Source organism: Falco cherrug, chromosome 13 (genome assembly GCF_023634085.1).
Source record: "Falco cherrug isolate bFalChe1 chromosome 13, bFalChe1.pri, whole genome shotgun sequence".
Lineage (NCBI taxonomy): Eukaryota > Metazoa > Chordata > Aves > Falconiformes > Falconidae > Falco > Falco cherrug.
In genome coordinates, this window is record NC_073709.1 from 14,667,321 (window position 1) to 14,811,499 (window position 144,179).

At 47.3% G+C, this 144,179-nt stretch overlaps 1 long non-coding RNA gene across 3 annotated transcripts; it reads right to left on the reverse strand.

Annotated features, from left to right (window-relative positions):
* Positions 1–38,286: 38,286 nt before the first annotated feature.
* LOC114015811 (uncharacterized) lies at positions 38,287–96,302 on the reverse strand. 3 transcript variants are annotated; one of them, XR_003559945.2, is made up of 4 exons: positions 96,248–96,302; positions 52,287–52,618; positions 47,464–47,618; positions 38,287–41,291 (listed from the first exon to the last, which is right to left on the reverse strand). It is a non-coding gene; the product is annotated as an uncharacterized LOC114015811 (long non-coding RNA). The 3 variants fall into 3 exon arrangements; XR_003559946.2 differs by lacking the exon at positions 52,287–52,618 and having other exon boundaries at positions 96,248–96,297; XR_003559943.2 differs by lacking the exon at positions 52,287–52,618 and having other exon boundaries at positions 96,189–96,291.
* Positions 96,303–144,179: the final 47,877 nt, after the last annotated feature.

Genomic DNA, 144,179 nt, shown 5'->3' on the forward strand with positions numbered 1-144,179 from the left:
CATGCTTTATTATGTTTTCTAAAGGGAATAAGCCATTGTTTCTGGTACTTCAGAGTCATACTGTCTGATGAGCACTTTGTTCAGTATATACCATTATTCTTGCAGGTGAACATCTCTCCTGATGCTTTCTGCATTTCATTCACCTTTTAGTCTTGCCTCCTTACTGTAGAACACCTCTGCCATATAACAAGTCCATAGGCAACAGACTTCAGCTTTTTGTTCTGTCGAAGGCTGCACGATGGTCAAAGTCATGATACTGTAAATTGTTTTAAACCACATGCTTTTTGCAACAAGTCTGTACAGATTTTGCAAAAAGTGGGGCGTCAAAGATGTCCCTGCCATCCAGGCTACAGCATACAGTGTGGTGCCACAGTAAACTCCATGGCGGTGTGGGAGAGGAATGGGTATCAGCAGGGACCTGAATCAGCAGGTTCTGCTGTTCCCCATTTAGCTCTGCTTGCAGCCCTGTAAGAGATACTAGGGGCTGTCTTTTCTCAGCCACAAAGAGCTGACAGACCTTTGGGAGAAGCTTCTGAGAGTAGCTCTGGCCTCTGACAGATTTTCCCTAAAGGAAATATAAATATCTTAGATTGTCAGAGCAGGTGAGCAAGGCTCTGCCCAAGCTTTACTGCACCAATTGAAGCTCTTCTGAGGTGCCTCGATATCTTGGGTGTGAAAAGCAAGGGCTATGCACACGGTGTGTCTCTGAGGAATGCATGTCTTGGGAGGAGACAGAGACCAGCAAGAATCTTGGCTCCACCACTCCCCTTCCCTGCGGAGCTGCTGGAGACACGTGCCAGCCAGACCTGGTGGTTGCTGGCCATCGGGTGCCCCTTTCCTGGGAAAGTGGTGCTTCCAGACCCTGGGTATAGTCTGTGGGAAGGTGTCAGTTCTCACAGTGTTTCCACGGAAGGTGAAAGTCTTTCCACCTTATTGAAACATTTGTTTCAACTTTTAAAAACAAAGTATCAAAGTCTTAAAGTTTTGTTTATGAAATTGGCGTGCCATAGCAGTATGAGGGGTCTGGCATAATAGTCTGTTTTGACTCTAAAGCATGCTATAACATTAATGTTTTGTTTTGACAAGATTGTGTTTCTGTTTCCTTTGATGAAGTCAAAACAAAAACGTCAGCAGGAGTTTTCCAAAGCACAATCTCAAAATTACATTTTCTCATTCAGGTGTGGGTTTTGAATGGGCACCATAACCTTGTTTTGTGCTCAGATCGTAGTGGGAATGTTGTATGTGGGTAGCACCTTGGAGTAACAGTTCAGTCCCTGGTTTGCTGAGGACTCTACTTGTCTCTATTAGCTTTAGCAAAGATATTTTTGCAAAAGTATAGTCTTGGCCTGTGGGTTCAGTGTCATACTTTGAACTATGCCACCTTCTGCTGTTGTAGCTCCCAGTCACTCATCCCTCCTGTTTAGCCAACAGGAAGCCACTCCAGAAACAGGCTGAGAAAGAAAAGCTCCTGAAAAAAACAAACAAAAAAAAAGGGGTTGTGACCTGCTAGATCAGAAAGCCTCCAAAATATGGAATAAAACTGTCCTAGAACAGCAGCGTCTTCTTAAGAGGCCAGTTGTGCAGACATGCTCTGTGTGACCAGTCCATCCCTTATTCATGTAGCACCCAGAATTCACAATCTCTTAATCCTATTCCTAACGCTTGCTGCTCACACACAATATTAGCAAGTGTCTCTGCCTGCTTTCCCCTCCCCATCTTTGTCTAGTTGAATTGAGGTGTCTTCAAGATGGAGATTTTATTACTTCGTGTACAAAGCACCTGGAGCATTGTGGGGGTCTTGATCTCTGCTTTTGCTGACTGGTAATGTATCTTTTCTATTGTGCAATTTTCTGCTCTGAATATTGGCTTTCATGGTAATATATTTATTTCCCTTGTTTATTCCATGTCTTCCCCCGCCCCCCCCCCAAAAAAAAAAAAAAAGTTTCCCTTTGTTTACTTGGCTGTGCTCTGATGCAAAGGTATTTATCTAAGTGGGGTCTGCTCTATTTGTACCAGCACAGGTGGCATGTAAGATGCAAACATCAGATGTCTCTTTACACATCCCCAGGTTTCCTGAATGATTGATTAATAGCTTTCTCCCTTATCAGTTTTTCTTTCTCATAACTGGGGGTCAGCTTGCATGGGCTAACACCTTCAGGGAGGCCCTATTTCCTATATACATCAGCTTTACTGACTTCTTATTATCTCAGCCCTATCTGAACCTTTGTTCAATTCAAGAGGTAATTAAACTCAAAGCCAAAGCAAATGTCAGGGTGATAATGAGACAGATAAGATTAAAAAAAACTTTTTTTTTTTTTAAAGACCTGAGACATACCTGAAGTGCTTGTTGGCCCACAGCCAGTGGAGTTTCTTTTCTACCTGGATATAGTCAGAAAAGTGACCGTGTAAAAAATGGCACTACCCCCTTCCAGGTGTGTGTTGCTGAGAACAGCACCTACCTGGCAAAGCACTCGAGCATATAAGTATTCGCCCTGAAATTGTTTGTTCATGTGCTTAAATTTTAAGCACGTGCTTAAGTGTTTTGTTCAACCAGGGCCTCAATCCAATGCAGCTCGAGTGGGTGTAATTCGGCGGCTGCAATTCCATTCATTTCAGTAATGCCAGTGGGAGCCCTGGCCTGGAGTGACGCCGGGCTGTAACTGCTGCCTTCTCTGCTGTTCCTGCCCAAAGCCCAAGGTGAGTGCCGGCGCTTTGCTCTGCTGCCCAGTTTGCAGGAGAGCAGAAATTGTGCAGTAGCTCCTGCAGGCTGCAGAATGCCATGCATCGCCTGCTAGCCTTCCCCTTTCTCTGGGTCCTTTTGGGCTCAAAGGATGGGCATGTCCTCTGCTGATCCCTGCTCTGGGCTGAATTTTTCTCAGCAAGAGCCACCAGTGCACAGGAACCTGCTGAGGTCTGGGGGCAGTTGTGCAGGGGATGTCGTGGGCTCCCCCTGCATCACAGGCTGTCCACACTCCCTTTTGACTTTCTGCATTGAATGAGTTTATAATCTGAAGCAGACCTGTGGGTAATTATCAGAGCTTGGGGTGGAGAAGCCACTAATCAAAAAGAGCTGCAGTTTTCCTAGGGAGCTTCAAAGCTCTCCGCAAGCAGGAGAGCCTGTGAAGGATACACATGTTGCTGGCTAGGCAGCCCCTGATGGTTAAAGTTTTACTTAAGCCCATGTGTTTTTCCACTGGGTATTTTTATCCTCTGAAGTCTACTGTACTTGGCTACATACAGCAAACACATCCCTGTTGTTCTCTCACACGTGTTTACTTTGCAGCCAGGGGAGCACAGCTCACCATGCTCGCTGTTGCTTGCTGGCTGAGTAAGCAAAAACGAAGCACCAGAGCATCTCAGGAGCCCCAGTGCCTCCTGTCTCTCCATGCTGGCCCATCACCCCTTATGGCCTCCCTGCCTTTGAACCGTGCTCACTGCCTCCCTTCCCGGGCATGGGACAGATGCACCTGAGATCCATGGTCTCCTCAGCATCCCTTTTGCAGTCTGGCTCCCATCCTGCTCTGCTGCCTCACCAGCAGCATTTAGGTCTTCTCTCCTGCTCCCAAACCTGCCAATAAAAAGCAGTTGTTCTGTTAAGCCTCTCATGGCGTGAGTGAGAAGCTGATTTATTATCTCATATCTGAGCACTGAGGAACAGAGAAAAATCTCTGTGCTGAAGTGATGCAAAGAGCCCATGATGAAGTCAGGACCTGAAGACAGGTGTCCTCTGCATCGGTCCAGGACCTGCACATGGCCTTTCAGCAGCTTTTCCACCTTCAGCGTCTTGAGGTGGGTGCTAGCCACCAACAGAGTGATTCCACAAGGATCTGTGACTTGGAGGAAGACTTGAAGTAATAACACCAAAGTCAAGTAATTATGTAAGCAGCAGAGTCTGTTGGTCTTTCTCCAAGGGCTCTGTCCATTGTGGTTTCTTTGATATTTACCAATATGCCAAGCTCCTCTCAGAAGCTTTACTCTGAGAAAAATGAGCAATTTTATTCCCTCTCCCTTAACTAGATGCCAGTTTTTACAAAGCAGGTAGAAATTCAAGATCTCTTGATGTTCCTGTTCCTTTGCTGATGGGTTCAGAAGCCGGGAGGGTAGTAGGGTTGCTGGGCACCATAGTTGCATGAATCCTGTTCCATCAGAACGCCAAGCTAAAAATTATTTTCATGAAGTTCTGAAAATAAGCAAACTAATAGCAAGTAAGAGAAGGAACTGGTTGGGAGAAGTCAAGCTCAGCATAAAGTGCTGCTGTTACAGCCACACTTCACCCTGTGAGCAGGCCTTGTGTTTTGGGTGAAGCTTTAGTCTGCGTAAAAAACTTGCTGTCTCCTCCCCAACACTGTGGGGAGGTTTTGACTGGAAACTGGTACATTACAGCTGCAGATGCTTCTCTGATCCTGTAAGATGAATTATAATATTTTTTTTAATACTCTGAAAATAATACTTTGTGCCTTCATCCATCCATTATTTATTGACTGACTCACTTTGGAAAACAGATAAAAGAGAAGAGTTTAATATTAATACATGAGGAAAGATCAATGTAACTTTGAATACACATTGCAAATACATATTTGATTGTATTAGATTGTACATACTAAGTTGAATACATAAATGTTATATAAAGCACCTATTAGAAAGGGCACAGATCCCAGACTAAAGTCTTTTGAAACTGTTATCACGTATTTATTACTCATAAGGATAAGCTCTTTTTTAAAAATGGTTTTAGAAAAGAACTGTGGTCAAGTAGAAAAGAATCACTCCTTCAAATAAACAACAAGGCCACACATTTAGCAGATGTGGTTCTCATCATGTCTGGGACAATACTAGAAAAGGAAAACAAAACTTGCCCTGAACCTTGCTGCCTGAAACTTTCTCCTTGCACGTGGGATCAAAGGCAAGCAGGCTTCACCCACAGAGGTGGGAAAGCCCTTGAAGTTCCTGCTGCCTGTCTTTGGATGGGTTGACCAAGGGACTGGCTCTCACAGGTGTGCGGATAGGCAGCATGTCCTACCTGAAGGAAGCCTCACTTGCAGAGAAGAAGGTAAGGGGTCTTTTCCCATGCCCCATGTCTTGATCCCACCCAAAGCAGATCCTGGAACTCCTGAGGTCAGGGCACAAACCACAGCCTCCCTGGGGCAGTGACTCACAGTGAGACATTACATGCTGAGAGGCCAAGCCAGCAAATGCCACCCTGGGAAAGGCACACAGAGGCATGGTGGGCGGCAGACAGCAAGCAGGCCACCTCCAGCCGGAGGCACGAGTGGGGGAGCGGGATGGCTGTGGTGCTGCGAACACCCCAAGGACATTTAGATGGTGCCAAGGGCAAAGCTGCCCACACACTGCCGTAACCAGGGGCTCTGCAGAGATGGGTAAAACATCTCACTAGGGCCAGGACTTGCTCTTCATCAAATGCCAAAGTCCAGGCAGGAAAATGTGATTATTCTTCTATGAACATGTTTCATGGCTACTGCCGCAGCTGGGGAGGTTCCTGAGCAGTGCGTGTATCACTGCAAAGCTCTCCTCCTTCTGGCTGCAGGTTTTATCCTGCTTCCATCCTCTGTGCAATGGGTTGAAAACAATAAACAAGACTGAAGTCATCTCTGTTCCATGCGCCCCCTTGCTCCCAGACCCTGGCCGGCGTGGTGCTGGGAAGTTGCCCCCCGGGATGGCTGGACCGAGGTCATTCTTGGCGTCAGGGAGCTATGCACCAGGTCTCTCTGGCCCCAGTAAGGGAAAGCCCCAAGGGAGGCTGTGGAAACGGGAGCTGAAGGCTGTGGAGAAGAACTGAGTAACATGGAGGCCAAAAAGTAAAACTTACTTTAGCTCCTCCTCCCTTTTGCTATTTTTCTCAGTCATGAAAACTCAGCAGGGGATGTTTAAAATGCCAGTCATGTAATTACTCGTTCAGTGTGCAATGCCTGACATAAGATTTCAGCAGCGTAATGGGATCCAGCTCATACTGTTGCAGCGTGTATACACAGCTCAGGGGAAGGGGAATTGCACTTCTGCTCACAAAAGATCCCATCAGGGCACTCGGATCGAGAGGAGCTGGCAGGGTCCCACAAACATGGGTGACTCTTCCACTGCAGTCCTTGCACAGCGGCCACAAAAATATAAGAAATATTTACTTGCTGAGGAATCAGGAACTGAAGGGAGAGGCAACCAGCTGCTTACACCTGGTATTGCGAAATTGGAGGTAGCGGACTGCTGCTGCTCATGGCCACATACACAGCCTTGTCAGCATAGGACCACTCAGTTTTAGGTGAGGTTGAGGTGCTGAGGACCAGGCTGTGAAAGGCACCCTTGCCTTTTCCTGGGAGTATAGAAATTTGTGTGTATGTATAGAGGAGCTTAGCTGCGAGCACCCGGAGAACTGGTCATGCAGCTGCTGATACATGCAGGCAAAAATGAAGATGTAAATTTCTGCAGTGAAAATGGTAGGATCAACATGTAGCTGAAAAACTGAGAACAGGCAGCGTGCCCATGACATCCATGGCTTGGAAGTTTTAAGCAGAATGAGACGCTGCATGGAATCTGCCATTCACCTGATGTGCTGCCAAAAGTGGTATTAAAAAATAGCATAGGCTCGAACATGCTGTGGGGCTTGGGATCAGATTTTCTAGGTTCTCGTGGAAAATCAAACCAGCATTAGTTTGATTTTCCAGCCCATCTAGGGTTTGGTTAAGGAAGCATTTTCCATGGCTGTGTTCTCTGGCCAGGAGCAGAACAACAGATGTGCAAAGCTGCAGAGTGGCTTCCAAGGTATCCCCCGAACACAGCATCCTGCTGTCAGCCCTTAGCAGAGACATTGCTTCATTTCCCTCCCGTCCCTGGACTCTGGAAGGAGTCTCATTTCCCTTCAGACCTCTTTCTAGGACTGCAGAAAAGAGCTTGAGTAAAGAAGTAGGCAGTGCATAACCCCCTGCATTTCATTGTCTGTTGGTACATCAGGCCAAATCTCAGCTGTTCAGAAATAAAAGGCAGTCCCTTAGGGTGGAAAGGGCAGGGTGGGGGGAGGAGTGTAGAGAAGGGGCTGATCTAGGGGAACGTAAGATGTTTTTAAGCCCTTCTTTCCTCCTTTTGCTTGGATGCCCTTATTTTTCTTATAAAGGAGCACATCTCTTGCCCAGTTTCAAGTGCTCCAAAGTCTGGCCCCTCATCTCCATGCTGCTCTCACTTTACAAGGGGACACTTTGCAGTTTCAGTTTCACTTTACTTCTCTTTGAGTGAGTTGTCCCCTTTCACCTAGATCTTTTATTTGTGATCACTCTGTCAGAGAGATAGAAAATAGAAAACTGTTTCAATAACTGCAGAGCAGAGAACTTTCCTTCCTGAGAGCTCTGAGCCTGGAAACCTGGGGGAGGCTGCACTGACACAAGTCACTTCTCCAGGGCCGAGCTCTGGAGTCAGCTGCTGCTGCTTATGGCTTTGGGTAGAGGAAACACCACCTCACCCTGCTGCTCCCACAGCTCAACATCCTTGCAACTGGTTTATCATTTTTTTAACAGCAGTAAAAGCTATTATCTCAGGCTGCATTGGTAGTATTGTTTCATTTCTGCATGCAGTGTCTCAGCAGAGACATCAGGCTTGGCCCTGGGAGGAAATGAGGAACAGAAGTCTCTCCCTCTCTGTGGCGGCAAGAAAGAGCTCAGAGAAGATGTGGAAGAGCCCATGGCAGCACACTGGTGATCTCCCGCATGCTGGGGTGTCGTACGCATGAACTGGGAAACCCCAGGATTAGAGATTGTTTTTAGGATTAGATTGTTTTTCAATCTCTTCTAACCTGGAGTGTGAGGGGACACTGGAGACCTGAAAATATTTCCTTCATTTAAAGTCATACCAGGACCTGCTGTAGTGGCTTCATACACTGTCCACGTGCTAGTCCCTGTTGCTAGACAGGTCAGTTTCCGATAAGGGAAACAAATCTTGCTCTTAAACCCTTGGGGGTGAACTGGGCTTCCAGACTCTTCCTGGAGCATGGACTCGGACCTGCTGTTAATACAGCCACAGAAGCCACCTCAGCCAGTGCCAGAGGATGTTGCTTCTGGCTGAAGCCTACAAGGGTGTTGCTAAAGCTAGTGTTATCCTGCCAGGTTTTTGCTTTTGTTTGTTATTTTCTCCAATAACAATAAACTTTTGAGGAAAGGTTTCTTTCTTTTCCACTCCTTGGGAGTTTGGTAACTAGTCACAATGCCAAGTCAGCAACCATATTTACACAACATACCCAGAACCACTGAGAGGCTAAACGCATTCAAAGATAGGACTAGGGAGATTTACTTCTGGTCATTCCTAGAATCCTCTCTGCAGGAGAGATTGGAGTGAACCCTCCTAGCCAGACCTAAGGTTCTGCCAGCTCATCATCCCAATAGAGACCAGTACAGATGTTTTACAGGAAGGAATTATTTTCTTCAGCAAACCCATTAAGAAGACTTTAGCTTGAGCTCTGAAGTTTTTATATCCTTTCTGTGCCTCTTAGATGCCTATGTTCTTTGCCTAACAGATATAGTGGTGAATCCTGCGGAGAAGTAAACAGAAGAGATAAAGACTCTGAAGCCCAGAGGCTTGTTTGTCTGGTGTCTGTTTAAATGCCATACAACAAAGCTTTATTAGCACAAAGCAGCAAGGTCTGCATGTGGCCAGAAGTCTCTCCTGCCTGTTGTTTCTGCATAGCCCATGTACTCACTCCTTATCCCTGGTTTATACAGCTGGTCTGAGGACCACCCCAGGTAACAAAGAAAACATCAACTCTTGAAAGATCTGCTGGGAGTAGGAAGATGTCATATTATTTACCCGGTTGGATTTATGCATGTGTGTGTGTGTGTTTAACAAGGAGCCCAGTGCCTGCTGGACTCCTGAGGCTGGAATTTATACAGGCCAGCATTTGGCTGCTGCAGTTTATCTTGAATGCAAGAATAATAAACTCAGCTGACAGAATGATGTATGCAAAGCATCTTCTCCTCCCACGGCGTGTGGTAGAGGTGTCTGGTTTGCAGGGAGTCCTATTATTAAGTGATTAGCCTTGCAACATTATCAATATCAGATTGCTTAAGGGCTTTGTGGGATCAGCGATACAGTAGGACTTGGTGTCCATCCATCACGGCGACAGTCAGATCAGATATGGACAGTGGTGTGAGAGCATTACCTGTGTAGGTGAAATAGATGTGTGTGTTTGTCACAGGAAGGGTGTCAGAGATATTCGCAAAAGAAAAAAAAGCTTCACCTTTGATATCGTTAGTTCCATTATGAGATAACTTCTGCTGCAATGTTTTAATGGCCCTCTTTATCTTGTCCTTGCTTGTCCTGTTACTGGCTCCCATTCAGCAAGAACAAAACCAAAAACATCTCAAACACCACTGAATATGGTGTTTTCTTGACTTTTCAGGCAAGGCTGATTTATTCATCTCTAATTAAGTTTCAGCATCCAGGCAACTTCAATCTCCTCTTTGTGCTTCTGCCAGTTCTGATGGTAACTGGGACCTTAGGAAGCCTGGGTCTTTGGGGTTTTTTTCATCACCTAAAAGGACACTGAAAAGACCATAAAAAAAGCCAACAGTTTGCTGTACTGGGTATGTTTCACCCTGAATAATCATTAAGACCCACATCTTCAAAGGCAGATCAAGTACTTCAGAGGATCTGAGTGTGACTATTTAAACTGCATCCTGTTGACATCATAAATAGTGCTTACCCATTTTATAACACAGAAAGTTCTTCACAGCCACACCTCACTGTACATGTTTCCTCTTGTCAATACTTTTTATATTACCCTAGCTGTGACACCAAAATCCCCTAGGTAAGGGCCTGCTATTGCAGTTCATTATATAAATTTACAGTGCTATATACATGAGCGATTACAGTGGATTGTATATCTGTAGGAATTATTCCTCTCTAAAGCGCAACTGTTCCTCTGACACAGGATGTATCTCAGAAGAGGAAACATTAGGCCAAGTACAATCAGTCCAGGCTGACGCTTGTAAGAAAACTGGGTCTAATCCATCATGTCCACATGGAGTGGGCTGGAGTCTAGTTTCTAAAGCCTTTCTAATTTCCTTACCTCCCAGTAAGTCTTTGCTGTCCTGTGGGACTGATGAAGATTCGATCATATGTTCCTGGGAGGTAAAGCTTTTAATCCTGTGATTTGGATGTGTAAGCAGACACTTCCCTGATCCCACCCATCTCAAAAGCAAAGAGAGAAATAGTCGCAAAGATTCCAGCCTCCTCCTGACTGAAATATTTATGTGCTCTCTGCCTGTGCAGCCATGCTTTGCAGGAAAGCTGAAGGCCAAAGTGTCGCTAAGCATTGTTTTGGAGCCCGGAGCAGCGTTTCAGATGTTTGCAGAAATTCATAAAGCAGTTGCAGAGGGAGGCAGATAGAGCGAGCACGGTGAAAACCACAATCTTACCAAGAGCGCTCTGGTAAAGTCTTGAAAACCTGAACACTGACCTCCACTTCACGAGGGCAGTTTCTCCCAAACAGTGATGCTGGCTTTCTTCTTACTGGCATGAGAGACCCCTCTAAGTGGGCACACTGGCTTGCTCCTTTCCCTGGATCCGTTGCTGCCCCTCTAAAGTCAGGACACTTCTTTGGCTTATCCAGGACTTCATTGTCCATAGATACTATTTGGGTAGGGAAGCTGCTGCAGCTACAAGAAGACACTGCTATCTAACACAGACTATTGCATTGCTTGGCAAACTGAAGGCCAGTTCAGGTAGCTGAAATCCCTTGATTTCTGCATTGCTTCCCATTTCTCAAACATGTGGGAGCTCCTACAGCATCGGCTTCCTCTACTTCAGAGGACATATTTTTGAGAAAACAGGACCTGGTCGACCAAGGTCAGTGAAAAGTCATCCATTGGTTCTAATAGGCTCTGAAGTGGGTCCTGAAGGGGTATCATACAACTTAGTGATATTACACAGATCCTTCATTTGCATTTTGTCTTGTTCTCTGTTTCCTGTTATCTGTTTTCCCTCTTGACTGTGGAGACAGATTTATCCTAGCAATTTACAGAATATCCTCTGCTTCTCTTTTGTGAAGTCACTTGTATTATTTCTGCACCCCCTGACTTCCTTTGCACAAGAACCACCTTTGCTTTTCCTTCACCAAGTTTCCCCCTAAGCCACCCAAGTTTCAAACCATCATTTTGAAACAATCAGCTCCATAAGCAAGTCACGGTGTTGTTTTTTCCATGATAAACTCCAAAAGCAGAAGTTGGTTGGCAGGGCAAGATCAGCACCACTTCCCAGTTAGTCTGGGGTTTGTGCCATCATGTATCATATTTGACTGGTCCTGAGTGTGGCATCACACCCCCCACACCGCACACCCCGGAAAGCTGGAGAATGGAGCTGAAGTCCCGGCAGCAAAGTTTTATCTGAGCTTTCAAATCTTCGTTTGCACCATGGGCAGCTTGGAGCAGATTGGATCCTAATGGACTGTTAGGCCAATTTGGGCTTGCTAACTGCTTTTGTAAGGATAAGAAAAGAGCTAGCGCTTCTGTGGAAGAGCCAAAACGGATATCGCTGTCACTCAAATTTCCCTCCTTTCATTTACTTTATCATCCCGGCCCCACAAGGCCACGCTGGCAGCAAAAGTGCAAGCATGCCGCTCTGCTGACCTTGATGGAGATACGCTAGCAGGCACCGAGCAGGGGTGGGGGGCTCTGCTTTCCATAGGGCACGTCCCACACGGCGGCCAGGGATTTGTCCTGGTGTTGCTGGCTTCATTCAGTGAAGAGGAGACAGTCCACAGAGTCAGAGGGAGATTTTGGAAAGCTGCAAGATCTCCCTGTGGAGGGCACATGGCAATGCCCCACGAGCAGGTGGTACCACAGGCAGCATGTCCGCAGCATGGTCTGCACCACGCCTGGTCTCTGCGGGCAGCAGAAATGAAGCTTTGCTCCTTATGCCTATATGAAATAATCTATGTGAATGGAGCAAAAAGAGGGTGCTGGGACATAAATGCAGACATTTTGCTCTATAACTATGGGATTATGACCACCAAGTGAAAATTTCGCTGTAGGATTAGTCAGCTGAAGGGACCTCATGCTGTTAGGAGCCCACATCCCACAGCACACGGTCACCCAAGGGAGCAGGCAGTGGCTGCAGCCAAAATATGAAGGAAAGTGTAGTGTGTGTGGAGGAGAAAGAAAGGATGAGAAACCTATAGGAGGAGATCTGTGAAGTGGGGTCGATAGCTATATGGGTCTAGGTGGAGTAGCAGCAGGGAGAAGGAGGAGAAAGGGAGTACAGCAGTATGTCCTGAAAAATGCCCCTCTTTGCTGCTGGTCTATTCTGTTTTCACTTTCTAGCATTGCAGTCAGGGAGTGTGATTTTCCTTTGCAAAGGGCCATGATGTGCCTGGTGATGAGGCAGTGATTTTGCACTCTTATAATTTTTCTCCCCTTTTCTCACCATGACTTTTTCAACGTCTTGATCACCACATTGTAGGCAGGGTAAGTGGGACCATGCACACCCAGAAACTTAATGCCTTCTGACAGCAGGCTGTCCTCTGCTCAGACAGATGGGACAGGTGGGTGCAGAATAGTGTTCACAGTTCCAGGTCCCAACCTGGCCAGCCATAATGTGTGTGACTGAGCAGGAGCACAGGACTAGCATCCTCATTTGCCAGCATTACCCATTCCAATTGTTTTGTAGAAAAAAAAAATCCCATAGCTTCCTGTTTCTCCTACCCTAAAGGTTTGATCTTGCACATTTGGAAATACTTTCCCCTCTTGGAGCTTATTTAGCATGCCAGACTGCTCCTGCAAGTGCCGACACAGTGTGGGGAAAAACAGGTAAGCACAAAGGAATGGAAAGTTGTTGTCTCCTCTCCTGGATTGTAATTCTTCCTTGGCCTAGACATCCTTGGTAGCATCAAGGTTTTGGAGATCTCCTCTGGAAACCCAGTAGAAGAGATGCAGAATTCCTTTATCCAGACTGATCTACATCCAAATAACTTACTGCGTATTAAAAACATCTTGGAAAATGCTATTCTGAGCTCTCTTCATGCATTCAATAGCTCCAGAATATATTTGTAGTGTTCTGGGGTCATGGAAACAACATTTTTTCCTTAAGCTTTTGGGTGTGCTGGATAGTATGGGTCTATGCTGTGCAGGCAGCAAGCACAGATGTTGCTAGATATGCCACTGATCTCCATGGTGTGCCAGTAACCACCAGCTGCACAGTCAGGGAGGTGGAGAACCAGTGGCTGATGGACTCCAATCATTTCTGCTAGTCTGCTCTTGTCTTACAGGTGTCTAGCAGAAACTCAGGGCAGAATCCATCCCTTGGTGCCCATCTTGTTCCTCCAAAGAAACCTTTCTTAAACAGATGGTTCCCATCTCCTTCATTAGAGAGCCACTCAAAGAATTGCACTTCCCCTGCTGGAAGAGTAACTTGTACCCCTACTGCTCTTGCCATTTTTCAGATAGGGGATTGTCTGTGGGCTGCCTAGTTCTGAATATCCCAAATTGCATGTTGGATTCTGTTCTGTTCTCGTCTTGCCATCTCTACTTTCTTCACAATAATGATTTACTACAACACACATTCCTAGTGATGGAGCAAAGGATGGTGCCCAGGGCTTCCTTCCCTCCAGGCCCTCCTGCTACCAGGCAGACTAGCCTTAGGCCTGGCAGCTAGGCTGCCCTCCAGGTACTGGGATACATGGGGTTGACCCTTCCTGTGGTAGGTCCTTCTGTCTGAAACCAGGCACACAGGGCAGTGCCACTTCTGCACCTTGCCACCTCTTGCTCTGGGTGAATCTGTGCCTGGATGCTCCTCAGAGACCTTTTGCAGACGGTCACTTTCCCACTGCCTGTGCAAACACCAGAAGTCCCTCTCTCCTCAAAGAGGGGAAAAAGAGTCAGCTGAAGATCCAAAGGAGAAGCTACACGTCTAATCCCAACTGCTCTCCCTACTCTCTGCATCTTTTCTGCGTGGCTCTATGCTCTGGCTGAGCATCAGAGGTTTCCTGTCCATGCAGGGTGGCTGGGGTGAGATCACTGCCCACTTCTCTTCCTTAGCCAGGGGTGGCCTTTTGCTTCTAGCTGCTTGCAGTACTGGAGCTTGTAGGACACCTCCAGCACATTTTCTTCTTGCAAGCCTGCAGCTCCCTTGCTTGGAGGCAAGCAAGAGAAATCACACATTCATAGTGTGAATGTTTGAAAAATGTTTATAGAAAAGGGAGGGAAAAGCAAGTCAGTATTAATAAATTACAGAAAGATAGAACATCTGTACTAAATTATTTCAAACTCAAGTGAGAGTGGAAAGATAAATAAATAAAGGGGAAATCATGTTAAGGAAGAAGATGAGTAACAGAAAAATTCTCCTTCAAAGAGCCACCAGTTAGCCTTTTTGCACAGCAGTATATACAAAAAAACCTAATGGAGACACAACAGGGGTCAGAAAGCTTGGTGCATCTTTCTGACAGCTGTCTGCTCTATTTATTCTGCTCCCTTCTGACTCTACATTATCTTATGGCCTGGCTAGTGCCGTACAAAGAGAATGTCCCTGAAATTTTGGGTTGCCTTGCCCATCAAGGTGGCCAAGGGACAGACTAGCTGAAGGCAGAGGTCCTGTCCAGGCAAGGATGATGAAGTAGGTATCCACACACAGCAGGAGATTAGGAATGGCCTTGGAGAAACCATGTGGCAGGCAGGACATTTGAGTGGCTAAAGAGCTCAGCAGCTCCTGTTCTGTGAAAAAATGCAATTTTTTTTTTCTAATGTTCTTCTGTTGCCATGCCTGCTCCCAGCTGGATGAGATGGAGCACCCAGGTGGGAGCAGATGTCTTTCAAGGATCCTTCCCAGGCATGTGACTCTGATGTCTTATATATTCCCTTTATTTAGCAATGTGCCTGCACAAGAAGTTCAAGCTGACATAGGTACAAATGGGATAGGGGTTCAGAACATGATAGAGTGTTTCTCTCTGTCCTAAAGCAAGATCAGCTGTACATTCCTGACAAAGGTATCTGTTTATTGGTCCAAAAAACCTTCTGAGATGGCTATTCCCTATCTTCTTCAAGAAACCTATTAATATACTTGTTGCTGGAAAACTTTTTTGAATACCTAAATTGCTTTTCTTGTAGCAATGGAAAACCACAGATTTGCTATGTCTGTACGACTAAAACATTAGATCCTCTTTTACTCTGCAACAGCCATCTACGTGTTGAAAGTGTGTTACCATTTCTCCTTCAGTCTTCTCCTTTAAACAATCCTGATTCTTTTAATCTTTTTTCATAGGCTGCATTTTCTACATTTCTGGCAGTGCCTGCTCTTTATTTTGTTGAAGTGTGTGCCTTAAGCTTCAGGAATAATATTTCAGTGAAGGCCTTCCCGCTATGAAGTGGAGTGTAGTATCACTTTTCATGGTGTGCAGGCTTGAATTCCTGTTTGTACACTGCCATGTGATAATTTGCCTTTTCCACACCACTCTGCTGTTTCAGGTTCAGCTAACCCACAAATTCTTTTCCCAGAGACACCTTTCTAACATCTTTCTGCATTTTTAGCATCATAAAATTTACTACGTGTGTGATCTCCAGAGTCTACCTGAACTTAATCCCTTGATTTTGCTCCATCATCCCATCCACTTTTTTCAGATTATTGCTTCAACTTGTTAAGATCATTCTGGAACCAGATGTTTTGCTGAGGTGCATGGTAACAACAGTTTTTGCTCTGTGCGTAAAGTCTTTTTTTCCTAAAAACTCCCAAGGCTGTTCTTTCCCCACCCCTAGCATTTAAATCTTACCCTTTTTCATTGGTATTAACTGTGCTAATTGTAGCCTCACATTTGACCCTTTTAGATGGGGGAAAAAAAAAAAAGACATCAAACACTTTGATCTGCTCTTTGTAATCTCCCTTTGTCTGCTGTCTTCAGAGTTGTGAGCTAACTCCATATTGCTTTTAGTGAATGATTGAATTCTGTTACCTTTGGTGTCTCTTGCTAATTTAATTTTCATTTTCCTGACCTTGTTTTACATGGCTATCTTCATACTCATGCTTAGACATCTGATTTTGTTTCTGCTTGTTGTAATTCCTTTTTCTCTTTGAGGTCAGTGAAGAGAAGTCAGTGTTTTCCATTTCTGGTCTTTCTTCTGCATCTGCGTTTCTGCCTTTAGTACTGTTTCTTCAGGGAACCAGTAACTCTTGGTAACTCCTCTTTTTCTTGGTTTTTTCCCACAAGGTATTTTGTGTCAGTTTCCCGGCCTTATTGAACTCCCCCTCTCTGAAACCCATTGGGTTGGTTTTCCTTCTCTTCTGACTTGCATCTCCAAGAACCATGAAATCTACCTTTCCATAGCAAATCCCATCCACGCTGCCTCCCACCTTCCCTTTCTTACTCTGCACCTGCCTTGTGCTGAGACTCAGACCTAGAGGACCTTTTCCTTTACTTCCTTTCTTGGTCTCCTATATCCAAACAGAAGTTGTGATAAGCCTACACAATAAAGGTGCTAGAGAGTCTGTATGCTACTGGATTCTTTTTTTTCAACAAAAGTCTCTAAATGTAGCTAAAAACTTCCACTTCCCACAAGACCTGTTCTTCAGATGTCTCTGTTAGTTACTCCCAAAGACCCTCACACATCTTACCTTTATGGATGGATGGTCTTTAATAGACTCCAATAAACTCTGACAATGGAATCCTCGTTCCACCTTTGCAGACTTTCAGCAAGGCTAACTCCATCTAGCTTCTGGATTCAGAAAGAGCTTATACATATAAGGCTTATAAAGTGACACCCCTTTTCTCTCTCTGCTGTCCATTCTTCTTGAACAAGCAGCATCCCTTTTGGTTAGCATTCCAGTCACACGAGTAGTTCAGCCATGTCTCCATTATTTCAGTGAAGCTGTAATCTTGATCCTATAGTGTAACTCCCAGAGAATGTTTATTAAACGTTAATTTCACCATGCTTCTTTCATGGCTGTGCTAACATGTAGGACTGACGCATTGTCCTCTTGTTTCTTTTGTGCTGTTGTAACAAACAGCATTATCCTTTTAGTTTTAAAGTTTTCTTCTAGTTTGCTATGGCGTATGTGTGAGCACATACTGACCATGCAGTTTTTACTCCCTGCACATTGTCCTTATCCTGAAACATCATCTCATAGGTAAGAATTATTTTTTTTTTGTGAGGTTCAAACTTTTTTTTTTTTTTTTTTGTGGGTACTGGTGCAGAAGACACCACTTTGAAGTCTTTCCACCCATCATTTGCTCACAGGAATCAGTAGTGACTCTCTAAACTGAAAGCAGTTGCCTTAAAAATAGATTTTTCTCAGCTCAAGAATGGAGTTGAGGACATAAATACACCACTATGAGTAAGTGAAGACAATGGAGGAGAAGTGCTTATCTTACTAAGCAGAATTTAATCTATTTCCTTCAAACTAGGAAGACATACAGCTCTTTCAAGTCCTTAAGCTGGAAGGGGATGTAGCATGCCATGCCAGCAGGAATGCTCACTTCATCTACATGCAAGAGTTTTTCCTAACCTTGGTGACCACACAGCCCAGACCCAAAGTTCTCAGCAATAACACAAACGGAGGGAATTGTCAGTCATGGAAATGCTTCAACACATTCTGCGTTGCCCAGAAATGTAAAACACCATCTGGAATTAGTGTTGAATATTTTTGCTAATGACCTCATGATAGAATATTGAGAATGTTTATTAAATTTACAGATGACACCAGGCAGGGATTACTTGTGAGTCTGATAGAGGACAGGATTAGAATTCAAAATTATCTTGCCAAACTGGATGAACGCTCTGAAAAAGAAATAGAGTACAATTCAGTGGGGACACACACACACACAATGCACACATTTAGGCAGGAATAACCACCAGCATAAGCCCATAATGAGGAAAGAAAGCTTGCAGAAAAAGACAGTGAAAAACTCTGGTGGATCACAGAAGGAATTGTCAACTGTGTCATTCTTCTGTGAAAATGTTAACTATTATCCTGGGATACATGAGTGGGAATAAATCTTGGATGATACCTTCTACTCAACACTGGGAGGTCCTCAGGGGGAATACATGATTCATGTTTGGGCACTGCACTTCTGAAAAGATATGGGGTGTTTGGAGGAAGGCAGGACAGAACAACATAATAGTGCAGAGGACTGGAAAAATGGGAATTGCAAAAGTTCACATGGAGGCTGTTTAACAGTGGAAGAGGCATGAAATGAAGTTCAGGGAAATAAAGCTTCCCACAGAGAAGAAGGAAATGACCTGTTCTCCCAGCCTGAGAGCTAAAAGACACAAATGCATCAGGAAACATGCAGATCAGGCATTACTAGCAAAACTTTCCTGATGGTCAGAAGAGTGACACACTGGAAAGAGCTTTCTGAGAAAGAGGTCTTCACCCTGGAAAGCCTTTAGACATGCACCTTTGTTTAAGGTGAATTGCAGGTACAGACAGCTTTGGGCAGCCCCTCCAAAAGGTCTGGCTAGCTGAATGTGAAATTCTGGCCTATGAACCACAGAGGTTAAGCCCCTATGTAAAACAAAGAAGCTTAAGGGAGTTATCCACTTGCATCCTGTCTTGAATCTAAGCAACCTTTGGGCATGCCCCTTCTTCAACAATCCTCGACATTGTTCCTACATGCTCAAAATGGGTATTCCCACTGCACTAGGAGCCTGTTCTCTGCCATCTGGGGATGTTTGACAATGTCTTGCTTGACAGCTCCTGAATGCTTGAGGTGTGCCTGGGTGGGAGATACCCCCTGGACTGCAGTTGACAAGGGCAGACCACAGCTTTCCTCTCTCTCCTTGAAATGCTGGTGTGAGCAGGGAGCAGGACAAGTGTGAGACACAGGGCAGCATCTCAGCACCTGCTTCCACCCATGCATACAGATACAGGCCCCTCATTTCACCCTCCTGACGCCTTCCTGTCTCCAGATGGATGGAACAAGCAGGGAGTCAGCACAGGATGTAGAGAAGCTTGTCCCCTGGTGCTAAGGGACCATCTTTTCCTGTGCCTCACCCAGCATGGAAGGCAATGAGGATCAGTAACGCTACCCTACCAGCCAGGCACACCACAGAAAAGGTCATGGTCTTCTGTGTTCTTGGGAGTCAAGGGAGCAAGCAGTAGCCTGATCACTTCTAATTGGATAAGACCTGGATTTACACCAGCCGTTAGAGCACTGGTGATGCAGAGATGGTGCCTCCCAAAGGGAGTTTAAATTTGCCTTTCTTCCATTTATTAGAAGTTATCACCTTTGCATTGGTTATGTTTGGCTTTCAATGATGTTCCAAGTAAGTAATTTTAAACTCCTGTGATTCACATGATCCCTGACTAATGGTGCCCACAATGGAAAATTCTAGGGGTTTCGTGATTAAAACCATATTTAGTGTTAGTAGTATCCATATATAGTAGGGACTGACAGGAATAAAGCAAGGAAAAGCAATACACTGGTAAAGATAGGAAATGAAGCCTCCAGAGTGAGACTTTTTCATATGACATTTAAAGGACATGCTAGAAATATTTTGGTGGGGAATCAAATACCAGTCTTCTCCACATTTAGGTTTGATGTTTGATCTTTCTTCTTGGTCAGGTTCTAGAGAGAAAAACCACACACACACTCCCAAAACATTTTCTGTTCACCTCCTGGTTTTGTACTTGGGGCTCCTCCGCCCCCTCCAGCGCCAGCCCCTCCCAGGTTCCACATCACCACGGGGTTATTAATCGGTTGTGATATCCACATGACCTCCAGTTTCAGCCCTCTTTGGTCCCTCTACTCCACTAGCTGAACTATTTCTAATTGGCTAATCAGCTTATCCGGTTTGGCCCTTGATACAAACCAGGTCTAGACATGATCTATTCCTGGGAGGCCCCTGGGTTCAAGGGGCCAATCTCACACCCTGTCCATCACTATTGTCAGCATGGTACCCTATCTCAAAGACATGCCAATGAACATTAGTGAGAGATTAAAATGACAGCCTTGGTTTTCTTACATGCCTTTTAATCATCGTAACATGCAGCCTAATGTTTCACTCTGTCTTCCTTTCCCTGCAAGAGCATGTTCTCAAGGAAAAAACCAGGAGGGATGAGAGCAGGTCAAAGACCACAGCAGGGTGAAAGCGGTGGAAAGGAATTAAAATGGAGGGTGGGGGAGGAGGAGGAGGCAAGAGACAAAACCCAAGTCAGAATCTGGCAGCCAGACGCAGAGCGACAAGGCTAGAATTTCAATTCCTTCATGTGGCTCCCACGGGCTGCCATAGGTACCGCTCACCGCTACACCAGCGTGCCACCAACACGTGCCAATGCCGCTGCCTACAGCGGGCTGCCCAGCATCCACAGCCACACACCGTGCTTTTCACAAATACCGCACATCTCAGCTTGCCTTGGGAAGAGCCTGGAGGCTTGGCTACTCTGAAAACCAAGCTGTCTCTCTTGAAGTGCCTGCATATGGATTTAGTAGCTGACTCTTAGACCTTTGGGTTTCTGAAAAAGTCTTAACCTGGTCACTTAGCTGTGACTTCATGCAATTATTGGCCATTTAGGCAAATGACAATCAGAGGGCTCCATGCAATAAGATCATGTCTGAATTCCTTCTTGGTCTCTCCGGCAGTGAATAGTTGGTGGCTCTTCATAAACAAAGCCCCATTCTCTGCAAAGATGTCTCAGTGTAAAAGGCAGATGCTCCTGTATGAATATCTGCTGCACAGGCAGGCATAAAGAAGGTCTCCCCATGCCCCAGTTGGGGAGCTGTGCGGCTGTGTTAACAGCATGCACAACCAAAGTTAATGACCTCACTTGTCCAAGACTTCCTTGTGCTTGGCCAGCTCTGAATGCAGACAGAGCAAGTTCACACCTGCCTGCAAAATGCCATATGGACATAATCTGTAGCAAACTTGTTCAGATGGTTCATTTCTAAGGGGCATTCAAACTTTTCCTAGATGTATGTGTATTTTTTCCTCTCACAGTCATGCTTTTACTGAAAATTTTAGCTAATGTCATATCAACTCCTTAGCTTTTCAACTCCTTGGTCCAAAACTATTTGGCTGGTGGGATGTGTGAATTCCTTTAGCCAACCAGTGGAGCATGTAATTGGCTCTACATGCACGAATGAATTACGCATATGTTTTGCTATGTGGCTTCAGCTGGTAACTAAAGATGAGAAGTTTCTAGCTAGAAAAGGAAACCAGTGAGAAAGTTAGGAAAGGCTGTAAAGCGGGCAGTGCACAGGATGTCTCTGGTTTTCCTTGCTCCTTTTCTGCTACATACCTGATTCTGCTTGCATCCTTATTTTTGTCCTGTGCTTTCTATGGGATACACATTCCTCAGCAGATGCTGGGAGCATCCTGCAGGACTGTTTGCAGTGCCTCACACTCTGCTTTTACACAGCGTCAGGTTTGGGTGACAATTCCTGATCTGGTGAGGATTGTTTGTCCAGTTGCAGAGGTTAGCATGAGCCCTGCTCACTCATGCCACCCTGCCTCAGCAGGAGATGGAAGCAGAGCCTTGCAATCACACCAGGCCAGTTTATGGCGTTAGGAGGTATACAGCTCTGTGAGTGTGCTGTTGAGGCCATTACAATACACAGCCAAATGTGTTTGCTTGAACCACTTCACAGTTCAACCGCATCATGTACTTGCAGACAGAGTTTACTGCGAAGGCAGCTGGCTTAATGAACAGTTGTACCGCTTTGGTCCTTTTTGTCATCTGTTTAGCATTTCTTTAAGGATGCAAGCCTTAAAGCAGGTCAGAGTTGAGGAGAGTTTTATATTTGGCAGTCTTTTCTCAGTCTTCCTAAAAGTGCAGAAATCAGCTCATGTTGAGTTGGCCTTCTCTGAACAAGGGGAATGTAACCCTGCTGGTAGTGCCATAATATTATTTATATAGCAAGTTAAAGTACAGAGTTCAGAACTTTTTTTTTTTTTGTTTTTACGTTTCTGGGTGGAAAAAAATGATTAGATTGTTTTGCATAAGCAGAATTTACCCTGTCCATTTCAATACTCGATTTTTGTAATGCACCCTGGCATGTCAGAGCTATTATTTCTTAATATAAATAATAACCTAGTACACAGACTCTCCCTCTGTTGAAATCCATCCTGCTCTTTAAAACAACACCATGCCCAGATGGAGTAGGATGGATAGAAAGTAATATCTTCAAAGAGAGGATCTTTTAGCAGACTATCAGATCTCACCCAGTTTCATGGTGAAAGTAAACCAGAAGTGGAGTGAATGCAAATGCTGTTGTCTTTTGCCAGCGGTTTGTACCAAACTGCTGCATCCAAGACCCAAACCAATGCTACCTGAAAGCAGAAGTCTTTGTGCCACCTCTCCGGTTGTTAGGCATCCAAACGAAAGCTATCCAGCCAGGCAGCATGGTCATCATCATCTCTCCCTCTGATATTGCAGACAAGGCCACACATTTTGCAGTCAGGGAAAGGCTGAACAGCAAGCATTTCAGCCTCTTACAGATGTGGTTAAATTATCTTAATGTATTTAAACAAAGTGCAATGTCAAAGTAGCATAAATACCATATTTCAGCAAAATGGCTGCTTCTCCAGTGTTCTGCTTGCTGATGCCAAATGAAATAATTCTCACTGTTTATTCACAAAATTCTGTCTTGCCCACTGAATTTTCATATCGCTGGGCTGGGCCAAATAATCAGTTTCCTTTTAAAATAGAAAAACCATTAGTGCATTCCAATAGGCTTTTCATGTTACACTAGAAATCCTTGGCAGTGCAATGTGATTAGCCTATTTTGTGTTTAATTATTGCTGATTGGAGCCTACCTGTGGGGAAACTCTGAAAGGAAAACAAACAGCCAGCCGTGCACACCAAGACATTTACAAAGCAGCTAAAGGAGGAAGCCTGGAAGGTATGGTAGCCATTTGGTTATATTAGTGCCATTTCTAGCTGTTTTAAACAAGATATCCTTTGTGTTAAGAAACACACCGGCACCACTTCAGAGATTAGTGGGCAGTTTCTTGTCAGTACTTGTGGACAATTCAATTGTCCGTTAGGGTGACATAAGACTAAAAGAGATATTTAGGGTTTTTTAATATCACCTTTAATTGAATGGTAATCTCTCCTCCTTAAAGTAACCTAGGTTTCTTGGGAAACTTAAAAGCTTCCTCGAATGTCAGGACATGGAGCAAAGAAATGACAGAGGCCCCCAAAAGTATAAATCTTCCTCCACTAGTCAAGTCTCTTCTGTAAATGAGTTAACTTTAAAAAAATCATATTACTAAGTATTTTATCAAAACAAACATTTAATCAAAGTGAAAGGAAGAGATACTAGTCCCCTTCTGGAATGGAATGGAGACTGCCAAGATGTGTTTTAATTTCTTAAGAAAACAAACTATGTCAAACACTGGGTTTTAAGCAAGCAGATGCTCATTTATCATTCGTTTTGTCTGTGCATGCACTTGGGATCCTGCCGAACACAAGTTTTGTGAAATGGAAATGACCATATGGCCAATACCTGAAAAATTAATTCAACATGCCCCACCTCCCGTGTGCATTTTCTTTTAATGGTGCTTTTCTCCTTCCTTTTTTTTTACAGCATTGGCCAGCTGAAACAGAACAACTGCCTTTGTGGGAGTCCGGTCCATAGCAGAGGCAATCCATGACCACTGGTGTATGCTACCAGCAGAGTGGGGATACATTGCAAAGGCTGTGCTTTCACAGCCCAACTTCTTTTAGAGGTTATCTCACCAAAAAAAGCTTCGCTACTGTTTTAACATTGGTCTTACTGTAGATTTCCGATTGGGCCTGTAGACCCTGCGAGAGGGCCCACAAGAAGTGGCCTGCAACCACCCCAGAGCCATGCAGGAGTGCTCTGGGCTGAGACCTGGGTGTGCAGCATGCCAGAGATGTCCAGGGGTGGCAGTGGTTCACCCACTGGTCCCCGAACACCTTGGGGTGGGAGGCTGGGAGGGTCTTGAAGAGCCACCAGCAGGATTAGGTTCAGCTGTGCTGACCAGTGAAAGAGTCTCTGCCCTGTAAATCTGCTGCCTAGGGAAGAGCGTGCTGGATTTGCTTTGGTAAATCTGCACATTTTCTATCTCAAGTGAAAATGAAAGGGTTGTGTCTCGTACCCCTTTCTCTGCTCAGTATTGCTTCCATTGAGCATGGACAATTGATCACCAGGTGTTGTGGGTACTCCTCATACATCACAAAACAGGTAAAGCTTGATGAATAAGGAAAATGCGAGCAAGCAAAATCGAGTAGCTTTATGAGCCCACATTCTCCTAATCTGCAGGTATGATTGCCACAGTTTCTGGAGACTTGCATAGTAAAGGCCGCTTCAATTTCAGGCTGGTTGGCTGAAAGCAAAATTAGTGCAAGTGCAATTATGACTTGGGTCCTGATGCAGAAAAAATACACATCCAGTTGAACCTACCAATAGCCACACAGTCACTGGAGACTGTAGCTTTCGCCTTCTTCATGAAGACCCAAGTTGCCATCGAGAACCTGAAACATCGCTCAGTAGCATCATTTATAGGTACCCACCTTGTCTTAGCCAGGACTGCTCTGCTTTATAGGGGTGTTTTCCAGGTCAGCAGAGTGTAAGCTTGTCCATCCCTGACCTGCCTCCCCTGCTGCATTGTTCCTCTGCCTCCTCTCTGCTAGTGGTCACAACTCACCAGAAAAGAGCTACTCTAAAGCTCTACAGGCAAGAAGTGATGCTGGCAGGCATTAGGGCTGAACATCATCAGTATGGTGCACTCTATACCACCACAGTGACTGGCACTTTTGACACCTCTTAAAGCCATACTTGAAACCATAGCATCCCAGAATGAACCTTTGCTGACCTGTGCTGATGCAGGCACGTTAAGTCTGCATACACAGCTAGCATTTTTGATGCTCTGTATTATTAGATGCCACAACAGTAGTTAACTATAAATACCATGCACCCTGCATGTGACACAGCTGCTCACCTGGGCTTGAGCTCTGGGTTAAAAGCAGCAGGGATGACTGCAAGGAGAAAAGAACAGTGGCTGTGTTTCAGCTCTCCCCTTGCCTGCTTCCAGAGGAGGTGAGCTTCAGTTTCTGCACATCCAAGCGTCTGAAGCAATACCTGCTGTCTGGAATGTTACCAGTCTACCAGGGTAGTAACCAGACACTTGTCTTCTAAACAACATTGAAAACCCCCACTATGGCTGCCCATGAGGAAGTTGGTCATAAAACTAAGGAATAGAGGAATAGACTCTTTCAGTTGAAAGGAACCTACAACGATCATCTAGTCCAACTGCCTGACCAATTCAGGACTGACCTAGTTAAAGCATGTTATTAATGGCATTTTCCAAATGCTTCTTAAATGATATTGACCACCCCTCTAGGAAGCCTGTTCCAGTGTTTGACCACACTTTCAATAAAGAAATGCTTCCTAATGTCCAGTCTAAGCCTCCTTTGACATAACTTTGAACCATTCCCACACGTCCTATCACTGAATACCAGGAAGAAGAGGTCTGCATCTCCCTCTCCACTTCCCCTGTCAGGAAGCTATAGAGAGCAACAAGGTCACCCCCCAGCCTCTTTTTCTGCAAACTAGACCAGTCCTCACAGGACGTGCCTTCCAGCCCTTTCACCAGCTTTGTTGCCCTCCTCTGGATGTATTCAAGGACCTTCGCATCCTTCTGAAATCATCATGTCCAGAACTGCACACAGTATTCCAAGTGGGGCTGCACCAAAGCTGAATACAGTGGGATAACCACCCCTTTTGACCAGCTGGTGATGCTGTTTGATGCACCTCAGGATGCAGTTTGCCCTCTTGGCTGCCAGGGCACCCTGCTGACTCTGCTGACTGAGCCTGCTGTCGAGCAGATCCATTCTGCAGGGCTGCTCACCAACCACTCCTCTCCCAGTCTATGCTTGTGCCTGGCATTACTCCATCCTAGGGGCAGAATCCATCATTTTGACCTATTAAATTTCACCCTATTAATCATAGTCCAATGCTCCAATCTATTTAGATGCCTCTGCAAGCCCTCTTGTCCCTCAAGACAATCCCCACTTTGATATAATCAGCAAATTTGCTGATGGTGTGTATTGGTCCTAATAGTGTCCTCTGCAAATAAAGGCATACTTAGTCTCATTATGTTACTCTTTTTTTTTTTCTTTTTTCCTGTTTTTTTTTTTTTTTTAGGTGTGAGTTTTACATTTGATCAACCATCGTAACTTTAGAAAGCAATTAATTTAGGTGTGGCCACATGTCACTTCTCAACAAATGCCTTTTGAACTGCTACCTTCTTTAAGGAAATTGGTCTTGTGCTGTGAATTATCTGCAAATCACATTCGTATATCCAATTTTTTTCTTTCTGGTGATACCATCTTAATATCAGCTCACTGATAGGGATGGGAAGTACAGCTTACCAACAGAAACTGTTTGGTGCCAATTGCTAGGAAACCTTTCCTAATACCTTCAGCTCAGTCTTGCCTTGCTTTCTGTGTTAGTTGGTTGTGTAACTGTCTACCCCACTCCTTAGAAAGGACTGGATTTTTCAGACCTGGGAAACAGGGGCTGGAGATGTCAAAACTGACAACCAAACCTCACCAACACTCATAGGAGGAAATCTAGATATACCCAAGGAAGAGCTCATTCACAGAAAAGCCAAGATGGATTTGTGAAGAAATATTTCAATAACATTAGCAAACATTGCTTGTTTCAAAAGTCAGTAGCAACTGCCTGGATAGATGGTAAATATTTATTTTAAATAAAAATTTATATTATAAATATTTCTATTAGTAAATAACTGCTCTCAGGCTCTATGTGGAAAAAAAATGGGGGCACCAAGCTTTGCACTATGATGCCACTGGTACAGGGAGGCTGTAAAGGTCAGAAGTGTCGCTTTGCCAGTGGACCAGCACACCTGTTCTGGGAACTTCAGTGTCCTTGTGCAGGACAGAACGTTCCTCAGGCGCAGTCAAGCACTTGACATCTGATGATCTCAAAGCACTTTGCAAAAGCAAGTGAGTTAATCTTTCACATCGCCTCAATATGGGGCTGGTCCATAGAGAAGTGCCCTGTTCAACAAAGCCATGAGCCAGCGACTGAGCTGAGAATAGGATCCAGGTTTTCTACTGGCTTCCTATCATCTTTTGTACGTGCCAGACCATACACTCTGCCGCAGCATCGTACCATTTCTCTCCAAAGGAAGAGGTGACTCCTATCTGCACTACTTTACATAAGCAAGTTACCAGACTTCGCTGCTGACGGGACATCTGTAGGATCATGTTACCTGCAGCCTCACGATCACACCCCAGCTCCAATCCTCTGATTGCCTGTATTGCTCGTAGCCTGGCTCACACCTAGGCTGAGACCATTGCAGGTCAGGGACATACAGGCACAAGAACACTACTGGCCAGGACTTGGATCCTGCCCCCATGGGCAACATGGGCCCTAGCAGGCTGAGCCATGCCAATGCATGAGTGCTCCAGCCCAGCAGTGTCACTGTAGCGCAGCAGTAAACCATAGGCTGAGATTCAACATGAGGATTCAGAGAAGGCCCAGGAGTGGAACCTGGCTCACCCGTTAATGTGTGCAGTTTGGCCATCTTCTGCTGTCATGCCTGGGAGTATTTCCTCAGGAAATTTTATTTTTCCTTATCTCATGATTTGGTGTTTGTTTGTTTAAGGTTCCTGAAACACAGTCCAAGCAGGTTGAACCTTGTGACTTGTGGCTGACTGAATACTGCTTTGCAAATAAATGTGCCATGACCACAAACCGAAAACAGTGGGCTTCAGTCCCAAGGAGATGTCCTTTTGCTCTCCCTGCAAGCCTAGTGGCTTGCCCAGTGGAGACCATGTCTGCACACATCCAAAGTCCTCTTCTGGAGAGACAAGCTGTCCTTGGATCTGACACCACAGCTGCCTGCTGGCCGCCAGCCTTTCACAGCTGCAACGTCATTGCCATGACACGAACGGTCCCCTGCCCTGCGGCTCAGCGAAAAGGAAAACATGAACTACAGGGAAGGATTTACTACTCTGTTTCAGTTGTCCTTTCTGGCAGCTGGTGGCATTCCCACCATGTCCCCTTGAAAGTCCTGATTGTTCTGGTCAGGCTCCCTTTGCGTTGATAATTCCATACACCAGCAGCACCTGTTATCCCGGTCTGCTTCTGCAGCGCTGGCTGCCTCGGGCTTGTACAGCGGGCACCTCCTGCCCCTGCCTGCCGTTGTGCCCCGCAGGGAGGGCACGTCGGATGTCTCAGCCGGTCGAGGAGCACATTCAGCATACCAGCTCGTGCTCTGTTCCCTGCACTGTTCCTGTGGCTGCATTTCAACTGCTTGATCAGAGGGCTGGAGCACCTCTCCTGTGAAGACAGGCTGAGAGAGGTGGGGTTGTTCAGCCTGGAGATGAGAAGGCTCTGAGGAGACCTTACTGCATCCTTCCAGTGCCTAAAGGGGGCTTATAAGAAATATGAGGACGGGCTTTTTAGCAGGGCCTGTAGTGACAGCACAAGGGATAATGGTTTTAAAGTAGAAGACATAGATTTAGATATTAGGGAGAATTTCTCTACGGTGAGGGTGGTGAGGCACTGGCACAGGTTGCCCAGAGAAGCTGTGGATGCCCCATCCCTGGCAGCGTTCAAGGCCAGGCTGGATGGGGCTTGCAGCAGCCTGGTCTAGTGGAAGCTGTCCCTGTCCATGGCAGGGGGAGTGGAACTGGATATCTTTAAGGTGCCTTCTAACCCAAACCAGTCTGTGATACCATGAACTCCGGGTACAGCCCATGACGTTTGCAATGCGTGGAGTCTCACTCTGCTGAAGGAGTGTCTCTTGTGATAAGCCAGGCAGATTAAGACAGCTGGCCACAGAGACCAGGACTGGTCTCCTTCAGAGACCTTCCCTTTGACACCTTCTGTGCAGCACTGCTCTTGTGCTGACCTCTGCCACCAGTGCCCCTGCACAGGAGGTCCACAGACCTTCCCGGCTGCATCGGCGTGATGTGAAGTCTCCCTCGGTGTTGCCATCACTGCTGCAGCCCAAGCCTCTCACTTCCTGGAGACAGGAAAGCGAGAGCGTAAGACAGGAAGATCAGGAGCCAGCAGTTTTAAACTGTCCCCTCCCTTGAATCTACCCAGCACTTTAGAGGAAATTTCTGTCTCAGGGTCTGTACTTATCTCATCTTCCCCTCCTAAATAACTCAGCAACAATTCCCAGCCTCTCAACAAGCGACAGAGGTGAGTGCAGATGTGTTTGCGCCTCCCAGGGTGCATGACCTGTCGATGCTGTGCTCGGGACCCTGTGTGCACCCTCCTGACTTGTGCTTCTCTTGGAGCAGCAGTGATGGTGAGGGACTGAGCTTGAGCTGATTGCTTCAGAGGTGTGTTTTACCCCCTGAGGATGTTAACACCCTGACAAATCAACAGTAGTAAAGATGCTCCATGCGCACTTCGGCTTCACAAGACTGTGGTCATGTTGCTGTTCTTGGAACAGATGATGAGACCCATTCTATATTTATTTATTTATTTATTTATTTTCAATAAACCATGACAGTGCATATATGTTCAATATAAGTGAATTATTATTATTCCTTTCCTAACACCTCATTCAGCCTATTTTTCAGAAGCCCTTTGGTATTTGTAAAGTTGGCTTCTCAGCCCCATTTGTCTGGTGCATGTTCTCTGTAGTGGGGGAATGCAAATCATCAGCACCAGAGAGGCCATAAACAAAATGCTTCAGGCAGCCCAGAAGTCCTTTGCTCTAACATCCACCCTGACAGCAAGTGTCATAGTCCTGTGAAAGGGTTATGCAGGGTTACCTTGCTGCAAGCTGATTCATTTTCTCACCTGGAGGCAAATATCTGGAGGATTTGTAGTTTCTGGCCTGAAAGGGAACTTGATGGTGTCTTGCGTCATGCAGTTTGATGGTTTGGAAAGTTTGTCTTTGTACAGACTACAGACCCTGATTAATGTGATGTTGTTGCTATGGTCATTGCCCTATCATGCGATGTTTTCTGTTTCTGCCTTTGCTGACAAGGCCCTTAGCACCAGTCTAAGGGCAACAAGTAATAACAGAGACGAACAGAGTCATAATGACCGTCCTCTGAGCAAACAATTGATATGCTAATGACGTCGGTGGGAACGCAGCTCATATCTACAAAGAGAGGGACTGGAGAATGGAAATAGGACAGGGCAAAGAACAGAGGGGATTAAAAAATCGATTTGAAGAAGACTCTTGTGGGATTTTGCCAAGGACCTAGAATAAGCTTTGTGGGGGAAAGGGAAGAATCCAGTGTGATTTTTGTACTGGGAGAAAGCCTGGTTTATCAGCTAAGCTAGCCGAGGAACTGACCCAAGCTCTATATTACCCCAGAATAGAGAGGACACTCAAGGAGAGGAATCTATGCAGAGCTCTTTTATTCGTATTTTATCTCCTGTGCACTGCTGGTACTGAGTAAAGAGATAAGTTGCTCCTGAATCCCATCTCAACCCCAAGGCACGTTACCTTTTCAAACTACCCACCACATGCTCTGAAGGCTTACAGAGGAGCACCAGATCTCCCAGGTACCTGTGGTCCTGAGGAGTGAGGTGCTTTGAAAGTAGTGGCTAGAACACAAAGCAGTTGTGTTTGAGACTCCACCTCTACACAGAACAGCAACCCAGAGCCAGTGTCCTACACATGTTTAGAGACAGATCATGGAGGAAAGGGAGCTGTGGTCTACCAATGTAGATAACGCAATGGGTTGGGGCCCTGGGGGAAGTTGTGTGAATGCCCAAAGAGGAGATCTGCTCTAGCCAAGTCACGGGCAGTAGCATTTCACACAATCATTCTTTTTTTATTTGTCCCCACAAATAATCTGTGACTGAACCAGCCATATTTTTTAGAAACAAAAATCTCCACTTCAAGCAAAGACTTAAAATAACAGAAAATGTGGAAGTCTCATGAGAATCTACTCCAGTGCTGACACCTTCACTATTAAAGGCTTATTTCTGCTCTTAATTTTTTGCACTTAAACTTCCACATTTCAGGGTAAAGAAGCTCTCTTTCTAGATACTCGCTTGTGCAGACACTTTTTAACTCTAATCAAGTTGTCTCTTAGCTGTCTCTTTGATCAGCTAAATAGATAGAGTTCCTTAAATCTCTCTCTGCAGGGTGCAATTTTCTCACCAAGAACCATTTTCATGCCATCTAGGATCTCAGCTGAACAAAGCTGAGGGAAGAACTTAGGCCAGACTGTGTTCTGAGAAAAGACTTAGGAGATGGATTTTGTTATCTGATTACATTTGGTGTTAATAAAAACTTGATTATACAACGATAAATTCTGCAGTCTTTATTGTTTTGCAATGACAAAAACTTGAGTCATCCATTGCACTTCTCTGTGAATTTCTTCCCTTTGAAATGATTATAACAAGCATGATTATATTACATCAATATAAATCTAACACCAATGTCCTGTCTTGGTTACAATATACTGATGCTTTATTCACAACATCATGAGTTTCTTTTTAGGCATTTTCAAAAGTATAAATCTCCCTTTCAGAGTTCTCAGTAGCAAAATTAGCATTTGCTTTTTGTCCCTGTGCTCACAATTTTTTCATGGTTGTCAGTCCAAGTATTTGGCCTTCAGAGCTTTCTGATGGGAAGCATAAATCAGGTATATAAAATCCAGTATATAAAAATGCAGATTCACTTATGTGCAAGAATTTTTTTCCTTTTTGCAGGTGTAGAAGGGGAACTGATTCTCTGTTTAAAAGTGTTGTCACTGCTCTTTCACTTCAGAAAACTTTGCAGCTTTACGTTACTACAGTGAGAAAATTGTTATTGGTCAGCTAAAGGCCAGTATATCATAACATGTTACTGTGTCTCCCATAGAAGAAATCATGATCTCATGTTGGAAAAGTTCTCTGGGGTATATTATTACTGGGACATGTCCTCTAAGAACAAGGGCAGAATCTCGTAATGGATATGGTGCCAGCACAATAGCACATGAGCTTACTCTGCTATCCCACATGCCTCTGCACCACTTCTCCTCCCACAGAAAGGTCAATGACAGAGAGGCGAGAGGATTTATGTACCCATCACCCTACCAAGAAACACTTTTAGCTAGGTTGGGCCTGAGCTGTAAACAGCCCCACTTATTTCAGCTAACCATTATCAAGGTCATAAAATGTCTCAAGACTTACGCAAACTTCATGCCAACTTGGCTGCAGCCCAGGTGCATCTGCTGTGAGAGCCTCCTGAGAACACTTGGGGAGCTGCGGGGGAACATGACGGCAAGCAGCATGCTGAGCTGAAGCCTGGAAGGGGTTTCTTTGGGAGGTTTTGTGTCCGGTTTCAGCAGTCCAGCTTTCTGTGGGATGAAAGCATGGCAAAAAGAAAGCACTGCGAGGAAGGTCTTACGGCCTCTTGAGTCCCTCTGTGCCTGTGAGTGGCATCTCCACGTCAATGGCTAGGGCATTCTGGTGTTTGGGATCACCTGAAAGTGCAGGTGTGTTGCTTTGGAAAACAGCAGAGGCTGTGGCGTTGTGCCAGTGGTCAGGATGGGGGAGTTTTGCAGTGCCACTGGTTTCCACATTCCCAACCAAGGTTTACCCAGTAATCCTCAAAAAATGGTTTATTGTGCAGGCTTTCTTTTGAGGGCAGTGGTCTTTCGTGCTTAGGAAGGTAACAGCTTGCTCCTTTCCCTTCACAAAGGCACAGACTGCAACGTTTAACAAGTAGTGGGGCTCGGCACTGCTTCCTTCCACCTTGCAGCACAGGGTGGGTGTGGGGGGAGGCTCAGCGGTGCAGCCTTGTGGGGACAAGGCAGGGATGGGCACAGGGTGGGCAGCCCCACTGCGAGGCACAGAGGCGATGCCAGCTGGGATGGAGCCGGAGGGGTGAGGAATGTTGGAGCCAGCAGTTCCAGGGTGCCTCTGCACAACCCCGGGGATGTCAGCTCTGACCAGGGTGCGCTGCAGCACGGGGGGACATGGGAAGCTCTCCCGGGGCCACAAAAGGGTTGTGCTCCAGCAACAGAAAAGCAATCAGGTTGCAGCAGCCTGGTGCTGTTGGTGACATGAAGAGATGCTTCCAGTTCCAGGGGACACCTTCTCGAAAGAGATTTTGTATGCTAATCCATCCTGCCCCCATCAACCAGGCCTGTGGCTGCTGAGCTGCCAAGTCCCCAGCAGCAGTAACCTCTGGTGCACTGACAAGAGGGAATAAAAGCCACCTTCCCCAGCCCCCCCTGGCTCTGGTGGGCTCTCCCCAGAGCCCCCTGCAGCCAGCCCCACAGCAAAAGCTGCTCCCCTCTCCGGGAGGGTGGTGCAGTCACTTGGTGAGGATGGTGGCCAGGTCCAGGCTCATTTGGAGCCCGGGCCACAGGTGGGTCACCCCAGCCTTTGGTGAGAAGGGACAGGGTTCCCTAGCCCATCACAGTGACTCTGGCAGCATGCTGTGCTGGCCAGCCTGTGAAGCGAAACTGGGCACACTGGTGACGGACAAGGCTCTTCTCCAAGGGATTACCGCTGCCTGAAATACAGGCGGCTCTCTGCTCCAAAGCTCAGTGAGCAGAAGAGGGTCTGTTCTCCCCCATGGTGATCTCTGAAGTCACCTTCACACTGCCTGTGACCCCTGGGGCTGGCACAAATATATTGCACTGGTTAAAGCAAACTCACGGTTTGCTCAGCAATGCCACAAAAGCCTCCTCTGCAAGCTGGGAAGAGCTGGAGTCTCTTCTCCAGTCTGGTCATGGACGTTTGTCCAACCTCTCTGCAAAGGGGATTATAAGAGCAGTAATACACAGGTCTTCTGTTGATAATCCTGCCCCATGGGGAATTTACCAGTAACCAAAGACTCAGGCGTATGAGCTCTGAAAGACAGACAAGTCAGGCCCCTGCTGCTTTGATTGGTTTTGCTGTCATATCTTAAGAGATAACTCCTTTAAATTACATGGCACCAACCAAGCAGTGTCCCGCCAAATAAAAAATAAATGTTGCAGCAAAATGTTCTTTGTCTAACTCTGCTAACAGGTTTGTCTCTCCCTAAGACAGCTGTTTTAAGAAAATGAATTTGGTTTTGCAGACAAATCATGTCTGTTCAGTAAATCTGTACCCTAATCAGGTGAGGTAAATGCCCAGAGACTAGTTATGGGGGCCGTATAAATACCTCCATAGATAGAGGCATCAGGAGATAAAATGCAAAGATATTTATTATTTTATGAGGCTCATTCCTTTCTCTAGGATCTAAGGAGACATGCTTCATTGAATGTCAGTAAAGTGCCTTTGATGTAGTGAAAAATCTACTAGTTTTGATAGGTTTGATCTTTCCCAAAATAACTCTATATTGAAGCATTGTCTGCGGTGCTGGTGACATTTAATGACATATTACCGAGTCTCAAGTGGCCATACATGGCTGTGAAACAGCGAGGGCTCTGTGTGGCTTACAGAGTCCCGTAACACTGGAGCTCTCCAGAAGTATTAAGTGTTCAGCACAAAGTCAAGGCACTGCGTAAATTCTACGCGTGTTTCATACCCAAGTGCTTTCTGCCATTTAGCTTTTTGGTGATCAAAGGATACTATTGCAGGTACCGGGCATATTTTCTGAACCACCTCTGCATATTTCAGAAGGTGTGCAGAACTCAGCATTTAAGCCCTCTGGGCTGCTGGGGCAGACAATGCTAACACACGGAGCAGGTGAGAACTGCCTTTGCCAGGGCTGGCCGTGGGAGCAGGCAGCCACCCAAGGTTTCACCGCCTCGGTGATGTCCTCAGAGCTGTAGGTGAGGGGGTAGCCCCGCTGCTTATTTTAGGCGGCACATAGACAGTTGCTTTCAGAGAAAGGCAGATTAGCTGCTGATCAGCAATCTGTCCTGCTTGTGCAGCAGTTTATGAATGGGAGGACAAAAGGACCATGCTGAAAGCACCCGTGAAGGGACATAGCTGGCAGGGGAGCTGGCTGGGGGGGTCTGCAATTCAGATAGGCAGAAATTGTCTCTCCAACAGACCTTTCTGCAAGAAGTGAGAAGGAGGTGACAAAACATCCAAAACCCTCAACAGTGCTTTCTGGTGAAAACATGCAGAGAAAGTTTGTTTCTTCTTAGACTTTTAATCGACCTTTATGAAAAGGTCTCAGAGGGAATAATATAAATTTTTAGTGTAGGAATGTTATAGTCCAATTATAATGTCTTGCTCTGGACCCTTTTGCCATGTCAGGGTCATTAGCTAACATTTAGTACTAGCCATTTCCCTAGGAATAGCAATGGTTAGTTTTCTGAAGTTCTTGCCTTTTGGTGGAGGGCATGTCAGAAGGCCAGCAACGACGGATGAGACATGGAGTGGTGGTGGTTTATTTCAGTCCTGCTCTTCACCCTCCCACCTATTCTTGGGTTAAAGAAAATGCTGATTATGTTTTTTTGGTTGTGTTTGTTTCAGTTGCCTATCGCTGTTAATGACTGCAAAGCCCCACCCTGTCTATTAACGGGTCAGTGCCCAAACCATGCCCACTGTTAGAGCTGCATAGTTTAAACAGGTGCTCTTTCTAACACACGAGAAATACGAGCCGACTTTTTAAAGCCAAGCTGTCCCGCTCACAGCTTAGGAGCGGGTCTCGCTTTTGCGAGCTCTCTCAATGGCTGTGAATTTAAGTTATGCAAATCCTGAACAACTACTGTTTGGGAGGTGGTCCCTGGCTGACTCTGAAACAGCTGCTTCTGATGAAAGGTCCAGTAAATTCTCAGCTGATAAAGCTACCTGAATTTAAAGCAGCTAGCAGGCAGAGAAATGGCTATCTGCCATTGCACAGTGCAATATGTGAATGGATTTTTTTTTTCATTTCAACCCTTCACCCTAAGGCTGTATTTATAGGAGGAGAAGGGATGTCACACTCAGGTACACTGCCCAGTGTGGTATTGTGGTATTGTGGCAATAGCCTTCTGGTATTGTGGCAGGTGAGCGGCCATCCCGCATGCACTCCTACTGAAGGTTGGGGGTGAAATATGTTTAGAAAGCTCCAGCAATATGATGAGCAGTTGATCTTCACATCTGCTCGCTACCAAGGGAAGGAGGGAGGTGCAGCACTCAATGGACTGGAGGAGCACTCAGGAGATGAGCCTTCCTTGGAGGGAGCCTGCTGGCCTTGCTTGGAAACAGCCCCGGTCCCTGGCTCCCAGGGATACTGCTTAGACCAATGGGAACAGTCCTGAGGAGATGACTCTGGGAGCTAAGGGCACAGAGCATGGGAATGAGACATGTGTCATCAGGTGGCACACACCTCATCCCTGGCCAGAGCAAAAATCCATCACTGCTCTCCGAGATAAAATGCATTTGCACTTGCTCTTTTTACTCGCATTGGTAGAGGAGAGGCCACAGGCAGTGGTTGCAAAACATCACCCTGAGAACCTCCCTGTGGTGGTACTGTTACTTAGAATCTGCCAAGGTGATGGGTGGAGGGACCGTGTGCCCTGGCATGCCCAGAAGCCCTTTAGATTTCTTATGCTTTCCTGACAAAGCACTACAAGACTCCCCCAAAGAAGGAAGACAAGCACTTTGCCCCTCCACAGCTGCCCCCAAATCAAGGCAGAAAGCTGTCTGCCCCAGCACCTGGGCAGCTCATCCAGAGGGATCAGGCATTTTGTGGGAGGCTAGGTGCTGACCCACGCAGATCCAAACTGAGTTACGGGGTGCTCTTCAGCTCAGGATAGCACAAGGTCCCCCCAGGATGGGGAGGAACAGAGGGCTGTGCTCTTTTGCAGCATCTTTTCTCCTTCACAGCCTGCAGACACCAGGATATAGGGCTGTAGGCAAGGCAAGGTAAGGAGAGGCTGGAGAAGAGAGCAGGGGACCGACCAGTGTACATGGGACACTGCTCCCCTGTGCTCCCAGGCACGCCTGCTGAAAACCGGCATGACGAAACCAGTCCTGCTGAGGAGCAAAATGGCATTGGGTACACAGATGTGCACAGCGCTGTGCAACGTGGCCAGTGACTCCAACACAGCCGGTTTCTACGCAGGTTTATGCCAGCTGGCAGAGCTGGCCTGGCTACGCCAGTGCAGGCAACTCAGGCAAGAGGTCTCAGGCGGGTGGGAGTTAAAGCAGGAGGTCTGTAGCCCAGCTGGCAGAGCCTTTTACCAATATTTGCCAGCTCACATCTGCCTGCAGGGCAGATGGGCAGGGAAACCAGGGTGACTTCTGAGCAGAAGGTGGGCAGCAGCATGACAGTGTCACACAGCAGCGGTCATGCAAGGTCTGTGCTTGGGATTAATGAGGGAGTGGGGCTTTTTCCAGAATTCATATTCAGCGTGCTGAGCTTAATCCACTGTTTTGCTCCGTTCTGTCTCAAGCACCACATCCCACCAGATGTGATGACTTTTCAAAGCCTTTTTCGGGGTGAGTTCTTTTTTTGTTTTGTGGGGGTTTTTTTCCAAAATACTGCTGAGGCAATGTAACACAGCCCAGCCTGCGTACGTGCTGCCCCATTCTGGAAAATGGAAAACAAAAGCTAAAAGAAGGTGGTTAACCTTTTCTAACTGTCGCAGCACAGGACTAGTTGCCAGGAGGAACTTGAGTGCTAATCCTACTTTACTCACCATGTGACCTTTGGGTAAGTTACCTAATTAACTTATCCTTCAGTCAGCGGAGCCTGTAAAGAGCAGGTGTTTCAGTGAAACTCAGGATTCCTGAGCCAACATGTGGCCTTAGGAAATAACCAAAGAATAAAACCTTCTGCACTTTTTTAAAGGTGGTGTTAATACAGAGAATTAAAACATTCTGCAGAAAGTTTAAACTGTCCCTCTAATTTTTTGGTGGGGCACATGATTGAGCCCAGGCGATTTAGTTGTAGAGATCATTCTGGATGGCATTTGTTATTTGTGGAGCAGTGATACAGTGTGATCTGGTCAAATTGTAACTGAATCCATTCTGTTCTGCTGGAATTAATTTCCTTCTGCTGGACATGTGTGGATCCTGATTTTCCCTGGCCACCTTGTGCTGTTTCTGCCAGCCGCACCCTCCAAATCCCACCATGGCTGCCCTCTGGAAGGAGGTGGGCTTGCCCCTCTGTGTCCTTATGTCTGAAAGGAGTTTTCAGGCTGAATTAAAAACACTTGGTGCAAAGACGTATAGTTACACCCTGAAGCTTTTTCCCGTTCAGTTTCTCCTCCTTCCTGCATATGACTTTTTTATTGACTCACTTTAGCCATAGTCTAATCTCTTTTCTTCCTGAAATTATGCAGTATTAGGTACATAAACACTTCTTGGTTTTGCTGGAGTTTTCTGGTTGATGTGAAATTAGAAGATAGGAACCCATCCCCAGAGATCATCCTCTCTCTGGTGAAAGATCTTTCACCCTACATTGGAAAAGCACTTTACAGAACTATTCACTCCCTCTTTAGTATTTCATGTCAGAGAAAATGCCATTGTATCTCTGCTGTGGATTACAAACACATCATTTATTATTATCTGGCACTCAGGAGGCAAGCCTGCCTCCTGGGGTTGGTACCGCTTGTTTTCGTGGTTTGATCTCTCTCTCATTTAAAGAGGGAGGTTTTCAGGGAGAAGCTTTTGCAAAGCAGTCTTGCTACAATGGTCCAGTACAGTGTGTATTTAAATCTTCCCTTTTTATAATATGCTGTGGACTGGGCAGCTGAAATGCAGCCTTGGTTTGGATGAATGCATTCTGCAACCAGATTTCCAGAATCAGGTTTTGATCCCTTCTTATTCAAAAATGCCCATAACCATGAATGGTCTAATTGAAACCGGAGGCGCTTGCTGCAGACTAAGGAACAATTCAATGGGATTAAGGCAATGCCGAATCTGGGCTGTTGTGATTAAATTTTGCAAATATTAACTGAAAAATCTTGGCGCAGATCCTAACCAATATATATTTGAGCAGTTCCCCAGAAGAGAGTGAGCTGAGCCTTGCCTGAGGTGTAGCAGTGTGGCTGTTTTAACACGTCCTTCCATTGTCTTCACTTGACGGAAGCTAACGATTTTGGCTTATGAAGGGCAAGCTCTTGAGGGATGTTAAGGTTAGAGTTTGGAAAGAGCAATTTCCAAGGAAAAAAGTTTGCAACAGGACAATGAAACCAGACAGAAACCCTGCTGCCTTGAAAAATTGCTCTAGGAGTTAGAACCTTTCCCACAAACCCAGCGAGCTCCTTGGGGCACATCTGCACCATGCGATGAAGCACATTGCAAAGATCCCAGTGCTGGCCAGAGAGCTAGTGGGAGGACCAGGAGCAGAAGAGCTGTGTCATTGTGGTCCAGTGACCAAGCCTGTCTTCCCCGCTCAGAGGGCAATATGCCATGATCTCAAAAGGGAGCTCAGCTCCCTTCAGGCATTGTACTGTGCTGAATGTACAGACTAGTCTGGGGTTTGCTATGGGCTTATTGCAAATGCAGTATAGACGTACTAGCATATTCCCTCTCCCAAAGAATAAGCCTTGAGATGTAAAAGGGAAGAAGTTCCTTTTTTGAGACAACAGGAAAATGCCACTTGTCCCTGAATACCTTGCTAGCAGGGAGTTCACTATACCAGTCCTAGTGGTGTTTATTGGTGGTTTTTGTTGGGTTGGGTTTTTTTTTTTTGGCTACAGCTGCCTATTACATTCCAGGATGAATCTGAGGTGCTGTTATTCATCTATAAAACTGCTGCTTCTCCAGGATATTGCCAGCCTAACCCAGGGCCAAATTTTACAGAGGTGCCACAGCTAGAGTGACTGGGTCATTCGTGCTGAGGATCTCCCAACTGTGAAACTACTCCCCTCTGTCCTTTGGCTTGGAGTAGCCTGTTGAATCAATCTGCACCCACTTGTGAGCATCAGGCTTCAAGAAGGACGTTGACCAACTGGAGAGAGTCCAGCAGGCAGGAATAAGAGTGATCAGAGGGCTAGAAAACATGAGCTATGAGGAAAGAGTGAAAGAGTTGGGTTTGTTTAGAGTAGGGAACTGAAGATGGGTACATGTGATAATACCCTTCAAGTATGTGAAAGACTACTGCAAGAAGGAAGGATAAGCTGTTCTTCATGTCTGCTGGGGACAGGAAAGGAACTAACGGGCTTAAAGTGCAATAAAGGGAATTCAGGTGAGATATTAAGAGGCATTCTCCAGTTGTGGACTTGTGCACCATTGGGATGGTTTGCTGTGTGAAAGTGCCGTTGTGGGAAGGCTTTAGCAGCAGCTAAGTAGCTTTAGCAGCAGACAACTGTCTCAAATCCAGCGTCTTCAGCACAGCTGATCATATCTGGAGGCTGGTGGAAGGGCAAGATGACCTTTAACAGTTTCTTCTAGCTCCATTTTCTACGATGTCTGTTATCGACGCAGAAAATCACAAAGCTGATTGTTAATTCTCTAGTGGGTGTTTTGTGACCAGGCCACTATCTGGTTTGAAAGACTGTTGTCTGATGGGAGAAGGGATTTAGAGAAGATGTCCATCCTGAAATTGTCCAGAAGAAAATCCCAAAGACACCACAGGGACTCCCCTTTAAAGGAATTACAGATGCAAACCAGCAAGTGTGAAGGGCAGGTCTCTCAGCTGATGTAAAGAATAGGGCTCCCTGCTGGACCAGTTGCCCTCGGCAGCATCCTGAACCACCATTCCAGTGGTGGCCAGTATGGTGGCTGTCGCACTGAGGTGCAACTGAGGTCCTTAATGTCCCAGAAGACAGAATCAGACACCTGAGTGCTTATGAGCAGCCAGAAGCAGCTTAAGAGTTTCTTTATGTAACTCAATAAAAGGGATAGAAACAAAAGCAAAACCTGATGCACACAACAATCCCTTCTTCTCCGGTTTCACAGGGAAGCAAGTTACAACACTGTCAAGTCAAAGATTAAATAAAAAGAAAAAGCCAAGGGCACGCTGCCATGCATATATTAGACCTGTGTAAAACAGTGGTGTGCACGCCCTCGCAGATATAAACACTGTGAGGTGAGCAGGGGTTTAAGACCTGACAAAGAAGCTACCTTTTCAGCAGGTTCATTGGGCCTGTGTTTTTAGCCCTCCCTTTTCTGTTATCCTGTTCATTTTTAATGAGGTAGCATTATGCAACCAGCGTTAGCCCGGAGAAGTGCCCCGCTGTGGGTCAGCGGGGAGGAGGGGGCGGCTGGATGGCAGCAGTGGCCTGGGGCTCCCCGGGCTGTGGCCGCCCCTGCTGCTGTTCCCCAGGGAGGTCGGAGCTCGGCTTTGCTGGAGCAAGCTGGGGATGGATGGAAATCCCCCGTGCAGCTAAGCCAGCGCAAGCACCACAGGCTGGTTTAGAATTAAAAGGCCTTTCTGACATCCCCACAGAGAGCAGCTCTGCCCTGTTTGCGAGTTCAGCTCCTTTCTGTTGCTCTTCTGCATCCTTTTGTCCTCATTTGTGACTCTTCTGTAATGTAGCTTTGGGATGTGTGCACCAGCCAAGGGGCAGTGAGCTCCTTTGACCTTCCACTTCATCTGCAACAGACAGGAATAATGATAAATGCTGATGAGGTGCAAGATTTGACAGTCATCTGGGAGTGCAGAGGCATGCAATTTCTAATTTCACCAAAATCTAGAAATGGGTGGTTATTTTTGTTATTCATCTGTGAAATATTGAAGGTCAACAATACATTTGAATTTCTGTAGCTTTCAAAAGTGCTTGTTTTCCCATAAATTTGATAATTGCACGGATTTTTAAATCCATATTTTTCCTCTTGAAAAAATAAGAATGTGAAATTCTTAGTTTCAAATTAAACATTGTCGTTCAAGAACAATTTTATTTTTATTACTGTTTGAAAAACTCATAATGTGGCTGTGGTGATCAAGGGAAATGGCAATTAAAAAATCTAGAATAAATGCCAGACATGAAGGCTATGGGAAAAAAAGGAAAATACTTTCAAAAATACTTCCGGAGGAACAGCTATGCCCTTAATTATTTGGCAAATGTTAGCCAGCTTAATAAAATGATGCACATTCTTGGTTCTGTCATTTCACCTAAAGGTAACTTTCCTCCAAGAAGAAATTTTCCATTGCAGAGGGAGGGATTTGGGGGCTATATACCAGGCCTCTTGAAAATTAAGAAATCTAACGTGTCGTTTTCAAATGGTGGACATCAATCCTTGTGTGCTTCCCTGTGCACATCTGCAAACATACGGGTCTGCTCCCAAGATGGCAATTCCTGGGGAATTTTTTCTCCCTTCACCCCTCTCCTCAGGTACCTCAAGAGCTTTCCATGCTCGGAGGACCTGCAGTTGGTGCTCTCAGTCAGCAGCCCGACACTCAGGATATGCATGCGGTTTCTGGACATGCACTGAGGGAGGAGAAAGCTTTCCTGCTGGTGAGTCTCATGCTGGCACCAGGTCAGGGCTGGGACAACAACGCCATCAGATGCTTTAGGCGTATTTGGTGAGACAGAGAGGTGCGTAGCCTGGGCAGCGGGATTGCAACCTTCATGTGTTGTCCAATTAAAAAAGTCAAATAATTTTGCTGATCACATTCAGTGTTTAGTTTTGCGATTGTGTTTCTGGGGGATCTTTGAGGTGGTGCCAAAGCATTCAGTGATTTTATTATTAGTGGCTATTCCTCCCAGCAAGACACAGACACCTAACTTCTCTGTGATCTCTCACAAATGCAGTTGATGCGACTACAGGTCATGTTGTGTGTGCCCACCTTGTTTCTAGGAGCATGGATCAGCTGGATCCCAGATGGCTGGGAACCGTGCATGCAGCGTTCGGTACAGCTGGTGCACATGGGGCTCAGGCACTGCATAAGCACCTGGTTGCTCTTCCCACCACTGCCTGGGGCAAAGGTTACTGAGCCCAGCTTCACCCTCTGCTCTGTGCATGCAGGATGTATTCATGCTTTAAAATGCCGCTGAATGAAAGGTGTTTTATGAATATAGGGTATTAAACCTTTGTACAGCACTGTGGCTCGTATGTTTACTTTGGATCCTGAACACCCAGCCCCAGTTACTGGAGCAAATAATCTTTCAGTGCCTGTTGCCGCATGCACTGCAAACTGCTGCTACCCACACAGCTGCCTCATGAATCCGGCTCAGGGTTTCAGCCTCATCACACCGCTTCAGGTGCCAGTTGGAGGGACCTTTTCTTCTCTTATACAACTGCGTTTGGGTAAGGTTCTTTGTCTGGAGAAAATCCAGCAGGGGAATCCCAAGCCTGATCTTTCCCCGACTGCCATTCCTGCCAGCTGCGCACAGACTTCGCTGAGGCAAAACATCTTTTAAGGTTGTTGATTAATTCTGCCCAAATGAAAGTAGCTAAATCTGCAAACCTTGGCGCGAAGCACTGTTAACCCAGGACAGTGACAGGGGAGTGTAGCACTTAATGCAGTACAGAGCAAGCTGTGGGGCTGGTACAAGGGTGAAGCATTCCGGCTGTTCTCATACCCGCTGAGACCAGTCAAACTGGAATACCCCAGTACAGAGCCCTGGCCTTTAGGTAAATGACAGGGCTGCAGTCCTCCAGGAGACCAAGTTGTCATGTGCCTCTGGCAGAGGTCAAGAGAAAGTGAGGCCAGCCCAGGCAGTAATATCAAAGGCACCCAAAATGGAAGGAAACATGATTAAATTGATTAAATGAGTCACGCCTACATGATCCTGTGCTGCAGAGGTAGGCAGAAAAGCCCACCCCTACCACTCTGAGCTGCAGATAGCAGCATCTGGTAAAAGGCTTCTTATAGATACCAAGATGCTGGTAGCTATGCTGTTTCCTGGAGAAAGGGTGGCATTTTTGCTTCACTAAGCGTGACAAAGCAAGAACGGTCAGTATTTGGCCTGTGCCCAAGTGTCAGGGTGTCTTAGAACTGCGATGTGCATGATGACTGCATTTTCATGAAACTCCTGAAATGGAGGAAGAACGAGTAAACCAGCAGGAAAACAGCAGACACAGGCTGAATTTGTGCGTATTTCCACAGGCAAGACTTACATCACTAAAGTAGCTGCAGCTTTTAGAGCAGCCACAGAAGGACGGGATAACTGCACTTCTGAAAAAGATAAACAGCCTTAAAGTGGGTTTGACAGTGCTGCTGGAGGGCCTGTGGACCTGCTTATGAGGCTGCAAGAGCTTGATGTGCCCTGATGTCCTCACACTATTCAGGTGGAAGTGGAGGCTGACCACAGCTAAAGACAAGTGTTTCAAGGGCCACCAGACTAGACTCAGTGGCCTCACAAACAGGACACCAACTGCTACAGTTTGGGCTCTGGTTTTTGGCCTGCGTGTGTGACATGGGACAAGTCTTATTGCTCTCATGTGCCCTCTTCCTCATTTAGCCTTTCCTTCCTTGCTCATGCTCGCTGTAACTCTTCAGGCCAGGCACAGGCCATTACGAAGTGTTTGTACAAGGGTCCGTGTGCCCTTTGATGCCTCCAAGTATGCAGTTACCAGTTTAGCTTGCAATTATTTTTAAATCCTTGTAATAACACACAGAGCTGTTTCTTTCCACTCTCTCTTATTAACCAGTAAAAGTACTGAAAGTATTTCTGTTCTCCTCTGAAGATGACTGGGCAACCATTTCCAGCACAGTCACCTTTTCAGCTGCCAGAGGGACAGGGACATCTCCCCAAGGCTGATCCAGGGATTTCATCTCCCTAAAACTGTGGGCATGAACATGAAGGCTGTGTTCACCACCAGCTCTTGTGTCACTTTCCTAAATGTGACATAATCAGGAAAGGCTACCTTCTGGGGAGCAAGACCGATTTAAGGCAGGAGACCACTAGCTCAGCTAACACACCATTTACTAGTATTTGCCAGCTTACATCTGCCTACAAGGCTGGTGGGCAAGGGAAGCCAGGCTGGTGTCTCAAATGGCTTCCCTCAGGCCATGCCTTTGCTTCAGCCAGAAAGGAGACTGCCGCCCCAAAGATCCAACTCCTCCTGGCTAGCTAGCACATGCATGTGCCGTGAGCCAAACAAGCCTGGGTGAAGTCCCCAAGTAAAATAGGCAGCCCAGGACATCTATGGGGACTCCAACCGGCTAGATGACAGCTATCTCAGGTATGTCTAACCATGCTGCTCTTGCATTTCCCGGCTGCAGCCTGCATAGCTGGAGAGCTAATGCAGACGGAGAATCCGGCTCCCTCGCTCCCAAGTGTCCAAGGAATGACCCAGCCATCTGCAGGAATCATTACCGTCCTCCGCAAGAGGGGACAAGGTCAAACCAATTGAATGTTGTCTAAAGAGGATCTTGGGGAGGGAATGTTTTCATTACAACAGTTCATCTTTCTTTTCACAGTTCATCAGAAGCAGGCCTTCTGCATACACACGCAAGACAAATAGGGCTGAGGGGTGATGACGGATACTGTAGGCCCGCGGTGATTGGGATGACCCTCCACTCACACAGCTGATCAAAGGCAAGTAAAACAATCAGCCAGCCATCAGCAACAATGTAATATTAAACTCCCCAAACACCTCATTTAATTGAGTCTTTATGATCAAAATCTCCATACCAGATCTTTTAAGTTATACACTCTTAGACCTTGCTCTAAGATAGCAGGAAAGGACTTCCGGAGGGAAAATGGCTGTAAAAAATTATTAATAAAATAATGCCTCTTCCCTCTACCCCCCAAATCAATTGCTCTCTGTAAGGATACGCTTCTGTCTGATTTGCCCAGGCAGAGCTCAGAAAGCCAGGTGCCTCATGCGCAGCACTTGTCCCTGCCTAGTCTGCTGCAGACAGAAATCAGGGAACAGCAAAGCTGGCGTTTATGATGCCATCTTTATGTTGGGGAGACCCCTATGATGTCTCAGAACCCACCTCTGGGAACCTGCTGCTGGCCGTGCAATCTGAGCCAAAGCTCACTGAAGAAATGTTAGGCCCATGCAGGTGCAGTGCCAGTGCAGGAGGGGAGGAGAGATGGAGGGGACCAGGCATCCACCAGGAACACATCGATGTGGAGGGTGCCTGCACGGTTCAGCTAGGCCCTCAGAGAGTAAGGATTTCTGAGCCAGACTCCAGTCAAGAACGAGATGGGATGTGAAATGCAGATGTCCTGGAGGTGGAGCTGGAATTCACTCTATAGTCAAGGACATCTGACCTGTTGGAGCAGGTCCAGAGGAGGGCCATGAAAATGATCAAAGGGCTGGAACACCTCCCTTATGAAGGCAGGCTGAAAGAGTTGGGGTTGTTCAGCCTGGAGAAGAGAGGGGAGACCTTGTCATGGCCTTTCAGTACTTAAAGGAAGGTTGTAAGAAACATGGAGAAAGACAATTTACCAGGACCTGCAGTGACAGGACAAAGGGTAACAGTTTTAAACTGAAAGAAGGTGGATATAGATTGGATAAAAAGAAGCTCTTGAGGGTGAAATTAAAGGTCTCTTCCAACCCAAACCATTCTATGATTCTTTGATGTTCAGAAAATTTCTCCACCCCCTTAAATACCCATCTTTGTATGAGATGCTTCTTCTGGAAGCTTCTCTTTCCATTGATTAGAGGGATCTGAGAAACTGGCATAAACTAGCTGGATAAATGAGCAGAGATGAGACCCATCCTTTAGTGTTGTAGTAATTATTGTAAAGACATCAGACACCATAATGATGACAAATTGATAGACTTCTAATTCCTAGATGAAAACAACATTTTTGTTTTTCCTCTGCTTTCATCATTGGCTTAAGGCAATCTTAATTCTGTGCTAGATCTGAAAGGGGTGACTCAGCCCTACATCATGTGTTCCCACCCATCACCCGTGCACCTTGGTGATCATGCATTTGAGCAGCCAGACAGATCAGGGAATTCAGACAGATGAGGGAAATCTTCCCTTTTTTCCCATTTTGTGCTGGGTGAAGCATTTAGCTGGATCAGCCTGATGTGCTCAGTTTCCCGGATGCATGAACCCTATCTCTGGCACAAGGGAAGGGATGGGAACTTATGGACAGGGGCAAAACCGCTACACATTTTGGCAAAAGCTGGATGTAGATTGGCTCAGGGTGGTCATGAAACCACAACTAACTCACATGTGATCTGGTAACCCGGTGGTGAGAGATTCTCCATCTCATTACTGGTTTCCTGAGTCATGTGAGCAATGGTAATTGCCCTGCTATTCTTTTCCACTTCATTATAGAATCATCATTTAGGTTTGAAAAGAGTTTTAAGGTCATCAAGTCCAACTGTTGACCTAGCACTGCCAAGTCCACCACAATATAAACCAATACATTAACTGCAAAAGGTATTTAAGAAAAAAAAATCTGCAAATTAAGATCACATAAAATGAAACTGCTATGCAACACTAACAGTTTAGAGATAACATATCTTATGAAAGTTTAGCACTTAATTATGGAAAATAAAATAAGAAGCATGAAAATTATAACTGAACAATAGTCCCTTTAATACATTCACAGAAGAGAGTACTAAGAAATCTTTATCAATCCAGGGAAATGATATATGGGTCAACGTTTAAAAAAAAACCAACCAACCACAAGCAAACAGAAACAACAGGAAGCCCAAATCTTATTTTAAACATGACAGTTAAGCAGAGTTAAGCTTGCCATGCGTGAGTTCATCAAGCACCTGAAATTAAACCTGTCAAGGTGCTGCATGGCATTAAGCAGCCAACTTCAACACTTGTAGTAGCACAGTCACATTTGCCAGTGCAAAGAAGGGAAGAAGGCTGAAGGGGAAGGAGTGAGGATCTTTACCTTGGAAGTTTTGAGACAAAGGAGAACCAGAATTCCTGGAGCAGACTGCAGCTCGTGTAAAGACCTTTTGGACAGGCTAAGGATGTAAGCCTGTCCCTTCTGGTTGTATACCTTAGCAAATGGGATTGCATCCAGAATTGAAGAGGTTGCTCGCCCTGGAAACAGAATATTTTACTGTCTGAAAACAGTATGTGAATATTTACCCAAATGTCATGCCCTAAATTCTGGCGCCCTTAGAGGATCCAGATACATTTTCCAAGTGTCAGAACTAAAGAAAAATAGAGAGGGGAAGGGAAGGGAAGGGAAGGGAAGGGAAGGGAAGGGAAGGGAAGGGAAGGGAAGGGAAGGGAAGGGAAGGGAAGGGAAGGGAAGGGAAGGGAAGGGAAGGGAAGGGAAGGGAAGGGAAGGGAAGGGAAGGGAAGGGAAGGGAAGGGAAGGGAAGGGAAGGGGTAGCAATTCAGGAGGACCCCCAAAGAGAAACCCAAAAACCTGTAGTTATGTTTTAATGTGTTAAAATATGTTAGTTAGTTAAATTTTCCAGGGCTGAGTTCCAAATCCCTCGCAGGTTTAGTAAAAGTAACAGTAGTCTAAAGCCTGGATCACCAAAAAGAGCCCCACCTTTATCTACTCTACACCTCTATCCACTTTCATAAACCACCCAATGTCTCAGTTGCTTTGACAGGTTTATACAGTCAGGTCACTCCTAAAACTAGTTTATTTAGACACCGTGCAGCACTATTTTTGTATTTTCCAGCTTCCCTGAATTGCTAAGTTAAGCACAGATCTGCTGCCTTGGGCAGTACACGCGCTAGGCATAGACCTTTACTAGCAGATGAGCTGTACCTGGGGGTTTTTTAACGTGCATGTTACTATAGCAGCCAAGTCATGCACAGCCACCAAAGGCAGAATTGTTTATAGCCAGAATAGGACTCACCAATGAGACACTGCAAAGCTTGAGGTTGCAATTACATATGATGATCCATGAACTAAACTCCTGGTGGTATGAATGGAAGAGCTTTCTTTCATGAGCATTTGGTGAGGATCTGTTGCCATGTAGTTGAGGCTGGATTTGGTGACTACCCTGGCTGTGTTCCCTGCCTTTACACTGAGCAACCAGTGTCGGCCCAGAGCAAAGCAACATTGGGAGGAGGAGCTGAAGTCTAAAAGAAAAGAGCCCTCTAAAGCTTATCATTAGGGCTTCCTCAGGGATTTGGGTTTCAAGCAGACTGTCTGAGGGTTGGGTAAGTAAGACTAAAGAAACCCTGGACTGTGCATGCAAAAACAACACAATGGAAGCTTAAAGGCAGACAGCATGATGGAGGGGACAAATCATCCTCCACCAGCTTCTGGAGTAGTACAGTCTTTCCTGTGAATAGCCCATTGCTGAGGAAATGAGCTGTCCTAGAGGATTCGGTAACAGTGAACTGGGGTCTCCCCCTTGCCAAGTAGCCACAGACATAAGGGGTAGCCAAGACAGCATTTCTGGCTCAGTGGCTAGAACGTGGCGGGTGGTGGGGAGTCATCGCCTGAGGTATAAGCTCTGCTCCAGGGAGGAGTTCATTATTTTTGCAAATTTGAGCCACATCAGCAGGAGTCCTAGACAGCCACTCACCTCCGGGGTGAGTACGTGAGGGTGTGAGGCCAGATCTGGGAGGTGGCTAAGATGTTGGCTTAAGACAGCACTCACTCATCACTGTGCTGTACTTTCAGTTGACGTAAAGCTTTCTGATGACTACATTATATGTTATATATATATTATACATGCATTATATATATATTTATAACTGTTTTAACAACAAAACAAAGAAGCCAAAGTAGACACTTGTTTATAAGGAAACAAAAACGTTTGGAGATTATTTTTTTCTTTCATTTGGCTTCTGAACCACTAACTTCTGCAGTATTAAAGGCAGTGAACTAAGTCTGCTGTGGTAGTAAGTCATCCCCCTCTCTCTTCCAGTTGCATGGGTTCAGGAAAGGCAGCAAAGACTCTGACCTCGTAGTTCTGCGGAAACCAAAGCTGATGCTCTCCAGAATGACTACTGAACACATTGCCTCAGACTTGGCTTGGTTTTATCAGAGATGTTTGGGCTGTCTCCTACTTCCTGAAAAATCCCACTCAGAGAAGCTAGGTACCCGCAAGCCACATTTTGGCACAAAAAGAATGAATGATGAGTCATGGTTCTGGTAAAGGGAAAGATGTCTCCTCTCCATGGACAGGGATAAACGGGGATACTAGCAGCAAGGCGTGTGTCCAGCTACCTGCCTTCTCCTGATTGCTAAGGTACAGTCTGCAATAGGATCATGCATAGGCTCAGCTCTCTGAGCAGCTTGTGCCAGTGCTCCATCACCCTCAAGGTAAAGAAGTTCTTCCTCATATTCAGAAGGAACTTCTGTCTCAGTTTGTGCCCATTGCCCCTTGTCCTGCCACTGGGCACTACTAGAGAGTACTGAAAAGGAGTTCATACACTTTCCTCCACAGCATCAGGCACCACCCATGTCCCTTCCCTCCACTCCTTCCTCCTGGCCTCTTGACCTCTTGCACTGTCTTTCAGGATTTTTGCTTGCTGCCAGTTTTCACCCTGCCAGGAGAGGCAGGCTGTTCACCCTGTTGCATGCCCTTTCCCAACCGGCAGCTGGTTCCAGCTCTCTTCTTTCCATACCGGTTGTTGTCAGTCATCCCTTGCTATCACTTGCAGTGAAACTTTCTGGCTCTCTTGACTTGGTGTTGCTGTTCCTTTCTCCCCACCCTTAGCCATCCCCACCTTCCTTGCTGCCTTTTCCTTCTCTCTTTCTCCCTCTCCCCGAGCGTAGGGTGTAGAGGCCTGGCCAGGGTAATTGCAGGTGCCAGGTGGCTTCTAGCCCTGGTGAGCCTGCAGACTTGGGGCTGGAGCTGCTTGAGCTGAGCCCATGCACACCTGCAGAGGCACCTCCACCTGGCAGCACTCGCTGCCTGTGGGAAGGAGGGGGAGGTCTCCCTACCCACCTCGGGGTCCTCTTCCTGCACCCCAAGGGAGACGAGCATGACACTGAGTGTCTCCCCAGCCCCCTGGTCCAACAACAAGACCTCACAGGGCCCTTCTGCCTGCCTGCAGTGCCATGCTGAGGTTTGGTCTACAGCACTGATATCGGTTCCCTCATTACTACTTGCTGAAGTTGGGTTGGGAAAGTTGTCCCTATTTACCTCAAAACACTGAGTTACAGAGATATGAAGATTTTTGCATGCCAGTCTCTACTTTTTCATTGGTGCATGATAAGATGAACAGGGAAAATATTCCTTATTACCTCCTTCAGATCAAACATAAAAGCCCCCCCTTTGCCTACAGGATGCTGGATAAAGATGAGAGCTACTGCCTAGTGTGCTGGCCAAAATGGTCTCATTTTTTACACATTCTCCCCAAACTGCTGCCTTTTATTTATGTTTGGGTTTTAATTTGCCTGGGGCTGAGACCATCCATCAATTCTGTTTATATGGCACCAAGCACAAGGATCTTACTGAGTTAGTAAGGTCCTTAGGAACTGCCCAGGTACCATTGATGCTGACTTCACTGGCTGGTTTTATCAGAGTATATCAGTAAGCCAGGGCTGGAAGAGGAGGGACAGAACAGCCCATCACCCAGTCCTCCAAGCTGGGCCATTTTTCCTGTCCCTTCTCCCTGCTGCTATGGAAGGCATAATGTTATCTGCTGCAAGATGAAGGAAGTTTACACAGCCTAATTCTGCTGGTGCATATGCTGTGCAGGACTGAGAGTAGACGCCCTCTCAGGACTTGCTGTTCCCATTTCAGAGTAGGAGACACAATATCAAATACTAAGCAAAGAAAATAGACTCAGCCAGCGCATCTCAATGCAGACAACAGAATTCAAGCCACAGAGCTTGGTGCCTCCCACTAGGTATCTCCTAACCTGCTCTCATCTTGTCCTCTTTCATTTTTCTTTCTCTTTAATCTTTCTCTTATCATAGGCAGGAAAATATACCAAAGCAGAAGATGGACTCCTTCCAACTCTTGTCCCTGTCTGCTTTCATTCTGTGTTTTTTTCCTCCTCTCTCCCATTGAGATCATTTACCCATAGCCAAAACATGCAGTAGGTCCACATGGAAGCCCATTACAGATCGTGGCTCACCATGCACATTGTGATAGTCCTGGAAGAGTGTGGTGACATACACCGAGAGGTGAAGAGTTTATAATGGCCTGATCCAAAGCCCTGTAAGGTAAATGGCATCCTTTCCATTGGCTTCAAGGGGCTTCAGATCATGCTGTAAATAGTCCAGCAAGATACTGTACATGGATATGACAACTATTTATAGAACTTATGATAGATAAGATGCGTACTCACCATCTAAATCTAGCCACTGTGTCATCTGGGGAGAGACAGGACTGATGCTTAGTGGAATGAGATATATCAGTGACGATGAGGGACCATTGACTGACATGTCACCTGCTTCCCCAAAGCAGAAGCACCTGAGATCCTTCCCCATCTACTGCAAGTGCCCTTTGTAACTTGATAGCTTTGTTCTAAAGGAAAGTTGTCAAATATAGCAAAGTGATAACCTCATATTTATTATGTTCTTCTGCAGCAAACATCCCTAGAGCCTCTCATGGTGACCCCAGCCCTCTCAGAGGCCTGTAGTCTTGTATCTTCCTTTGACAGGATCTCTCTAACTGTGGCAAATGACCCCACAATCATTGAAAACCCATGCTTGGTTGTGTCAGTGCAAGTTAGTGTGGATGACCTTGGTAGCCAGGATTACGTGTGTCATACAGGTATGATTGCTATCATCAGTACCCAAGGTTACCAGATCTGACAACAGCAGAGTAGAGTTACCTGCATGTCACAGCCTATTCATATTCATATTCACATCTGTGAGTGCGCTCCTCACTGGCATTCATAAACATGTTTCTCCCTCTGAGCGGAACACAGTGTGCAGATGCTATCATGCAAATGAATTTTTTCAGACAAAGATGTTCTAACTTTTGATGTTGGAGGAGGGTGGTGTTTCATGTTATAGAGGGATTGCCAGGAGTGATCTGGTGCTTTAGAAATCTTCACATCAAAGTGCAGGTGGGAGCAGGTTGTCCATACTGTTGTCATTATGGTGGTTAATTGTTATGGTGGTGCCTCATGATAAATCAAGAATAGCCCCATTGTCTTCAGCACTGTATAAACACAGAGAGAGAGACTCAAAAAGTTTACAGTTCAAACCAAAAAAAAAAAAAAAAAAAAGGCCTTGGATTGGTTGAAATGCTAGAGGTTTTAGCACAAAAACCTTGGAAGTGATACAGATAGCACTTGTGAATGGGTGGAGAGACCTACAGTAAAATCGTCAATGGATCACAAATCTACAGTCCTGTTTATTGTGAGGGTGAAGACTACAGGGGAAGGAAAGGGGAGTGAAAGAGAGGAGGTGGCCTATTTGACTGTGAATAGTTGGTGATGGTTTTACTCTCTCAAAAATTACACTGGTAGACATTCACTTTGGTTACGATCAGCACAGATTTTAAAGTCTATTTCCACATGCAAAATCTAGAGCCTTACTTAGTAAAATGCCAAGCAGTAAGAAGAGAGGTTAATCTAGCTTGTCTGAGACTTAGCATTGATCCCAAGATGCAGGAATGACATGGACGTTATACTAGGATTTGAGGAAAGGCACATGCAATTCCTCAGCCCCTGGCACAGAACAAGCAACAACTGTGGGGTGTAGAGGAGCTCTCCTTTCTTTGAAATCCCAGCTGGAATTTACAAGACTCAGCCAGTGCTTAAATGGATCTTCCATCCTATCCATCTGCCCGGCAGGCAGGCGGTGCTGACTGTTGTTGCTCAGGTCCTGGGTAGCAAGTCCCAGGTATCAATACCCAGAGGTCCATGTCAGTGTCAGTCCTCTTGACTGATGACTGCATCTTATCTCATTTCTTATTTCTAATAAGAAATTAAAACATCTTAATTTCAGGGATCTGCTCGTATCCGTTAGTATTCATGAAAATACTGGAGGGCATACTTATTGCTAATCTTCAGTAAGACTCCTATGCAAGTGCTCTGCTAAACAGAAATTTCTGGTCCCTGGACAATACAGAGAGCCATGGTGGGGACCATAGAAAAAGAGGGTGTACAGACATCAGCTATCCCTCACTGATGGTAGCACTGGCCTACATGCATTTGGGGTTCTTCCATCCTGAAGAATGCAGTCACTCCTGTCTGCATATGAACTGTCATGGACTGATAGGGTAGACATGTTTGTTCGTCATACCCTTGAGCTTTTGAGGCTTTCTAGTCATTCTGTGCTTCTATTTTTCTGTTGACTTAGTTATATAAACTTCCTCTATATAGAAGAGTAAGTATGTCTTTTGTGCTGTAGCCCTGAGATCCTCTGCAAGGCATTCTGCACTGACTGCAAATGATCTCAGACACCATGACCCTGTAGCGACCACCCAACTGCAGTTGTCTGAAGAGGTCTCAGGCCTTGAGAACAGCCACATGAATTGCAACCTCAACTGGTCATTGTTTCTGAAAGTTTAGACTGGCAAAGTTTATACCGAAACTTTTACTTAAAACTTTTTTAGGGTTTTTTGGGGGGACCCTGAAGAAAAGCTACTTTGATTGCAAAGCAAATTTTTCTGGGGTTGCATTGCAATTTTCAGTGCCTAGCTCCTAAAAAAATGTAATTGCATTTGGCTTTCAACAACTGGAAACCAAAAAAATATTTTTGTTTGACATAATACTCCGAAGTCTGACATGGATTTCTTCTGGAAATGTTAGGTCTGCCCACAAAAATGTGCCAGTTTTGGTGTCTTCTGTTGTTATTTAATTAGAATTCTGGACTAACTTTGCTCACTTGTTTTTTTATGATCCTTCCTCTGGCTGATTTTTTTTTTCTGCAGTTAAAATGCACACATCCAGTAAAGTTCCAAACTCTTCTGCAGTGACTGACCATGTAGCAGAAGCAAATGTGCTCCTCTCCACGTATGGGACATGGGATCCCTTCTCCTCCTGTCACCTGTGCAGAAGCAGTTGCTGTGCCTCTCATTTCTTCCAGTTATTCATGGTTTCAAAAGCTTCTGTAATGAATGCTCATGTTCCACGTGCCTCTACAAGGGTGAGTGTTTTCTTGATGGGTTTCCATGTGTCTTTTTTGCTGTGAGACCAACAGCATTAATCTATTTGAGTAGCTTGTTACAAAAATATCATAAGCCACTAGTGCATCTGGTTTAGATATTGACTTAACACCAAGCTGGAAAATGACAGCATATGATTTGTACCTCCCAGACACGTAATATTGGTGACAGGTATTTGTATTTGGTTACACTCTTTTTATTGATTAATTTTCTGTTGGTCAATTAGAAATTGTCCAGTAACCTAAGCATGTTTGAAATGCTAAGCCAGCGTGGGATTTCCATCAGTGTCATTCCCTAGGAGGTTGTAAGAATTCAGGTTACCGTGTCCTGAGGTCGGAGCACTTTCAAAACCAAGCAAAACCAAGCCAGTTCAATTCTGAACTTCTGGAGTTGTTTCCCAGCCTGTGTCTCACACCTTCCTTGATTGTAGATAAATTCTTCTGTCTTATCTGCTTTCTAGAAACTTTCCCCGACATGAAAAGCCATGGAGTGTTAGTGAACACTGATTTATGGTGCATTAGCACATGCAGCATGTGTTTCTCTAACTCTGGAGAAAGTTTGGCTCTGCAGAGCTTGGAAAAGGTCTTTAAAAGCCCAAGGCAGAGTGTTGTACATATCAGCATGTGCTCTCTGTGGGTGAAATTCAGCTCTCTGTAGTGAGATACTGCAATGCTGAGGTAGTTGTTAAATTCTGTTCAAACGCCAACATGTGTTTCATCCTTTAGCCCTTATTGATATATTAGAGAGCAGATCTGAAGTCATGTACCTTGGCATTGGTTTGGTATTGGGACTAAATCAACATCAGCTTTGATTGCTCCATATCACTCTGTATATTACCCTGCTCTGAATGCTATGCCAGGGGATTAATCACCGACAACAAAGAATTAACTACATGTCAAACTTATAAAAGGAGGAGTTTTAAGAATCCATCTCTTTATCCACCTTTGTGAAAACAAAGCAATGGCAGACATACAAATAATCAGAACACCCAAGGGGGGAGGAGAGGTGGAGAACAAGCTTCCAGTGAGACAACACGCCAAAAAGGTTACCTTAAAAGCTTCTTGATGATGGAGCTGACTGTGTTTACGAAGGATGTGACAGGACGCGCTCGCATGTAATAGCAGGGGATTGGAACTGTCAGCCAGGGACAGCCCTTACGGCCGTTTTCCTATCACGAGCTGACTGAGGCATTGCAATTAAACTCAGCACAACAGCTGTAAATAGGGTGAGCTGTAAAAATACAGTCAGGTGCAACTCTATCAATGAAACAATAACAGCAGCCAGCGTAGTGTGAAGAAAGCAGGGAGCAGAATAGACAATTGCTGCACAATAAGAGAAAGGAAGCCAGCAGGCCAGTTTCTGGACACAGAACAGTATCTTGTGATGTATTGTGTTGGGAAATCAATCGTTCCATGAAGATTAATTCTTGTCAAAGAAAAAGAAAAAGATCATTTTGAGTTCAAATGTCTGTTGTCTCAGCTAGGTTTGCAGTGCCTTTCCAAGAGCTGAAATGATCGCAGCTGAAAGGGCTGCGTACAAGATCAAATAAAAGATAAAAAGACAGATTTGTCTCCAGTGAAAGGTCAGTGAAATTTGTCACACAATTAAAACTACTTTATTTCTTTAGAAATCCATTGAAACCAGCCTCTCTAATTCTGTGTTATTTCCAGCCTGCTCACCATTTCCTCTCCTCTTTATACTACTAGAATGACTCTTCTGCCTTCCAGACTGATCTTCGCTGAAGTTTATATTCATCTAATTAAATACTGCATCATGCAGCTTTAGCACTAAAAAAAAATCAGCCCATCTGCTTTTTTCCCTCTCAATGAGAAGTGTCCTCAGGGAAGATCACACGTCTATGTCGTGACGGGTGGGGGTAGGCAGTAAATCCCATCCATGATGAAAGTCATGTTCTGTATTTTCTCTTTTTAGTCTTAATAATAGCTGTACACACATTTCCCTTTTGTTACGCTTCCATCTTGAGAACTCTCCAGACCTTAGAAACACCAGGGTCAGGACTGAAGCTGTTCTGGAGTTTGACTGATGGCAAATTTATGAGGATGGAACTTGCTACCTGACTGGTGACTAGCTCGTCACTGCCACTGAGGACATGATGTGTTGCCTTTTCCTTTGGTCCTTTTCCACCATTTGCCTTTCCCTCTTGCAGCCTCAATGCAAATGAAGCCAATAGAGGGGCTGGACTCTGGCTGCCTCCCGGTTTGTGAGCCTCATCTGCTGCTGTGTCAATGACACCCGATGCTGGAAGCTGTGGCTGCTGTCTTCTACTAGCACCTTGACTCTGCACCATGGGTGTCGAAGCACAGGCTTTGCCTGGAATAGCTCAGCAGAATGTGGAGTGGCATGAAATGGGCTCCTGAGGCCCCCACCGCTGGCAGACCTGGTCCATCAGTCAGCAGGAAGAGCTGAGGGCAGGATGGGCACAGGTAGGCGGAGAGCTCCAGCTCGAGCCAGGCTGGAGGAAAGCCTGCTCACCTCCCCAGTGGTGGCAGGGGTAACAGGGAGCAGAGTTCACAAATGTCCCTTTAAATAGTCAGTTGAGTACCTACCTGATTCTGCAGAACCACCTCCAGTGTGGCTGGTCCATGACAGACCACAAGCATCTAATACTTCTTGAGACCTTCTATGGCAACAGAAAGAGCAGAGTTGTTTTCTGCTTCCTGGTGAAATAACGCAGAGTTTGGGTGATGCAGATACAATACCCCTCATGTGCATAGAAGCATGAGGGAGAGGGGGGCTAGACGAGCTACCAAGAGACCTGGTGAGTGAGAATGAAATGCCAGGTAAGGGGGACAAACCCAGAGCAGAGAACCAGATCTGAGGACAGAGTGCTACCTTCCACTTAATGAGGGGTATCTCTGATTTTTATGATCAACACTCACCGATTAAGCAGAGGAATTCACCTGCCAAGGGGTTCAGAGAACAATGTCTCCTCCTCAAGAACCTACAATGAAAGGAAGGTCTTGCATGTAGAGATGACCTGTCCATCAGGCTGACTAGATTTCTGACTGGACCAGAGAGAAGGTGCTTTTTGTTCTCTCTGATTTGTCCTCTGCTAACATCTGCTTCAGGTTCTTGTTAAAACAAGACCAGCCTCTTGAAGTGCAGCACACGCTTTGTCCTGTTTAGTTTTGCAATGTTTTGTTTGGCTGTTAGCAACTTGTTCAGCAGAAGAAACAATACTTCCTTAGTCCATGCTCTAAGAAATCCTCTCCTGTAACAGCAAGGAGCTAACAAAGCCCACCCCACCCACCAGACACCAATAGGAAGAAAATAGCCAAACACACAACCCTTCTGACAAAATGTTATGAGAAGTCCACTTGAGAGGAGCTGTGTAGGAGGTTCCTGGGATCAGTTTATTGAAGAATAAGGGGCAGAAAATGTCTGCTGCATTAGGGAAAAGTAATTGTCCATGTGGTCCAATACCAAAGCTAATGATAGTGGATGCTTGAAGGGAAGGTGCAAACCCCGTCCTAATTCACCTAAATACTACAGCAGTAGGGATAACTTACTCTGCCCCTTTCGTGGCTGATTAGCTTGTGCCCTGAAGCTGGGCATTGATAGTGCTTGTGATTCCATCCTGGCTAGCCTGGGCTTTGAAGCCATGTGTATTGCTAGTGTTATGTATTGTAACTGCAGATGTTGTTATTCATGCTTTATTAAGACATGCTCCATTCCCTGAGTTACAGCATGGGTAAATTTAATCCCATGTCTATCACAGTTCAGTCTAAACTGTTTGCCTCGATAACATTCTGCAACATAGAGCCCTCTATCTTCTACATTGCCAGAAAAAGTATTTCCTTTTATCCTTATTCAGGTCTATTTTCTTATAATAAAGAGAGTCTCTTGGTTGTTTTATTGGAAAGGCAAGTAGCAGTGCCGGCTGGAGTCAGCTGCGTTACTGTGTGCTCCTGCTTGCTCTCCTCATGTTCTCATATGGGTTTAATTGCCCTGACAATATTTTCTCCTTATATCAAAGTTCTTCCTTCACAGCTCCTGCATTTTTGCAGCTCTCTGGATAGGCATATTGTATTGCCACATCCCAGTTCTCTTAGGAGCAAGGTGATCTGCTGTCCAGACACATCCAAGCCTTTCATATGGGAGGTCTGAGAGCCCTGCACTGACTTAGCTGTTGCCTTGTATCCCATCATGAACTACCTGTTTGTCTTTCCACCACCTGCTGCAGCTGGTTATGACTTCGCCTCTTTGAGGACAGAGCCCATCCTTTACTAAGCGTATGTCCCACACTCAGCCCTGTGGAGCAGCACATCATGGATCCTGCAGCACAGGCTGAGTGGGTTTCCTCACCCATATAACACAGGCAAAGACAGCTCTATAATAGGCAGCACATCCTCTTCACATAAGAAAAACCACTAGCAAATACAATAGAATGAGGGAGAAGCTTGCTGAATGAAGTTGCATTTTATTTAATATCAATGATGCTGGCACCAATGCGAACAACATTTTCTTCATTAAGTTCTAAGCACTTCCAATTGTGTCTCACTCTATTTTCCTGGTCAGTTTTTTATAACCAACAATTACCCTCTTTCAAAAAGGAGATTGAAATGATTCCTTCCCAGATATATGGAACTAATTCTGCAAGTGTGTGCTCATGAATAGACCTGAACAATTATTATTTTTCCAGAGAATAATACATTCTCTGGAAATGTGGTTTTAGTTGTCCTGAAACTATTCACACATTATTAGTACTGTATTTCCTGAATGACGCTAGCTGGGGAGGGAAAAAAAATAATGGCAATTAGCTTCACAAATCTGCAAGAGGAGGTAGCGCTTCTCAAATTGTACCGCTATGTCTAGTCTGAAGAGTGTAGGATACCCAGGTCAAACTCCCGGCCAGCAAGGGAAGATGCAGCCCTGCCTTTTGGCTGCCTGGAGCATGGCTGTGGGCAGCAGGACACAGAGGACATCCCCCACCTGCCCCGGGGTGTGAGAGTGGCTCTCAGTCTCCCCTCTCCTGTCGGGTTCTTCTGACACAAAGCTCATAATCCTTCCCAAGAGGAAGGGGACCTGTGCATCCCATCTCCTAGGACAGTACTGTAATTTGACAGGAGGGAGAAGGGTGTCTTCTGGCCCAATCAGTATTTAAACAATAATATCTTCTAGCAGGAAAGGCAGAGCGGTGGAGAGCAGCCTGGCCCAGAACCCCTTAGAGACTGGGACTCCTGGGTGAGTGGGTGTCAGAGACCCATGCTCAGGGCAGCTGCTTGACTCCAGGCAGGGACTTCAGCCTAATCCAGCCTTGTACCAGGCTCCAGGGCCTTTGGAGATGGGTATCTCTTATTGCCCTCTCTATAACAGATAAAGGACTGTGATGGCAGCAACTGCTCCTTCCTTATGCAGTTGCATAACCCACCCCCTCTTTGCCTTTGTTCACATGTGTCCATAGCTAAGCATTTCATTTTGGATCACATGGAACATTTTGTGTCAATTGAAAACAATAAGACTGATCCCCTTCCTCCGCCTGTGAGTTAAACCCCCAAAAATCTACATTTGTTTTTCTCTGAATCTAAATGATTTTCCAGTGAGGCTGCCAAGTTAAAAATCATTTCTTCATGCAGCTCCAGAGATGAAACAAATGCATCCTCTCCCATATCTACCTGATTCCCAATAAGAAACAGGGCAAGAGGCCCCCAAAACAGCACAGCTCAGCTTAGCAGGAAAAGCTGTTGCCTATGTCTGCACAGTAGGCATGAAGCAGAATTTCAGGTATGTTGGAGCAGACAATGTGTGGCCTTTTGGAGCAGGACTTTGTTGCAGAATCCAAGGGGCCTGACTGATTTCATAGTCACTACAGCTGGGAAGATGGAGATGATGTGGGACTAGATTGAGAAATGAGGATTTACAGGAAAGGCAGCACCTCTTTCCTCTTGCTGTGCTGAACTGCAGTAGGAGATCCCAACGCCATCCCCACTTTCTCCTTCCACCACAGTGACATAAGATCCCTAAAGAGCCACTTCTGAGTGCAGTTCATTAAGTTTACTCCCCAGTTCTTTTGATCAGGCATATAAGGGATGCTGCCCTCCTCTGTGAAGCTGCTGGACTATGCCGTCCTGAGGTTTTTATTATACCTTTTGGTTAGCAGATGCAATCTTTGCAATCAGAAGCCATTTTTACTTTTTAGAGCAGGGCCGCACTTTGCAGATGAGGACGACTGTGAAAGCAATGCATTACACCGGCTGAAGGGATAAATAATGCTCTAAACCAGAGGGCAGTTACAATTACCTTCACTGTTCTAATCAACGCCCCCGATGTGGGATACCAAAACAGAGCAAACTGAGCACAGAATTCAGCGTGTCCCTGAACTCAAGGCTGCATGACAGGGGCAGCATAGAAATGTCTCGATTATTTTTCATGAGCTGGCAAATCTCAGACCCACCCTCAGAGGAAGACTGGCCTTAAAGGCAGGAAGATGCAGTGGGACGCACTGTTCTGCATGACTCCAAAGGGAGTCAATGATATTCCTCCTTTTATGTGGCACACTGTCATGTGAAATCTCCAGTGGAGACAATAAAAACTTAGAGAGTGGGACACAGCTTGTTTTGGTGGGCTTCCCATGGGTCAGCCAAACGCTGATGGGCAGAAGCCACTGGAGAGTGAGGATGAGTGGGAGTACTCTTCTTTGACAGTGTTGGTGGAGCTCTGACCCCATCGCTGAATGGGAGAGCTTGGAAATAATCTTGTTCCATTGACATGGCTCAGAGGGATTATCTACTCCTTGACCTTACAGCCCTATGGCTGATGAGCTTACCAGGTGCTTTATCTAGCCCCAGCTGACACTGCCAAGGGGTTTTGTCAGATCTGCCCCTGTTGAGGAGAATACCGTCGGATGGATTCTCCATGCCCACTCTGTTTTGTAAATGACCTGGACAATGAGGCTTTCACACCAGGCAATGTGGTTTTCAGGCTGAGAGTCAGGGCAAGAGGACTGAATCGACCCACACTCATGGCCTGATCTGGTGTCCAACAGCAGCATGGATCTCAGCAGCTGAAAGGAGAGCTGAACCTTCCAATGGTTCTATATAACGACTATAACGACATATAAGGGATCTAAACATAAGCAAATGTAACGGCCATTCAGGTTTAAATGCAGGGCTCCTGAACAGAGATGTGGCTGTAGTCAATCCAGTTCTAACGTCCATCATCAGTGCTTCCAAAGCAAAGGATGAGCTGCCACAGCAGCTGAAAAATGAGCACTGGCCACACTAAACCACCTACCATGCTAACTTAAGAAGCTTTCCTGAAGGTCTGAGGTATACAGCTCTGAAAGTGAATTTGCCTGTGTCCGTGTTGTCAGCAGAAACTATCCCTAGGCCAAAGAAAAGGTAGATGTGAACACACACTAGCTAACTTCTCCAATTTCAGTGTAGTTCAGGCAAAACATTGTCTTAACCTCATGTACACATCAATAATAACAGTAAATAACTATGATACACCCAGTCTTGCCAAACCACAGGCAATTTTCTTCCTTATAATTCATCACAGCAGCGGGTCCATTCTCCTTCCCATATTGCACTCCCAGTGGAGAAGGGGACCATATTCCCTGGCCAGAGTGGACTTAGACCATGATTCAAGATATATCCAAAGCCTGTTGCTGTATGGGAGTAACACATGCCTGTACGTATTGCATCTGCGTAGCCACTGTTTCCCTTTGATTGCCGCGGGTGTGATTTAATCCCAACAAGTTACTTCAGTTTTTTAACGCACCCTTCAGCCACAAAGGCAACTCCTAACCCTGCTGGCGAATCCTGGCAAAAGTGGTTTTTAACACGGAAGGGTTGCACAGTTATTGCTTTCGTTACAGTACATGCAGTGCTGGCAGCGCGTTGTGCTGAACAGGCAGCCCCAGAGCCTGAAGTCCTCTTTATCTCCAGGAGTGCTACAACATGAGGAGGGGCAGCATTTGCTTCCACTACAGCGACCTGTCAAGTTGCCTCAGCCTCGGCTCAGCAGGGTCACTTCCAGGAACAAGGAGATAATTCAGCCATTATGACCCCGTCTGGCTCCCCGTTCTTTGATAAGCCTCCTAACAAAGGTACCTATTAGTGCCAAGTGTGATGGGGGGTTTGCAAGGCAGGCACCCAGGAGCTGAGCCGAGGTGGGGAGCACCAGTGGGGTGGCCACTGGCACAGCGCTGGGAGGTGCATCCCCTTGGCGCTCACCAGCACAGGGCTGAGGGGTGATTTCTGGGGAAAACCCCACGGTGGCTGGGGGAGCACGGAGGGGTCCAACTGCAGGCATTTTTCCTTCAGGCTGGTACTGAGCTCCCGCTCTCATATTGTGTCTGAGACACATCATTTCAGATAAAAATCAGGCTCAGAGCACTTTGCTGTCACAAAGGGTCCCACAGAATATTTATGGCCTGTTTCAGGAAAGAATAAGATGGTAGCTCTTACATCCTCGCCACATGTCCCTCTCATCTCTCTAAATCTCCTCTGTGCTGTTTTATTTGGATAACGCGGCATTCACAACGTGCTTTCCATTATTATATGCTTCTGTCCAGCTGTTCAGTGTCAGGCTTTGCTTCAGGCTTCTTTTCTCTCCAGGCGTGTGTCTTTCTTTGCACATTTGATTCACTGATGTGCAGCGTATGCTCCAGGGCAGCTCTCTTTCATGGGCAAGCACTGGACTAATAGATGATCTCAGGAATGATCAAATCAATTCATTAACCTTCTGAATAAAGTTCTCTATTGATACAGCCCCTCTTATCAGGGAAGCCTTGGGTATTATTTATCCCACAAAGTGGAAACGCTGCTCTCCCCCTCTCCCACCCTGCCAAGGTTATGGCCTTACGTCAGCCCCTGCTGTGATGACCTTGAGGGTACTAACCCTTTAGAAGTGCTGGGCTTTTTCCCTGTCGGGGCGTGCATGGGCACAGCTCCCACACTGCGTGGTGATCTGCACGTCTCGCTGCTGTACGTAGACAGGGCTCTTAGCATATATTTGCATGTGGGTTATTGGTCTTCTCTCGCTGTAGCATCAGCAAGATGTTTGGCATCAGAGCAGCCTTAGTTCAGTGATTATCGGTGAGTGGGCTTGCAAGCCTGTGGCTGGAAAGGTTTGCGTTTGTCAATCAGAGGGAGCTGGAAACAGGTTGCCCAAAGAGGTTAGGGAGTTTCCATCCATCACGTGAGATGTTTAAGAAAAAACTGGATGTGTCCCTGAACTACCTGCTCTAGCTGACCCTGCTGTGAGCAGGTGGGCTGGACTAGCTGATCTCCAGAGGTGCCTGCTGAACTCAGCCGCGCTGCAGATGTGTGCTTCTGTGACCTTGCTGAGTGTGCTTTCAGGTGAGGAGAATGACAGGCAGCAGGACAAAGGGAATTTAGGGGACTAGGAAGGGCAAACCAGCCCCAGCTCAGGAGTGAATCTCCCACTGTTTCCTCCAGAAAACACATCCTCTGGAAAGAAGAGACTACAGTGCGGAGCCAGAAAGCCTAAGGCAATGTTCTTGTGAGGCTGGGGACACGTATGTTTGCAACCCAGCCCTGTCTGCCCACCTCTCCCCTTCAAACCTGCCAGCTTAATACCTCACAAAAGGCTACAGATTTCTCCCTTCTCTTATTGTAATTACTTGGATTAGCACCGAATCATCTTTTTCAGCTGTAAAATGTGAGAGACACACAAGGTTTTGTTCTGTGCCTATATGTTCTTCTATTTATTCAGTACAGGAAGCCCATTAGCTAGATCATCATTCACCATGGTCTTTCTTCTTCCTATTACTCTAATGATCTCCAAATGTCATTTTGAATGATTTGGTCGTAGTTGCCAGTTGTAAGGCTCCTGGAAAGTTCTTGGCACTTTTCAACTAGCAAAAGCTAGCAGTGTCCCAGTTTCCCCTTTATCCTTCTGAATAAAGAAAGAGTGTGTATCACAGCTTTCTTTTCCGGACAGGTTTGCCTCCCCACTCCCAAGGTCTGTGTGGTTGTTCAGGGAGGGCAGACCCATTCTCATAGCTGCTTTCTGGGGTATGAATGAGAACAATTTTATTTTGGGGTGATATTTTCATAAAGAAGAATCTTTCTCTGTTTTCTTGTTTGTTTTTCTTTATCCTTGCCATAATTTTAGCATGAAAAAGGAAGTTGGTCTGCCCAGATGGAAATGGATTTCACTGAAGCAAGCCATTTTTATGGTGCAAAAGGTAACATTAGCCAGCTTTTACCTGCTACATTTTCATGGAAATTTCTTCAGGAAATTACATTTCTCCAGTTTGTTTTGCTATGGAAAGCTACTGGTAGCAGCTGTCAAAGAAAATTGCAAGTACCCACAAATATTGTCATTTTCAAAGGCAAATATTTGCAGAGCATAAAGTAAAGGCATGGAGTTAAGCCATCCCTTTGGAAGAGTTCCCGTTGGCTAAGGTACTGCTGCTGGTGAAGTGTCACTACTCACACCTTTTCTTTGTGTCGTGGCACACCTAATTCTCCTTCCTTCACATTATTGTTACTATAGTAACTGCAGTCCCAAAACAAGTGCAAGGCCCTACCCGCTATGGATTGTACAAATGGGGGTAAGCTCACTTTTTACCAACTCTTATACTTCTATTCACTTCCCCTTGGATTATCACCTGGGGTATGTTTGAGGTCATGTTTCATTTCCTCTCTGAGTTGTTTTTTTCTTTGAAATAACGAGTTACAGCCCACCCACTCCCAAACCAAGTAGTATTTGCCTGAGGTTTCAGTGTTCATCAGCTGCCATTCGAGCTAGAGCAGCCCTCTCCCTTCCACACCCCCACACCCCCCAGACCTTTAAATAAAGTGATCCTTGAGCAAGCACCTGGTTTCAGCACCTACAAATGGGAAGTATTGCAGAAGCCGACAGTATGTTGTGGCAAGCTGATCACCTAACATCAGGCATCGGGTTTGTCAGTGTCCTACAGGAGCTCAGCCAGCTGACATCCCTGAACACATCCAAACCCCTTGGTACCTCAGTCCGCCATCCCACATGAACACAGCCTCCAAGGCAAATCAGCAAAGTTAGCAGGGATTTTCTCAGTTGCTTTAAGAGCTGTACAGTCTATATGGTGATGGATTCAAGCAGCTGGTGGATATAAGCTCACAAAAGGCCCACCATAAAGTCCCTCACAACTGTCCATAACTGAAATTTATGATCATGGTGTAAGAAGACAAAGATCCATCTTGTATCAAGGCTCGTGTGAATGCGGGAGGGAGAGAGATCTGGGAAAGCAGGAGGAGAGAAACTTCTATGTCAGTGTTCTGCAGGACAGCTGTGTAATATCCCCTCTGAGAGCTGCAAAAGTCCTTAATGAGCCTGCCTGCTTTCTCCTGGGCAGCCATCAGGACCCTGCCAAGACAGAACACAGGCTGTGTGTCTTGGATCTGAGGGATGATTTTTTTTTAATCCAGCTACCATGGTCGCACATGCTTTTACTGTGGTACAGTGTAAGTACACAAGCTCTGGGCGGGAATTTGTCCAGGAACACAAGGTGGAAACCCTCAGTGTTTCTGAGAAGATATGCAGGGGTTATCATCATATGAGGGACACTTCCTTCAGTGTTGTCACGGTAAGGATAACATACAACTGTAAACACCATAGGCTAAACATCTCTGCATGAAATTAAAGGGCTGTGCATTATCTCATGAAGGACAGCTGAGAAATTCAGCTGGGTTGGCAAAGATTGGCATTCAAATTATGAGCTCCAGCCTTAATCCTCCCTTTCAGACAAGCAGCTGAAGTCTTTCAGGATGGTACTGGAATCCAAAAACATAAGAAAGATAAAACTGTGCCTGAAGAAAGTGCAATTTCTGGCTGCTGCAATGCTTGTGAACTGCCATCCACAACAAAGGTAGAGAGCACAGAACTGATGGAGCACCTGGAGGTGATGGTGTCATGGTTTCAAGGGTACCATTAACATACACAGATGAAGATGCTTTGTGTAGGAGAGAGATTGCCAGAAGTGGGGTTGGAGAAAGAGACTCCTTACAGCCTAAAGGGCATCTGAAAGACAGTGTCACCAGCTGGCCTGAAATAACTGTGCCCCATGGCAGTTTCCATGGTAGGAGCATTGGGGTGAGGATGGTCTCTGTTTATGGAGTAGCATTGACAGGAGGCCACATCTTTAGAAGGATAGTCCCTCTGAGGTCTTAGCTGAAGCTGGGGCCAGTTGTGACTGCTAAATTCTCCAGCTTACTACCCACGCAGACACTTCAGAATATGTTAACACCTTCAACCCTTTCACCAGCACCATGACAAGCAATCCCATCTTTGCAGAGCAGGAACATGTGGCAAGTCTAGCCACTCTAAGAAGAATTGTTCAGCTTCTCCATTAGAACTACAATTACTTTTCTTCCTGCTAGTGTGGGAAAGGGACACTTTTGTCCTAGGACTTATGGGAAAACCCTGGTAAACAACAACACTTTAATAAGAGAAAACACCTTTGGCAGTGCTGGGGCATTTGCTATAGCAGGATTTGCTGTTAGCCTAGTAAGATTAAAAGGGATCAGACGTGTTATGTGAGTAAGAACTCAACATAAACTTGAAAGTTCTTTAGTGCTTTAGTCCTCCTGCCTCAGGTGTAAGTCTGCTGGGGTCCACAAAGACATCCTTCGATTACTCCTGTCACTAATCCTACAAATTGCAGTGACATCTAAGTGTGGGCAGGAAGCTAGTGATGCTTCTGGGCTGGCTGCTGCCAGGCACAGGGATGCCAGCCAACAGCTGCATAGACTACGGGCTTCCTCCAGGCTAGTCATCCCTGTGATTTCCAAGTGGACCAGACCTTGTGGATCCCAAATGAGTCTGTGCAGGGAGGCATCATTCCTCCTCCCTTCTGCGAGCTGGCTGCAGGCACGTCTGCCCTGCTGTGATATGCACGTTTCAGATTGTCTGACCTTCTGCGGTCTGGTTGTTTTGGCTGTGCAGCCTTGGTTTATATTTGGCCTGGGCTGGCTTTTGCTTTGCAGATCAGGTGGGAGGGTTTAACATTGTCTTTCTGGGGATTTGGGGATTTCTTCTCGCTCGCTCTCCCTCTCTCTTATTTCTCAATGATTTCTCCATCTGGGTCAGGTTGATCTGTGTGGGATCCTGGCAGTGTACCAGGGTGTAGCATAAGCAGTGCTTGTAACGTTGGTTGCCTTGTATGCTCAGCTGTTGGGCTGCTCGGGAGCCCGAAAACCTTTTACAAAACAGCAGATCTGTCCCCATTGAGCACACTTACAGCAAGTGAAATGAATACAAAGCTCACCACAGACTGATACCCTCCAGGTTTCTCTTAGTCAGAAAATGTAGCAGGATATATCCAGCCACACTGCAGCTTTCTCACACCCATAGGAGATCAGCACCAATTAGGCTATGCCACTTCTTTCTACAGGTTATTTTGCATTAGCTGAACTTTGTAGACGTGAATCCATCCTCAGTCACACACAGAGGTCAAAGTTATCTTTGCAAAGTCTGCCCAGCCCTGATTTGCCCCCCTGCCCCACTTTCTAGCAATTCTGCTTTGCTGGATTATGGCCTCTTGTAGACCTAACACTCCCACCAGCAGTGCTGGTGATCCAGCAGAGCAGCAGGGGCAGCTGGGAAATTGCATGAAGACTGCTCAGTTCCTCTTGGCCACTTCCCAGGGCTGTCCTCAGGAGCAGGCTTCACAGGGTGAGCACCTAAGTTAAGAAACATTTTTCCTTGGGACACTCCCATCAATTCCTGTGTGCCGTTGCCTGCTCCCTTCCTCAGTGGGGAAGCCAGCATGAGTGCTCTGCTCCTGCAGATCCCCCAGGAGCTTCACCAAAGCATCCATGAAATAGCCAAGGCAGCAACAGAGATAGTGTCTGTAGAGAGGTGAAGAACAAGGTCAGCAGAGAAGTGGCTCTGTGTCTTGCAGCAAGAAGCTCCCCATGTTAATTTGATGCTTGTGCCCAAGGAGAGCCAGAGGGTGCAAGGGGTAGCGTGCTAAGCCTGCCTTTCCCAAAGGTTAAGCAGACACAGGACAGAGCTTGCCAGGCGCTCCACACATGTAAAAGCCAGTTTCTAATTTCAGATATTTTCTAATGGCCACTGTACTCTGGGGAACACAGCCCCGGTAGAAGGCATGAGCCAAGTGTGGAGTCCTCCTGCCACGCAGCCCCGTGGCTCCATCCCCAGCAGAGAAAAGGGATATTGCGGTGGCCAGGAGCACCATGCCAGGGAGGATGCAGCCTGGCCAGGGCACAGCAGGCAGCCTGCATCCAGCAGCATGCCCTCTCCAGGGCACCTATGGATGTGGTCAGAAGGGAATAGTGCAGCAGGAGCTCTCTGCACACCTCTGTGACAGTTTCCACCTTGCATCTCAGCCTTTCTAGCTACATCCTTAATGTGCAAGAAGACAGTGTGCAGGGAGCGGGGTCCCAGCAGCCCCAGGAACAGGTGACATTACATCGGGCTGGCTGCAGCAGCATTGTTGGACAGGCAGCAGCATCGTGTGGCTTTCACTCTCCCGCCGGCTTAGAGCTCTTCCGGTTTAGAAGCAAACGCTCTAAGCTGGGCTATGCTTCTCTGTTCCTCTGACACCCGAAACCCAGCGTTAGATTTATCAAGCTCGCAAGGCAGCCTCGTGAGATGTTTGCCAGGACATGAGGCTAATAATTTAATCAGGTGAATTCAGATGGGGTCCTGCAGCGGCTCGGGTTGCGTTATATAACGGGATCTGCAGGAGGCTGCTGGGCGATAGGGTGGATGCTGCACAGCCTTCTCCAGGATGGCCATTAAAGAGAAAGTCTGCCTCTGTTTTGTACCCTGTCCAATGTCATGAAGTTTCACAAGGGGAGAAATGCATCTTCCTTTCCATAAAACTGTGGCTGGGCTTTGAAAACTGAAATGGGTTATTTTTCTAACAGAAAACCTTGTGCAGTGGCTGCCTTCTTCTAAAGCAACAGCCAGAAACCAGTGCAATTCAGAGACTGCACACAGGTTTCCATCCAGTTTTCGAGCGGGTTTAGCAATCCAGCCAGCTGATCCTACTGAAGCACTTCGCCCCATAGACCTGCATGGACAGCAAAGTCTGTCAGCGCAGGCTATCGGGGGCCTGGGACAGGTGGGGGGGTGCTGGGTGACAACTGCTGCTCTCATCAGGTGGAATACAAGGTCTCCTGGGCCTGCTGGCGGCTTATATCTCTGTATCACATGCTTGCTTCCCTGTCATTCCTCTGTTTGCTCAGTATCTGCACAACACTCATCGCGCTCATGCCCTGCACAGCACCAGCCGTGTAACTGAAGCGATGGCTGCAACGTGTGACCAAAGGCAGCATCATGCACAGGACATGAAAGTATGAAAGATTTAAAAACTTTGGGGCGAGATCATGCTTCAGGAGGCAGCGCACAGCCTTGTTTTCAACAGACCAAGCATCAGGTGGAGAAGGACCGGTGCATGGGAATCACAGTCTTTTGGACCATTTGGGCCCTACCCATCCTTCCCTTCCTCGCAAGTGCCCCCACTAGCACCCCACCAGTCGTGTTGAATCACAGACCCAGCAGCCCTCGGAGATGAGTCAATCTCTAGGTGGGAATCCAGGGCTTGCACTTAGGTTCACACTGTTATTTTAGTTTGTGGTGTTTGCTTCTCATTACGGTAAGCTCCCAGGAATGTCAGCACCAAAATAGCACAGAATCACAAGGTTACCTGCTGAAGAATGAAGTAAACAAGAGGGATATTCTTTCTCTCTGCTTCTCTCTTTTTTTTTTTTTTTTTTCCCTAAAAGGAGGCATTTTGAGTACCTGTACTGAACTCCAGGGTGGAAATTTCAGGTTTGAAGTTTAAGTGCATCCAGGCACATGAGGCGGTTTGGGCAGGCCTGGCCTAACCCCCACTGGGAGATGTGCAGCCAAGGTGCCATAGGTCAGCAGTGGCTGTGGAGATGCCGCTCCTGCTGGCCCAGCCTTGCTGGCCGTGAAGGTGAGGCTCTGCCGCGTCTGGAGAACACCAGTGCCCTGGCAGGCATCAGCCCACCCCTACCTGGGCACTGGGACTGATGCTTCAGGATGATCCAGCAGAGGACAAGGGCCCTTTGGTGGAAGCTCCACATTAGCGATGTTGTCCCAGAGGAGTGATGAGCAGAAGCAGCTCTGGAGCTTTACCTGCAGCAGAAAGCCCCTGGCCCTCTCTCAGAGGCAAAAATGAGCAAATACAGCCTCTTTCCAGAAACACACTGAGGTCTCCCGGGATACCGGTGCACAGTCCAGGAGGGACTCAGAGCTGCACTTCTCTGTATTGACTCCATGAGAAATGAGAGCAGGGGGGAAAAAAAAATAAATCAGCACCTGGCAGACAGACAGGGGCTAGGAGTGACTTCCCTGTTTCTAGGAAGGCAGCACAGATGGTGGGAAATATTTCACCCATGCAGTGGCAGTGGTGCTAACCTGGCACTAGGGTGGCTGGGGTCCGGTTCCCTCCTCTCCCCCAGGCTCCCTGCATGACCTTGAATGTAGGGCTTGCATAGAGCCAGCCTTGGTGCCCTGACTGCAAACAGCTTCCACCTGCAAGAGGACAAGTGCATTACAGACCAGAAGGGTCTTTGGTGACTTGGGGACCCCATTAGTATGCAGAGGGACAAGCACCCTCCTCAGAGCCACAGCGGGATGCAGGAGGTCAGGGTAGAGCCACCACCTCTGCTGCTGGCTCTCTGTGTGACTTGGAAAAGACGTTGCTTGGCCCCTGTTTCAGAAAGGGCACTTGGGAGGGAGGGTCGCACAGAAGTCTATGTGCCTTGGCTCTCTGTCTGCAAATTAACAGCTTGGGCTGCCAGGCTGGGGATTGCATTATGTTCCCACTTTGTCCAGAGGATGCCTGGGGCAGCAGCCGGGACAAGCAGTGTGAGTCCCTTCAGAACAGAAACCCTCACATGGCTGAAGGGGACTGCTGAGGCAAATAACACTTTCCAGTATTAGCTTCTGTCTTTGTCTCTCCTTCCACTTTTTCAAAAAGAAAATAAATATACGCAAGACTGATGGGGAAAAAAAACCAAAACAACAACCTCCTCTCAAAACCCAAATAGCCTGTGTACAGCAGAAGTTAAAATGGCAGTTTTAGCTGCTGTACCTGGCTGGGATGTGGTGGTTCTGTGGGATCACCCATATGCCGGATAGTTAAGATAAGGCAGCAGTTGTGGCCCTTTATCCCTGTCTGGTATACCAACAAAATGATAAAAAAAGCCACAGCAGTTTGACTGGCCACCCTGAGCGTATGGCTCTGGGCTCCTTGATGAACTATTGTGACAAAACTGTGAAGACTCCGCAAGTGAGGACCTGCAGTGGCAGCTCTTCCTTTATCAGCAGGGAGGGACAAGCACGTGGGGCACTGCTGTGGGAAGATGTGCAATGGGAATTGCCTGTCTGTTCTGAGGGCAGGGATGAAGCATGGAATGATGAGAAAGGTGAAGTAGAAAATAAAGTCCAGAAATGCAGCCTTGACCCTTCCTCTTCCTAACCCTCAGCAGAGAAACCTGTGGGGAGCAAAGGCACACCACCTTCGGACGTGTTTGCCCTCTGCATCACACTAAAATCTTTGCTGGAGTTGGAAATAAACCTGCTGCTGGACTGGGCAGGGAGGGGATCACTGGTGCTTGATTTAGGCCTGCCTGACACTGGATTCTTTCCCTCCACCCCTTACCATGCTCAGACCTGAACATATTTTGGAAAGAAGACATCTGCTTCAAAACAGTGACAATCACCGTACTTGACTGGAGGCAACCGAAAGGTGGAGGCAGCTAACAGATGGGTGGAACACAAGGGAACAGTAAAATGGTCAAGGTTAGTGAAAGGAGCAGCAGCCCCAGCAGACGCCACCTGCCCGAGCAATTGCCAGGCACCGTCAGGGTTATGTTTTTCTGTTAAATGTTACAGGGACTTCCCGTGGGAGGGGGGTGACGCATATCAGTGATGCTCATGGGCCCAAACCAGCCAATTCACAACCCAGCATTTTTGTGCCTGCAATTATGCGGGAGGATGGAGATGACTCATGAGATACTGCAGGACACAATATAGCAGATGTCCTGGACAAGAGTGCTGCAGGGAGATGCAGCTACCAGCAAAAGCCAGGCAGGATATTTCAGAGTGACCCAGCTTTGAAAGGAGGAAGGTGTAGTTTCAGCTGGAAGGGCTGGGGACCTCACAGCTGGGCAGGGAGGGAAAGGAAAAGCTTGGCGTGGGCTTCAGGATCTGCTGAAGAAACACATCCTGTCACACCAGCTGAGTCCTGGGCTGCTACAGCTGTGCGGTCCTTGGTGCCTGGTCAAAAGTGAGCGTGGGAACAGGCACCGACCAAGGGAAGGGGCTCCGTCACCTCGGCACGGACAGATCTGATGCTGGAGGGGGCAGTCAGTGGAAATGAAAGCTGTCATGTTACAGTCACAAACTATTTACAGATAGTTGTGGGGCCCTTTGGGAGACACAGTGAGTTTGCACCTTGCATAAGGAAACAGCCCTTGCAAAAAAGGTACCTGTAAACTGATGGCTGAACTCTGTGGAGAAGCCCCTTAAAAATACTGTGGGTGGTCCTGAATTGCTTTAGAGAGAAGCAGAAAACCACAGTAGATGGGGCAGGATGGAGAGGTGGTGTGTGCAGGGAAGATGGAGAGGAAACCAGTGACAGTGACGGTGGGAAAGGAGCAGAGTTGCCTGTTGAAGTTTGTTTTATACACAGCCTATTGCTGCTTCAAGGAAGTCCATTGCAGCACTGGGATGAAAGCAGAACAGAGATGCTCACATCCATTTTAACCACTTCCTCTCCCTTTCAGCTGAATAGCTGAGCTCAGAAGATGCCATAAAGGTCTCTCTGCAACAGGACACCCATGCAAGTGACATGGAAATATGCTGCTCCTCTTCTTCAACAGGCCATTCTTCTTGTGTTTTGTTCCCTCAGTGGCAAGAGGTGGAAGGATTTCAGAGGTGCCGCAGAAGGAGTGACTGGGTGCTGGTACGTGTCACCAAGAAGTGCTTCCACAGTCCTCTGCCACAAAAAAGTCTGGAGCCTCCTTCCAATTTTGCTCCATGAGGAAGAAACACTGAACCAAATCCTCTTTGATGACTCTGTTCAGCAGGTCCATGGCCTTTGGGATGCCTGGGAACATGGGATGCTATCAGCCTGGGGCTTCCTAGCTGCAAGGCAGCTTCAGTGGCTTCAGACATTATCCGGTAGCATCTGTTTCCACATCCTTTCCTTCACAGATGGTGCTGCTGCAGGAATCCCAGAGTTCAAACTAACACCCAGCTGCTGGATGTGCCTGTGCAAGGCCAGGACAGCCACAGCCAGGCAAAACAGAGCAAGGTCTCCTTTATGACAGTATATAAAAGCAAGGAATGTGTTTATGGAGGTCAGGAAGGGCTGGCTCAGAGCTTGAGATATTCTTCAAGGGGACAAGAGCCAGCTGCTATGGGAAGCAACCTCCATCTTGGTTCCCAGTTGCATGTCAAATACAACAGCAACCACTAAACAACAGTTGATAATGCTTACAGCAGTAATAGCCTTGAGACATTGTACAAATGGTCACTCAGTTACCTATCTGCAGGAAAATCCGCCTGGGAAACATATTTTTGCCAAGTTGATGATATTTGGTCTATGTTGAAATTTTTCTTTCCTGTTTTAGGATCTAATTCTTCCTTCTTTGGCAAGTCACCACATGATTTCCAGGTGGGCAGGAGAGAGAAACTTGATAGAGATACTAATATTTTAGTCTAAAGTGGTTATTATCATTGCCAAACACCTGAAGCTCTCCATAATTACTTTTTTTGTCTCAGTCTTGGACAACCTTAGCACAGCTTCAAGCTTTTGCCTGGAGTCAGGGTTTAAAGGTCAAAGACAAGCTTTGCAATAATCTTGAGAATGAACCTATGCAACGCTGGATTTCACATTAAAATTCCCCTTATTTGCTTCATACATACATCAGCTTTATATGCCTTGTAAGACTGTAGCGCATTCAGAAAGCCCTCTAAGATCCCGAGGAGAGCAAAGTGGAGGTATTATCAGCAGAGAGCAAAGAGCAGAGCTCTGTAAGCAGATGTCACGCTGAGCAAGAGGTTTTAAATAGTTTCTTCTGAGACAACTTTGGCTCCTTCTGTTACACAGTTTTACTCAAGTGTTCAACAAATTATCTCATGAAGGAAGCAAATACTGCAAGAACAATATACCTTGCATGTCTTGCAGGGGTTGAAAACCACGGCAAGGGAAGAGCAGCCTCAGCTCCCTAGACAAGTTAAACAGAAAGGAAAGGCACAGAGAGGGAAATCCTCTCTGACTTTGTTATGGAAATGTGATACAGTTTGACATTTTAATTGCAATTCTCCCCTTATTATCTGGCATACATTCATAGTGCCCAAGATGTTGTTTAGTGAATCCAGCTGCCTCCTCCACTCCGTTTGAAGTCCGGTGACTCCGCGTGATAGGGGAGTGTGAGAGTCAATGTGATTTGTGTATGAGGAAACATAAATATGTCACAGGAGTTTAGTCTTATAGGCCTGCAGAGTTTATACTCACAAAATCTGTTGTGCCCTTGTTTACACACTCAGATCCAAAGGCCTGACACACCCTCGCTCTAGTTAAAAACTTTCATCATTTCTGTCTTCTTTGTAATGAGGCCATTGCAAAGCATGTGGATGATGTTTGACCACAGTTTAATATATCCAGGAAAACGTGCTCTCAAATGTTAAGAAGAGCTTTAATCGAAGTTGATTCTTTGTCATTAGCTGAGATTAGCACACACAAGGTTCTGCTGCCACATGTACAAACTCCTAGGCATGGGCCTCCCCATGCGCCGAAAATGCATCCATAAAAAAAAAAAGAAAAAGGAAGGTTTGCAGATAATGAATGTGTGTGCACCCTTGAGTATAGACACCTGAGTACAGAGATGTAGTTGTGCTTAAGCACCGAGCAACGTGTCTGCTCTTCCCACAGCTGACTTTTGCCAGCCAGAATTGTTGAGATAAACTCATCTCTTTGGTGCTGTTCTTCTCCACTGCTGCCAGCCACAGGGGAAGGCTTGGCATAAAACGGATGTGCGCTTTTATGTAGCAGAGGAATAGAAAGATTTACCATGGGACATATTTAAAAACAAACCATAGGAAGCACATAGGTCTGAATTAAGGGAAGAGACTTAAGGGAGCATGCTATTAGAAGTAGGTGTCCTAGCCTCTGAGAGTCTCCCTTAAATCCGAGGTGGCAAAATCTGTGCACCTGAAAGTGACAGATGGTAATAGCCTCCCTTTGGATATGATGCTCTTTGACAGAAGCAACTTTCTGAGTAAAAGATCGAGCCTTACTCAATTTCAGAGTTCAGCTGCCTCTCTGAAGGCACTAAGCTTGCACTGTGCTCTCCTTGGAGCTAGAAAAAAATGATTTTGTACTTGAATAAACTACCTACCTAAGGCTACTACAAAAAGGCTTGCTGACCTTCCTAACTCCAGGTTCAGGCCTTTCTCCAGCACTGGGAGAGCACGGAAGAGCGTTGGCAGGACATACTTGAAAAGTCTGGCTAGAGCTGAGACCTCTGTTACTGGAGCTTTATGTAGAGGAGTCATCCGGGGAACATCCAGTTCTGCATCGTCTCACTCTAAATCGAGGGCTGAGCCTTTAAAGCTCTCATGCTAACCTTTACTTCTGTAGCCCTGATGAGTGAGATGGGGTGATCGGGATCCATAAGTGAGTCACAGTTTGAGGAACAGGAGTCAAAGTAACATTCTGTTCTGGATGCTTAGATAGAAACCTTTACAAGTAGTAAGACTACATGGGAAGTGTCAGCTGACTGCAGGACCAAATCCCTGCAGCTTTGCCTTCTCGGCCACATAAAAGATGGCTCTGCCACTGAACATCCCAAAATTACTCTTAAACTGTGTGCAGTTATTGAAAAGCAGATTTAGGAAAAGCACAAAAAGGGAACTTACATGGGCGGCTCCTGATTTCCAGGGGATCTGAACACATGGTTTCACATAGCCATCTTTCCTGCTCCATTTCACATGAAAGTAAGGTTCTTCTCAGTTGGAAACTAGGAATATTGGGTATTGCTTGGGTATAGTACCTAACAACACCATATGATGGTCATGGGGGTTGGGTACAAGGGCAGATTGGTCTTCTCATTATTTCTTTAACATTCACTCATCAATTAACTGCAAAGTGGCACGACCTCCACTACATGAATATAGGCTCCCAGTTGCACAATAATTGCAGATGAATGCAATAGAAATTGCATGCTTTGTGCTAGTAGCTGCCATGTCCTAGTCACCAGTACATAGCATCGCACTTCTCCACCCAGCGGCCAGCCGAGCTAGGGAGATGGCCATGGTGGGAGGTGGAGAATAAGCAGGTGTGGGTAAAGTAACCCTTAGGGAGCACTTCAGAGGGGCTCTCAAGGTTTTATCCCATCTGTCATGGCTCAGTGAGACACAGTAACCTCATTGCCCAGCAATTTATTTCTAACTTTATTTCTTCCTTAAGACCAGAGTCTTGGCACAGAGAGCTGTTCAGTGGCCAATGCCAAGCTGAAGCCAGTGGTTTAGTGATAAGGGAACATGGAAATGAAGCCAATACTTATTTTTGTCTCTGAAGCATGCGCCTGACCCTGTAGCAGAGCTCTGTCAGGGCTTACTCGTCCTTACTCCGAATGCCCAAATCATGTGAAAGTGGGAGGCCATTCGGGAACTCTTTGCAGAGTGGAAGCTCCTCTGGAGGGCTTCCCTCTCCCCCGCCTTCCCCCTTTTGTTTGAAGAAAGCTGCTCCCTGACATGCCCAGACCATGAACTCAGTTGGCACTTGAGTCAGCTAGAAACCAGGCAGCTTACAAACCTCTCCTCTCCTAGCAGATCCTGCTGGGAAATTGCTCTTGTCCCAGGAGCAAGCTCAGGGAACGAAATGCAAAGCTGTGCATTTGCACCTGATTAGGTGGGAAGAGCCCCCCATGCCTTAGATGGCCTTACATCTGGTTCTGTCAGCAGAAATACTGCCTCCCTAGCCACTGAATCAAGGAGCTTGGGATTATAAAAGGTGCAGTGTCCACCTGATAATGATTTGCTTTTTCCATTTCTTCACTTGCTCCCTTGCTTTAATTGTGGAGCTCAGAAGTGGAACTGATTGTAATGGCTTTGTGAGCTCCAAGACGTCAGCTGAGCCACAGCACCTAGCCATGCCCAGGCTCCTCGCCCACAGCAAGTAAGGCATTATGTGCATTGGGTGGCAGAGGTGAAACCTGCACCCTTTACCTCATATCTGTGAGGTGCTCACACACAAAATCCATTCTTCTGGCCCAGCTGACACATGGCAGTCTCCAGTGACAGACCATATGTCTGAGCCTCCAGAGCTGATTTAGGCCATTCTAATGACTGATGTGTTCAGGACAGAGGCAAACATCCTTTTGTGGTCCTAAACAGAGCCAGCAAAGATATTACGCAGCCCAGCTGCCAGTCACTGCCTGCTGGCTGACAGTTACTCTCTGTGAGCTCTCCCTCACCTGTTTCAGTGCAAGCCGGCTTTAGCAGTAGGTTAAGCTAAAACAGATTACTTTGTCCTTCCTCAGCTGAGGAACACTGCACCAGCAGAGTTGTGGGATTCATATGAACTGCAGCAGAAGCACGGTTGCAAGTGGGTGTTGAGTGCAAACTTCCTAAAACTTTTCCCAGTCACTTGCAAAGTGAGAGTGCCTCTTTGCTCTCAGTGGCAAAGATCATTTAGTCCACTGCATTGACTGGGTCGTTTACCTAAACCGCAGGATCCTGCCTGGTTACCCTATACGAGAGGTGGGCATACTCTGCATGCATTGGGAGTTGGCTTATGAAGCTATGTTGGGAACACTGCAGGAGAAGTGGGTTTCTGCAGCCAGATACTGACATTGAATAGCTCTACTCCTTTTTGGAGCCCACTAGTGAGAGCCTTTAACCATCCCTTCCTACTTATCCCTGCCTAACATCACTAGCATCGCTGACACTCTCCCTCTCCTCCTGCCCCCATCTCGCCTTATCTGATCACCTAACCTCTCCAAAATTAGCAGTGCTATGTTTAGCCTGCTCTGGCACTCTGACCACTGCTGTGGGTGCTGGGTCGGTCTCACAGGGAGCCTACAAATTTCCACTGCTATTGGAGAGAGGAGTGTTTTCAAAACTGCTGACACAAGATCCCAGTGAGTGAACTAAACCAAGAAGCCAGAGCCTGTGAAATGTTCTTAATATAGCTAGAGTGAATAGCTCCCATCTTGTATTACCGAAGCCTCACAGTCATGTGTCCCAGCAGCCCTGTACCCCTGACAGGCAGGAAGGCAGGAGCGTGAGGTCATTTCCAACAGCTCTGTTTCTGTGATGTCATCACGGGAAAGATGAGCAACTACTCATTTTAGGCATGGGAAGTCAGAGGAAAGGGCAGGCACAGGAGTTAAGCTTTCCTTTCTGCTTCCCTGTGAGCCAAACATAGTTTTGGAGGTTACAGGGGGGTCATTTTCCTCCCCTTTCTTCCTTCTTGGAGGCCACTGTAGCCCTATCACTGGGAGCTTTTTAAGTGCTGGACTGAGGCAGCTTTGCTCCAGCCTTACCGGAGTATGAAAGAGCCATCTACAGGTGATGGAAGATAAGGCGGCGCAGCTCTACCTTCTGTCATCAGTGACAGGGCGAGATGCTAACTGGAGGTCGTGGCCTTCTCCCCTGCATTACACCTCCTCCCCAGGGTCACAGCCACCCCTTGCCCGGGGCACCCATGCGTTATGCGAATGGACCCAACTCCTCCCAGCTCGCAGTCGCTGACTTCAAGCCAGGGAACCACCAGCCAAGCTTTCTGGGGAGGATGGTGGTCCCTAGGGTGGTGAACCATGTGGACAGGGCAAGAGGGAACATGCCACTAGCAAGTCACCACGGCTGGAGGGCCCCTTGGAGACACCCTGGAGCAGCCTTTGAGACTCCTCCAGTGAGGCAGTGGGGGGTCAGATCTGTGTGGCCAGGAGACTGGATTTGTCAGAGTGAGAAAGGGACCATCACGTCCCACTCATCAGCCTTCAGCTCCAGCTAGACTTGGGACTATGCTCCAGAGAGCTTTGCTGGCTGCCTGCAGCAGCCTGCATAACCATCACACCAACGCACCAGGGCGGGCAGAGCCCAGCCGGCTGCTGGAGGAGACACAGTGGTCATGCACAGGCTGCTAAGGAGGGCGAGCCTTGCGCTGGGAAGAGAGGGCTCCAGATGGACAGCGGTGATTGCAAAACATTTGGAAAAAAATGAAAACTTCTCATCAGAAAGGCTGGTGTGAGTTGCTGTAGCAGACAGGAGGATGTCTAGCCTGGAAAGCCAGTTCCACTCAGCAGTCCTTGAGAGATTTCATGTAACTCTATAAACTTTTTATACATCTGCTTTTTCCATCCACTGCTAACATAATAGTTCTTTCTTTCTCCCCCTTGGGCATTCCTACATGGACCAATGCTCACAAGAGACAGAAGGAGAGCTCTGGGCATACTCAGCCCCTAAAATACACAGATCCCTAGAAAGGCATCTGGTCTTTCTTTACCACAGATAATTTCCTACCTCCTTTTTTTTACTTTCTTTCTTTTCACCCATTTGCCTCCAAGATCTCCTCTTTCTCTTTGTTTCATCCAGGACCTCCTCCCACCACCCCCACCGTTCCCCTGTCCTCTTCCATTTGTTTCCTACACATTACTCTGATTGAACCTGGCTCTGGCTTGTGAGCGCTATAGCCCCCATGGGCTCTGTCTGACTGACACATGACATATTTTAAAGAGTGTGGACTTAGCCCCGGCGAGGTGAAAGAGCAGTAGTCAGCATGTATGAACTGTGCAGCACAATAGAAAATACAGCTTTTAATTAAAACTGGTATTTCAGGACCTCTGCTGGTGGCAGCCTTGCTGAAATATGACATCGCTGAAGCCCCGCAGATTGTAGTGTGACCCCCATCTCCAGGAGCTGCAGCTCCCAACATCAGCACCAGCACTTGGAGTGATGGGAAGTGCTCTGTGTAATGGCTAAATACCCAGCCTGGGCTGAAAGCACTTCCATAGCAGGTTGGCAAGTGCTTTGTAGCCTGGACTAACAGACCTGTGTGGCAAAGTGCAGGTCACAGCTATGGCGCTGCTTTGCACATCATTTCCAAGAACACCCATGTTAAAATTATGTGAAATTCAAACTCTGTCAGATTTTGTCCCTGTTGTCACTTACATAAGTGGGACTAGACCCCAGTAGGCTGGGAGCAAGGTCTTCCAGCACCTACCCTGTTTATGTGGCATAGGGCAGAACCTCTTCTTACATCTTGTTCTGCCAATACTTCATTACATTTATTCCTTTAATTTATTGCACCTGCTGCTGACTCCCCGAGGCGCTCTCCTGAGGACTGCCCCATGGCTACCCCAGCAGGATGCAGAACCCCAGTTCTCAGTTTGCCCCACAGCCCCTTGAAACTATCACCATGGCTGCGGGGGAGCACAGCAGGGTTTCACATCCCCTGCCCCAGGCACAGGCAAGCCTCAGTTAGCTCCTTGTTAAGCTACAGCCTCCCCCGTGATACCTAGGGCAAGTCACTTTGCAAACGCAAACAGGACCTCCTCGATCTTGGTGTCTGTAAACCCAATTAACAGCACTGCCTTATTTCATGAGGTACCACGGTGGAAGCAGACATGCCCTACAGACAACTCGCAGGACCAGGATGGCATCTCGGAGAGAGAGCAGCAGCAGGCTGGGCTCGTTATGAATAATTCTCTTAAAATGGAAGCAGTGCTGCCCACCTGTCCCTGAATACCTTACCTCCCTGCCACAAGCAGAAAGGGCATGGAGGACCTCAGGTCGCCCAGTTTGGTTCCTGTGCACCCAGTGCCCTCGTGTAAGGAAACAGCTGAGCTCCCAGAGAGCTGTGCTAGCTTGACACAGCACTTCTTATTCCCTTCTGTCCCACCTCACCCAGATCATGACCCGTGTTCAAGGCATGACTTAGAACTGAGTACCTTACAACCCCCGAAGTCACAACGTTACCTTCTCCTAGATTTTCAAGCAAAAGAATATCTGCTCCACGAGTGGGTTGTGAGGTCGAGGAAGGGATTTCCCACCAAAGGTGAAGTGAATAGGCCCTCTGTCTCTCAGGGTGCATCTGTCAGAGGCCAATCCATACATTAGCATTTAGACTTTATAGCACATCAGAGGGAGAAGAAAAACTAGGGTTTATGACAGAATAAAATATAGTTTATTAGGCCCACCTGAAAGCTGGTGCCCAGAGCCATAGTTCATTTGGTAAAGAGTAGGGGTTTTGAAGTTTATAGTATTAGGGTGAGTTACGGGGAACAACCCCATAATTTGGACCCAGCAACACCTCCACCTACCAGCAGAGGAAACAAACAGCAGAGATGAGCTGCCAGCAACCCTCCTGACCCTCCTTCACCAGCACTGCCCTCCCTGGGGCACTGGGGCTCCTCGGTGCCAGGCCCTGGGGCATGAACACGGCCCTCCAGGTGGGAAGAGGAACCAGAGGTGAGCAAAGGTAGCCAGTCTCCCTCTGTAGGGTGCCTTGGAGGGCTGGCAAGGAAAAAGAAGGAGGACCAACAAGTCCCCAGGCTCCTGTTGGCTGCTGACTCAACATGGGACAGAAGTTTCAAGGTAGGAGCTGAAAATCTTGTTTGTATTTGCTGGGGAATAATGTTTTCTGCAGCTCTGGAGGCGGGGGCATTAGTGAATGTTGCAGGCACATAACAGAGGTAAGACCAGGGGACTTCTATTTAGCTGCAGATTTCTTCAGTGGAGACCCTTGAGAGGTTCCCCAGGCTGTGTAAGGAAGAGAACTGCAGATCACAGACAACTGATCATCTTCCCACTCTTGCCCTTGCTGAGGCCCATTTAAGGAGGACCATCCCCAGAGGAGGAAGAGGAGCTGCACCTGATGTTGCCCCTCAGCACCTGTCCTGCAGGAGATGCACAGGGGTACTTCAGGTCTCAGCAGAGCTCACTGAGGAAGCAGGGACAAACCTACTCCAAGGGACTTATGTCCTTTTGATCCACAGGTCTAGGCCTTTTGTACACCAGCAAGCGTGGAGTTAAGACTGCAGCCCAGATGAAATCCAAACATTTGCAAGTGTGGGAATTCCCAAGGAGAGCAACCAAACTACCTTCACTCTTTCCTCACAGCAGTGCTTCTACACAGCCTGCAGCCGAGTCTGCCTTGGCCAGCTGCAACAGAGTTTAATCTTATCAGTGACCATAAAAACTCAAATTCCTCTTAGCAGAATTGCTGATGGGGACGGTAGTGCCAAGCCTGGCTTCATCACAGTCTTGGACAGTCAACAGAGGGGAAAAATGCTATATCACAAATTCCTGAATCACACATTCCTATATCACCCCTCGCTCTCTGCAGGGAGAACGAGACCATCGGCAACCTGGCACATTGCAGGGTGGAGCAGGATCGAAAATGTTTTTTCCCTCCGTCACTTAGGGGTAGAGTTTTTATGTTACTGAAGTTAAAGAGGTAACGCTTCCTGCAGGCTCATCTGAAGCACTGCAAAGGCACTCTGCCCTGGCAGCGGGTGTGCTTGGCCACAGGTGGGTCTCACAGCTCCTCAGCATGGCTTTGCCAGGAGGGTGAGGGAAGACTGCATCCCTGTGGACAGGAGCTCCAGGCAAAGGTGTGCTTCTCCCTGCAAGGTGCATTGAGCTCAGCAAGGGTGATGTACACAAATGGGAATGGCTTGGCATTTTGATGCTAAGAAAGCAATGCCTCATGTGCTCCTCTCCCATCTGTGCTGTCTTCCGTGTGTGTGTGCAGGTGCTGACGCTGAGGAGCAATAGGCGGGACCCAGTCTCAGGCAATGGGGCTGGGACCTGGGTTACACCTCAGTGGCTAGTTTTGGTGTTATTGTTGAGCAAAAAGGTGTAGATGAGGTTCTGCCTCCCACATTCTGTCACTTGGAGCTGTGAGGCCCATCCCTCAGGTGCTTGGATATCCTGCAGGAGGTGCTGAGAATGACCACCTCCACTAGCACCACAGTAACAATGACTGGGTCCTCTCCAGCCTTACCATCCATTCTTCACCACCCCCACCACCCCCAAACTTCCCACATGCATGGGCCTTCAATGACAAGGTCAGTTTTCCTGAGCTGCACTCAGCTGTCTCCCCTTTGTACACCTGCAACCATCGCCATCCTTTCTGCTGTCCTGGGTTCATCCCATCACCTCTCTATTGGTCTTGTCTTGAGGTACTTGAGGTACTCCCGCCAGGACCCTACCAGCTATGTCCAGCCCCTCCACACTTTCAGAAGGCACAACCATCTCTATGTTTCCGTTGCCTCTTCCATATGGTGCATTTGTTCTCTCCTCTCAGCCCATTCACTCGCATGTGTTTCCCTCTCAGTGCACACCAGTGGTCTTTACACATACACTTCTCGTGCAGGGCTGTGAGACAGTCTGAGCTCTGCTCCAGCTCAGTCTGGTCTCTATGGGAGATGCCTCACCCAAGAGAGGAGGCTTCTCCTCTGCTCTGGAGCATATGGCTCCTCTTGCAGTCCATAGGGGAGACCCTCAGGACACCCAAGGATAAAGCACCCATGTGCCGAAGACCTGGAGTGACCGTGCAATGCAGACACGCTTTGATGCCCTCTGAGAACTGGTCTGTAAGCAGTGCTCCTGGCTCTCCAAGGTCTCACTGCTGATGCTGATAGGAAGTCACCCTGCTTATACAGGGGAGGCTGGTGGAAATACTTGGCATGCACTTCAACTGTTGATAAGGCTAGACTATCTGCCAATACACATTGTGCCTCTCCCTCTGTCTGACTTGGAGTAGTCTACAGTTCTCATCACCATCGTATGTCAACACCTGTGCCTTCTGGCTCCTTCCACTTGCCTCACCCTTTGTACATCTTGGATTAGAGCTGCTCAGCACAGGGGTTGGCCAAGACCCCAGTGCTCAGGTCCTGCGATATCTGGCTGTTTTGGGAACTGAACCGTGGAGAATATCACAGAGGCACACAGTACTGCTGGCAACTGCATTCAAACATAAGACTTCACTTGCAGAAGTGTACATCTTGTGTCGGGCAGAGGGAGACAATGGGTGTCCTTCCTCCTACTGTTGCATGCTTGGAGGTGACAGACAGCCATCCTAATTAGGGGCTACAGAGATGACGCTTCCATGGAGAACAAGTTTTATTTATGAGCCAGATTAGTAGGCATTAATTGCTTTCTCTCCTGGTTTCTGCTCAGAAAGGTACAGTAATCACAGGAACATTTTTGACATTGTTGACATAGCTTCCCAGCCCTCCTGCTGAGAAACAGGGACTCTTGCATACTTCAAAAGGGCTTAAAGGCTCGGGTTGTGCCACCACAGTAGTAGTGCCGATCTAGGACTGGGGTGGGGGGAATTTGCATTAGAAGGATTAAATACCAGGGCTATTGTGGAATTTTAAACTGATGTTTTCCGGCTGACCACAGGCCCAGAGCTTGTGTGTGGCATGTTTGAGCCTCAAAAGTGCTCTTGATCCTCTGATCTTTTATTTCATAACATTTCTCTCCACTCCCTCCCTTCAAATGTATTTTGCTTTTCTTTTGGCTGCCGAGCCGACACACATTAGCGAAAGGAACAAGTTGGGTTGACAGTACTGGGAGCAGTATGAAGCTCAGGAAAGCTTTCTTTGCATGTATTGGAAACACTGAGTGTCAGTGTCTGGATTACTGTTGTAGTGCTGGGCCCCGGAATAACAACAAAGTTAAGACAAGCTCCATTGTGACCCAAGCGCCCTGTGAGGCTTTGCCATAGTCCTGCACAAACACTATGGGCTGTTCTTACATCAAATTACCTTCTGAGACATGGCTCTTGCTTGTGGGTCATATAAAACCCTCCTGGCTTTCATAGCTTGATGTTAAATGAGACGTTTCTTGCAGCTACGTCAACATAATGGGGTCTCTGCTGAGACAATCTGTTTCCAAACATGAGTCCACGATATTCCTGGCACTTCTCAAGTACCTCACTCTGCAGGAAGAGATTGATCCTGTGAGGATGCTCAGCCCCTCACACAACTGGCTCAGTCATGCTCCTGTGCCAGCCTGCCATCCAGCTGTCATTAGACACAGGCTCAGGCTGCACACAGATTTCCTGCTGTGGTAGCAAATGGCTTCTTATTAGGTCCTGCAGCCAACTCTGGGTTAGCTCTCAGAGTAGCCACCCCCCTGCACAGCATTGTGTAAGAAAAACATGGTTCTTGGCAGGGAAAGATGTCTGGGGCTGGGGTTTTGGGGTGGGTTTTTTGGGGTTTTTTTGCTCGGCACAGAGGTGAATACCCAGCCTTCCAACATGACGCTGCCATGTGCAGCATCCCAAAGTCATAAGAGACTTGCCTTGGCTTGTCTTTGAGGCAGACTTTGGAACCTGGAAAGGGCCAGTCTTGGCCCTTAGCATGCAGCATTGTGGTTCAGTGTCTGAGCAGGGTCTGGAAGAGAGGCACATGCCCCTGCAGACTGGGAGCACTTGGTGAGTACCACTTCTGCTCCCCCCAGTGCCACAGCCAGCAAGCATCCCTCCACAGTGGGGGCTGTGATAGCTCCATGAAAGCAGGGTCCCACAGCCTGCTCCCAACTCTCCCTTAAATCTGGCTGCCACCTCAGAGCACAGCCCTGTGGTTTACAGGGCACAGGCACCCTCTCTAAGCAGAACCATTCTCTTTCCACTGTGATGTGGCCCTTTACGGCCAAAGGTCTCAATCAGTGCCAGCTGAAATTGCTGAGGACCTAATACATAAATATATCTGTTCCTGTTCTTTCTAAAATCACTCTTGATAGCATTTCTAGTAGTTATTATAATGCAGTGAAGACTTGGCAACTCATCAAAGCTAACATTTTTCCTTAGTCTGATGTAGCAAAGTAATAAAGAGAAGCCACTAAAGATCTTGGACCAGTAACACAGCGAGGCAGCAAGGGGAGTTAAACTTTTTCCCTACAACCATGACTCAGCTTTACAGCCCATGCCCTGCAGTGTAGTTTCCCCGAAGTGATGGTTGTACCACAGCCAGCTACCCTCTACCACATCTGCTCACGCATCCAGAGATGAGTCCTCCATGGGAAGCTGAGAGCACTGTCATGGAAGCAGCAGCAGCTAGAGGCTTCATGAGCAGATGTGCTCTCATCTGCATTTGACAGATGCCTGTTAATTATTTATACAGCATGAGAGGTGTACTTGATGCTAGACAAACAGCAAGCAAGACCAGCCTCTTTCCCCAAGGAGCTTTCCATGCAGATTATGCAGATACCAACAGGCAAGGCAGGATCAGGCATGAAGGAGGGAGCCAACCATGCCATGAAGGAGGATGGTGATGAAAGTAGAGACAAAAGGTGCAAGCCATTTAGAGGAATTTGAAGGAGATGATTTGACGAAGGGAAGAGAAACTGTTTTCCACGCACGGGAAAACAAAACAGAAAAAGGCAGCAGGGATGTCAGAAATACCAGGGAGTAATGAGTAGGCATACCAGCTTGGGGCTTAAAACTGGCACAGCTCCTGCCCTGGCCACCATATCTTGCTTGTGCAATAAGGCTGTAGGAAGCTGGGAGTGAGCAGTCTTGAGACGGAGTAGAAGGGGCTGCCATAAATTGGGCTTTTGCAATATGCACGGCTGTGCAATACATTCTGGATGTGTGGCATGAAAAGATAAGCTGGAGCTGGGGAAGTACAGGCATGCCAAGATCTATGCTGGGCTGTCTGTACAGACCTATGTGGTCCTGGACACTTGGAACCACTTTGTCTCGTAGTAGTGTTGATCAGACCCCTGTGTCATCCCTCCATGCAGGGAGCAGAGCAGGAAAGCACCAGATATACTACAAGGGGGGCATAAACTCACCCCTACCTCCTCACAAAAGACACAACCCGCAGTCCAGCCTCCTTCACTCTTGTGGCTGCAGACTGTAAGGAGAAGACTTGCTAACAAAAAGGGGGCCTTTAAATCAATAGGCAGCCCAATGGCTTTTTGATTCACAGCACCCTGATTCAATATCCTGCTGGAACAAGGATAAGTCCTCCATTTGATGGTGTACTTAGTCAGACGCCTTTTTGGAATCCTGCACTGACCACATCAGACCATGCAATTTCTCTGCTCCTTGCCAGGATGCACTTACACATTGGCTGCTTTAATAGTTGAGGTGGCACTTTTATTTTAAGCACTTCTTTTCAATGGCTTCTGCAACCTTCTGAAACCATTTGGAGTTGGGTTTTTTTTTGCCCCTGGGCTGAAATTTCTCACGCTCACACTCAGCCCTGGGTGATGAAAGTTTGACGATAATCTGCTGTTGCCAGCGTCCCAACTCAACAAAGTGGTGATTTTGGGCTGGAACAACTGGAACTCCCTGATACACTGATTGGAGGAGGCACGGAACAAATTGCGCCTCCTCATTTACTCCACACACTCTAATTTGTGGATTCCTGGGTGTCTTTCACCACCGCCTCAGCACCCAGGCAGCATCCGGAGTCCAGAACACCCTCCCTGCTTCAGTCCGTGCTACCTGCTGATCCCACACTCATGAGGTCCTGCTATATGGCTTACTCACGCAGGTCACTTCATTTAAGAGACATTAGCAAAGTGGTTGATATTATTAATGAGAAGCAAAATCAAACGGAGCCTGCAGGCTTAGCAAGCCAAGTCATTGCAGGGTCACACTGCTTGTCATTAACTTTTTTTCCCTTTGGCACAAACCTTGCTAACGTATAGCTCCTGATTTTGCAGAGTGCCCATTCTTTTCCCGGTATGCCCCCCCCCGACTTCTAACACACAGTACACAGAGTTTTGCTTTCAAATCCCATAGGACAAATGGGCCTATTCACAGGATTAAGCACTGCCCAGTGTGGTTTCCAGAGCTAGCTTGACTGCAGCACAAGATCTGGGGCTCTTGATGTCAGCTGGCCTCCCCTGGGTGTGGGGAAGTGAGCTACTTCTGTGTAGGTTCTTATGGCTCTTCTTCTCTCCTTTGAACCCTGACTTTTAGGATCCCTTGGCCTCACCTTTTCCATTCCCCTACACGTGCTAGTGCCAGGAGACCCCTTCAACAACACCTTCCCCTCCCTGCAGCTAAGCCCTTGGCAACATGATCCCAGCTGAGAACCTCATCTCTTTACCCCACTGGCAGCTCAAGATCACTCAAGGGTGACATCTGAGCCCACATCCTACCTTACACGGCCCCTGTGTGCCCTGCAACTGTTGGAAAGAGCCCTGCTGGAGAGCTCTATGAAAGGCAACACCAGGCAGTGCAGAGGACTTTATCTCCTTTCACCCCATGAAGATCCCAGCTGAGCAGATACCTCAACCTGAATGTCTGTGAAGGGCGGGAGGAAAAGGTTAAAAGCCTTGAACCCCTTGAAAGTCATGAAATAGCCTGAAAGCGAAAGCATCTGGTGTTGGCCAAACATTACGGGGGCACAGCAGGGAAAAGTATCCAAAACCAGACTTAAGTCAGAAGGTCAGAGCACATCGATGGTCCTCTTATCCCCCCTTGGCACCCTCCACCCCCTGGAGCACCCATTGTGGGGCCTGCTGGGAAGCAAGCCGGTTCTGCAAAGGGCAGGCTATTAACTTGGAATCAAAAGGAGCATTCAGGCGGCCAGCAGGTCTGGCAGGAGGGAGGGCCGGGGGGAGCACAGTGCCCCATCCTCCCCTGCTACTGGAGGCCAGCCGGTTCAGCTGGGGAAGGGGGGAATAAAACGTCTCCAGTGTCGGCCGGTGAGGCTTGCTTTCCCTTTATAGCAGCCCTGATCGCTGAGCGAGAGACACTGCAGGGAGAGCTGAGTTAGAGGGGTGAGGGGGGGGGCAAATGCTGGCTGGCAAAGTCAATAGTAATTTAACACCCCGCTGACATTTTTGGTTGGCAACAAGATAGATATTTAAATCATAGCCCTCTCTCTATATACCCTTCCTCCCCACCAAAAATAAATAAATAAACCCAGCAGCCCCGGTTTTGGCCTGCCAAGAACTTGGAGCATTTGCTGTGCACTCCCTGAGCCTCACGTTGGGCACCGTCAGCTGAGCCTTCCCTTGACAACAGGGATGCTCGCTCCCCTCCTGCTTTTGGAGGGCCGCTGAGGACCAGGTGTCGCAGGGCTGGCCGCAGCAGCTGGCTGGGACCCGAGCGTGTGTCCCTGGGTTGCTGTGCAACCGGAGGCACAAGGCGCAGCGCGGCGGTGCATACGTGCCGTTTCGCCCATGCGACAGCCAGCTCATACCAGCCTCTCTGACCCCTGGCAAGGCACGCACCAGCCCCAGCTGGGCTGGCCGCCCTTCTGGGGGGAGCAGGAGAAGGCAGGACTTTGGGAAGAGAGTGGGGAAGATGGGGAGGGAGGGGGAAAAGATAAAAAGGTCTTTGTGTGTCTCAAGCAGTGCCATTAAAGAGCAGCCAGGATCTGACACTAAAGCCTTTTCCACTTGAAAATGATGCCTGAAAACAGGCGCAAGTCTTACAACCTGCCTGGTTTCTGCAGGTTACAGAGTCGTTGCTCCTCAGCCCTCAAGCCTGCAAGCTTCTTTTTATGAACTTGTTCAGACCCTGGAAGAAATGGAGCTCATTGCAGAGCCATCTCCTGCTTGGTGGGAATCGCCCCAAATCCCCAGGTCTCATGTTCTGCCTGCCTACCCCACTGCAGAGGACAGAGGATGAGCTCCAGCCTCTCCCTTACCCCCTTTCTCTCAAAGGAGTGCCTTCTCCTCGCACATGGGACTGCAAGACAGCTCTTTCCCCAGGGTGGCTCTCTGTCAGACTTTACAGCTCTGGTTTCTGTTTGCACCCTCTGTCCACGGGTCCTAATCCACAAGGCAATGAATTCAGTGGAAAAACATCCATCAGCTGCAAGGGCTGATGAATATGCCTGATAGCAATTAGGATCTAATTTGTCTAGTCTTATTATTCACATATGAGTCCTGAGATTGAGACTCCCAGTAGTAAATGGAAATTTTTCTCCCTCCCTGCACCTGGGTTTCAGTGGTTTTGATCAAACTAAAAAGCCCACCTTGCACCTCTACAGCTGCAGCCCCTGCCTGCCACCACTGGGCTGGATGCAGCAGAGAAAAGCACTGTCTTTGCGAAGGGGGAAGCAAGAAGGGGAGATAGCTTGGAAGAACACATGCAAGTTATGAATATGCAGTGGAGATTTATCCCCAGAGCCTTTCCAACGGGATGACCTCCAGGTGAGCAGCAGGAAGAAGATGCCAATAGAGTTGTCAGCAAGAAACTTTTGCTAACATCTGTGGCAAGGTCTGTGACTGCCGTAGAGCTGGCAGGGACTGAGGTACTGCCCATCAGCCCGCTTTCCCTGTAAGTGTGCTGGCCATTTGTCTGAAAAGCTGCGGAGAGAAAAAAGGGAGGTGCAAAGAACTAAGTGATGCCCCGTATAACTATAGTATCAGCTCACCCTGGTCTCCTTTGCACATCGGCATGGCTGATGGGGAGCTCAGGGCAGGACTGCACATCCAAGAGCCTTTAAGTTAAGGCTATAGACCAAAAAATGCCTGAAGGCTAACCTGCTGCCAAATGCAGGTGCTGACTGTGAATGTTAGGGCTAAAGCTGCTGCTTTAGAGTAGATTCTGACCTATTCCCTCCCTTATAGTGCAGCAGCAGGAGAGCTGCCTAGTGCAGCCCAGCCTTTCAAATGTTGGTGCCTGAAAGTAGGTTCCAAAATATGTGTGGAGCAACCCTTTTCAGAAGCTCAGTGCATGTGGATGAATAACATCAGATGTCCTCTGAGCTATTGAAAACATTTTCCAGCTGCATAACTCTGGGGTTTGGAGCCAAATTTGAGGTGAGGAGGATGGAAGAGTTTGGTTTCACTTGTTAGCAAGTGCTCCAGTTCATACCCAGTGGAGAAAAGGGACTAGCAAAATTAAGGACAGCTACAGCAGAAGACAATAGAGACAGAAAATTGGTCTGTTAGCAGATTTCCACCCATTCTTTTTGTAAGCCCATAAATAAATATGTCTCTAATGCCACTGTTTGTTTTTATTCTTCCTGAAAATGCTCCTCCTATTATTTTTACCTCATCCCTTGGCTCTCTTTGTAATCCCTCTAGTACATTCTTTTCTTAAAGGAAATCTAGTCTGAACTGAAGAAAGCTCATGCTCCACAGCCACGCAGTAAGACATTCAACACACCTCTGTTAGGGCCTGGAGTACAGTGGGTTATGGCATGCGGCTATTGGTTGTGCCACTGACTGAATGGAAACAGGAATGACTATAGGACTGTGCTTCCTTCTGTCCATCAGGCGTGTCTTACTGTCGGGAATGGTAGACAACAGGTACTAGGAAATGTTCTTTTTTCTCAGTGACCATCTAAAATTGAGCAGTCTTTTCTTCCTGTATAATTCTTAGTTTATATTCACCTGCATTCAGGGCCAAGGGGATGTTTGGGGATGCTGAGCTTTATACACTGTTGGGCTTTGCCATATAGCCTGAATAGACCCCATGTGCTGCTGAGTGGACAAACCTGGATGATGGAAGCAGTGGCTGTAAGAAGAGGTAGACTATGAGTGTGCAAGGCTGTACACAGATGAGTGCTGCCCCCAGATCAGCTAATGATCTCGGATGTTCCCATCAGAGACAGCCTCTCGCTCCATGTGTCTCTGGGAGCTGGCTTTATGAACCAAAACCAGCCCAGGATCTTTGCCTGCAGTTCCAAAATAGTCCCTTTCTTGCCTCTCTCCTTCCAGCTCCCTCCCTATAACCAACACCTCCCCAGCACCAGCAGGATGGTGGAACTCCCAAGGGTGTGGCGGTGGCAGGGAAATCCCAGACATCTGGAGACTATCTATTGCAGGGGAGGAGGATGAATGCCCATCTTCCCATGAGAACTCAGGAGTTGTGAGCAGAGGGACCACCCAGCCTGTCTAGGGACAAGACTACTGTCTTCCAAGTCCCTTCAACATTCAAGCGAATGTTGCTCAAGGACCCCAGTGGGCTGGCTTTTACAAGACATCCTCATGATGTTCTTCAGGCATCAACAGAAACCTGTCATTTGGCCTAAACGAGAATGAAAGAATTTGAACCTCCCAGGCCTTTAACCTTCTTAGTCCTGGCTGGTCAATGTACCAACAGGTACTGACTGGTATTTGAACTCTCATTTCTTTACAGGGAGTTTCACTGGCAGGGAGGAGACATCCTCATGGCAGAGGACTCGTGGGGGTTCTGAACTTGGTGTTTTCTGAGTTATTCTCCTGCGAACAAACTCCCAGAGGAGAAGGTGACACAAAATCAATTGCACAGATCAATACCTGTACTGATGTATTTCCTGGTGACAGGCCAGATGGCCAGTTGAAGGTAAACAAAATCTGAACAAAGTCTGGGCACAGCAAGAGGTTCCAGATGGGAACCAGAAGTTCAGAGCTCATCAGAACCATCTCCATGCACACATTACAGGCACCAACCAAACACTAATAAATGATTAACAGAGCTGTTGTACATTAGCCTCAGCTTTTGGTTCCCTCTCACTATTTCTGGATAATTAAAAAAAAAAAAAAAAAAAAAAAAAAAAGCAGATGATAGGGAATTCTGCATTTGGATAAATTAATTAGATATTCAGCTCTCTGTGGACCTCATACAATCCTAAGAACCCTGTTTGCCCTCCCCAAATGCCTCAGACCACAGATTAGCCATTTCAGTTGAAGGCTGCTCGAAGGCAGTTCCCTTTGGAGTCCATCCAAAGCCTTAAGCATCCAACTCTTCCATGAGGCCCTAGAGTAATGCAGCAACCCCTTTCTTCCTTCTGTGAACTGAATGATCTTTATCTTCAGTCAGTTCTTTAAACAATGGGAGATACGAGACCTGGGGATGGAATCTTTTGCTTATAATGAAGAGCTGATACAAGAAAATCACGTGGGTTTATTGCCTCCTTCAGACCCTCCTCCCACACTTCCACTTTCCCTTCACTTTCTGTGTCTTTAACCTGTGAGCAGTCTGGACATCCACATGCCACTGCTGCCTCTTGGTCCATTTTCCGTGCCTGCAGTGCTACAGCACTGTAATACCAGAAATATCCTTTCTTTCCGGGGTACCACTCGCTCTTTTGCACTCAATGGTACAGTCACACTGCAAGGCCTGTGATGGGCTGAAGGGGAGGAAGGCTCATCCCTTGGACACCTTCCATCTGTTTTGTCAGGCACCAGCCCTAGCTTTCAGTAATGGCCTGAAACTGATGGGACTCTGATATCCAGCTATGACTGGGTATAGCACAAGTGGGCAGACGTATCTGGAGCTGAAATCAGTCTTGCTCCTCCTATTCCAGCCGGGGTCTTCATAGCCTCCCCTTGAGCATGGGCATCTAGATCTAGAGAAGAGCACTGGTCTAGGCCCCTGGGAGCAAGAGTGAGGAGGGCACCAGAGGGGACTGTCCCCTGGGAGCACTGCAGAGCACAGCAGGTCTGCACCAGACAGCTTCCTTCTCATTCTCTGACCTTCAGTTCCCCCATTCAATAATTTTATTCATTATACAACAGCAGGATTAGACAGTGCCTGCTGGTTGGCACGCTCCGATGGGCATTAATACCTGCTGGCACAGAAGCAGGCACATGCCAGTACTCCTGTGTGCTAATGAAAAGGCACCATTTCCACTTCCATTTCAGCACACACTGAGGTTTCCTGAAAGCCAGCATTGATCATTGTGTCCAGGAGAACATGTGCTGCCTTACATCTCCAGGAGTCCTGCTGCTTAGGGCAATGGTTGCCATCAGAGAGCTGGATGATGTCAAACTGGACCCTTACTAAATTATCATGGGGCCAGGGCTTGTCAGCACTGTGTCACTCAATGGAGACTTCCAGCGGCATGTTGTCTTCATGTACACTGGGGCTATCCCGGCATCCCTTGGTGAATAGAGTGAAAAGCTGCACCAGGGCAGGCTCAATGGTGCAGCTACTCACTACTTTTGGGTTCCCACTGGGATGTTTGCTTTAAAATTCCACGGTTTGCTTTTCCCCAAGTTCTGCAAAAGCTTCTTTGTCAAAAGAGGCTGGAGCAGTTCACCTGCCACCCTCTAGGAACTCCTCTATCACCATGACTCCTTTTGGGTCCTCTGCCATCCTGTTGAACCCTCGAGAGGTGGTGGTGATGGAAAGCTGAGAGAAGTGGGAGGTAGGATTTCCCTGGCCGACTTGTATATAGCCCTGCCACAGTGCCCTCACCCAGAGGAACTGGCCTTGGGGACTAACCTCCAGGCAGAGCAGTGAATAATGTTTGACTTGGAAGGAGGACAGATGGAAGGAGCTGTCACAGAAATGTTGAACAAGCTACAGAAGAGAGATATCCTGAACTCCCAGTTCTACAACCCAACAGCAAGAAGACACCCCACAATGCTGCACGTGAGCTTACTATTGTCTTATCAGATTAGCTGGAACTCACTGTCTCAGGGTGCTACAGGGCACAAGAGCTAAGCGAGATATTTTTTTTTAAGAAACAGATAGTATTTATAATGGTCTCCAAATTTTGTGTTGGAATAGTAACTATCTAAAACATGTCAGACTTCCAAAAGAAAAATGTCCTTTATTGCTTCTGATAAAAAGATTCCAAGGCCACGGTGCTGAGAAGGAATTTGCCCTCAAGCTTGCTTAGTCCAGAACCAACCACTGCAGAGTATCTTGCAAGATTTCTCTGGAGGAACTGATAATAATCGCATTTGGACTCAGAATGGATGTCAGAGCTTTGGAGCCATTAGGCTGATTCAGACGTCTGCTATGACCAGAATGGACAGCATGTGTCCACCTGATCCATGAATATTTATATTTGTGACCTAGCTGTGATGTGTGGGGAAATAAAACCTTTGAAAGAGTGGGGTACTAAGTGCAGAAATGGCCATGGTAGGTACTAGCACGGAGGGATTCGTATCCTGCAGGTGACAGATCTGATGTTGTATGGGAAACCGAATTTAAAGCAATGCTCCAGGACTATTAGCAGCATCCTGGCACTGCTGCAGTTCAGTGTGCCACACAGCAGGTCATTTGAAGCTTTTGTGAGTAGGACCATCCACACACACATGCTTGGTGATGACCTCCCACCCCCAGAAGGTTTGAGGGCATGAAGACTTGCTGCCCAGCTCTTTGGGTGTGGGAACTTTGTTTCTGTTCCACACATGCAGCTCTGCAATTCAGGCCCTGCAAACAATAGTTTGGACACTCCAAGAGCAGCGAGCAGGCAAGGGGTGTGACTGGAGCGGCTCTATTCCCAGAAGCCAGGCCAATTCTCTGATGGGAGCTCAACCGGCATCTCTGCTCAGTGTCCAGGAAAGTGGTTTTGGCAGCCTTTCTGTAGATGGTTCCAGTTCAGGAGAAACTGCTGGTAGATTTGGGACAGGCAGCATGCAGATCGCAGCTGCATGCAGCCAACAGCACAGAAAACCTTCGCCAGAGACACTCGTCCAGCATGCTTGATTTTGACTTTTTTTTCACTGTATTGCATTGTTCTTGGGTGCCAACACCTTTCACTCCCCTCTGCCCGAGCAGCCCTTTATTACCAAACCATGCCACAACTCCTCTCTACCCAAACTTTTCTTTGCTTCCCTACTCCTTCCCCCACAAAAGGATTCCTCTTTCTCCTCTGCTTCAGACTCATATGTCCCCGAGAAAACACCCTAATCAGAGTGTTTCCTAAGTACAGTGAATATAGGAAATCGTTCTGCTTAAACAAAAAGGCCTGCTACTAACCTGCATGAGACAAACATCCTCTCCTTAAATTCTTTGGGACAGGCACCATTTCATCCTACCTCTCAGAGAGATCCCCAGCACAAAGCCTCTGTGTGCAGCTCAGTTGCAGTTAACAAACAGGAACTATGAACTGAGCTTGCAAGGGGTGAAATGGTAAAACTGACCTTACTGGAATAAGTTCATTCCCCTTTGCAATTATCTGGTGACAGACTTCACCTCAGGCTGAATAAATATAGTAATTCAGTTTCCAGAGCTCCAGTTACTATTTCATAAATGGTGCTCAGTTGTGACTTGGCCCAGCTTCAAACAGGGATGGGTAGGTTAGCTCTGATTGATTTGTTCTTTAAGTAAAAATTAGAGCTGGTACAATGCCAGGATAGCAGTCCCCATGTAGGGAATGATGTCTCTGAAACAGGGAATGTGGCTTTGGACCTCGAGCTGGGCTCTGACACCAACTCAGCAGGTGATCTTCAGAAAATGACCATTCTTCAGGTTTCAGTTTCCTGAAAGCAAAGGCGGGTATCACAACACAGCACCACAGGAGCGACATGAGCTTCTTCACCTTTCTTGTGTCCAGTATAGAGTCTTGTACCATTTAGGGTCCACTTCAGGTGGGATTTCTTTCTGTGGAGCACTTCCTAAAATCACTGTCCTCAAGTGCTCATGAGCATTGCTTTGATGGAGAGCACCATAGATATCTAGCTACTAAGCAATCCTCTGATGGAACAAAGCTTTCCCTGCTTTGTTTGGACCAGACAGGACAAAAACTATGAAACACGTCAGCAGAGGCCTAGGGATTATAGAAAACATGTTTGAAATAAGTCAGAAATGAGCCTTCATACTTCAGTGAACATTTGTTCCTGGAACATAAGTCAACACTGACACAAACATGGGGGTTTTAACCCTGTCTCCAATGAGATTCCAAAAAACAGTGACTGACAACACCTCTGCACAGCAGCATACGTCCAAAGCTGTGGAGACTGAGGACAGGAAAGAGGTACTGGTGGAACCAGGGCTGGAAAAGCTCTGGACCAGCTAAGAGGTCCACCAAACTCAGGCAGGAGGCCAGATGACAGCTGTGAAAGGCACAGGATTGGAAGAATGGTGGAGATGTTCTAGATCTGGACAGAAGGGGAGCAGCAGCAGAGCTGCATGTGAGGCAACGTGGACCGACATGGGTGGACCGACATGGGAAGGGATGTTGTCACTCTGTCACTGTCAGGTCAGTCACTGGCCTGCAGCCAGGCAGCACTGCAAATGGCCTTGCACCACTGTTGGAATGGAATGGAAAGACAAGACAGCATAGACAAGGTTGTGAAACCCACCACAGATACATGCAAGGAGCATGGACACCTTTAGGTCATTAAGGGAATGAGATATTAAGGTGAGGCTTCACACTCCCAGACTTCATGGAGCAGAGCCCCCTCCCCATGGCAGCCCTCAGCATGCACAAAACTGTGCTGGTGCACTGTTCAGCCCCGCTGACGGTGATGCAAGGGCACAGTGCAGTATTTCTGCAGCCCTCGGAGCTGTGTGCAGTTCAACAGCAGCTCTGGGGAGAGCAGCAGCTCTGCGGTCTCTCCATGACAGCCTGCTTTGCATGGGGCTGGCACCTGCGGTGCAGGTGACAGCACAGGAGGACACGGCTGGTGTTTAGCCCTCATGATGGGGAAGCATGTGCTCTGCCTGAAGGGTGGCCAGCCTTCTGCTTCCGCAGAGGGAAGAAATGAAATGGATTGTGTGAAGGAGACACAAATGTTAGAAATTATCTATATAATCCTGTCTGGAGAAGTTTACTGTAAATAACACGATGTGTGCACCACACTGCTTTTGGCACAGCTGATTTATTTTTTTTTTTAAAGCATGTTTATTGTTGATAAAAGTCCAGAGACACTGACACAATCTCGAAGTTATCCAGAGAGACTCAAAATATCCCATGGTTGGCAACATGAAACAAAAGCTTTGATGTACCAAGGATGCCTCAGCACCAGCAGAGCTGCAATTCCTGGGTTACGGCATCCCACAGGACAACCCACCCATAACTGCCACTGAGCTTCCACACAGTCCCAGCAGGCGGGATCTGAGGTAGCCCTGCATGGGACAGCCTCAGCACGGAGACAGCCACTGCTTGTCCATGTCCCCAGGGGACTGGGAACATCATCATCCCCATGGGGTCCAAGGTCCCCTTGGTTGGAAGGGCTTCAGCAGGGGACCCTGCTGAGCACCAGGACACGTGCCTGCAGGCCTGGCGCCACGGGCAGCCACTGAGAGGCCTTGGAAGCCAACCTCAGAAACCCTCAGGACTACATTTGGCTCTCAAGATGCCACTTATGTGACCCTTCCCTAGCCAGCTGGCTCGCAAGCCAGCCTCTTCTGCAGTTTCAGTTGCTACACAAAGCTGTTCACAGCAGCCTGGGCGCAGACACGGGCCAGAGCTTATATGGAAGGGAGGACAGGTAGGGAGACCCTACCAGAAAAGCAGAAAAGCCAAAACAAATTAAAAATGTACCCATGATGGCAAGCAGCAAGAGCTCAAGGTTCATTTTCTCCAGTTCAACATGGTCAGCCTTGGATTGCTTATGTAGGCTTTGGTCCAGCACAGACCTGGGCCTCCAGCTAATCCCACCCTTGGGGTCTCAGGGCAACAGAGAACATAGCTCCCAAAGAGAGGTTCCATAATTCCTTCCATAGATTTTTTTTTTTTTTTTGCCCTTGTGGCTTGGAACCTCAATGTAAGACACTTTAAATAGGTCTGATTTTTTTTTTTCAGCCAATGTTGAAAACCCAGTCCCTAGATGGATGGGCACTGAAAATCCCAAGTAAATTATGAAAATCCCAACCTAAATAAATAACCAGTTAATACTTACAATATCAAAGTACGGCAATGAAGGAGAAGAACCTGACAGCTAGTATCATAGAATCAGAATCATCTAGGTTGGAAAAGACCTTTAAGATTATCAAACCCCTGCTCAGTGCAATTGCATTGGGAACAAGGTTTGGGAAACCCCATTCCCACCTGTGACAGGATCCCTCTTGCAGATGCAGTGCTGGCAGTCATCACCACCCTAGCTGCAGCACCCCAGCCTCGTCCTGGTGTCCTGCACAGAGGTGAGCTTTGCTCATGGCAAATGTCTCTCACAGACTGTCAAACCCAAACATGAGTTGTGCTGTTGCCGGAGGTCAAGGGAGGTAAAGACTTTACATGAATATGCTGGAAACAGAAAACAAACACAAACACAAAAATCCCCAGCAAGAAAGGACAAGCCAATCTTAACAAGCAATTCCGTTACCCGTAAATAAAAAGAAGGCAATCACAACATGCCTTAAGCTTGGGGGAGCCAAAAGCTGTCTCTTGTCTGTGGGTGACTGATGGCTTTCCAGCACCAACTTGCCTGGTGTCGTTTGTCACCTGCGAGGGGTAAGCTGCTCCTGAAGGCTCCTCTGTGCTGGTGTGTGTGCGTGCATGCATGCAACTCACGGAATTTCAGCAAAGACGCGTAAGAGGATTGTAGTCCTGGTTCAGCTAAAGACTTAGGATTCTGCATAATGTGTTAAGAAGAGCTTAATGCAATCCTACTACTCTGCCACAGAAACCCTGAACAGCGGCCTGTCTGTTCTCACCTTTCCCCATCTGCTAGCCAGCTGTGCAAAAGCTGGCTTGCCCCAGGACTCTTTAAAGGAGCAGGTGCATAGGCAGAGGTTGGGATTCTGCGTCTGTCTTCTCATGGGAGCAGTTTTTTGTGTTCACTACAGTAAAAAGACACTGTGCTGGACACCTGATGCAAAACTCTTACAATGTGGAGACTTTGCATTTTTGCATAATCTGGAGGCCTCTGGGAGGTGCGTCACAAGAAAGGAGGCTTCACAAAAGGTCTTCAAGAAAGGAGCTCTGAAAAGGGATCAGAGAGATGGAAAAGAGCAGTTTCATGTCTCAGAGGCAGGAAATAGTCTGAAAGTGAGGAACGCAGCCCTTGGCCAAAATTATATTATCCAGGAGGACATGCACTATTGCAGAGCAAGTTATCATGGCTAAGGCAACATCGGTGGTGTGCACTTGAGATGAGACCAGCTGGCTGAGAATTAGAGCAAGGATGGCAAAGAGTAGGGAAAAAGGGAACAGAAAGGCAAGATACTTGTAAATCAAACCTGAATATCAGTCAATAGTGAGGTCAAAAGGCTGGGTGAGGGTGTTTCCTGCTACTCAGTTGCTGGGAAAGTTTTGGGTTTTGGCAGCTAAACTGGTCACACGCATCCTTATTCTGAACTTCTCCATGTCCTTGTGTCCCATCTGCAAAACAAAGTTATTGTGAAATACTTTTTCCTAGCTTCTGCCTAGATTCTATTCAAGTTACAATTGCTCTGTGCCATGGACAGTCTTGTTGCATGCTTAGGCACAGTGCATAACTCCTCTGGAGGCTCCAGTCACTACAGGAGATAGCGATCTCTATGCAGATTAGAATTTCCCAAAGTTGGCACACTGACCAGGATACTAGCACAATGCAGACTGGGAAAAAAATAAAGGAAGAAAATGTATTAAAACCTGATTGGCTCCCAGATAGTGAAAAACAACAGTTTCATCTGAATGTGGGTGAGGCAGGGGAAGGAAATGGACTGGAATGTGGGCTATTCCCTATTCTGGAAGACAGCAGAATGCTGGGACGTCATTTCCATGCTCCATATGCTGGACAGTATCTGGGTAGAAAACTAGAAAAGTGAAACAGCAGTCAGAGCAGATCTCCGATACAAAGTGATCTCTGTTGTTCATAATCAGGCAACAATCAGGTGATGCATGTTATAATGTCTGTCCTAGATGAATATGGCAGACCAGTCCATATACACAAGCTTTATGTATTTATGAGGCTGTATTCTGGAAAGCAGCGAGTCTGGGGAGCTCTGACGGGTTACACAGACACTTCAGTGGAAGTTGACTCCAGGCAGAACAAGAATGCCTAACTTATTTCTCCTGGTAGTTAGTTAAGGAGATACACAGTAGAAGAAAGAACATGATTTTCCCACTGGCATGGCATCGACAAAACATTTACCAGATGACTACATTCAAGAGGGAAGCAGAATGACTGGGAAAGGTTCAGAAATGAGCTATAGGAATGATATAGAATCTTTAAGATGCTCTCTAGCATGAGAAACTCTTCAGGATCCTATTTAGTTTATCAGAAGAAAGTTAGGGACACTATGATGTTTTAACGATCTACTAAGCAAAAATATGTCCAAAAGCAGGAAGGCCTATTACTGCACAAAATAAATCCTAAAAAGTTCAGTCCAGAAGATGGAAGCCATAAAATTCAAACTGGAAGTAAGATGCAAGGGTTTTTTTCAAGATTTGAGGAAAGGGATAATTGAAAGCATTTCCTGAGGGAAGTGGTGAAATTGCCATCACTTGGACTCTTTACATCCAGTCTGGGATGACTGCTAAAGTACGTGGTCTAGTTTACCAGAATGTTTTGGATTTGATAAGTAGTGGGGAAGAACAAAGTGTCTGGACTGCCAGCTGGCCAGACAGAGTTCTGTATGTTGGGTTTTGCAAGTGATGTGACGAGATCAGCCACTGCGGTCCTTGTGGCTGTAGCAGTAAGATCTCGTAATGCATTTTCCATCTGTGATTTTGAAAATTGCTTTCATAAACAGCCAGTGAGGTGGGCTGACCTGCTGTGACTGTGACCAGAGAGTCTCCTTCCTCAATGCCTGATCAAAGCTAAAATCTTTGGTGGCAGTGCCTAATGACCACAGTCCTTCTGAGGAGACAGATAATGAGAAATGACCATGATGGGATTTTTCCACTATGTTCAAGCTGCCTAATGTTTGGCATGCAGGCAATGCTGGAACCAGAGCTGGAGTCTCAATGGAGTTTTCCTTACATCTGCTGGCACCGATTTCATCATCCATGTGCAATCTTCTCTAGAAGTCTGTGCACAGGGTGAGATGGAAGCACTGATCTTTTGTATGCCTCGAGACAATGACTCAGCTCTTACACTGCATTTTACTGGGGCCAGCACTAGGTGTAGAAAATTAAATGTATAAACAATAACTATCATCACTTTCAGGGTGTGCCTATTGAAGAGTCAGTCCAATCAGGAAACTTCAAGGAGACAAGAAGATCTTATGGTTAGGCAATAGTAATGGAGAACACCATACCTGGCTTCAACTCTGAGCTGTGCTATTAATGCTTTTTGACCCCGTGCATGGTCTCCTCCATGCCTGGACTTTCGTAGCAATAAGAAGAATTATACTTCCTGGCTCCCACCCATTGCTTTACAGATTCCCAAGTGCAGGAGCTTCCTATATGCTTGTGCACTACCTGGCAAAGAAAAGTACATTTTGAGCTTCCGGATTATTTTTTAAAAAATGTCTAATAATAACTCCCACATCTGCTGAACATAGTCACAATTTAGGAAGCAAAATATGTTGCCTTAGGTGAGATTTCAGGGGAATCAGAAAGACTGTATTGATGATTCCTAAACAGTTTATTTTCTTCCCTATCATCCCTTTCCAATAATGCCAAAGATAGATAGTTTCCCCAATCTGTTCTGTAGTCCGTTAGATCATATGGTTTTAAACCAGCCCAGCTCTCAGACTGCTGTCCACTAAAGACAACTTCTTTCTTCTCTCTTCACCACTTCTCTCTCCCAACATCTTCCATTATTCCCTGGTTGTGTCACTTTGGTAAGTATGTGAGTCCCTCCTGCTCCACCGTTATTTTGTTTGATTTTGTTCTGTGTTCAAGCAGAACCTTGCTACAAGGCTATAGAAATCATTGGGAGCTTTTCCATTCATTTCCATGAGCTCTTGGCCCAAGTTCACTCAAATCTTCAGCTTACTTGTCTTATCCTTAGTGCTGAGAGCTCGTTTACTATTGCTGGCAGGCCTGGAGACCGGTCAGTCATTCCATAATGCAATTGCCTAGGAACTACACATTCTAAAACGTTTGCTTAGAAGCCGGTGGGAGTGAAAAATAGCAGTGGGATGAGATTGGGGAAGGAGAGTAATATTGGTGTTCAAAACCCCCTTTGCCTAATGCTCATGAAAAAAACAGTTCACTAGAACATTTACAGGAGCAAGGAACACCACGTCTCACATGCTGGGAAGAGAATGGCATAAACTGCTTCTGGAGAAGAGATTGAGGTTCAGCGAAAGATTTTGGGAAGTGAGTCACAACTTGTTAGTGAATTCTTTCAGGTTTCAGAGAGGATAGAAATATTCCACCGTAAATCAGTAGAAAGTTACAAAAATATCTATGAAATGCTTAAAATACCCTGAAGGAATCTAGTACTTGCCAATTCCCAAAGCTGTGCAGTCCTGCATGATGACATGGAGAAAGGAAATGCTCTTGTTCCCTAAGCAAATGTGGACTGTAAGTAGCACAGCACTCTCTTTGGGATGCTGATGTACAAAGAGAATTCAGGAGAGCAGAGGTGACCTTTCAGGATGAGGAGGGCAGTCCCAGCCAAGCTGAGTTTATGTCTGGACCCAAGTCAGAAAATTCAGCACAGGCCCCCAGGCACTGTCTGAGTCCATGAGAGAGAAATCTGGGCTACAGAGAATAGTCTGTCAGTGCGTGGGCAAGGGAGACCATTCTTTAGCATCTCGTCACAACCTCTAGATCAACTTTACAAATCAGGGAGTGCTCTAGAGCCTTTCCAACAAATGGTGAGTAAAAGCAAGTGTGGTTCCCAGGATCTCTAGGGAAAGCTCCTTTATGCCTTCTCATCCTGTCTTGGAGATCTCAGCGTACTCCAGTATTTCTTAAACATCCAGTCTAGTTATAGAGGGTGCAATGAGAAAGATCTCAGTTTTGCTTACCAGGAGAAAGTTCTTCCCTTATCTCTGTGCTGAAGCTCTTTGCTGGGGGTAGAGAGGAGTTTACAAACACACAAGGTAGACTGTTGAGAGCTCGCCTCTTAGCACTCCTGCTCTCAGGGTCTTGGGAAGCCAGGCTCTGCAGCACACAGGTTTCACTCTGGGTATTACCGCTGTATTCCAACACAGCCAACTGATTCCGATTCAGCAGTGGTGACCTCCAGAAACAGAGGGAGTGCCCATCCATCTCCAGATGGGTGCTGAATAGAAAAATGAAAGTAACCAAATAAAAATCCCTGGAAACGGAGATGGTGACAGCAAAAAAAATGGAAAGTAACTTTGTTACTCATCAGGTTATTACCTTTGGAAAGGAAACTACATAATTGAATATTCCTCTGGACCATTCATCTTAGTTCTTCTAACTTGATATCAATAGCTGCCAGGTGGTGCCTGCACAGGCCAGTCAAATCAGATTATGTTATCATAGTTCTCCAGTCATCGCCAAGAGCAGGATCATGATCATGACGAGGAAATCTAGTTATTCAGGTACATGTTACCTTATTAAAAGTTTGAGCAAAGTACATTGAGCTGTTATAATGGGATTAGAGTTTGAGTTGTGTTCCCAGGGTTGCCATGACTCTGTGCTTTTGGTGCTTTGCTGTGGGTCTTGGAAAGCGCAGCTCCACTCTGGCCAACCACAAATAATACAGACCATCATCCCAGAGGAGTGGGCACCAGCATGGACTGTGGCCAAGAGTATGAAGCTTGTGGAGAATATTTTTATCTAGGTACAAATGCCTGAGGCAGAGACTGAAGGACCCCATATGAGAGAGGTGTGGAAGGTTCCCAACATCAGCTCACACTAAGCAAAGCAGCAATCAAGCAAAGCTGGAAGAAATGGCTTTGTTAAACGTTCTAGAGTCTCAACACCCAGTCCCAGCCTTTTGCTCCAGTATTAATAGATGTCCCTCCAGTTATCTGGTCTTTTCTCTTTAGTCTCCTGTCCCAATAGGGTATGAAGAGGTCTGAAAGGTTTCCTCTCCAGCTGACAGGAGTTCTCAGGGGTTGCCCTCCTCCACATTCTCAGTGAATAGAAAACCACATTGCGATAGGCACTAAAAGGTGTTTCTCAGATGCAGACAGTGAAGGACAAAAGCTAAGGCAAGCAGGTGGAGCCGACTGCAATGAACATCAACTTCTTGAGCCACTTCTACAGACAAATACGTTTCTTGCTCCAGAGCCACCAACACAGCATTTTTTAACACTGCCAAAGTTATTTTAATAAAACTCCTATGAAGGTGAGTTTCTCTGTCTGGGATCTACTCTTATATTTCAGCAACACACCTGCTTATCCAGGAAATGTTATTAGTGATGACCCATGGACAAACGGGCCGGATTCTCCCCAAAATCTTGTCTCAGTGGGACTTGCAGGATGCAGGACTCTCAGTGAGTCCTGAGTGTGTCTGAAGCCATGTGTCTTGTATTTAAAACTTTGCACTTCAGTTATTCAGGTCCCACCAGCCTTCAGATGGTCACTCTTTATCTTTCAGTACTGTGACTGGTGCACAGCTAGCACAGGAGGCATTTCTAGCAACATTTCTTCTCTATTCCTGTGCCTGGAATAACACTGACATTTTGGGACCACTTACTAGTCCCTGTTCTTAATGTCCTGACAAGGATTCAAAAGTACCTTGTCAAAACTGACAAGGGGTAGTTGCTGCCCCCTCAGAGAATGGCCAAAGCTGACACGTCTCCACAGACACTTGCCCAGGAGGGTTTATGGCACGAGGTTCAGCCCTTTCCTGTCATCACTGCAACTCTAAACTCTGGTGGCCGGACCAGCCCAGATGTGTGCCTTCTGGCCATTCCCAGCTTTTGGTGGTATATACCTCACTGAACGGGTAGGAATAAACAGTCTTAACACTTGCCAAACCCCCCACATTTTCTTATGTGACTGCTGAGTAAGGAAATGCTGACAGAACTGCAGTGGCCTGGCAGAGAACAGAAGACATCCCTGCCCATTCCCTATTTCACTAATATACAGGACATTTTCTCCTAACCTGCCGCTCCACAGCAAACAGAAGTGCGACATGCACTGTGGCAGGAGACTGCTCGCTTCTGCATCCACACCTGAATGAAGCCAAACTCCTAATGTGCATCTGCAAAGTGTTCTTGTACCCGGGATTAACTCCTGGAGAACAGTTACACACTTTAAACCTTCAGCTGTTATAAAGCCTTTTTCACACACTCTCTTGCTGCATTGTTCCACAAACTTGTCATGTGCTCAGGGATAAATCCCTTGATGTAGAGATTCCACCACCCCCCACCCACCCCCAATTATTTTAACATATTTTGTAATCAGTCAGCATTTTTGCTTTGTAAATGTAGATTTTAGATCACAATGTGATGAGAACGACCATGCATTCATGAAATGCATTGATTTCTATTATGGGTTAAATGGGTACAAACATACAGTGCAGATTTGCCCTTAGGAGAGGATTCCCCACATCCCCCCCCCCCCCCCCCCCCCCCCCCCCCCCCCCCCCGGGACCCAATGACTCAGACAGGGAGAAAGGAGGTGAGGAGCCTCCCTGCTCTGGGGTCTTGGCATCTGTCCAGGCTCTGCCCATCCTCTCCCAAGGGATCCACTCCCCAGAGGTGAGTGGTGGAAGGAGCAGGGCAGTGGTGGGGTCCTGTGGAGACAGCTAGAGGGTGAAATGGTTAGGTCTGAAGTGACAGGCAAGCCTCCTGCTGGTGCTCTGCACAGGGGGCCAGCCACAGCAAGCTGCTTTGTATGAAATCCTGGCCCCGCTCGCAGACTGCCATGTGTCCAAGAAAATCCTCTTTTTTTCTCATCCTCTCTCTCTCCACAAAGAAATTCTTCCACAGAATTTCTTAGAATCTGAGGACGTTGGCCGTTTAGCTGAGATTTCTGGCTGCAGCACAATTATAATTGGTCTCTCATGGACAGGCTCAGCATGGAGGCCAAAAAACTGCAAGGGTTATTAATGACTAAGTTCCCTTCTACTTCCTAATGGCCAGACAGGCAGGAAAGTTAGAGGGGAAGACTTGGGGCCTAGCCACTCCTCTCCTCTCATATGCGCTGTCCTGGTGCTCCAGCACCTTCGCACAGACTTGGAGCCATCCACAGCCTGGACACCAGACAGCATGGAGAGCTGCTGGAGGCAGGTCAGGGGTCCAGAAGCCTTTCTGGTGTTCAGAGAACATTTTGGGAGCCTTCTCCCCACAGCTGAAGAGCACATCAGGGTGAAGTTAGCTGCAGCCTTTCCAGAGGTAACTGCTTTGCCACAGCAAGATTGGAAGGATAAAGAGACCCAGCTGGAGTGGCAGACTGAGACATGCAGAAAATCACAGGTCCTTCCCCCTCCTCCCCTCAAATAAAAAGAGCATCTCAGGAGAGGTTTGAATTGAGTGAGAAACATATTATTATGATTATTACATCCCCATTTGACAACAATCACATGGCACAGTGCCAGCTGGCACCAGGAAACCAGTGCTGCTTCTCCTTCATTGCCTGATGAACATCGTGACAAGAAATCAGCCCTTGTTAGGTGGAGAACCGAAGAACGGCAGAGGAGAGGCCAAAAACACCTCCTTGAACAATCACTATCGAGTAAACAGAGCTGCACTTGGGAAACACATATATTAAACATATCTTCCCTGAGGTTTTGGGGGAGGCAAGCTCTGTGCAGGGGTCCAGAAGGTCACCATGTTCACACTTGGGCATATTTCTGTGGTGTCAAACAGGCTAGTGGCAGCTAAGAGGAGAGTCCATGATGCCTTCATTTTGCAGGGGAAGATAAAAGTCCACGAAGCTGAGAATTTAGGGACACATGCCAACATAGCAGCCTGGGTAAATTTGAACTGGCACTCCATGCTGATCACGGCTGTGCTCGGCCTTTGATAAGGGGTTGTCTCACAAGAGCTCCTAGCAATCTAGTGTCATTCCAGAAAGCCACTCTCTTATCAAAGGTCATGTCAGAAATCTGGAGATGAGGAAGGGAAACAGGCCCAATATGTAGATGTCATAGGACATTGTTTATTCATGTTAATGCTCCTGAAATCATACCTCCCACTGGCAGAACAACTGTATGGAAGCATTGGGAAAAATTGCTGTTTGTTCATCAGCAAAATCATGCATGTCAGCATGCTGCTGTGGTTGAGCAATTTTGCACTGAGGTTTGTACAGGGGAGCTAGCACTAGAGGTTTGGGAGAAGTGGATTTTAGGAGAACAAGCGCCATATCCATCTCTCTGAACATGAACCACTTGTACCTACAAGACAATGTAAAGGAACCGTCGCCACAGCACAGTTATTAGCTTTGTCCAAATGAGCATCTTTTCCCTGTCAGTCTGTTAGGCCAAGATGTTCACTTCTGGTAAATAAACACTGATTTTCTCCAAGCAACACTTGCATCAACCTACCTGAGTGAGTCAGGACAAGAACTGGGCTGTGCAATCGCTGCCTGGTTTGATAAATGAGACAACTGTTGCATTCTTGTCCAACCCTGTCTCACAAGGGCTCTTTAGGCATGAAAGTTTGGCTTCTCCTCCCTAGAAATAATTGCCCAACTATTGTCTCTCCCATGACATGGGTGGCCCTGCAGTGAAGGTCCTACATTCGGTCCTGTTTCTGCTGCAGTTTTTCTGTGACCTTTGCCAAATCCCCGAAATTCTGTTACATCTGAGACCACTTCAGCTTCACTGAAACAGCCTGGGGCTCAGCTGAAGCTCCATGAGTCTCCTTGGACAAAGTCCACCAGCTGCTGTCTCCTGAGCAGGCTCATCCCCACAGTCCTCCCTGAGATGACAGCAAACCAAGCAGTGTGCTGGAAGTGCCATGGCCCTTGTGATATACATGCAGTCGAAACCACAGAGACCAAGGATAAGTCCACACCTTTTTTTCTAGTCTGCAGTTTTCAGTGGGCTAGGACAGGCTCTTGTACAGCACTGTTTCTCCTCCTGTCCTTCCTTCCACATGCTACTGATCCAGAAGAGTACAAAGGCTCTATGAAATGCAAAGTAAATGGAAGCAAAAGAGATCTCTGATGAATATTGAAAGGGATCTGTCAGCAAAACCCTTTTAGAGGCCAGTTCTGCCTCCATCTCCCTCCCTGGGCCAAGCATCCTCTTTTAAGAGAGCTGCATGACAGCTATATATATCAGGCCTAAGATCACAGCATAGCTGTTCCACAAAACATGAAAGTGAGAGGAAAAGGAGAGGGTAACAGCTAATATTCTCCATCAACCTGTCCTCCTATGCTTTAGCAAAACTGCCACTGTGATCATGGAAGGGAATGAGGGAGGCAGTGCGATCTGCCATCATCCACCCTGTGCCCTATGTTAAGATTTAGATTGAGCTGTCAGTGGCCACAGGCAGCTGGTGAGACAGCTGGAGCTCTCTCCCTTGATCTATTTTAGCTTTACTTGCTCCTCTCTTCCCTAGTTGCATTTTCCTTATGTCATTTTGAATTATTACAAATGAAATGGCCTTGGTGATGGGTTTGCATTGATCTTGGGATCTGATTGCGTTGATGTTACTCTTAATTTCTTCCTCAGAGAAAAGATGGTTTTGCACATGGATGGGGAATCATTTGTTTAGGCAAGACATTCAGCCAAGGTCCAGCTGAGCTAAACATGATTTTTATCAGGATGTATGTGATGGCTAGGGACTGAATGAAAGATGACTTGGGAGTTATGCAAGGTTGTCCAAAACTGGCACACGCTGAAGCCCTGTCTTCAAGAAGCATGATATCCTGCACTGTGTCCCACTGAGGTGGGCTATGCAGGGAAAGAGAGGGGCTGGACAAAAGGCCAGCCTGCAAACACGCAATTGTGGCACTCTCCACTTGGAGCAGGAATGGCTGGTATGAACAGCTGGTTATCGTAGCCCGTGTCCCAGCTTCCCTGTCTGCAGTCAAGTGTGCTACATTCACTGGCAGTTTGGCCCCTGTGACTATGGGAGAGAAGCCCAGGCTTTCTGAATGATCAGTGCTTTCTGGGTACATCAGAGGTTTGGAGGATGGGGCCAGAAGATGGAAGTGTAGGACCTTGCTTATTCAACCCCCAGTTTATCACCTCTGTTGAGCCCACACCAAAGCAGCCCCTTCCTGTCCTGCCTATGCCTGTACTTCTTTCCTGCTCTGCTAAGTTTCTGGTTCCTCCACAAAAAACACTTTGTCCCTGGGACCCCTAGACACTAATCCTCTTAGCAAAGGCACACCACGCCACCCCACAACCCCAAAGTGCTCTCCACCTCAGGGAAAAACTCATGTACTGAGAGTGCCTGTTTGATCCCTTTGTCTCAGAAGGCCTTTACCCAAAGATCTCCTCTTGCGCTACTGGTACCCTATAAATACTCATCAATTACAGAACTTAGTGGTTTGTCACATGTTTTGCCTACTAAACCACAACTAGAAAATATTTACCCTGAGTGATGGTTTTTTTTTTTTTTCCCTGACCGTACTTTGTAGTATCAGGCTTCAATATACATCCAGCTCAAACTTGAGCTGAAGAATGTGTCGCTGCTAATGTATAACCAGGGAGTGTGAAGCTGCGTGTGAGAACAGCACACACTACCAGTGTGAGAACAAGCAGCAAGCACATACAGCAGCCTCATTGTGCTGCTGCAGAGCATTGTTTAACGTGCTTTTTGCAGGACTGTATCTGGAGACCTCAAGTTGAAGCTAGGTCCATATGCAGCTGCCTGCTCATTCCAGGGCCAAGCACATCATGAAGGAACTTAAGACTCTCCCCTTCTAGGTGTTTGGGTTTAATCTGCACCATTCAAAGTTGCCTAAGATCTGATTAATACCAAACCTGCCTCTTACCCCATACCATGCTGTATGGAGTCTGTCTGGGAGGGCATTTAACAGAGAGCCCCCTACATCTATGGACCTGGCATCAGAACTTGCTTCTCCCTTGGTGGGCTGAAGCTGGATTTGCTAAGCCTGCTGTTGGCCCCATCCCACTCCTCTCACATGCAAAACTTTTGCTGTGTGATGAGCTGAGAGACACTGGGGCAAGGGGTAAGCAGCTTCCAGGATGACTGTATTGGTGTATTATCACGCACACAAAAGGCGCTTCCTACATTAAATAATTGCAAAGGTACAACGTGTAGTCATTTAGTGGGAAGCACTTCTGCAGTCCCACAAAGAGCATGCATGGGAACCCACTGCACCCCCTGGCACCAGTTAAAATCACCAAGGCTTAACAAACTGGCACCCGCTCTCAGCGGGCAAACGTGGTTCAAATAAAATTCCCCTGGATCAGCTGAGGCACTCCAGTTTGGGGACGGGCTCGGTGGTGCAAGGCCCATGTGGGCGAGCAGCTTTCACAGCAGCACTGCTGCAAACCATGCAGAGGATCACCCAGGCAGGAGAGACTGAGTGGGCCAGGCCAGAGCTGTCCCCCACAGCCACAGCAACCGCCTCAGATGCACTACGTGCTTCCACCCACCACGGGAACATTTCCTAATACCCTCAGACAAACCCAACACGCTGCTGAAGGAGAACAGAGTTTGCCTGAAGCTAGAGTGCCCAAATCCAAAATACGTGCCACAGCCAGCGTGTGTGAGGCCAGGCAGAGGCAGGGAGACTTTGCACGGTGTATCCAGAACAACCAGATGGGACAGTTTTTGTGCAGAGCAACCGAAGCCTGATGGCAGACCAAGGCAGCCACGGGTGAGACAAGCCCTCACATAAGAGGAATGCAGTGTGAGGAACTATCTCAGGGTGCTGGGTGAGGGTCTTAGAGGAAATGAGAATGAATTTTGTGGTTCAGATGGTCCTAGGAGGTGTCTTGGGAAGCAGGCAGACTGGGAACACTCTCTGCATCCCACCTGATACTAGAAAAGAGATGTCTTGCTATATACACATGACCACCATTGAGCTGGAGTAGTCCTGCTGTCTGCTCTATTCGCTCTGGCTACATACTGTCCAGGGCCAGCTCTGCAGAGACTAGGGCCTATGATGTGGCCCAACATTTGACAAATTACCCAGAACAGGAGGAGCTCAGCCAGCTTCTCACCTCCCCATACTGCAGTTTTTGGAGCTCTGAAGCAGGTCAAGCTGAGGCGGGATGTACCCTGCGGTGCCCAAGGGCCTAGACAGCAGCCGTGCTGGTGACTGTGGTGTCCACATGGGAGACTGGATTGCTCAGAAGAACTTATGTATGCCATGAATCCAGCTATGGTATCACAGAATGATACCACTGGGACTCTGGAGGCTTGGCTTCTGTCCCTGGCTCCGCCATGGCCTTCACAGGGTGATGCTGGGCAAGTCACATCCCTCATCTCTGTCTCCACCTGGGGAAATATTGCTCCCTTGAGTTAGCAGGAGGATAATGTGGACAAATCTTTGAGCTCCAGGGCTGGAGGGTCCTTGCAGGCTCAGGCAGACAGTAGATGAGAATGTCAACTTTGCCTGACACAACACTGGTGTGTGATATCAAAGATGACATCATGGGATATGAACAAGCATTTACTCTCTGAAAGACAAAATACCAGAAGCATGTGTAACCATTTGCCTTTCATGCCAACATATTTTCCTTATGTAAAGAGAGGCCCTGGCGGCCCTAAGGAGGCTGAGAGATGCCCATGCTCCTCTGGGAAGGAGGAACTATCAGGCAAGGATGCCAGTGTACCTGCCTGGGTAAATTTGTGCATGCACTTCACATTACAATAGGCTTCAGTATCTGATAACAGAGACCTGCTGGAGTCTGGCATGAAGACAGAAGGAATCAAAGGTCATGCCATGAATTCCAGTTATGCTGACAGGCATCTACAGCCAGAGGAAGGAGCTCAAGGACAGGAACTGTAAACTGGTAGGGAAGGCTGGAAAACAGAAACTGATTCGGGGATGACAAGTATGGGTAATTTTGGAGCCCAGCTGGACAATTCTGTGCATATCTTTGCCACGGGACATAGGAAGATGTTTTCCCTGACAGAGTTACCTGTGAACACTGCCATTACTGGTTAAACAGAGTAAATACACTCCAATAAATTTATTAAACAGCTGGCACATGTCTCTCCAGAGGCCTCTCCCTGATGGAGAAGCTGATTCAGAATACAAATGGGCTGATCGGCATATAGGTAGAGTTGCAAACATGCAGTGTGTACTTTGCACTAGAGGAACAGCCTGCACACGAAAAACAGCTGAGAATATATGTTGACATAGCACAAGTTGCTCTGCCTGCTGCCTGCTTTTGCCTCACCATCCATTGCACACTGCAAGTCAGTCTGTTGCTACCATTTGCCTTGTGCCTTACGCTTAGCAGATGCCTGGGTGGCACAGTGCTCTGTGGTGTACACCAATATCTGAATGAGTTCACACAAAGACTAAGACTCTGCAGCTGTGCAGAGCTGGCTTGGCAACCCCTACACAGCACAGCTCTGTATCGGGTTGGCTGCACACTTCTGGAGGCAGGAAGAGGTTAATTGGTTTGGTCTTCCCATAGAGCCTAATATAAATGGAGCTTTAGGATGGCTTGGGGTGAATAGAATAGAATAGAATAGAATAGAATAGAATAGAATAGAATAGAATAGAATAGAACACAACACAACACAGCACAACACAACACAACAGAAATGAAGGATGGGGAAGGAGAAGAAAAACTCCTAGCAAGTGACTGACACTGCCAGTTGCATCACAATATATTGTTAACCTCATATATTTCTCCTTCAAGGAGATGATTCCACTGTTTTCACATTCTTCTCCAGCCTCAGACTAGGTGTGCTCGCTCTGCCTTTACTTTTCAAATCATGACTTCTATTTGGGTTCATCTGTTCCATGGCTGCTGATTTTTGCCTCTGCACAGGTACTGACAAGGGCTTTGCTAACATTGTCTAAAGCAAATTTTGAGCCAGGAAAGATCTGGTCAACAGACAGGAGGTTGAAAGAGAGGTACAGCATAGGCAGGGACACCACAATCAGCTAGCACACATTATCATCAGAGCATTTTGTTTCTCCACTCCTCTGCTGAGAATGCTACAAGCACACTCGTTAGTGACACACGTCAGGCAGCAACAAAGGCTACTAGCAAGGAATCGCACTAGGCATCGGTTTTTAGCAACGGAACAGTCACCAATCTGGACCACTAAAAGCTTACTCCAGATTCCTGGCAAACTGGTGGGGAAAATCTCATTGAGTTCAGGGAGGTTTGGCTGCAGCTTCACAGAGAGCAGCTGAAACTGAAACTTCAGATGCATAAAACTCCACCCATGTGGCAACTACACGGAAACTGGACTAAAACAGATAGATTTTGAGCCTCAGTGAACAGATTAAATCACCCATTTAAATTAGCAAGCAGGAGAGATTAATTGTAAATATTAAATCAAAATTTCTTTTCCATTATCCTTTTTAATTATTTTCCCTAAAGAAAGGTTGATACTCATCAGGCTGTAACTAGTAAGACTCTATTAACTGAAAAGCACATACAACTTGTTTATTAACTTTGGTACTTACTGTTACCAGCAGACAGTTTTATCTACACATATTTACTTACAGCTTTTCATGCTTTTATTAGGTCTTGATTATTACACTTTTCTATGCTGGAAAATGGTGAATTATGCATTTTTAATTTGTTAGAGGATGACTTTTTCTTTAGAATTGATTCATATCAGGCTGCACTTAGAATGAAAAGTTGAATCCACTAAAAATGTCTAAAAACAGTTTTATTGAACTCTTAGTTTATTTCTTAAATAAACCACCTTAACTTCAAAACAGAAAAGAAAAAGTAATACTAAACAAAGGAAGTTGTATCAGTGGCTAGTGGGTTAAACAGGCTGTTCCAGGACATCATATACCTCAATATTGTAGATCTGCTGGATCTTGTCCTCTCATCCTCATTTTCCTCATATATCAGAGCAGAAAAACAAGCTTGTCTGCTTTTTCCAAACCTCATTCAGTTTCTCAACTTTGAATGAGCAAGTCATTGAATCTAAGTTGTTGAATAAACCAAAATGGAAAAAATAGTCCTCTTCTACTCATGGAAGCACTACTGCTCTCAAAAGTGGATTTAGTAGTTACCAAGCTTTGGTTCCAGGTGCTTAGGCAGTGGTTTTGTTCAACTTTCTGTAATGTTTTGGCACGAAGCATGTGTAACTTGATATTTAAAACAAAACATGACAAAAAGTAGCTTTTTATCAAATATCCTAAGCTTCGTTCCTAATACAGTTGACCATTGTTCCACATTTAATTTGAAATAGCTCTATTTCAAAAGAGAGAAAATGTATTTAACTTATTTTTAAAAAAAATATTAAAAGTCTGTAATTGATATTGTATATTGTCTGTGATGGATGTTGAGAACGGTATAGGCCTTGCCTTCCCTGCCCAGTGACCAGACTAAGCTGCCACTAGGAGACTGTGTGTGGTTTCAGCATCACAAATCATTGCCCCAGAGTCAAAGTTTCCAGCTGGGTATTGCAGGCTCCCCCCAGGATGCACAGAGCTGTCAGGACAGGCATGCCTCCCCATTCCTTTTATCCTCCTCTACCCACCCCTGTTTTTCCTGTTACAATCACTGGGGAAGTCTTTCTGTACTGTTCCATGACTGGAGAAAGAACCTAGAAAATATGAACAAAGCATAAATCAATGCTGAAATGCCTGCTTGGATTAGCAAGGCATCTGAAATAACAGGTTGAAGTTCTTCCACCCTGGCCCCTCTGCCCATCCCCAGGCAGGACATCTAATCCTGTGGGAAAGGGGCAGCCTCTCCCTGTGGGACACTGTAGAAAAGGTTGACACACGCTGTCCTACAAGGTTGTAATACTGTTCTGTTTTATTGCCAGTTGGCATTAATTAGCTCACTACTGTCCGCTTTCTGAATTGTCTCGACCAAGGAGTCTCTGTTAGTGATTTATACTTGGCACTTCACTGTAACTCAGCTTGAGTGAGACTTTTTTCTTTTTCTTGCCAACTTCACTGAAGTGTCTCACCTTCCTGCTTCTGCTTCTCTTTATAGTAAATGCCATGGGAGACACAAATGGAGAATCTTTGTGCCAGTAGCCTGTCTGCTACTCTTCCATCCCAGTGCTCAGTACGTTTTCCTGCCTGGTGGCAACAAACATGTCACCACGAAGAGGAATTGCTTTGGGGTCAGATTCTCCTAACCTCCAGCTTCACTGGCTTCAGTGAGATGAATCTGTGTTATGCCAGCTGAGGATCTGTTCCTTCAGGAAAACAAGGTCCATCAGAAAGACTGCACAGGAAGGAAAAACAGGGTTTCTTAAAAGGTTAGCTAACACTGCTTTAGCTAAAGCTCACCACAGCCCAATTTCTAGAGGCTTATGGCACGTAAATCTTGGATTAACTCGATATTCAGTAGAGCTTTGCAGTCCACTCCTAAGACTTTCCAGTTCAGTGTGAAGAATTGGGCCTCTCATGAGCCTTTTTTCAAGTGTTTCCCCAAAGCTCTGGATATCCTTCTCCACTGCAGGATTTGCAGGAGACGCATTATGACCTGGACACTAATCTGCTCCTCTGCTACAGCGTGTGGGGAAGGGAATCTCAGATGGCCCCCTATGGCATTTCATCCTTATTTCCTCCCTAGGATAATGTGGTAGAGACAACAATGTGCAGCCATTTCAGCCCAGACCCCAGTATTTAACAACTAGAAACTTTCTGGTGTAAAGTCTTCAAAGATTTCTTTCAGTGGAAGAACACATCCTAACTCCTAAGTTAACTCAAGCAGATGAGGCAGCATGGAAAACCACTGCTGTCAGTCATTGCTCTCCAGAAGCTATATCCATCTCAGGAACCATGACCAAGAGAAAGCCAGAATCTCAGTCTGTTAAGGGACAATGGTGCTCACATTTTTAGTTTCTATGTTCACTCTCTTAATTTGTTTTAATGCCTGAGAGGTCTTCTATTTGCAACTCAGTGTAAGCTTCTGGCTAGAAGAAACCATTAACCATGTCTGACTGCCTTCAAGCAGGGCAGAAACAGAAAGGCATGGAAGGAAGATTAAGATCAAATCCCCAAACATAAAAGGAAATTTAAAGCAAAAAAATTGAGAAGTGGAATAGCACGCTTCATCTCTATCATTGATAAAATATTTTGCAATCCTGGAAAACTTAATAGCTTCTTTGACATAATCTTTATGACCTTAAAGGCGTGATAAGGAAGGTAATAAAAAACTGTTTCTGAAAGGTTATACGTTTTCCTAGTCAACTCAGTTTTTCCTTCTCACCTCCAAGGCTAACATTCAAAAGCAAGCTTGGCACATATGGGCTGTGTCGGAACTTGGAAGCTGTTTATTTAGCTTCTCCCAAGATACTACCTATGCAACCTTGCAGAGCAGGGCAAGAAAGGGAGCCCTGTGGAGTGGCAACGGCGTCTGAAAAGTGGAGGGTGCATAACTCAAACTGCTCAAGTTTATTAAAACAAAATAGGTCAGTGGAGTTGCCCAGAGGGTTACGTAAGGCGGAAAGTAGCACTCCACAGGAGAGGAGAAGGGAGCCTGTTAAAAGGCAAAGCCACTCCAGTTTGTTTATGGCCGGAGATAACTGCCTTGTGGTGTATCTGTTCTCCATAGCTGACAGAGTAAATCGCACTCTTTTTATCTCCACAGCAGATGAGAATTTGGACTGGGTTTTTGTTTTGTGAGCTGCAGGTTAAACCAACGGGGCTGTTATTTATTATTATGACTAGCATTATTATTTTGTTCCTGTGATCCCTGCATTTCAGTCTCTATGTAAGGAATTTCATCACTCACCAACAGTTTGCTTGAAGGGAATTTTAGGGATCATAATGACAGTAAGGATAAAAGCTTGATCCACCTGAAAAGGGTATGTAAGAAAGGTGGGTTGGCAGTTGCATATACAAGGGAAATGGGCAAATGTGCTTCGGTATCCTGCAGAGCAAAGCTGGGAGCTGACACTCTCACTCTGGCCCTGCGATCAGCACAAAGGCTGAGACAACATCTGGGAACATGGAAGTCCCCCATGCTCTGCTGATGCACCTGTCCCAGCACCCCAACCTCCCCCTGTTCTGCCTGCTCCTCCTGTGCCAGAAATCCAGCTTTGTATCTTAAACACTGCCCGCTCTGTCCTGGCTCCCCAGCCCTTGGCATAGGTGGGGCAGGAAGGGCCTGCCTTGCAGAGATGCCAGGCACCCTGCAGGTCTCACATCTCAGTGAGGGTACCCTCAGTTTTGGGTACCCAAACCCCAAGCTACTAGTGGCAGTATTCATCCTTCAAAACTGGAAGCCTGTTTTCATGCCTCCTCCTTGGCTCCTGTGAAACATTGTTCCCTCCTTTCTGCAACTTCAGCTCAGTGGCAGGGCAGAGCAGCTTATATTAAGAGCTCTCCCCAAAAACGGGCAGAACCCAGGCCTCACCAAAGATCACAAGACCAGAGAACACCTGATACCAAAGAAAGCACAAACACTATTTTTCATGTTTCCAGGTCTGTAAGAAGAAATGAGAGCTCTTTGCTTGTATTCAGTTTGTCTGACCCAACACCTGTCACCCACTGAATGGACCATGATCTAGGAAGCTTCCCAGCAGCTCCAGGAACAGGTTCCTGGGAGGAAACACAGACCACATCCCATTGAGCCATTTGCTGAGAGCTGGTCAGAGAAACAAAGGAGCTTTTTTTTCTTCCATGGGAAAACGCTGAATCATCAAAGCCCACATTTTTCATAGGGGCACACCAGTTTTCATGACATTTCCATGAAAAAAGTCTCTCTGATGCAGGATAGAAAGCATAAGGTTATTTTTATTTTGGGGGAGGGCAGAGCTGAAGGAGACAGATGGGAAAAAAGAGGCTACAACCATGTTCAATCTACTTGCCAAGCAATGTGAGAGCCAGTTCAAGTTTTTCTCTGCCTGATCCAGAACCAGGGCTGGATCTGCTCGGCTGTGTGCTCTGAGCAAACACCTGTGTGCTAGAGAATAGCTGGAGGGTATGGGGGGAGGGAAGGTACAATTTTTGCAAGACATGTTTGAAAAGGCCTGGGTTCATCCCATGTCAGAAAAGCAGTTCTGGCACTGTGCAAACATCTGTACATGAGGACTCTGCTCTCCCAGCCAAATCAATGGTTTGCATTCTCCAATACCTCATCGGCATCCTTCCAGCTCACCAAACAGCAGTAGCATCTGTGGCCACTGTGACATCAGGGTCATATCCCAACAAGGACAAAATGCCCTGGGATAAGACGTGAGCTCTCTCCTCCAGTCAGAGCACCACTTCCTTTCTTTCTTGTGTAGAAACTTTCCTTTTTATCAGCCAACCTCTGTCACAGCAGTGTGGAGCAGGCTCTCAGCTGCAAGAGTGCTGGCTTGCTACGTGCTACGCTGATTTACCCCAGTGAAGGATCTGGGCCTCTGGAGCACAGCAAGAATGCTCCCACCCCAGCACTCAGCGTTTTCTGGAACAAGCCCACAGAAGCACTGCAAGTTTTTATCCTGACCTGCCCTAAATGCATCAAGCTGCTGCTGCAGTATGCATCTAGCACACAAACGCTGCTCTTTAGGGCCACTCTTTTCCCCCGACAGGTCTGGCCCTGTCTTGTAGGCCCTTGTTGCTGGCTGATACATGTTTTCTTTTGGAACACGGCTGCCTTTGTTCAGCTGGCTCTGCTCTTTTCCAGGGATCATCCACAGCCCCTGCAACTCTCACTCTGAGCTCTCTTCCTTTCTGGTGCCCCTGGAAGTGTGGCCTTTTCTGGTTCATTTACACCAAAGCTCAATCCAAAAGGGACCTGATGTGTATTTTTTTTCAGTGGGACAGGCTTTGGCAAAGCAGAAATCCTCCTCTGGTGTGGCAGGTCTGTTCCCCTAACAGGTAGCCATTTCCATGACTAGTACGGATATTCATTCCTACTCGCGTGTGACTGGGAGCCTTAATTCCTGGGAGGGAAGAGCACAGCGTGACTTGTATGGTCTACAGTCTTACAGGCCTTTGAAACTGCATTTTCTAGTCCTTCAGCTTCAAGCTGGCTCCAAGAGGCCAAAATTTAAAGCAGGTCTGTGCTCTAGTCAGTAACTGATGTAATTACGCTCACTTGTTACAAGGGGAAGCTTTCACAAGAGGGGGAGGCGGTGGCCCCACGCCAGGAGGTGTGTCCCTGATGACAAGCTGCGGAGCCAATCACAGCCCCGAAAGATCATCACATTCATACCAAAAAGAAAAGAAACCGCCCCAGGGTATTTATATTGAGGAAGGAGAAGGAAAAAAAAAAAAAAAAAGAAAAAAAAAAGAGTTGGCAAAGAAAGAGAAAGAGACTGAGAACCTGCAACTTTGTTAACTAACTCTGCAGCTGAATTCAAAAAGGCCAGGCTGGTCCCCCTACAAATCTTGCTTCCCATCCCCTCCCCTCTCTCAAAGCATCTCTGGAAATCTGTCTGTAAGCTTGAGTGAAGAGTTCAGCTGTTTGGAGTGGTCCTTCTCTCCTCCTGGCAGGCAACCTCGTAAGCTGCTGCCTGCAGGGCTGCCTAACCCTGGCCTGAGCAGAGCCAGTCCTCGGATGGGCGGAGGGCGAGCCCCAGCAGCAGGGTGGGCAGCGGTGCCCTGGCAGCGATCTCTCTGCGGGACCGACCGGGAGCCCCGATGATTAATAATTACCTTCGCAGCACCCAGCACACCAGAGTGGGCTCCCAGCTCCCTGTATCTATGTTAAACAGCTGGGGAAAGAGGAGGCAGGTTTAGCTTTAACCAAGGGGTAAACGGTCAGCATTTGCAAATGCTGAACCACCAAAAACCAGCCAGCCACAGGTTATTTATTCCACTTACACAAGAGGACTGTGCGGTCCAAAGGATGAGGGGGCCCATAGCAGCCTAGAATGCCTGTTCTCTGCCACCGGCCTGCTGGATGAACAGGGGAAAAAACACTTCCCCTCCCTGAGCTGTGTTTCTTTCCTGCCCGCCCTTTCTGCTGCCTTTTTCTGTTTGGACTGCCTGTTCCCTGAGTACAGACTGTCTCTGACCGCGTTTGTGTGGAGCCTTGCACAATGGGGCTGTAATCTAACCTCAGCGTGAACATACTGCCATTAATAATAATAAAAATGCCCATCACACCCTACTGCGGCTGCGGGCAGGGGACGAGCAGCACCGGACCCTCTCCCGCCAGGGGCCTGTAGGCCGGGGTCCCCCGGGCAGCCGGCAGCCCCCTCTCCCCTCTCCTCTGCGGCCCCGGCTGCTGGGGGAAGGCGGCAGCGGCCCTGTGCCTTGCGCGGGGGGGGCGGTGGGGAAAAGAGGGTCCCTTCCTCGCCCGGGGAAACTCCGCAGCCGGCCTCCCAGGCCGACGGCGCTGAGGCGGCCCCGGGCCCAGCCGCCGCCCCGCACAGTCAGGCTGGGCCGGGGCCTGGGCCGGGCCGGGCCGGGGCGGGCGAGGCGCGGGGCTGCCCTGCCACCTGCCGGCCGCAGGGGCTCCGTGCGAGGCCGGCTGGGGGTGAGGAGCTGCCGGAGAGCCCACGGGCCTGCGTGGGAGACACCCCCCCGGCAGCGACCCCACACCCGCCAGCCCGGCCCGGAGCCGGGGGAGGAGGCGGGCCCGCCGCGGAGGCCGGCAGCGCTCGGCACGGCCCGGGAAGGGGAGCCCGGCCTGCCCTGCCTGCGCGCCCGGCTGGGCCGCCGTGTAGGGCCTCACCCTCCGTGGCCTGGGCCAGGGCCCCAGGGCCGCCGGGGATCTTCCCAGCCCTAAGCCGCAGGGGCTGCAGAGCTGTCCGCTGAGGGCCGAGGCACCGGGCAAGCGGTCGCCTGGAAGGGGCATCGCCCACCTCCCAGGGCAGAGGCGGCGGAGGGGGAAGGCTGATTTTTCCTCTGCAGTGTTGGTAGTGCTGTGTTGTCCGCCCTGGCTCTTTGTTCCCTCTCCTCCCCACCTACTGTACAATCGTCTGACTGTTTCAGGCATGCACAGCTCTGGCCACTCAGCCCCTCCCCTTGCAAAAAACACGAGACCAAAGAAACTCCTCTCCCATCCGCATCCGATGAAAGATGGGGAGGAGACCTTTCCCATGCAGTACTGGGCTTTCCGTGGGATTTCTCTATGGGGCTGGAGTATCTCTCTGGCTCCAATCCAGGCAATGGTTTTGTGTTGCCAACTGACTGTTCTCTGGTGGCCACGCTGTGTGGTCATCTTGGGCTGGGCAACAGGGCTCCTGCTGAAACACTGAAAGACTTTGGGGTGGGGATGGGGGAGAGCAGAATGAGCACTTCCAGGTGGGGGCTTTCAGTCCAGCTGGAGGCCCTGGGGGGCTAATCGAAGAGCCCTCTTTGCCAGGGGTGATGGCCTCATGGGAAATAGGTGGGCTGACTCTAGAGGTGCCCATCTTGTAGCAGTTCAGGAGAGAGCCCATGTTGCAGGGCAGCCATGCCAGACATCAGGCTTGCTGTCACAGCCACTTGTCTTTTGCTGAAGGTGGTTTTCTGACCACCACCTCTCTCTCCTACTCTGCAGTCCCTTCTCTCCCTTCCCACCAGACTTTCAAGCTGCCTCCCTTTAGCATCACTCCCCCCTTCTCCTCACCCTAAGACTATAGCTCATTCCCCTTCTCACTAAAGACCACCCATTGCCATGGTAACATTGCCTCTTACAAAGTTGTCAAGCAGACACAAAGATATGTTTCTCTCCTGCTTTACAGCCCTCCTCCCCTCCATCCCAGTTAATAGGCCGGGACTTTGCTTGAAGGGAGGAGGTGGAGGGCTTTTGCATTTCATTTTCATTGTGGAGGGAGAGGTTATTTCAACCCCTTTGCTCTGCAAGTGCTGAAGCCTGTGGCCACCGGAGGGAAAGAGCTGTCATTCATGGACCACCTGAAAGCTCTTGAAGGCAATGGTGCCACAGGCAGATGCAGTAGTACAGATGTCGGTAACACTGGCCCTGCACAGGGGAAGAGCACCTGCCAGTTAGAGGGGACAGGCTCATGGAAGACTTAAAAGAGGAGAATTAAGACCTGCATTTGCTCTTGTATGAACAGAAAATATCTCTACTGTGATTCTGTTCTGATGCTGCCTCCCCCAGCAGCTCTGGTTCTCTTCCCAAAATGGTTTCTTCAGCTCATGGAGATGTAGCTAACTGGCCTGTCTCCAGGACTGCTGGTACCCCTTTCTGCCACAGCTACACCACAAATAGTGTTGGTACTACTTACACAGCAGTACCAGTGCTGTCTAATTTAATATTACCCTGGATACACCCATGGTTCACTGCAGCTGTGGCTATGACTGCACCATAGACAACAGCTTCTACTCAGCAATCTCCTGCTGACTTTTACTTCCCTTCCCTTCTCTCTTATATGCATCTTCCTCTCCTCTTTTGATGGATCTGCCTTTGCAACTCCGAATAAAACCTGTCCTTCTTCCTCCTCTTCCTCATGGCTTTTCTGCTCTTTCACTTTGGCCGTGATGTTCTTTCCACTTGAAACCAGTGAAGGATCTCCCACATCTCCTTGTCTGTTTGTCAGTCTGGTCCCTCCCAAATTATCATTTTTATTGTATAGTTCCATACCAGCCTATCACATCTTCTTTTACCTTCCTTTACGTACTCCCCAAGTCTTCATCTCTTCCACACACTGCCCTCCCCTGAGTTACTTTACTACCATCACCACTGAACTTTCTGCCCTGACCAGTCTCTGCATCACCCCTCCAACGTATTTGTCTAGAGGTGGGTTTGTAGTCACCATGCAAAGCCTGAGGTCGCTCTGCTGGTGTCAGGTACTGTGACTTGCCACATGCTACTGTAGTGCATCTGTGTTGGGCTTTTGTGCCACAGCTGTACAGCAGAGCTCAGTGTGAACTTCAGGAGCTGTTTGCAAATGTGCTGCTGAAACTGCTGACTGCCCGAAAGCGGGAGTACATTTACAGCACCTGAAAATTGACTTTGAACATTGATATTCAAAGCAAAGGTGTTAAAATAAAATTAAAACAGGTAGCTGGCCTAAAGGAGAAAAAGGAATTGTATCAAGAATTTTTATGCTTTGGCAACCCTGAGAGACAGAATGGCATATTAAGGAAAGGAATTTTACCTCCTGATATCTTTTGCAACAAATGGGAGAATCTGAGAGGAAACTAGAACTGGTGCCATTAAAATGAAGAGAAGCAATAGAAACTGTTCCTGATATACATACTTGGACACATCCCAATATAAGATTTCAATAAAATAAACATGTTGGCAATTTCAGGTTTTAATTATCTTTGACAAAGTCCAGTGACAAAGTCCCTCTGACCGACTGCAAATTTTGCATTCTCCTAGGCATAATGAGAATTAGGAGGAAAATTACGGTAAAAGAGGCTCTAGCAACAATGGACTTTCCCAGAGGCTGAGAAAAGTCCACAGAGAAGATTTGCCAAGCCAGAAGTGTGAAGGCACCCCTGACCCCGCTGCTCTCATCCCTATGTGTTCCTTCCCCAGCGAGGAAAACTGTAAACTCAGCAACACCCATGACAATCAGCAGGGTCAAATCCAAACATGAATTTTGTTTGCAAGTCAGAGCTTGGTCTAAATCCTTCTACGGTCCACCCATGTTCCAGCCATTGTTCTAGTCCAAACATTTACCAGGGCTCTGCTCTAGTCTTCTGGTTATTCTCATCGTTCTTTTCTCTAACTTTTCTTTCCATTTCAATTTTTCCTGGAGATCTTGCCAACACTCCACCGCACTATGTCAGGAGCATCCACTCCATGCTAATTTTACAGTCATGATCCTTTCATTACTGTCTGGTCTCCTTCACTCTGGCATGAAGGCTGGAGCCCTGGCCTTCCTGCAAAACTCAGGCATTGCTGTGCCAGTTCACCTCTACCAGGAAGCACCCCTGCCATGGGATCTTATCGGAATACCATGCCTTTAGGTGCCGAGTTCTAGTAAGTACCTTCTACCCTCCCTGTAGTCACTGGATGAACATACACCTCTACAAAAAGTGAGACAGACCTTAGGTGACCTGGATTTTTCTCTGGATGTTAATCTGTCTCTACTGATTCTAAAGGAAAACCAAGGCCTTATGAGTTCCCTCATCCTGTGTTGTGGGATTAATTCAAGTCTTTCTGGACAGTGTGTTATTTTCTCATTGTATCTTTTCTTCCTAATAGTAGATAGGCCACAATCTCATGAGAAAAGCCTCCCAAGGAACAGGATACCTTTTTTCTCCATCAATATGCCATTGTTTGGCTGTCTAGCATAGCTAGAGTTCAGATAGCTGCTGTTCTCCCAGGGCAGTAAGTCTTGCTGTGTTCAGCTATAGCTACAGATTTTTAGGCAGGACATCCTGGTCCTGTATTTAATCCAGGTGGGTTCTGTTCCTCCACTCCCCAGCTATAGATTCCTTGGAGTGATCCATATTGCCCCAAACTCCTAGAATACCTCTTGCGTGCACGTAAGAACAAGCCTACATCAGCCTGGATGTCACAGGCCTCTTCATCAGCTGGGACGAACCAGTGTATTTCCAGTGCCTCCAGAGACGATGTGCCTCCAGTTAAGGAGTCAGTCCCCTTGAGGCAATGCCATAGCACAGATCTCCTGGGCTGCTTGGAAGGATCACAGTGTCTCTTGGGCTGCCACCTTCATTTCTGATTCCTTGTGAAATTGTTACAGTTGGAGGGAAACTGCTGTTATGAAAAGGCACATACTACCCACAATAGTCTTTCTAGCTTTGACCAGCTTGTCCTATCCTGTGTTGCTCCTCCAAGTTCCCAGCCGTGACAAGACACTTTGGCCCCTTCCCTCAGCCTTTTCAGAGCTACCTGGGAACATGCAGAGCTGCTGCATAAGCACCAGCATAAAACATGCAGCCATTGCTAAGCAAAAAAAGTCTGTCATGCTCTGCAGGAGGGAAACCATTCATCTTGTGTGTGGTGGCACCCCCAGGCATGGAGAGGCTGCACATCCAGCACAGGAAAACTTGTTCAGAAGCGCAGTGTTTAAAGGCCAGTGACTTCTGATCCTTTCCCCTATCACCTCTTCCTATCCTGTATCACTGACGTCCACAGAGCCTCTCCTCTCTACCTTTCCTCCTCCTATTATGCGCAGAGCAGCAAAAGGCAGTGGACTGTCCAAGAGTTAATTCAGTAAATTGATCCTCCAGGTTAGGTCAGATTATACCTGCTTGTTAAGCATAATTTTTATTGGCTTGTAAAATAATCATTTGTCTTTTTCTGATCTAATTGGCAGGTGCATCTCTGAGCAGCATGAAAAGATTTCAAGGTCAGGATGTGATACTGCTTCTTCTGTTCTCCTCTTCACACTGAAAGAGGCCAAAAGATCTTGTCTGTTCCTAGCCATAATATCTTCAAATACCTAATTAGAAATTATATAGCAAATGGAGACTTTTCTGGACATGTGCAGAAGAGCAAGAGCAACAGAACAAGTTGTAGCAAGAGAAAACATAATTAGATATTAGGAAACATTTTTTCACAACGAGGGTCAAACACTGGAACATGCTGTCCAGAGATTGTGTAATGTCCAGCCTTGGAGATCTTCAGAGCTTTACTGAACAAAGCCCTAAGCAACTTGATCTAGCTCTGAAGGTGTATCTAACATAAAGATTGGCCATGCTTTGAGCAAAGGCTTGGACCAGATAACCTCCAGAGATGACTTCTAACCTGAATTATTGTACTAGTTACGAATCTGTAATTGCAGAAGCCAGCTGTGCTTCCCTTTGTTACAATCTCCTATGCATTATTAGGCACTATTAGCCTCATTAGGGAAGCCCAGGTGACTCTCAGCAAAACTGAAGCTTAAGAGACTGCTCTGACAGTCTCCATTGCGCACTCTCAAACCACCTGAACAGCCCAGAGCAGAGAGTGGCAGAGCCTGGACTGACACCATGTGCTACACAGGGAAGCACCATGTGGATCATGCTGCCCATGCAGGCTTGTCTCTTCAAAGGCATGACAGTACCACCCCTGGCTCCATGGTACTCATTCCCCTGGATGATGATGTTCCCCAGCCATAGCAGGAAGCCTGCTAGAAAGCAGAATGAAATTGCTGAGTTTACACAAATATATCAATTCCTGTCCCCCTTCTATGGCAGAACACTTGCAAAGTGTTTAGGTAACATCCTTTCCTGGTGGACTCTGGTGGCAGTGTAGTGTTGTAGATATGCCTAGATGCTCCTACTCACAGGGAAGAAATAGTTAACACATGGGACACCAGGTCTTAGAGCCGCCCCAACTCCCAGAATTATTTTGGAGGGACACTCCCCAATGGTCAGAAAGGAGAGGCAAAAGACAAAGGCTAAGAGCCCCATAAATGTCTGCTAGACGTGTAGAAAATCCCTCTAGGGTTGGTCTTTGCTGCTGCCTAAATCTACTCCTCTTTCTTACTCCTCCTACTCTTAAAAAAGCAGCCAGATCACCCCAGAGAGTGATGATGGCCTACATCCCAATGTGCCTAGGTTTTGGAATCTCTCAGGATCACTTTTTGCTTGGGCTGCCATGTTGCAGAAAGAAATTGCTGCCCTCTCTCCAGTGTCTCCAGAGCATATGCCTCTGGGAGCAATGGTAGGAGGGCCAGGAGAGGCAAGGAGTGATGGAGGCTTGAGAGGTGCCTTTGCTGTAGGAAGCAACTACCATTTGGGATTTGGGCATGGACTGTTTCATGCAGATGAACACCTATAGATGTATTTATACGTACATCCCATTTCCCAGCCATAAGCATGCACTATGTTTCCCCACCATGCCCAGCGTCCTCCTGGAAATTGTGCCACTGAGCAAGCAGTACAGCCCCAAATTGACTCACGTTGGCAACTGGTAGAGGGACAGAAACACCTAGCTGGCTTTCTCCACAGAAATTGCTATTCAGCCACGGACTTCTCAACCTGATCGCCAGGGAGATTTATAAAACACCTTCAGAAGATGAGCTGGGAGATAAAATTCACAATCCCTCTGGGTGGTAAAACTCACGGACACAGTAAATACATCGGTTTATAACACAGTATTGCTTATTCCTCACTATTTCTCATGCCTCACCCTTTCACAGGTGCTAACCACCCTTTTCTCAAATTGCCCAGTTGATTACCAAAGCCAAACTAAACTCAAAACATTTGTTCTCAGCCAGTGCTTAGGAGGAGCTTGCTGTTTGTGGTTCAAAATTGAAGGAGGCTTTTATGCCTGAAAGTTTTCCCAGTTTTTTCGAATTATGTCATTTAATCAAAAGGAATTGCCCTTCCCTACAAGCCTTACCTGCTTCATAGCTCTTAGGGCTTGCAGCAGTGTTAATGCTAGCACCATGGAGGAGCTGTGCTCGCCAGAGGAGCCAACATGACGCATCTGCTGAAGAAGGCAGATGAGTGAAGAAAACCGTAAATTCATGACAAGGGTCAAAACTGTAACTCAGGCAGAGATGCAGGCACAGGTGACTAGGGCAAAGGAACTGTGTGCACATCGTATAATTTGGGAAAACATGTACCCTATACTGGGAAGTGCTTCAGAAACAAGGGCCCTTAGCCTTTTCCATCCAGTTCTCCCCCAACTGAACTGATTGTGATGGGAAAAGATGACACAAATGGCCAGAAAAAAGGAAAGGATCTCTTGGATCCTGTGAGGATGCAGAATAATAAAGACCAGCTGAAAGTGGTGCCACAAGAGATCTGAGGTAGCATTACAGGACCTGGGTGAGATAAATGAGCTGACTGGGTTGGTAGTGCTGTGGGATACAATCTATTTAGGTGTGACAGAGATTGGAGCAGGGATGATACTTCCCATTCAGGGTTTTCCACACACCGTGTCACGCCATCAGGTACTAATGGGACGTTTAACAGCTAGAGTGAGATGAGCACACGCACACACACACATATATAATAAAGCAGGAGAAAAATCAGAGCTGGCGTCTGCTGTGAGCATGCACCTCTGAAAAAAGAAATCAATAAATTCCTGCCTAGTCACACAACCCTAATGGCAAGGTCCCAGTGCTTGGTAGTCATGGAGGATTTTAATTACAGTTCCCACATGTCTGCTGGGAAATGCACAATGATAAACACCAGCCAGCAGGGACTTTCTCAAAGAGCTTCAATACCATTTTCTGATTCAAAGCACTGGAGAGACGTGTTAGGCTGATAGCTCAGTAAACCAGTAATGGGATATGGAGCCTTTCACCTCGAGGTCACCTTCTAGTGACCCATGGTTATTGCCATCTGATTGCTGTTGCCTGTGTGAAATGAGGTGAGGAGCTTGGACCAGTTCCTCATGGCCAAGTGCCTCTATTGCACAAAACCCACCGTTGTGCTGCAATTGGTGCTAATTGGCCTCCCTGGTTGCCAGACTCCACGGAAGGACAAGGCACCCTAGCTCCCTGCTCCCTCCTGGGGGGCATCCCTGTCAAGGCATCAGCCCAGGGCCCCCGGGGCTGGAGCTGGAGCTTGGATGGTTGGGTGGGCTGGAGCTCTGTGAGGATCCTTTCCTGGTGGGGAAGGCTGCCTGGGAGGAGGGCGATCCCTTGGTGCAGGGAAGGATTAGGAAGGGCCGTCTCCTTTAAGAAAGGGAGAAGCCCCCCTTTCAGCAGCTCTCCCAGCTGACGAACAATGGCATGCCACCTCCTCGATTGCACAGAAATGATAATCAGACGTTCTGCAAACAGGAGAGAAAGAGAGCTGCTCCCTGCCCTCCCGCCCCCCCATCGCCCCCCCATCGCATGACTTGTGTCACAGGAGAAGAGGTGGCAGATGGGTCGTCAGGGCTGCATTGGCTTTTTAACCCCTTCTTCCCCCTCCCAGCCAGCTCCCAGAGGGGTGTGTAGGGGGACGGGCAAAGGGAGGAAGCCCTGGTCCAGAGGCTGGTTTTGCCATGGTGAGGAGTCCAAGCTGTTTGCATGGAGGCCCATGCTGCACTATGTCAGTGTCACAGTGTTACACCGGTTGCTTGTTTAAAAGCTGAGCTGTTTGGATCCATCCCATCTCAGTCAGCAGCTCTTCCAAGCTCCCACATCCAGACAGGGGAGATGTATCCGAAAGGGATGTGGGGAGTCGGCACATCACAGAGGGATGGAAAAAACCAGGATGAAAACACCTTTCTGTCCAGGGGCTCCATCTGCTTGACTTTATGGGCTTTATTCACACAGGATGGCGGGGAAAAACTCCCTCTCTCCCCCTCCACTTCAGCACCAGCTGCCAGCTTTTGCTTAGCCAAGTAAACTTCACCGGCCCAACCCCTGCGAGGCAGTGCTACCCCTGGTGCAGGGGCAAAGCCTGTATGACTCCTCAGGGTCTTTTGCCACCCGTTTTCTTCCAGGATGCTCTGAACTCCAGCAACTTGAGGAATGGCTGCAGGAGGATGCACCTACGCAGTACCTGCCTTTCTTTGTGGCTTCCATTTTCCAGCTGTCAAAATCAAAGAGCCTGGAATTCCAAGCTGAGCTCTGCTATGGATTATTACATTGCTTCAGTCCAATCCCATTACCCCTGGTCTACAGGGACTTGGAGTTATGCCACTGTTTATTAACAGGCTTTATTAATGTTAGAAACAATAGTTCCTGGCACAAAGGTTAAGGGGGAATTGGGGCATCTTCAATGAATTCTGCGGCATTTCCAGCATTCTTTGGGAGTGTGGTATTGTTGTTCTGTTGTGTCAGATTTATTATGTGCGTGCTGCTTGTACTCGATCCCTTTGGCTCGTTTTAAAAGGCCATACCACGAAAAGGGACACTGCTCAGGAGTAGGCCACGTGTGCTGTTAGTGCAACGTGTTTTGCTCCTGGAGGTGTGTTCGGTATGTCACCATGAGCCATGGTTTCACCATGCCAGTGCCATCCAGAGCTGCACAACTTTACTGTTGCATTTGCAACTGCCTGGCAGCCTCCCCACTAGTCTAGCCTTGTCCCCTCAGCTCTGCCCTGGGCCTTGCTCCTGCCCCACAGTCCCTGCTATGCCCTTCTTCCAGCTCTGCCAAAGCCCTTTTCTCTCCATTGCTATAATTTTATTCATTTGCAAATTCTTAATCTTTACGAAATTAATGCACTGCAGTGGTGCTGTCCTTTGTGCCACCTTCCACAAGAAATACCTGACTGACACTGAATAAAATGTAGCCATGTCAAGTGTCTGCTTAGAAGCAGAAACTCAGTAGCACAGGGTAGGGGTCAGCAATCTTTGAAGGGCCACATGCTGCATTGTAGTTCCCTATCCTAAGTTACTGTGAGCATGCAGTTAATCAGTGGCATCTTGCCCTCTGTGGGAAGCAGCAGGTGCCCAGCCTCAGCTAAATGTTGAAATAAGGAGAAGCTGGAAGCCCTGATTTCTCATGGAAACAAGTTTAGAGTGCAGCCAACAAAGTTTGCTGCTCGCTGTGTTTGACAGCCTGCCAACAGGCTGCCCCTGATGCCTCCCACCTGGAAAGGGCTTTTTTGCTCACCCACCCTTCACTTTTCCTTTCCACACCTGATGCTGTCATGCAATGCTGTAGACTGAAAAGCTGTTCCAGTCCGGACAGGAGGGACCAGAAAGATTTTGCTATGATCCAGGACTCAAAGGCAGTGTCTGCCCATACAAGATATGTAACTTTTCCTCCTCCATGCTCAGCTTCCCAGAGGTCCACACGTAGAATTCAGGAAGGCAGAGGCTCTTCTTCATCATCCTTAAAAGTTCCTAGATCTAAGCCAGTACAATCCTGATGCAGTGAGCAATGCAATGAAGTTAAAAGCCATGGGTTTTCCAGAACCCCACCCAACTATCCATTTAACACGCCAATGGCATTCCTTCCCTTGTAAAAACAGACTTTGCCAGTGTTCCAGAATCCAGAAAAGACCTGTAGATTCAGGGGTTCCACTAGAACCATCTGACCTCTGCAGGAATCTCCGTGGACCTCCATGGCCCCTGGACTGTGCTCTGAATGAGCCAGAGTCTGTGCTTAAGGAAAATATGGTGCTCTGTCTGCTCTTGCATTCGGGAAAGAGCCTATCTGGATTGACAAAATCTTGAGACAGTAGCTCCAGCTGCATGTAGGGTTTTCAATCCATTTTCTGCTCATGCAGCTTCTTCGTGACAACTGCAAGTCCCCATCAGACCATGCCGTGCCTTGAATCAGAGCTAGAGTCAGGCTTGGCTGCCTCGAGACACCACAGGGCTGCTGCAGGGCACGAGGCCAGGCTGGAAGGCAGCTCAGACAGCACAGCGCCGAGGGGTCAGGAGCAGACCCAGGGGCTTGCCAAAGGAGCGGGGTGTGCTGGGCACAGCCCACGGTAGTGCCAGGCTTGCAGGAGAGGAGAAAGTACAGAGGCTTTCCCCAGGCTGCAGGTCTGGTTGATGGTGATGCTGGAGCAGCCCGAGCTGTGCAGCAGCGCGGGAAAGCCTCACTATTGTTCTCTGGTGACAAAAAGAGCCCGTGAAACAGATATGCCGAGAGCCGGGCTCTTCGGGACACAGATCGCTCCATAGATTTAAGCTGATCAGTGACATTCACTGCCTCCCACCCTCCTCCCCATCCTGGGGTACATGTGTTTCAAAGGACAATTACATTTGTATTTTACAAAATACACTGCTCGTAAGAGGAGAGGAAGCCACCACGCTCCCTGCCCCCACTCCTCTGGGCCCCCATTAAGTCTGTTTGCCTGCGATTTCTTCCAACTGACAGAGCCAGTCTGTTAGCAGTTAAGTTAAACAGAGCTTGTCCTGTAATAACCCCGTTAGGGCTGCTAATTGGTACCAGCACCTACTCTCTGCCTCCTCCTTGCCGCTGGCAGGGCCTGGCTCTGCAACTCTCCTGCAGGTCAGTGAGAAAAGGGATGTCACCTGCTGGCCTTTGCTCTGGTATGGGGACCTTCTTGTCAGGGCACAGGTGGCGGTGGCAGGGGGAGGCGAGCAAGGACAGGAAGGAGCTTTGCCAGAGAAAGTAATGACCACGTCCCTGGATGTGCTCTCTGTTCCCTGCTGCTGTAATTGAAGACAGCAGTTGCTCTGCCTGGTCTGGCCACAAAGTCATCCTAATCCTCTCCTTATGACATCACAGTGTGTTGCTCTGGAAACAATGATGACATCCCAGCATCACCACAGCAACATATGGCTTAACAGCAGGGAAGGCAGACAAGGTACCACATGAGACGGACAAAGCTATACAGTGTTGTCTGACTATTAGACCTTTGCAAGGTCCCATGAGGTGCCCACTTTCCTGGAGATGCAGTTATCGCTGCTACCAAAATAGATAACCTCAAGGTTATCTAACAACACACAGCCCTCACACAGCACCATGCACTAGGAACAATTCAATTTAAGCAACAGGTGAAAATAAAGAATCTGGGAAGGACTGCATTAGCAGTGCTGCTCAGTCCCTTGAAGAACCCAGATGACAGGGCCATTTCCATAGATAAAGTCAGAGAAGGTTTGTTGTTTGGTGCTCATAGTACCTGGGTTCAAATCCTTTGGATGACCTATGGGAGTACCACACTATTTCACTTCCATGAGAAACTGTATTTTAAGTTACTCAAGATAATTTTAGGCATTACTTTTCAGTCTCCTGCACAAAATAAGCAGAACGATTTTTGCAGTCATTTGCCTCTCAAAGAACATACTTGCTCATCTGCTCAGGGATCAGCAACACCCACTATTTGTGAGAAGCCACCCCACTAACACACACCAAACTTCAGGTATTTGCTGTCAAGTCACAGGACAAACCAAAAAACACCCACAAAAAAAAGAGCTGACGGAATTATTTCATTGATTAAATCAACAAACAAACACAAGGAGAGTGCAACTTCATAGTGAGCGCAGTTCAAGGAAAAGAATGAGAAGGCTGCATCTGACAGGCTGCTCATTGTGAAACATTTGTGCCACTCCTATTATCATTACTCACTTCTTGTACATTTCTGAAGCAGTTAACTCATTAATCCTCACAGGACCCATGGGACAAGTCATTACCCATTAAGGGAAAGCCCTGGTTGCCAAACGTTTTGGCTGCGAGGAGGCTGCTGAAGAAAAAGATGCTTTGAACTGTTTAGAGGTAGGGCTTTGCTGGGGTGGCACAAGATCTTAGGAGTTCTTCTCATTTTGGCTGCATCCAGGGTCAATTCGGTCCACCTGCTGCTCAGCGAGGCCTCCCTGCAGTATGGGAGTGCTTCCAGGTGCTAAAGGAACAATCTGTGCCTGCATCCTTCTCTGAAAGCCTTAGGTGTGATCCTGAGGGAATGGTCTCAGACCCCAAACACACAGAGGAGTATCTGTGAGGCCTGATGCTGAGCCCAGTAACTTTTGGGAATGACAGGAGCACAGGGTCTTTATCCTGAATCCTGCCACATCTTTGTGTTGGCTCCCAAGGGGAGCAATCCGAAGAGCATCCTCATGCACAGCCGCTCTGCACCGCGGGGAGCCTGCACACCCCTTGACTCCACAGAGCCGATGAGGGATGCAGCATGCTTTTCCCCACCAACTTTATTAAAAGGCTGGGCTCCAAGATCCCACCCTGCACACACTCTTGGGAGGAAAAAGAAATTTTTCTGTTCACTGCCCAAGTGCCAAGGAGTGTGTTTATGCAGCCCTCTCTGCAAGGACAGTGTTTGGTGCTGTTCACCACGCCACCCTCGTCCCCATTAGGCAGGGCTCCAAGCTTCCCCAGCTCCTGGCTCCTCGGTCCTGGAGCTATCCATGGTTTGTGCAACATGCCCAGTTCTCATGGTCTTGCTCAATGCAAACATCTGACTTCATGCATGGTTCCTGCTCCAGCACTGTAGCATTTAAATCATCCCGTACACGTCACACAATTGTTCAGCTCAGACCAAGTGGCCCCAGTTTTCTCCCAGCTGTGAAAGGATAATAATGATCCCTCTGTGCAGCTCAGTGGTGTGGGGACACTGCTCTGGAGGTGGCTGCATTTTTGTATCACAGTGCATTTGAGATGTGTGCTGGGATCCTTAGGAATGACAGACACCACAACTGTGGAGAAGGTAAATTATCTGTTGCAATAACTTAACCAACTTCTTAATGTAAGGAATTTTAGGAATCTCTGCTCAAGGGAGAAAGCTCAGAAATGGGAGATGCACCCTGGAGCTCCAGGGATTAGAAGAGAAACTTGATTAGTTTAGGAGCTGGCAAAGCCATGGTGGTGTGAGAAACTGTTCAGGAGAGTCCCAGCCAACTGCAGTATCTCCACACAGAAGTAGCCAACAGCCTCTGTGGTTGGACCAGAGGGAAAACAGCAGTCTGGGCTGGGTACGAAGCCTAAAGCTTTCGGATCTGAGGAGCAGAAGCTATACAACCAACACTTTCCGTGTCTCTGAGCTGGTGGAGTGGTTTTAGGCGACCTTGATGTGAAAGAGCAGTGAGAACCTGCAAGCCAAACGGTTCTCATTAGTGGTTAAATTTCTTGGTGTGAGGGATAAAAGCACAGAAAGAGCTAAAGCAGCTCCCAGTGTTTGGGTGGAGGGGAGGGGAATGCCTACAGAGGATCACCCTTTCCCTAGGCAGTGACTCCAGAGCTTGGCACAGCCCTGACTCCAGAGCTTAGCATGACCCTGCAGCAGGGAAAAAGAGAACTGCAAGCCCTTTGCTGACCTTGGCGGTAAGTATAAGTCTGTTCCCACCCAAAAAAAGAAGGTTAGAGATGGGGATAGAGAAAGACCTGGCAAAATGAGAAGGTCTGTGGGAGAGGACTGCTGCAGCAACCTGTAGGTGCAGTAGATTAGGTGCACAGCAGTGGGAGAGCATCAACATGGGCTGGAGACAGGGGATTTGAAACGAGAGCAAATGCATATGCCAGAGCATCTCTCATAGGGGTCTCCTGGTTTTCTGAAGATTCTTTAGGGAAGCTGATATCCCTAGGCTTAGAGCTGAAATAACAGCAGATGACATCCCAGTGCTGTTTCCAGACCTCTTCTTTTAGGTATATGGCTCAGAATTGAATATAAATAGCTGGGAAGCATTTAAAAAAAAAACAACAAACAACCATAGAAAACCCCTTGCTCCCATTTTCTGCCATTTTAAGAGCCATCAGGCTGCCATCAAGTCAGTGGAGCAGTACTGCAGGTCTCCTACCAGTCCTGCAAACTGGCAGCCATTGGCTGATCTTTCACAGTTGAAGGACCAGCATTAAAAGACAGTACTCTGGAAAGTGGTCCCAGGGCTGAGGCCTGAGCTGATGAAGGATTGTGTCTTCCTCCCAACAGCCAAATGGTGATGTAGCAAACCTTCATTGCATCCCCCTCCTCATATGTTTGGAGCAGCTGCAAAACAACTGGCCACACTGACCTTCCAAACAATAGTTAAGAGTCCTCTGAAATATGTAAGAAGGGACTCTGTGTTTCTTGGTGCCCTTGCATCCAGCTGTTTGCATGCTTAGGGTAGATCCACTGCTTTGGGACCCATCCACCTGAAGACTTCACTGTGTGGTTTTGTTTCCACTTCTGAATGCTCAGATTTTTGGAAGGCAAGGTGGCAGCCCCCAGAAATGAGGGCTAGTCCTTCCAACCACAGCAGGCTGGCCCTGTTTAAGTCCTGCTTGCAGCTGTGAGACGTGACAGACTGTAAATCTGAGGGCTGGAGTGGGAGAACAGCTGGGTGGCCATTAGAGATGGCAGGGGGAGAGCTGTCAAGGACACTGCCTGGCTTTTGATCAGTCCTAGGAACTGGCAATGTTCAGCAGACACTAATCCACTCTTTTGGCAATTCCTGGCAATCAGCTTCCCTCAACAGCTGGAGGGAAAAAAGTTACTTGATCACAAACCTGAAGCTGCTGGTGTGAAACATAGCTGTAGTTTGTTTCTGAATTGCTTTAAAGTACAAAAGAGGAAGGTAGAGGAGGGAAATATAAATAAACACACCCCAAATATTCACTCTACACAATAAAAGCTCTCCATTAACTCACGTTCCATCTTCAAACAGATTATTTGCCTTTGGGTTTTCTGCTTTTTTAAGTTTGCAGTTTCACATGATTTGGAGAAGGGATTCTAGTCTCTTAAGATCACCATTAAGACAGGCATGAGGTCTCACCATGTGCTTGTGGCTCCTTCTGCTGGAGGCTCCACCAGCCTGTTAGATAGCTTTGCGTTTGTTTGCAACCTTCCCGTACAGAGAGATGGAGTATTATTCCCTTTATACAGATGAGGAACCTGAGAGCCTCAGCTGGTGCTGTAGAGCTATGTCTGGGAACTGGATCCAGATCCAACGATCCCAAATGCCTTAGCTGTAAAAGTCTCATTGTGAAACCCTTTGTTCAAGTTGCATGGTGCTGTTTCTGGATTTGATGGACCACCCTGGAGCACATGTTCTCCCCTCAACCCAAAAGTGAATCTATCACTGAATTACTGTCAGGGCACCAACCCTATTCACTTGCTGGGGTTACAAAACTTCCTACAGAAATGCTCGTCAGCTGCAGAGAAAATAATGCCCAGTTAAAATTTAATTAATGGTTGGGGGAAAAAAATCCTCTGGTGATTGACCATTTGTATCACAGCTGTCCCCGGGTAAGAGAAACTAGGGACATGCCATGCCGCATATTTGGAACAGAAGTCAGTCAAAGATTTATTGTTCAGGCAGGTTCCCACTGGAGGAAGTGCTCTGCGTTCCCTGGCCTGTGTGATGTGAATGGAGGCACAAGTAAGGTGGCCTTCCCAACATCATGCTTCAAATCCAGATAATTCGAGTGCAAAAGTAAAAACTCCTGAGCCCTGTTCCAGCACCTGACCTGTGGGGCAGTCCTGCTCCTCTGATTTCTCTAGGCTTTTAAATTTGAGCAAACGTCCAGCACAAGCTAAAAGTCCAAGGGAAACCTCTCTCACAGGTAGCCACAACCAAGTTCTGTAGATCCAGACACCAGTGTCACAAGAAGATGCAGAAATGTTCTCTACCACCGCTCTCTACCAGGGTACATGTCTCTGTCCTTGATCCTAAATGCACAGGCTGACTTTTAATTAGCAGCGTATGTCCCAGAAGACTGGCAAGCTGTGTCTGAATTTGCCTCTATCTTAATTGCATCGGGAAGTTGCCTTCTGGGGCTGATCAGCTCTGAGCCTCTTGGCATGCCTCATGCTAACGAAGTGAGGCTGCAGCCAGCACTTCCTCCCAGGCGCCCACCAGGCTCTTACTCACGGGTCTCTGAGCAGCATGTGCTGCAGGCGATGCCTTACTGGAGTACCAAGCTGGTCCAGGGTTCTGCTGTGGGAGAATGGGATGCTGCACTGAGCCACCCTGGTGCCACCAAGGAGGGGTGTTACAAAGAGGGTTTGGCCGCAGGGGGACAGGGAACAGTGGGAAATGGTGACAGAAAAGATGGGAGATTTATGCAGGTGGCATCCACAGGGTAAAGCTCAGATTGGTTTTGCCATAGGGAAATTCTACTTGTATTATTTCAAATTATCTTGATTCCAGTTCAGATTCTGTGTGGGTGGAGGTGTATGTAAATATGAACGTGAGCACATGTACAACAGAGCAAAGCCAGCCAGCCACCTCTACAACTATCTGGCTTCCACTGCACTTGCTCTGGCTCCACTAGGCCAGAAACTGATGTGACCCGGCTGATGAGCAGCTACGATTTGTCAGTGCAGCTCATTTTGCCACCCCTCATGCTGGCTGGGAATGCAAAATGGGGATCTGCAGGGCCAGGGGCTAGAGCACATCCCTTGCCCGCCCACCCCCTTGCTCCCGGAGGGAAAACAGGCTCCGCCAAAGCCCCGACTCACACCAGCCCCACTCGCCTCTCCATTTTCAGGGCTTGGTGTGTTTCTTCTCCCTTTCTAATTTCCCTGGGCTCTCTCTGGGAGGGAATGTGGCCAGGCTTGCTTCCTCTTATAAAGCAGATGTGAGATTTGGGATTGCAGCTCCCAGAGAGCTGGGTTATGTTTTCCTGTGCCAGAGCCTGCCTCTGTGGTGGCCTTGATGTTGCAGGACACAGTGAGTTCAAAATGGAAGGGAGGTACTGCTGAAGAGCCCATCTTCCTTGCTACACTGGGTGGCCTGAACCTCCTGACAGCTTTAATTTAGGAAGCTGGCTGTGGCTCTCTACATACTGCATCTGCCTGTTGGTTTGGCTGAGCTATGAGTACATCCCCTTCACTCTACCTTCCGATGTGATAGTCTATTCGGGGTCACAGAGTGCCCCTGCCACCATGGGAATCATGCATCCCCAAGCTGCCCTCCTCCACTTGCCCTTTTCCTCTCCTTTTGCAGCCTAGAGAGCATCCCAGGGAAGCTCCCAAGGGCTGGGAGCCTGCCAGCAACAGAACGATGGCACCCCTGCCTGCAGGAGCCTCAGAGGCAGAGGGCGATGTCCAGGGGCCTTCCCCCTGCCCACATCCCAGGCAGGTGGGAGAAAGCAGGTCTGCAGCTCTCCAGCCGGTCCTTAGCACACGTGAGCAGCCCTACTCCCCTTTCTCTAGCCTGGCTCCTCGGACACAAGTGTGCAACAGGAGCAGAACAGGGTTCATGTATGGGAGAGGCTGAGCTGGAACACGCACTGGGGCTAAGACAGCCTCTGGCTTTACCTTCTTGGTGATTGCTTTTCTTTATCTAGCATCTTCTCCTGGGTAGCAGATTAATCCTAGAACTTGCCTTTCTTCTCATTAAATACCATTACCCAGACTCTACACATCTAGGTGCTAACAAACTAAACAAGGTGAAGGAAGGACTAGGAGCATATATTGTGATACTAACGTATGTCACAGCTTACACAGCAGATAACTTCTGTTTGCCAAAAAGGTACTGGTAAATGGGTCCCAGAGGATATTTCTCTCTACAAGAACAGTATTTGACACCAGCTGCCACTGCAGAGAGGGAAAAAGCCCACATCCTTACTCCTGGGTGTCCTGCCACATGGTGTAGGCGACAGACTTTGCCTTCCTGCGGCAGCCCTCCAGCACAGCGATTTGCCTCACTCGGGGGACTGGATACACCTTGTGCTTCCTCGGCTTCTTTTGAAGCTCTTCTATGGCCAGACCGTGTTTAAAGAAAAGAAACGCATTCGTTCTGCCAAACCAAAGGGTTCCACATTTGATTGTAAGTTTTGGGAAGAGACATAACGTGGCTTTTTTCTCTGCCATGGCCAGCTAGAGCTTGATTCATACACTTCCCACCAAGGGCGGTGCGGCCTTTCAGAACAGACAGCTTTCTTAAGCTATCTTTTTTGGTTTGGTTTGTGTGGTTTTTGGGGTGGGTTTCACATTTCATTGTTAGATTTGGGAGCTGTGTGGTTGCTGTCAAAACTGCCAGGCATGTTTCACAGGCCCCTTTCCTTGCACACCTCAGCTAAGAGTAGTTTTATAGGCGGGGTTTTTTTCAGTTGCTCAGGGGCTGAGAGAATGCCTGTGAAATAGGGCAAAACTTGATCAAGAATGAATTTCTCTGGAGGGAAGAGGGAACCACAGACGCCTGCCCTTCTATTCCTGTTTACCTTTGCTTTCAGGAGGTCAATTGAATTGTGGGCATAAACTTACATTGCGGTTTGCAAACTGATACTCACCAGAAGAGTGTTCTGGCGTCACAGGGCATTTTGTGTGTCGGTTTCTTCTTTCCAAGCTCTTTTAAGGCTTGGTAATAACTTGCAACACATGTATCACAGAAACATTATTTACACAATACTTTCACAGCATCACAATTTAAATTACTTGGCAGAATTGCTGTGAAGATGTCCCTTACGCGATGATGGACAACAAGCCATTTCAAACTTGGACTTTCCCCGTTTTTTCTGTACGGTATAGCTTCAGGATCTCTTCATCAGCACCGATTGAAAGATTCATTGTCTTCAATTCTGTGTACAATGAGAAAGGGGTGGGGGGACATTTTGCACAGTGTACGTTTGCTTGGCCTCTCTATCCCCTCAGCTGTGGTCCCCCCTTTCACAAGGTACATGACCGCCCCGTGGAACTCATTGCCAGGATATCATGGAAAACAACTACTCAGTGACTCCAACAACACAGCAGACAACAAGAAGCCTCTGTCAAGAGAGCCCTCTGTCAAGGCCCAGGTTTTATGCTTTAGTTGCTGTTGAAGTCAGGAGGATGAACTAGGTGTGCTTTTGATCCAACCCAGTATAGCACTTAGTTCAAATTTACACTGGCTGGGAGCCAAGCCTTGTTTCTAATATAGTGTGTTCTGCAATCCTTGGTCTCATTCCCAGTGCTGTCCCCCCCCATCCCACAAAGGTTAGTGAGTTTGTATCTCGAGGGACAGGGAGGGTTGCTTTCTGGCTGCAGTCACATTTGTACCGTCAGGCATTGCCCAAGCCTGCTTCTGAGATCTTACTTAAAGAATCACTTTCAGTTACTTCCAAGAAAGAAAGTGCTTTGGTCCAGCTGACCTTACCAGATATCTAGGAGTGACATTTGACCAGCTCTCTATCCACGGAGTGTGATGGCTTTCTCATTTTCTCATCATTTTCTGGGTTTTCTTTTATCCAGTTAAATGGGCATTGGGCTCTAACACAGCCTCTCTCAGGCTCTCCCATCCCACTGCTTCGGTCCCGACACAGAACCAAAGAGCTGTTCACTCAGGCCCACATGTCAGGAGGAGCTTTTCTTTGCTAGACTGGCCTAGGAGAGAAGAGTCAGTAGACTCAAGAGCTTTACGGCAAGAAGTAATGGGATATACCCTGTTTTTCAAATCCACTTCATAAAGCCCTGAAGTCAAAGACAGTGGCTGGTGGACTTGGTCAGGTGGGATTGTCTGGGGCTGTTGGAATTTCTGTCCACCCATCATCCAAATCCGTGCTTGTTGCATTTGTTGGCGAATTTTTATTTTTAGCATCTTGAGATCCCTTGCACCATACAACACTCCCAAATTTCCCTGATCTGGAGCTTGACACTCTCTCACCCAGACACAGTCATACTTACCCTTTATTCCACCTTCTTCCCTGGCAAGGGTGTCTCACTGGGCAGCAGCGCTTCTTCATTGCCACGTGCTGGTTTCTTTAATGATCTAGACATGAAGATGTACAATAATACAAGAAGGATGTGTAATGAGATAAGGAAGATGTATAATGAGATAAAAGGGATGCAGTAGCAAATGCCTGCTGGACAAGAAGGGACATGAGGAAGCCTGGGGAGACACTCCTCAGTGGCTCAGCAAAGAGGGATCCCCATGGCAGCAGAAATCCCAGGATGGTGAAAACAATAGAGGCAGTCTGGAACCCTTCTCTGACCCATGGGCTTTATGGGGCTCTCAGTGATCTGTAGCAATGCTCAGGGAGGAGGCTGGTGCTGTGGCCATGGAGTAAAATGGCCTGGGAAAGCGTACTGCTGAGGTCCCAACACCTTTATATCAGCCGCCATGCAGCCTGTGCCGCAGGTCTGCTTGCCCATCACCTGGGAAACAGGGCAGTGAGTGCCACTGTGGGCTAACTCTTATCTGGCGAGACCCTGAAAGTTCTGGGATCCATTGCCTGAGAAAGAAGAGCAAGGGGGTCATCAACACGAGTGTGCCAATGGTCTCAAAGGGGACAGCTGGGAACACCAACCCTTTCCCTCATAACCACAAAAGCGGTGGAGGAAAAGAAATAAAGGGTGGGGAATTCCAGTGGAATAACACACATTTTATCACCAGCCGTGAACTTACCAGTACTCAGAAGAGGCCTGGGTAGCTAGAAGGCACAGGGCCTTTGCAAATAGCAAGAAGTTATGCAATTTTTCTTCCCATTCTTGTTGCTGGTTTCTAAGAGTTGGCCTGGGGAGTTCAGTGAGTTTCCCTCTCAGGGGATGAGGAAGTGCTGTCTGACTTCAGTTAGCTCTGTGCCATCAGGCCAACTTCTATAATTTTGAAGGCAGTCAGTAAGGCTCAGGAACGTTGTAAATAATGACCATGTGTGTCAGAAGGGATATGAGTTACCCTGCCCCACGGCCTGTCTTTGGCCACTCACTGACTGAGCTGCATAGCTGGAATGGATGCCTATGACAGAGGGCGAAGAGCAGAGATGTGTTTACTCCACACTTGCCCCCTCCAAGCCATGGCATCTTTCCTAGGAGCACTGGTTCTGGCCGCTGTTGAACGTGGGATGTAAGGAGGTGACTGGTGGGACACATCTTGTGCACATTCCCAGTGGTCCTCTTTCTTTTTCTTCTCTGGTGCTGCAAGCACAGTTGCAGGCTTTGGCTCATACATCCTCCGTGACCTTCCAAGCTTTACCGTCTGCAGCAGCTGAAGAGAAACCTGGAGCATCCTGCATGTGATTGCCTGATTCCACTAGCTACAAGCCTGGGGGCAACCTGGCTGTCATGGTGACAGTCTGGAGTACCACCTGGACCTTCAGGGTGTAGGAAGAGGGTTTGGTAGTGGCAGAGAGATTTGAGAGATGACTGCCTGCTCCAGAATCACTAAGGACTGTGTGTTGACCCAGCCTGGTGGGGTCAACAGCTATAGGGACTGCTCAGGGTTGTCATAGCCCACCTGTCTGGGGACTCCAGCGATGCTGAAAGCTGGCACTTTGATTTATTAATCAAGCACTATTGTCTTGTGGCTTTCTCTTAGCTGTAGTTGTAGCCTGTCTAGTCATTAGCAGCTCCAGGCTGTCACACAACCAGAGGGAAGACAGCTCATCACCCGTCAAATGCTGGGCTTATTTGCATGTGTTCAGTTTTTATACAATTTTTTAAAGTGCAAACAGATGTCACAAGATTTTTATCTCCATTACCTTCGTATGGTTTTTATCCCCATTAAACTTGCAAAGAAAAACTACATGCAACCAAGTTTTCAGTCCAGCAACTGCAAGAAGCCCCATGAGACAGAACAGCCCAAAGCCAGGTAGCTTGGTTACGCAAAAAGCCTAAATACTCCAGGACTGAAGTGTACAGACTGGGAGTCTTAACAACTCAGGCCGATCCAAGCTAAAGAAAACTGTCTTCCTTTTTTGTATGCTTTTCTTTCATTTACAGCTCAGCCTGTCTTTGTATGAAATTCCCTCCTCTCTCTTCTGGTGATCTGCTTGCCTTCAATGAATGTTGTGCCTGCCCAAAATAATGTCTCTTCAGATTAGCCCCTGAGGTTGGGAAGGGCTGTTGTCCATGTGCTACAGGCAAATGGGCTGGGGCAACAGGAGCTGACTTGACGGGCTCCCCCTCAGGCATCCAAGAGGTGGTGGTGAGTCTGGCTCTCCAGGCAACATGTCCAGCCTTTGCTAGCTGCTAGACAGCCCAGAAGTAGAGGATTTCAAGTGGACTGGAGGGTTTTGTAAGGATAAGCATGGGAGGCACAGGAAGGGAGTTACAGCGTTGCAACACTGTCATTGAAAGCTAGGCTTCAACAACTCTGCTGCTCCCAACAGACTTCACTTACCCGAGCTCACGTCTCAGAGCAGCAGCTGCAGCTTTACAGAAGACCATACTGGTGTTCCTCTTC